Raw genomic sequence first — 144179 nt, 5'->3', positions numbered from 1 at the left:
AATTCAGTAACATTGATTACATTCTTTGAGTTGTGCAACATTCTCTTTTTCTAAGGTATTCCTCCCCCACTAACATAAACTCACTGCCACCTAAGTTTCCTATCTAATTTTTCAAGTTCCTGTTCTCAATTTCATCCCATATAGATAGGTCTTAAAAGAGCATAATGCTCAAGGCAGATATGCTTTACTAGTTAAGCTATTGTTTGGTTTTCAGAAGATTTCCAGGGATATTCTTAGTTTCAGATTTAAAGATTATCTTAGGGCAATAGTTTTGGTGGTCCACTGAGCCTCCTTGTCTCCAGAAAATCTGGATTCCATGAGAATTTTAAATTCTGTTTTGCATTTTCCCCCTTTTGATCGAAGATTCTCCTATAGAATCTTCGATCAAAATGTTCAAATGAGGCAGGTGTTCATGGAGGTAATTAGCCACATGCTCTATTTTCTCCTATCCCTGACTCTCCTTCTTCCTCTGATAGGGATCAAATTTTCTTGGGTGCTTACCAAAGCCAGCCTGAAGCAAAACTGCTAGACCGAAGGATCAAGATGCTTTTTAAAAGGAACCAAGGTCATGGATCAAAAAAACAGGAAATAATAAATGTTGGAGAGGCAGCGGGGAGATTCCCACTGCTTGTGGCAATGCAAAATGATACAACCATTTTGGAAAATGATATGGTGCTTCCTTAGAAAACTAGAAATAGAAATACCATATGATCCAGCAATCCCACTCCTAGGAATATATCCTAGAGAAATAAGAGCTGTCACATGAATAGACATATGCACACCCATGTTCATTGCAGCATTGTTCACAGTAGCAAAAAGATGGAAACAACGTAGACGCCTATCAACAGAAGAAAGGATTTAAAAAACTGTGGGACATACACACAATGGAGTATTACACAACGATAAAGAACAATGATGAATCTGTGAAGCATCTCATAACATGGATGAATCTGGAGGGCATTATGCTGAATGAAAAAAGTTAATCACAAAAGGACAAATACAGTATGAGACCACCACTGTAAAAATTCATGAAAAGGTTTACACACAAAAAGAAACAATCTTTGATGGTTATGAGGGGGAGAGGAGTGGGGATGGAAAAACACTAAATAGCCAATAGATAAGTGGTAACTTTGGTGAAGAGTAAGGTAGTACACAATACTGGGTAAGCCAGTACAACTTGTCCAAGGCAAGGTATGGAAGATCCACAGACACATCCAAACTCCCTAAGGGACTGAATTACTGGGCTGAAGACTGTGAGGACCGTGATCTTGAGGAACATCTAGCTCAACTGGCATAACATAGTTTACAAGAAAATGTTCTACATTCTACTTTGATGAGTAGCATCTGGGATCTTAAAAGCCTGTGTGCGGCCATCTAAGATACTCCACTGGTCTCACCCCTTCGGGAGCAAGGAAGAATGAAGAAAACTAAAGATACAAGGGAAAGGTTAGTCCAAAGGACTCATGGACCACATCTACCACGGCCTCCACCAGACTGAGTCCAGTACAGCTAGATGGTCCCTGGCTACCACCACTGACTGCTCTGACAGAGATCACAGTAGAGGGTCCCAGATAGAGCTGGAGAAAAATGTAGAACAAAATAATAACCCAAAAAGAAAGACCAGATTTGCTGGCCTGACAGAGACTGGAGAAACCCTGAGAGTATGGGCCCCAGACACCCTTTCAGCTCAGTAATGAAGTCACTCCTGAGATTCACTCTTCAGCTAGAGATTGAACAGGCCCATAAAACAAAACGAGGCTAAAAGGGCACACCAGCCCTGGGACAAGGACTAGAAGGCAGGAGGGGACAGGAAAGCTGACAATAGAGAACCCAAGGTTGAGAAGGAAGAGTGTTGACATGTCGTGGGGTTGTTAAGCAATGTCATAAAACAGTATGTGTACTAGCTGTTTAATGAGAAACTAGTATGTTCTGTAAACCTTCATCTAAAAAAGCAAACAAAAAAACCCACTGCTGTCGAGTCGATTCCGACTCATAGTGACCCAATAGGACAGAGTAGAACTGCCCGATAGAGTTTCCAAGAAGCGCCTGGAGGATTTGAACTGCCGACCTCTTGGTTAGCAGCTGTAGCACTTAACCACTACGCCACCAGGGTTTCCTCATCTAAAGTACAATTTAAAAAAATGGGCAAAGGAAGTGAACAGACACATCACCAAAGAAGACATTCAAACAACTAAGAGACACATGAGGAAATGCTCAAGTTCACTAGCCATTAGAGAAATGAAAATCAAAATCACAATGAAATACTATCTCGCCCTAGAATTACTGGCACAAATTAAAAAAACAGAAAATAACAAATGTTGGAGAGGGTGTGGGAAGATTGGAGCTCTTATGCATTGCTGGTGGGAATGCAAAATGATACAACCATTTTGGAAAATGATATGGTGCTTCCTTAGAAAGCTAGAAACAGAAATACCATATAATCCAGCAATCTCACTCCCAGGAATATATCCTAGAGAAATAAGAGCTGTCACATGAATAGGCATATGCACACCCATGTTCATTGCAGCATTGTTCACAATAGAAAAATATTGAAACAACCTAGATGCCCATCAACTGATGAATGGATAAACAAACCATGGTACATACACACAATGGAGTACTAAGCAACAATAAAGAACAGTGATGAATCTGTGAAGCATCTCACAACATGTATGAATCTGGAGGACATTATGCTTAGTGAAATAAGTAAATCACAAAAGGACAAGTATTGTATGAGACGACTACTATAAAAACTCATGAAAAGGTTTACACACAAAAAGAAACAATCTTTGATGGTTACGAGGGAGGGGAGGGGTAGGTAGGGAAAAACACTAAGTAGACAATGAGTAAGAGGTAACTTTGGTGAAGGGTAAGACAGTACGTTATACTGGGGAAGCCAGCACAACTTGTCCAAGGCAAGGTCACTGAAGATCTACAGACACATCCAAACTCTCCGAGGTACCAAAACACTGGGCTGAAGACTGCAGGGACAGCGGTCTTGGGGAACATCTAGCTCAACTGGCATAACATAGTTTACAAGAAAATGTTCTGCATTCTACTTTGGTGAGTAGTGTGAGGGATCTTAAAAGCTTGTGAGCAGCCATCTAAGATACTCCACTGGTCTCGCCCTATCGGGAGCAAGGAAGAATGAAGAAAACCAAAGACACAAGGGAAAGATTAGTCCAAAGGACTAATGAACCACAACTACCACAGCCTCCACCAGACTGAGTCCAGCACAACTAGATGGTGCCTAGCTACCACCACTGACTGGTCTGACAGGGATCACAATAGGGGGTCCCAGACAGAGCTGGAGATAAATATAGAACAAAATCCTAACTCACAAGAAAAGACTAGACTTAACTGGCCTGTCAGAGAGTGAAGAAACCCCAAGATTATGGCCCCAGAATACCATTTTAGCTCAGTAATGAAGTCACTCCTGAATTTTACCCTTTAGCCAAAGATTAGACAGGCCCATAAAACAAAACGAGACTAAAGGTGCACACCAGCCCAGGGGCAACGACGAGAAGGTGGGAGTGGGGGGTGGGGACAGGGAAGCTGGTAATACGGAACCCAAGCTCAAGAAGGGAGAGTGTTGACATGTCATGGTGTTGCTAACCTGTACTCATTGTTTAAAGAGAAGCTAGTTTGTTCTGTAAACCTTCATCTAAAGTACAATAAATATATATATTTTAAGTTACTATCAAGTCTACTCTGACTCATGGCAACCCCATGTGTGTTAGGGTTAAAAAGAAAAAAGAGAGAGAGATGGAAACTATTTTCCCTCCAGCCGAATATGGGCTGGTTTGTGACTTCCTTTATCAACAGAATGCACCCAAAGTGACTTTCTGGCACCTCTGAGTCTAGGTCTTAAGAGAACTGGCAGCTTTGACTTCCTCCATTAGCGTTCAGCTGCCATGCTGTAAGACAGTCCAGCTACATGACAGACTTCAAGTGAGATAAACTGCCCAGTTGAGCCCCAGGCAACTCATTTCATGGTACTATAGAAATAATATATTGTTGTTTTAAGACACTAAGTTTTGGGATGGTTTGTTATGTAGCAATACATAACCAAAACATCTGTGTTCATTGTTCTATATCCTGGCTGAAAACAGCTATCTCACTGGCAGAAACATGAAGACCTAAACAAGTTCATTTGCAATATTATTTAGCATCTGTCATGGACTGAATTATGTCCCCCAAAACATGTGTGTATCCATTTGTCTGGGCCGTGATTGCCGGTATTGTGTGATTTTCCTACATGTTGTAAATCCTGCCTCTATGATGTTGATGAGAGAGGATGGGCAGCAGTTGTGTTAGTGTGGCAGGAATCTATCTACAAGATTGGATTGTGTCTTGAGGCAAGCTCTTGAGATGTAAAAGACAGAAGTGAGCAGATAGACAGGGCAACCTCATACCACCAAGAAAGCAGTGCCAGGAGAAAAACACTTCCTTTGGACCTGGGTCTCTGCACGGAAAAGCTCCCAGTCCTGCATGGAGAAGTTCCTAGTCTGGGGGAACATTGATGAGAAGGCTGACAGAAAGAGAAAGCCTCCCTCTGGAGCTGATGCCCTGAATTTGGACTTTTAGCCTACTTTACTGTGAGTAAATAAACTTCTCTTTGTTAAAGCCAAAAAAAAAGACAGGACAAAGGTGCCAATTGTCAAGTCTAAAGGGTGAGGCATGTTCTAAAACAGAGAATGAGGAACTGCTCTCAGTAGCCAAGCTAGTCAGAGTAGATTAGAACCAAGTTAAATTTAGCAAAAATAACTGAAGGAAAATTCCAAAATATTAACAGGTACTGGGATGGTCACCGTTTTTTTTTTTTTTTTTTTTTTTTTCCATCTCTTTGTGTTATCTGATTTTTTTTTTCCCTCTAATGGGCACATATTTTTGTGGAATAAAACTAATAAACACTAATGAAAATCTTTGATGTTACAAGACATATATGAGTAATAACAGCAACAACAATAATATTAATAGCAAACACTTATAGGGCCCTTACTATGTGCAAGGCATGTTCAAGTGCTTTTCATGTATTGACTTATTTAATCTTCTCTTCAATCCTTTGGGAATAACAGAATTATTACAATCCCTAATTTACAGAGGATGAAACAATAAGTTGGGAGAAAGGGCTTAAATTGAGGCCATTTTGCTCTAGAGTTTGCACTTTAATCACCAGGCAACTTTTCATTACATATGGCAGGCCACACATATTTCTCTCCTCTTCATCTTGAAACCCCTCTCCCTAAAATGATTGTAAAGGAATGAGAAAAGCATAAATATCAGATAACAAATAGAATGCTTGAGCATCTATTCATGGAAAAGATTTCAATAAATTTCTGAAAGCTGCACAGCAGCTTGGAGACACAATGAAGTGGGACAGAGGAAGCCACAGCTTAGGATAAAGCCAAAGAGAAAGTTGAGACATATGTCCACGTGTCTTGGCACAGACAAAGACAATTGAGAGATAGTTGAGACTTTGCCCTAGAAAAACAGGTATATGCTGGGGTCAAGAACTGAAAATCAGTATACGAACAGTTAACTGACTGCACCCCCACTCTTTGATGTGCAGACTACCAAGGATTGGACCTTAGGGCTTTTACAAAAGGAAATTGAAAATTACCAGAGAGAAGATTGTTCTGACATTTGAGTCTCCCAATAAAGAAGAAAAACATAAAGTCTCAGTAAAAAAAAAAAAAAAAAAAACTACAAAAACAAAAGAAATAAAAATTCCACGAACAAAAGGAATTTAGCACAAAAGAGTAAGAGGAACAAAGAAAACGTCAGCGCCACAATAAAAAAAGCTCTATAAAATGACAGCAATAAACTCACACCTGTCCATAATTACACCCAAAGTAAATGGCCTAAATGCACCCATAAAGAGACAGTCACTGGATAAAAAAACGGGAGCCATTAATATGCTGTCTATAAGAGAAACCCCTTAGAAATAAAGAAGTACATTTATTAAAAATCAAAAGATGGAAAAAAATACATGGAGCAAACAGTTACAAAAAAGGAGCAGTAGTTGCAATACTAATCTCAGATAAAATAGACTTAAAACAAAATCCACCATAAAAGACAAAAAGGGAACTATAAAATGATTAAAGGGGTGATCCATGATGAATACATAACCATAATAAATATCTAGGCACACAATGACAGGGCTCCAAAATACATAAAACAAACTCTAACAGCACTGAAAATAGAAATTGACAGTTCCACAATAATAGTAGAAGACTTCAACACACCACTCTTGGTAAGGCACAGAACATCTAGAAAGAAACTCAACAAAGATACAGAAGATCTAAAGGCCACAATTATCCAACTTGACCTCATAGACATATACAGAACAGTCCCTCCAACAGTTGAAAAGTACTCATTCTTTTCAAATGCACATGGGATGTTCTCTTGAATAAACCACATCTTAGGACACAAGGTTGGCAGTTCAAATCCATCAGGCACTCCTTGGAAACGCTATGGGGGCAATTCCACTCTGTCCTATAGGGTCGCTATGAGTCAGAATCAACTCAACAGCAATGAGTTTGGCTTACAGGTTAGGACACAAAGCAAACCTCAACGAAATCCAAAACATTGAGAAAATACAAAGCATTTTCTCTGACCAAAATGCCATCACAGTGGAAATTAACAACAGGAAGGGCAAGAAAAACATCAATTACATGGAAACTCAATAACACCCTGCTTAAAATTCACTGGGTAATAGAAGAAATCAGAGATGGAATAAAAAAATTCCTAGAATTGAACAAGAATGAAAACACATCATACCAAAACCTCTGGGACACAGGCAGGACAGTGCTCAGATGTCAATTTACAGCAATAGATGCACACATCAAAAAAGAAGAAAAGAACAAAATCAAGAGATAAGCTACACAACTGGAGCAGCAAAAGAGTCCCACAGCCACCAGAAGAAGGGAAATAATAAAGATCAGAGCAGAAATACATGAAATAGAGAATAGAAAAATAATAGAAAGAATTAACAAAACCAAAAGTTAGTTCTTCGAAAGGATCAACAAAACTGACAAACCACTGGCCAAATTGACAAAAGAAAAACAGGAGAGGATTCAAATAACTCAAATAAGAAATGAAATGGAGGCTATTACAAGAGACCCAGTTGAATTAAAAAGGATCATAACAGAGTATTATGAAGAACTATACTCCAACAAATTTGAAAACCTGGAGGAAATGGACAAATTTCTAGAAACACACTACCTACCCAAACTAACACAAAATGATGTTGAAAATCTGAACAGACTCATAACAAGAGAGGAGATTGAAAAGATAATAAAAAAAACTCTGAACAACAAAAAGCCCTGGCCCAGATGGCTTCACTGGAGAGTTCTAGCTAACATTCAGAGAAGAGCTTACACCAGTACTATTCAAATTATTTCAGAACATAGAAAAGGAAGCAATACTTCCAAATTCATTCTATGAAGCCAGCATAACCCTGATACCAAAACCAGGCAAAAAAAAAAAAAAGACACCACAAAAAAGAAAATCACAGACCAATATCTTCTCATGACTATAGATGCAGAAATTCTCAACAAAATTCTAGCCAATAGAATTCAGTATCATATCAAAAAAATAATACAACATGACCAAGTAAGATTCATACCAAGTATGCAAGGATGGATCAACATTAAGAAAATCAATAAAAGTAATCCACCACACAAATGAAAGAAAAGAAAAGAATCAAATGATCATCTCAATCGACTCAGAAAAGGCATTCGGCAAAGTCTAACACCCATTCCTGATAAACACTCTCAATAAAATAGGTATAGAAGGGAAATGCCTCAACGTAATAAGGGGCATCTATTCGAAACCAACAGCCATCATCATTCTTAATGGAAAGAGGCTGAAAACATTCCCCTTGAGAACAGGAACAAGACAAAGATGCCCTTTATCACCACTCCTATTTAACGTTGTGCTGGAAGCCCTAGCTAGAGCAATAAGGCAATAAAAAGAAATAAAGAGCATCCAAATTGGAAAGGAAGAAGTATTTGTGGATGATAAAGCTATGAGTCAGAACCGACTTGATGGCAGTGTTTTTTTTTTTTTATGATACTATACATAGAAAACCCAAAAGACTCCATGAGAAAACTACTGAAACTAATAGAAAGATACAGCAGAGTAGCAGGATACAAGATAAACTTATAAAAATCAGTTGGACTCCCTACACCAGTAAAGAGAATGATGAAAGGGAAATCAGGAAAACAATACCATTTATAATAGCCCCTAAAAAATAAAATACTTAGGAATATTTCTCACTGGGGATGTAAAAGACATATACAAAGAAAACTACAAAACGCTACTACAAGAAACCAAAAGACATCTACATAAATGGAAAAACGTACCACACTCATGGATAGGTAGACTCAACATTGTGAAAATGACATTTCTACCCAGAGCAATTTACAAATACAGTGCAATCCAGATTCACATACCAACAATATTCTTTAAAGAGGTGGAAAAACTAATCATTAACTTTACATGGAAATGGGAGAAGTTCTGCAGAAGTAAAGCACTACTGAAGAAGAATAAAGTAGGAGAGCTTGCACTATCTGACCTCAGAACCTACTATACAGCTACAGTAGTCAAAACAGCCTTATACTGGAGAGGTCAGCACAACTGGACTAAACCAAAACCAAAGAAGTTTCTTGAATAAACCAAATGCTTTGAAGGCTAGAGTAGCAGGGACAGGGGTCTGGGTACCATTGTTTCAGGGGGCATCTAGGTCAATTGGCATAACAAAGTGTATTAAAAAAAAGGATCTGTGTCCCACTTTGGTCACTGAGGTCTGGGGTCTTAAATGTTAACAAGTGGCCATTTAAGATGCATTAATTGGTCTCAACCAACCTGGAGTAAAGGAGAATGAAAAACACCAAAGACACAAGGTAATTATGAGCCTAAGAGACAGAAAGGGTCACATAAATCAGAGACTACATCAGCCTGAGACCAGAAGAACTAGATGGTGCCTGGCTACAACTGATGACTGTCCTGACAGGGAAGACAACAGGGAATCCCTGATGGAGCAGGAGAACAGTGGGATGCAGACCCCAAATTCTCTTAAAAGGACCAGACTTAATGGTCTGACTGAGACTAGAAGGACCTTGGAGGCCATAGTCCCCAGTCCTTCTGTTAGCCCAAGACAGGAACCATTCCCAAAGCCAACTCTTCAGACAGGGATTGGACTGGACTGTAAGACAGAAAATGATACTGGGGAGGAGTGAGCTTCTTGGCTCAAGTAGACACATGAGACTATGCGGGCAGCTCGTCTCTGGAGGGGAGATGAGAAGGCAGTGGGGACAGAAGCTGGCTGAAAGGATGCGGGAATACAGCGTGGAGAGAAGGAGTGTCCTGTCTCATTAGGGGGAGAGCAACTAGAAGTATATAGCAAGGTGTATATAAATTTTTGTATGAAAGACTGACTTGATCTGTAAACTTTCACTTAAAGCACACACACAAATAAACAGTCTAGTACTAGAACAACGACAGATACATTGTCCAGTGGAACAGAATTGAGAACCCAGATATAGATCCATCCACCTACGGTCACCAGATCTTAGATAGGCACCCAAAGTCCTTCAAATGGGGAAAAGACAGTCTTTTTAACAAATTGTGCCAGTAAAATTGCATGTCCACCTACAAAAAAGGAAAGAAACAGGACCCATATCTCACACCATACCCAAAAACAAATTTGAAATGTATCAAAGACCTAAATATAAAGCTAAAAACTATAAAGATCATAAAAGATAAGCTAGCTAACTGGAATCTTCTAAAAAGTAAACACTTATGCTCATCAAAAAACTTCACCAAAAGAATAAAAAGAGAACCTACAGACTGGGAAAAAAATTTTGGCTATGGCAAATCCTACAAAGGTCTAATCTTTAAAAACTACAAGAAAATTCAACACCTCTACAACAAAAAGGCAAATAATCCAATTAAAAAATGGGCAAAGGAAATGAACAGACAGTTCACAAAAGAAGACATTCAAGTGGGTAACAGACACATGATGAAATGCTCGAGATCACTAGCCACTAGAGAAATGCAAATCAAAACCACAGTGAGATACCGTCTCACCCCAGCATTACAGGCAGGAATCAAAAAAACAGAAAATAACAAATGTTGGAGAGGTTGCGGGAAGATTCAAACTCTTATCCACTGCTGATGGAATACAAAATGGTACGACCTTTTTAAAAAAGATATGGTGCTTCCTTAGAAAGCTAGAAATAGAAATACCATATGACCCAGCAATCCCACTCCTACAACTATATCCTAGAGTTATGAGTCGTCACACTAATAGACATATGCACACCCACGTTCACTGCACCATTGTTCACAATAGCAAAAAGATGGAAACAACCTAAGTGCCCATCAACAAATGAATGGATAAACAAACTACGGTACACACACAATGGAGTACTACACAACGATAAAGAACAATGATGAATTTTTTGAAGCATCTCACAACATGGATGAATCTGGAGGGCATTATGCTGAGTGAAATAAGTCAATCACAAGAGGACATATATTGTCTGATACCACTACTGTAAAAATTCATGAAAAGGGGGGTGGGGATGGAAAACACACAATAGGCAATAGATAAGTGATAACTTTCGCAAAGGGTAAGACAGTACACAATACTGGGGAAGCCAGCACAACTTGTCCGAGGCAAGGTCATGGAAGCTGCCTAGACACATCCAAACTCCCTGAGGGACCAAATTGTTGGGCCAGGGGCTGTAGGGACCATGGTCTTGGGGAACATCTAGCTCAATTGGCATAACATAGTTTATAAAGAAAATGTTCTACACTCTACTTTGGTGAGTAGTGTCTGGGGTCTTAAAAGCCTGTGAGCAACCATCTAAGATACTCCACTGGTCTCACCCCTTAGGGAGCAAGGAAGAATGATGAAAACCAAAGACACAAGGGAAAGATTAGTCCAAATGACTAATGGACCACAACTACCACAGCCTCCACCAGACTGAGTCCAGTACAACTAGATGATGCCCAGCTACCACTGCTGACTGCTCTGATAGGGATCACAATAGAAGATCCCAGAAGGAGGTGGAGAAAAAAGTAAAATAAGGTTCTAACTCACACACACACAAAAAGACAAGACTTGCTGGCCTGACAGACACTGGAGAAACCCCGAGAGTATGGCCCCTGGAAACCCTTTCGGCTCAGTAATGAAGTCACTCCTGAGGTTCACCCTTCATCTAAAGATTAGACAGGCCCATAAAACAATAGGAGACTAAAAGGGCACATTAACCCAGGGGCAAGTATTAGATGGCAGGAGGGAACTCAAGGTAGAGAAGGAAGAGTGTTGACATATGAGATTGTTAACCGATGTCAGAAAACAATATGTGTACTAACAGTTTAATGAGAAGGTAGTTTGTTCTGTAAACCTTCATCTAAGTTCAATAAAAAGGAAAAAAAAAAGAACACCAAAGACAAAAGGAAAATATTAGCCCAAGAGACAAAAGGGCCACATAAACCAGAGACTCCATCAGCCTGAGACCAGAAGAACTAAATGGTCCCCAGCTACCAACAATGACCACCCTGACAGGGAACACAGTAGCAAGTCCCCGACAAAGCAGGAGAAAAGTGTGGTGCAGAATTCAAATTCATGTAAAAAGTCCAGGCTTAGTGGTCTAAGACTGGAGAAACTCTCGAAGACATGGCCCCCAGATGCTCTATTAACACAGAACTAAAATCATTCCTGAAGCCAACTCTTCAGATAAAAATTAGACTGGACTATAAAACATAAAATAATACTCACGAAGAGTGTGCTTCTTAGTTCAAGCAGATACAGGATGCTAAATGGGCAGCTACTGTCTGGATGCAGAATGAGAAGGCAGAAAAGGACAGGAGCTGATTGAATGGACACGGGAAACCTGAGGTGGAAAGGGGGAGTGTGCTGTCGCATTACAGGAATTGCAACTAGTCACATAACAATATGTGTATAAATTTTTCTATGAGAAATTAACTTGCATAGTAACTTTCCCCTGAAGCACAATAAAAAAAAGTCTCCCAGACTCTCACGCAATAACCCAAAATTAAAGTCAACCTCCAGAGCACCTTTGTTCACTTACACAGACCTCTCAGTCAGACTTATGGTGCCTCACTCTTAAATACTAATGGACAACAAAAGATCATCAGACATTTGGAAAAAATCTCCAATAAAGAGGAACCAAACCAGTTGCCTTGCTGTCGAGTTGATTCTGATTCATAGCAACCCTAAAGGACAGAGTAGAACTGCCCCATAGGGTTTCCAAGGAGCAGCTGGTGAATTCGAACTGCCGACCTTTTGGTCCCAATAATAACGAAAGCCACCAAGAAAAACAAATAGAAAAACAAAATACTTGGGAGGAAACAGAGATAATGAGAAGAACAGAAGAGAACTATAGAAATTTTAATTAGAATCCTCAAGATTTGAGACGTGAACTAATGACAAATTGTTATGAAAAGAGGAGGCAGGGCCAAGACGGCGGAGTAATCAGACATTTCCTGCGATCCCTCTTACAACAAAGACCAAAAAGAAAAAAACAAGTGAAATGATTATACTTATGACAAGCTAGGAGCCCTGAACATCAAAGGCAAAGTTAGACAGCAGACCGAGCAGCAGGGGGAGAAACAGATGGTTTAGAAGCAGAGAAGAGTTACCGGACCTGAATAGCCAAGATCCCTCAGGGAGCATTCCTAGAAGCGGCTGCAGCAAGCTGGAAGAAGCGTTCAGCCACAGTTTCCTCAGGGAGAAGCAGCCAGCGGCACAGTCTACTCACACCTCTGGACCCAGAGAAGAACGCAGCTCTCAGCAAAGGCTAAGTACTTGCATATATTTTACTGCGCCCTCAGCCTCCAAGCCAGCTTCAGTGTCTGTTGATTTCCCTGGGCCTGAGACAGGCCCTTTTGAGCACCCAGGGCCGTCCTCCCAGCTTTGGAGCAGGAATAAATTCACAATTGCGGGAAAAGATAATTTGCCAGCTCCGCTAACTAGGGGAGCTCAGGACAGAAGTGGCTCCTGTCCAAGCATAAACGGTCCATGGACATTGAATACCTTTCACCCCTGCATGGACCTGTGAGAGCCTATTTCAGGAGAATAGGCCCTTCTTGGCAGACTGCAACTGTTTCAGCTGCACGGTGGAAAGTTGGGTGTTTATTTGACACCACTTTGCCTATTAAACAGGGTCCTCACCTACCCACATCAGGGGCAAAAGGACTGGTGGCTCCACTCAGGTCACCCAGCTACCCACAACAGGGGTCCAAGGATAACTGGTACCTCCCAGTCTGTACAACCAAAAGCATTGGATGCCCATGGTCCTTCTGCAGAACCCACCCACCTGTATGCTCTAGGGAACAGGGACACGTTTTCCTCACAGACACTTGAGGGATGGCTCTTAGCTCCCCCTCCCCCGCTGCAACCAGATACGAGTACCTACACCAATCATCCCTGCCCCTCCAAGGCAGCAGGACAGAGCCTGTACCACACACTTGATGATCAGCTACCTGGACACCTGAGCTGAATTCTAACAAGAAAAGTGAATGGACTCTTAGACTGGTATACCTGATAACAGCTCTAGCCCTCTGGGACAGGACGTCAGAGCTTCAAAGGCAAAAATAACCAAGCTAGCTCACTCAAGCAACCCATTTGGGCATATCAAAACAAAACAAAGCAAGAAACTAGGATACAGTAAGCAAACATAAAATAAACTAATACAATAACTTATAGATGGTTCAGAGACAACAGTCAATATCAAGTCACATAAAGAAACAGACCATGATCGTCTCAACAAGCTCTCAAAACGAAGAATCTATGGATCTTCGGAAGGAAGATCCCTTCCTTGAATTACCAGGTGCAGAATTCAAAAGATTAATACAGAAACCTTCAAGACATCAGGAATGAGATTAGGAAGGAGATCAGGCAATACACAGAACAAGCCAAGGAACAGACAGAAAAAGTAGTTGAAGAAATTAAAAAAGTTACTCAAGAACATAATGAAAAATTCAATAAGCTGCAAGAATCCATCAAGGATAGCAATCAGGAATTCAGAAGATTAACAATAAAATTACAGAATTAGACAACTCAATAGAAAATCAGAGGAGCAGAATCAAGCAGGTGGAAGGCAGAATTGGTGAGCTTAAAGATAAGGCATTTGGTACCAATATATTCAAGGAAAAATCAGAAAAAAGAATTTGAAAAAATGAAGAAACCTTAAGAATCATATGGGACTCTATCAAGAAAAATAACCTATGAGTGATTGGAGTACCAGGACAGGGAGGGATAACAGAAAATACAGAGAGAATTGTTGAAGATTTGTTGGCAGAAAACTTCCCTGATATCATGAAAGATGAGAAGATATCTATCCAAGATGCTCATCGAACTCCGCATAAGGTAGGTTTTTTAAAAGAAAGTCACCAAGACATATTATAATCAGACTTGCCAAAACCAAAGATAAAGATAGAATTTTAAGAACAGCTAGGGATAAACGAAAAGTCACCTACAAAGGAGAGTCAATAAGAATAAGCTTGGACTACTTGGCAGAAACTATGCAGGCAAGAAGGCAATGGAATGACTTACATAAAGTGTTCAAGGAAAAGAATTGCCAGCCAAGAATCATATATCCAGCAAAACTGCCTCTTAAATATGAAGGCGAAATTAGGACATTTCCAGATAAACACAAGTTTAGGGAATCTGTAAAAACCAAACCAAAACTACAAGAAATACTAAAGGCAGTTCTTTCGTTAGAAGATCAGTAATATCAGGTATCGACCCAAGACTACAACACTGGACGGAGCAAATAGATGTCAAGCCATGCAGGGAAATCACAAAAATAAATCAAGATTAAAAAAACGCTCAAAACAGGGAAACTGTGATGTTATTATATAAAAGAAGACAACATTAAAACAACAAGGAGTGACTAAGCAATGAGTCATAGATCTTTCCTATGGAGAGGAAGACAAGGCGATATAAAGAAATAAAAGTTATGTTTAAACTTAGAAAAATAGGGGTAATTATTAAGGTAACCACAAAGGAGACTAACTATCCTACTCATCAAAATAAAATACAAGAAAAAATAGAGAAACATCAGAGAGAAAATCAATGACAACGAATAAGAGGAAAAGACAATATATAAAGATAAACTACTCAGCACAAAAAACTAAGTGGGAAAAAGAAACAGTCAACAACACACAAAAAAAGACATAAAAATGACAGCACTAAATTCATACCTATCCATAAGTACACTGAATGTAAATGGACTAAATGTACCAATAAAGAGAGAGACTGGCAGATGGATTAAAAAGAAAAAAAGATCCGTCTATATGCTGCCTACAAGAGACATACCTTAGACTTAGAGACAAAAACGAACTAAAACTCAAAAGGATGGAAAATATATATATCAAGTAAACAACAATCAAAAAAGATCAGGAGTGGCAATATTAATTTCTAACAAAATAGACTTTAATGTTAAATCCATCAGAAAGGATAAGAAAGGACACTATATAATGATTAAAGGGACAATATACCAAGAAGATATAACCACATTAAATATTTATGCACCCAATGACAGGGCTGTAAGATACATAAAACAAACTCTAACAGCATTGAAAAGCGAGATAGACAGCTACATAATTTAGTAGGAGACTTCAACACATCACTTTTAGTGAAGGACAGGACATCCAGAAAGAAGCTCAAGAAAGACACAGAAGATCTAAATGCCACAATCAACCAACTTGACCTCATAGACATATACAGGACACTCCACCCAAGAGCAACCAAGTATACATTCTTTTCTAGTACACATGGAACATTCTCTAGAATAGACCATATATTAGGTCATAAAGGAAGCCTTTCAGAATACAAAACAAAATGTTGGTAATTATTAGAAAATAATAATAATAAATTAATAATAATAATAATAAATAAAACAAGAAAAATAGTCAAACTTAAAAATAATTGCTGGAGTAAACAATTTCAATATAAGTATTGGAAGAAAAAGTAGATAAATTTAGAAAGTAAAATAAACGACAAAGAGAAGTGAGAGGAAAGACAAGAAAATTAGAGAATCAATCCAAGAGAGCTAATCTCCAACTAATGGAAGTTCTAGGAAAAGACAACAGAGAAAATTGAAAGGAGGACGTTATTAAAAAAAATAACAAAAGAAAATTTTCCAGAGCTATAAGTTTCCATATTTTTATAAGTTTCCATATTGAAAGGGTCCACCAGGGGCCTACCTAGCACAATAAATGAAAGACTTACGTTACTGTGAAATTTCAGAACATCAGAGATTAAAAAACAAAGATAAAGCTCCCAGAGAGAAAATATAGATCATAAACAAATAATCAAGAACCAGAATAATGTCTTATTTGTCAATCCTGAATGTCAAAAACAATAGAGCAATGCCTTCAAAATGCCAAGGGAAATTAATTTCATCCTAGAATTCTATATCCAGCCTGACTATCAATCAAGCATGAAAGCAGAAAAATATTTTTAAGATAGATATTTTTAAAATTTACTTTCCATATACCCATTCTTAGGAAGTTACTTGAGGTTTGCTCTATGAAATAAGAAAAAGGAAGACACGTAATCCAGGAAGGAGTGGATTCAACTCAGAGAAGCAGTGTCAGGAAATCCCAGTAAGCAATTGTGCAGCAAATGTAAAGATAATCAGTCAAGACTGGAGAAGGAACATGGAGCACCCCAGGTGGCAGAATCTGAGGAAAAGGAAGAATTTAATAGAAGGCTAGATTGGATGAAGAGATTGGAAAAAAATCCAGACTATGATTGAAACAAAAAGAGCAAGAGGAAAATCAATTAGAAATGCCACAAAAATAAAAGCTGTACAACAAAGAAAATGTAATCAAAGGAAATGTGATTGTTGGCTCTGCAGTAAAAATTATTTAAATTGTAAAAATAATGTAAATACTATTTACTGATTTTCAAATTTTGGAATCAACCTACAAAGCATGGCAGACTAAATCGGTCTTCAGCCTTGATGATGTCTATCTGATTTTCATCAACCTTGACAGGGCAAAAGTCAAAGAACAGATGCAGACAGTGGGAGCAGAAAAGAGGAAGGAGCGTCAAAGGGAAGGGCACAGGTGGTAATATCCTCATCTTCCTAAGAGGTTAATCAAAAGATACTGTTCATGGTGGGTGTAACAAGAAATAGAAATGTTAGAATATTTCTTAATGTTACAAAGATAAGCAATAGAGTAACTAAAGATAATTCTATGAATCAAGGAAGGATGAGGGATGAGGAGGATTGTAAAAGGTAAAGCCTCCAAGTATCATAGGTAGGAAATAATGTATCATGTTATAAAAGGATAAATCAAGAAATAGTTGTAGAAGAAAATTGTTTGGAGCAGGGATTGTAAACTCAGATGCTTAGATGCCAGGCAGATAGCATAAATGAGCAAAATGGTGAGGAAGGTGACAAACTGGAGAACTCAAGCCCTATCCAAAACGGGGCAGCCAGTACTGCATTCCATCTCATTGTTGCAATGTGGATATTTGACTCTACTATTGGCACATCTACTGATTTTTACACCATTATCAGAAACATGTATTTTATATGAAATTATTCAATTGTTGAAAGTTTATGTCTCTACGTTGTTGGGTGCTGTCAAGTCAATTCTGTATCATAGTGACCCCATGTGACAGAGTAGAACTGCCCCATAGGGCTTTCTTGGCTGTAATCTTTACAGAAGCAGATCGCCAGGTCTTTTTCCCTTGGAGCCACTGGGTGAGTTGAACTGCCAACATTTCAGTTAGGAGCTGAGTGCTTAGCCATTGTACCACCTGGGCTCTTTATTTAATTTTAAGTACTGACAATTGAGTTTAAAACACTCTGGGCACAATAAATGTCTGTGGGCTGCCAGAGTGCAATGTTTCATTTAGCAATATAGTGGCATCTAGAAGAAAAGCTAAAAGATTTAGAGGTCTTTACAAGTCAAAATACACTAGATGGCAAAGAGTTTTTAGTTTTAACTCTGGGGAATATGCCTGGTAGTCAGAAGGGATTTCTGGCATTAAAAGTGGTAATGATTGCACCACTTTGTGAACATACTAAAAACCACTGAATCTTACACTTTAAGAGTTTATTTCATGGTGTGTGAATTATGTATTTCAATTTTGAAAAGTCTGTAACAGTTCAAGCCAGTTATAAAAGGCCACATATTGTATGATTCCACTTATATGAAATGTCAAAATAATGAAATCTATACAGGGGGTTTTTAATACAGGAGCTCTGGTGGTGCAGTGGTTAAGTGCTTGGCTGCTAACTGAAAGGTTAGCAATTTAAACCCACCCAGTGGCTTTGGAGGGAAAAGACCTGGTGATCTGCTTCCATAAAGAATACAACCAAGAACCCTCTATGGGGACAGTTCTACTCTGTGAAATGGGGTGGCTATGATTTGGAATCCACTCGACAGCACCCAACAACAACATAGAGACGGGAAGTAGATTGGTTGACTAGGGTTGGGAGGTAGGGCTCAGGGAGAAACAGTGACTACTACTGGGTACGGTGTTTTTTTTTGGGGGGGTGATGAAAACCATCTATAATCAATTGTGGTGATGATTGCACAACTATGTGAATATACTAAAAACCACTGAATTTTACACTTTAAAAGGGTGAACTTTATGGTATGTGAATTATATTTCAATAAAGTTTTTATTTTCAAGCACACACACACAAACAGAAACCCAAAGTATCACTCTGCCAGGCTGAACAGGGTCAATTTTGATGTGCCAATAACATCTATTATCCAGGGCTGAGTCAGAGGTCCTCCTACCTGAACCTGGATGCCACCTTCAGGGGTAGAGACTCTCAAAAGAAGGCAGCTCAGGAGAAATAAAACCTGAGAACCTGAGGGAACAACTGGGAGCCTTCCACATTCAGAAAGACATAAACCCACCAGAGCATTGCACATCCACAGGGACACTCAAGGCCCTCGGAGGGCATGGACACAGTATATGACTTTGTTAAGAGTTGAGCCTGCTTTAGTGATCTCTGGATTTGAAGCTGAGTAGACTCTGGCTAAGGATCCCTGGTAAGGCAGTGGTTAAATGCCAGGTTGCTAACCAAAAAACCGGTGGTAGGAACCCAACAGTCTGCTTCCATAAAGGTTAAACCAAAAAAACCAAACCAGTTGCCATAGATTGGATTCTGACTTATAGCGATCCTATGTATGGGACAGGGTAGAGCTGTCTCTATAGAGTTTCCAAGTCTATAATCTTTACAGAAGCAGGCTGCCACATCTTTCTCCCACAGAGCTACTGGTGGGTTTGAACCTCTGACCTTTTGGTTAGCAGCTGAGCCCTTAACCACTGCACCACCAGGACTCCTCCATAAAGATTGTTGTTGTTGTTGTTGCTGTTAGGTGCTATCCAGTCGGTTTGGATTCATAGTGGCCCTATGTATAACAAAATGAAACATGCCCGGTCTTGCGCCATCCTCACAGTCATTGTTATGCTTAAGCCCATTGTTTCAGCCACTGTGTCAATCCATCTCATTGAAGGTCTTTCTCTTTTTTGCTGACCCTCTACTTTACCAAGCATGATGCCTTTCTCCAGGGACTGATTCCCTCCTGACAACATGTCCAAAGTATGTGAGATGTAGTCTCGCCATCCTTGCTTCTAAGGAGCATTCTGGTTGTACACCTTCCAAGACAGATTTGTTCGTTCTTTTGGCAGTCCATGGTATATTCAATATTCTTCTCCAACACCACAATTCAAAGGTGTCAATTCTTCGGCCTTCTTTAGTCATCATCCAGCTTTCACATGCATAGGAGGCAATTGAAAACACCATGGCTTGGGTCAGGCACACCTTAGTCTTCAAGGTGACATCTTTGCTTTTCAACACTTTAAAGAGGTCTTTTGCAGCAGATATGCCCAATGCAATGTGTCTTTTGATTTCTTGACTGCTGCTTCCATGGGTCTTGATTGTGGATCCAAGTAAAATGAAATCCTTGACAACTACAATCTTTTCCCATAAAGATTGCAGCCTTGGAAACCCTGTGGGGCAGTTCTACTCAGTCCTGTAGGGTCACTATGAGCCTGAATTGACTCCACAGCAACGGGCTTTTTTAGACTTGGGCTTTTACCTGGTCAGGAGGCCTGGACTGCATGGGAACATGCACTTTTCTAAACATTTGTAACATTATAATAGCTTCCGTTAGAGGCTTCTTACTGCTTTCCCCAGATCCTGACCCTCAGGGTACTTTACTTCTTTATTTTTCCCTCTTTCTCTTTGTCTATCTGTCTCTGTTTCTGTATCTGTGCTTCTGTCTCCTACTCTGTCTTCCTACATCTCACTTCCCTCTTTGTATTTTCTTGCAATGAAAACCAATGTAAACAAAATCTTATATGATTCAAAACTCAAAACAATATAAAAAGGAAGGAATAAAGTGAAAAGTCTAGTTCCCACCCCTGCTTCATCTGCTCTTTTCCTTCTCCCCACCCTACTTGAGCAATCAGCCACTTTTATTAACTTCTTTTGTAGTCGTGCAGAGAGCTTATGTTTATGCAAAATAAGCAGATACAAGTATATGTTCTTATTTTCTCTCTTTCTTAAACAAACATAGCATATTATACATATTGTTCTGGTCTTTCTTTTCCCTTAATAATATACCCTAGGGATCCTTCACGTAATTACAAAGAGTGTCCTTATTCTTTTGCATTGTTTCATAATATTCTTTTGCATGGCTGTAAAATGGTTGATCTCATACATCCATTTCATACTTGTGTAAGTGTATCTGTCAGATAAATTCTCTGAAGTGGGATTTTTAAGTCAAAGAGTAAATGTATATGTAACGCTTTTCTTTTGAATCCTCCCTCCTTAGCCCCAGCTCTCCAACTTACCTGCTTGCCTGAATTTTTTTCTTTGTCAACCATGCTCTCATGCTTAACCATAGTCATGACTTTGATAAATTCTTCTACCTCTCCAATCACTCCTTTGTCAGAATTCAGACTTCATCACATTCTGGAGACAAATCTGGCCTGCTAGACTACAGTTTAGTTCAATTCCATACCTGTCAAATAATTATCTAAGTCTTCACACATCAGGAAATACGAAAAGCTTACAATCTAATAAGAAATCAGTACATAAATAAATAAACTTATTCTGGCTCAGATCCTCTGCTATCTCAGGCCCAGTGGCACACCTACAATGCAGTGCTTATGAGAACAACAGCCATCAGCTTAGTAAACATACCTTCATAACTTAGATTGTACAGGCTGATTGATCTTTGAGGAATACTAGCCAATGTTTTAGCATAATAAGAAAAAAACCTTTGAAATCAGACACTTATGGGTTTGAGCTCCAGCTCCACAACACTGGATGTGTGACCTTCAACAAGTCACAACCTCTATGCACTTGTTTCTTCATCCGAAAAATGGGGATAGTAATTATAGCAGCTACCACATTCTACCTCAACAGAGTTAGTCATAGGTTGGTTAGACTCCCTTACTACTTTGTAAACCCTCTCTCGAACTCCAGGACAGAGATTCTTTCTATCTCCAGCACCATCCCTTCCCTCAGTATAGCCTAACACGGGGTTTTGCACAGTAGTCTTGTGTAAATATTCATTTCACTCATTCACTCTTCCAACAAATATTTATTGAGTACCTACTATGTGCCAGGCACTATGCTAGTTACTGGGAATATAGCAGTAACCATAATAATAAAAAATCCATGTCGTCATGGCACTTACATTCTATTATGGGATACAAACAATAAACAAATGAATAAATTATGTCAGTAAAGGATAAATACTACAAAAAAGCAAGGCAGGGTAAGAAAGGTAGCAGGATGGGGTAATGCCTGTGTTAGGAGAGGCAGGGAAGGCCTCTAAGAAAATGTGGCATTTGAGTTCAAATATAAAGGAAGTAAGAGATTTAGATTTTAGGATATCTGATGAAAGAGTATTTCAAGTTGTGGGAGCAGCAAGTGCAAAGGTTCTGAGGTAGGAGCATGCAAAGAGGCCAATGTGGCTGAAGAAGATTTAGTGATGGAAAGTGTGTTAAGAAACAATGTCAGAGAAGTAATGGGGAGCCAAATCACAAAGGGCCTGTTGACCTGAATTGACTTAAAAACAAATCAAGATGTTGGAAGCCAAGTTTGTTGAAAAAATCCTGGGCCATGGCCTATTTAGACTCCAAGGTTATCATCAGGCAGAGGCTGATGTACCTCCCTTTGTCCTGGACTGAGCCAAGGGCTTTGGCTAAACTGGGCACACCCACAATGCAACCCTTAAGAGGGATCTGGAAGCTGCTTGAGGCAGGAAACCCACAGAGTCTTATGTCTCCTCAACTGAACCTGAGACTCATAGAAAATTTCCCAAATTGAGAGATTTTTTGACTTGCTCTTGGTTGAGTCACTTAAACTCTGTGTCATTTTCCTGGATTTTATAAAGAGCATTAGAATATTCCCTCCTCAAATGGGTTGTAATACCCGAAGAAACATGCTTGACAGCTCTCTTCTGGACCAGGCCAGAAGTGAAATGGAACCTTGTTTTGTGGAGTGTATTGGGTAGTAAAGGGCAGCAGAGAGCCAGGATTGAGTCTTGTGTGGTTCGGAGGCATTGTACTAGAGGAAGTAGTGGGGGAAAGGATGAGGAAGGACCCAGACCACAAGCAGCAAATCAGCGATTTTTGTTACCAGCATTTGGTGTTGTATGTAGCCTATCTGTTCACAGGAAATTGAAAAACAGATCTGCATGATGGGTGGAACTCCATTAGATGTTCGATCCCCCTCTCACAGACAGTGCCAGAAGCTCTCCTAGTAGAGAGAAAGACAGAGTTTAAGCTCCATGCCCCTCCTGGCCCTTTGGAAGTGGCAACTGACTGCTAGGCCCTCTGGCTGACTGAAACCTAGATGGAAGGTTGCGGGGAGGGAGGTAGAGGAGATGTTCATTAAAGACAGACTTGGCCTCAGAATTTACCCTGGTGTGAAATCCAGCTCGTTGAGAGAAACTTCAGGCAGCTTATGGTGAAGAGGATAAATCAGGGGTTGCAAACTGGTGATAGCTCTCATTAAGGCCTGAAGTCATGTATTGTTTGACCAGTATGGTGTTTAAAAAAAATTATGACCATAAAGACCTTTACATGGAGTATGAACACTCCAGGCCAAACCACTCCCTGTTGTCTTATACCTGCTGCATAATTCTTTCTTCTGCCTGAAAGGCAGTAGGTACAGTGGTTAAGAATACTGAGGTTCTAGGATCAGACCTCCTGCTTCCATAGGCTGGTTCTGCCACATACTAGCTGTTCTTCAGTTTCCTCATCTGTATATGGTGAGAATGATAATGCCAACTGTAAGGAATTTGTGAAGATTTAAAGAATTTATATAATAAGCTCTCCATAACTGCTATTATTATTTGCCTCACCCCTGAAGGCATTTGAATTTTCCATCTCTGGTGTAAAGGGAAGAACTCTGGAGTAGGTGACAAAAACAAGTCACAAAGGAAGTATCATTTGACCTGGGCCTTAAAGAAGAGGGCATACCAGGTAGAGGGACCGACCCAAGCAAAGTCACAGATGCACAAACCCACAGGCTATGTTTTCAAGGAACAGAGTAGCTCTGAGAGATAACGCAGAAGTGCTTGCTGGAAAATAGCAGGAGTGGGTCTTGCAAGAACGCCAAAGATGAATTGTGAAGAGTCTGCTATGCCCTGTCCAGGCATTTCAAATTGCCGTTTGAAATCCATAGTAATTTTTACTATAAAAATTTTGGTGCAAGACAGCATTCACTTCACCACCAGTGCTAACCAAATATTCCTCCTTACTGGTAATGAGATTAATGTAATCGGTCATATCCTACTGTTTGTCTTGCCCGTCAGGAAGCTCAGTGTCAAATGTAAAACTTAACTGGCCATACAGTCTTCACTTTATGTATAGATTTTTTTCTTTGTGCTGAACCTTTTTTTATTTTTGTATATATATATATATATTTTAATAATTTTTATTGAGCTTTAAGTGAATGTTTACAAATCAAGTCAGTCTGTCACATATAAGCTTATATACACCTTACTCCATACTCCCACTTACTCTCCCCCTAATGAGTCAGCCCTTCCAGTCTCTCCTTTCATGACAATTTTGCCAGTTTCTAACCCTCTCTACCCTACTATCTCCCCTCCAGACAGGAGATGCCAACACAGTCTCAAGTGTCCATCTGATACAAGTAGCTCACTCTTCGTCGGCATCTCTCTCCAACCCATTATCCAGTCCCTTCCATTTTGTGATGAGTTGTCTTCAGGAATGGTTCCTGTCCTGAGCCAACAGAAGGTTTGGGGACCATGACCGCTGGGATTCCTCTAGTCTCAGTCAGACCATTAAGTATGGTCTTTTATGAGAATTTGGGGTCTGCATCCCACTGATCTCCTGCTCCCTCAGGGGTTCTCTGTTGTGCTCCCTGTCAGGGCAGTCATCGGTTGTGGCCAGGCACCATCTAGTTCTTCTGGTCTCAGGATGATGTAAGTCTCTGGTTCATGTGGCCCTTTCTGTCTCTTGGGCTCATAGTTATCATGTGACCTTGGAATTCTTCATTCTCATTTGATCCTGGTGGGTTTAGACCAATTGATGCATCTTAGATGGCCGCTTGTTAACATTTAAGACACCAGACGCCACATAACAAAGTGGGATGCAGAATGTTTTCATAATAGAATTATTTTGCCAATTGACTTAGAAGTCCCCTGAAGCCATAGTCCCCAAACCCCACCCTTGCTCCACTGACCTTCGAAGCATTCAGTTTATCCCGGAAACTTCTTTCCTTTTGGTCCAGTCCATTTGAGCTGCCTTCTGAGTACTGAGTATTGTCCTTCCCTTCACCTAAAGTACTTCTTACCTGCTAACTAATCAGTAAATAACCCTCTCCCACCCTCCCTCCCTCCCCCACTCGTAACCACAAAAGTTTATGTTCTTCTCAGTTTATACTATTTCTCAAGATCTTATAATAGTGGTCTTATACAATATTTGTCCTTTTGCCTCTGACTGATTTCGCTCAGCATAATGCCTTCCAGGTTCCTCCATGTTATGAAATGTTTCACAGATTCGTCACTGTTCTTTATCGATGCGTAGTATTCCATTGTGTGAATATACCACAGTTTATTTAACCATTCATCCGTTGATGGACACCTTGGTTGCTTCCAGCATTTTGCTATTGTAAACAGAGCTGCAATAAACATGGGGGTGCATATATCTGTTTTTTTGAAGGCTCTTATTTCTCTAGGGTATATTCCGAGGAGTGGGATTTCTGGGTTGTATGGTAGTTCTATTTCTGTTTAAGATAATGCCAGATTGATTTCCAAAGTGGTTGTACCATTTTACATTCCCACCAGCAGTGTATGAGTTCCAATCTCTCCGCAGCCTCTCCAACATTTATTATTTTGTGTTTTTTGGATTAATGCCAGCCTTGTTGGAGTGAGATGGAATCTCATCGTAGTTTTAATTTGCATTTCTCTAATGGCTAATGATCGAGAGCATTTTCTCATGTATTTGTTAGCTGCCTGAATATCTTCTTTAGTGAAGTGCGTGTTCATATCCTTTGCCCACTTCTTGATTGGGTTGTTTGTCTTTTTGTGGTTGAGTTTGACAGACTCATATAGATTTTAGAGATCAGGCACTGGTGGGAGATGTGATAGCTGAAAATTCTTTCCCAATCTGTAGGTGGTCTTTTTTCTCTTTTGGTGAAGTCTTTAGATGAGCATAGGTGTTTGATTTTTAGGAGCTCCCAGTTATCTGGTTTCTCTTTGTCATTTTTGGTAATGTTTTGTATTCTGTTTATGCCTTGTATTAGGGCTCCTAACATTGTTCCTATTTTTTCTTCCATGATCTTTATCGTTTTAGTCTTTAAGTTTAGGTCTTTGATCCACTTGGAGTTAGTTTTTGTGCATGGTGTGAGGTATGGGTCCTGTTTCATTTTTTTTGCAAATGGATATCCAGTTATGCCAGCACCATTTGTTAAAAAGACTATCTTTTCCCCAATTAACTGACACTAGGCCTTTGTCAAATATCAGCTGTTCATATGGGGATGGCTTTATATCTAGGTTCTCAATTCTGTTCCATTGGTCTATGTGTCTGTTGTTGTACCAGTACCAGGCTGTTTTGACTACTGTGGCTGTATAATAGCTTCTGAAATCAGGTAGAGTGAGGCCTCCCACTTTCTTCTTCTTTTTCAGTAATTCTTTTCTTATCCGAGGCTTCTTTCCTTCCATATGAAGTTGGTGATTTGTTTCTCCATCACATTAAAAAATGTCATTGGAATTTGGATCGGAAGTGCATTGTATGTATAGATGGCTCTTGGTAAAATAGACATTTTTACTATGTTAAGTCTTCCTATCCATGAGCAAGGTATGTTTTTCCACTTAAGTAGGTCCTTTTTAGTTTCTTGTAGTAGTACTTTGTAGTTTTCTTTATATAGGTCTTTTACATCTTTGGTAAGATTTATTCCTAAGTATTTTATCTTCTTGGGGGCCACTGTGAATGGTATTGATTTGATTATTTCCTCTTCGATGTTCTTTTTGTTGATGTAAGGAAATCCAAGTGATTTTTGTATGTCTATCTTATAACCTGAGACTCTGCCAAACTCTTCTATTAGTTTCAGTAGTTTTCTGGAGGATTCCTTAGGGTTTTCTGTGTATAAGATCATGTCATCTGCAAATAGAGATAATTTTACTTCCTCCTTGCCAATCCGGATGCCCTTTATTTCTTTGTCTAGCCTAATTGCTCTGGCTAGGACTTCTAGCACAATGTTGAATAAGAGCGGTGATAAAGGGTATCCTTGTCTGGTTCCCGTTCTCAAGGGAAATGCTTTCAGGCTCTCTCCTTTTAGACTGATGTTGGCTGTTGGCTTTGTATAGATGCCCTTTATTATGTTGAAGAATTTTCCTTCAATTATTATTTTGCTGAGAGTTTTTATCATAAACGGGTGTTGGACTTTGTCAAATGCCTTTTCTGCATCAATTGATAAGATCATGTGGTTTTTGTCTTTTGTTTTGTTTATATGGTGGATTACATTAATGGTTTTTCTAATATTAAACCAGTCTTGCATACTTGGTATAAATCCCACTTGGTCGAGGTGGATTAGTTTTTTGCTATGCTGTTGAATTGTATTGGCTAGAATTTTGTTGAGGATTTTTGCATCTATGTTCATGAGGGATATAGGTCTCTAATTTTCTTTTTTTGTGATGTCATTACCTGGTTTTGGAATCAGGGAGATGGTGGCTTCATAGAATGAGTTAGGCAGTATTCCATCATTTTCTATGCTTTGAAATACCTTTAGTAGTAGTGGTGTTATCTCTTCTCTGAAAGTTTTGTAGAACTCTGCAGTAAAGCCATCCAGGCCAGGGCTTTTTTTTGTTGGGAGTTTTTTGATTACCGTTTCAATCTCTTTTTTGGTTATGGGTCTATTTAGTTGTTCTACTTCTGATTGTGTTAGTTTAGGTAGGTAGTGTTTTTCCAGGAATTCATCCATTTCTTCTGGGTTTGCAAATTTGTTAGAGTACAATTTTTCGTAATAATCTGATATGATTCTTTTAATTTCAGTTGGGTCTGTTGTGATGTGACCCATCTCTTTTCTTATTCGGGTTATTTGTTTCCTTTCCTGTATTTCTTTAGTCAGTCTAGCCAATGGTTTATCAATTTTGTTAATTTTTTCAAAGAACCAGCTTTTGACTTTGTTAATTCTTTCAATTGTTTTTCAGTTCTCCAATTCATTTAGTTCAGCTCTAATTTTTCTGATTTGTTTTCTCCTGGTGCCTGATGGATTCTTTTGTTGCTCATTTTCTATTTGTTCAAGTTGCAGGGACAGTTCTCTGATTCTGGCTCTTTCTTCTTTTAGTATGTGTGCATTTATCGATATAAATTGGCCTCTGAGCACTGCTTTTGCGTGTCCCAGAGGTTTTGATAGGAAGTATTTTCATTGTCGTTGCATTCTATGAATTTCTTTATTCCCTTCTTAATGTCTTGTATAACCCAGTCTTTTTTGAGCAGGGTATTGTTCAGTTTCCAAGTATTTGATTTCTTTTCCCTAATTTTTCTGTTATTGATTTCCACTTTTATGGTCTTGTGGTCTGAGAAGATGCTTTGTAATATTTCAATGTTTTGGATTCTTCAAAGGTTTGTCTTATGACCTAACACGTGGTCTATTCTAGAGAATGTTCCATGTGCGCTAGAAAAAAAGTATACTTTGCAGCAGTTGGGTGGAGAGTTCTGTATATGTCAATGAGGTCAAGTTGGTTGATTGTTGTAATTAGGTCTTCCGTGTCTCTATCGAGCTTCTTACTGGATGTCCTGTCCTTCTCCGAAAGTGGTGTGTTGAAGTCTCCTACTATAATTGTGGAGGTGTCTATCTCACTTTTCAGTTTTGATAAAGTTTGTTTATGTATCTTGCAGCCCTGTCATTGGGTGCATAAATATTTAATATGGTTATTTTTTCCTGGGCAATTGTCCCTTTTATCATTATATAGTGTCCTTCTCTATCCTTTGTGGTGGATTTAACTTTGACGTCTATTTTGTCAGAAATTAATATTGCTACTCCTCTTCTTTTTTGCTTATTGTTGCTTGATATATTTTTCCATCCTTTGAGTTTTAGTTACTTATCTTGTTTGGGATGACTGTTTTATCTGAGATTCCCAAGGGGCGCTTCGACTCTGTGCGCTGGCTGGATAGAGATTGCCCCCGAGGGTCAGGCCCGCATCCCATGCTTGCGCTGTCTCAGAAGCCATGGTTAGTTCCTCTCCTCCCAGTGCAAAGCCCAGCACCAAGGTTCCCCAGCTGGGACGCCGCACTCCCGGCTCCAAAAGCAGTCGCTGCCTCCTGGTGACTTCTCTTGTCAGCCGCGTCACTGCACTGCCTGCGTGCACTGGCTGGGTTTCCCCCGAGGCCAGTTCAGGGGGGTAGGGCTGTGCCCCGTGTTTGCGCCGTCTCAGGATGCCATGCTCAGCTCTCCTGTGCCCAGTCCAAAGCCCGGCGCCAAGGTTTCCTGACTGGGACGCTCGCTCCAGGCTCCGAAAACAGTCGCTGCTTCCCCTTGGTTGTTCGTTCTTAGTCTCTGTCACTCAGGTCAACTCTTTAGATTTGTGTTTGATGGCCAGGGTTCGTAGATGGTCATGTATGTGATTGATTCACTTGTTTTTCTGAGTCTTTGTTGCAAGAGGGATCCGAGGTAGCTTCTACCTAGTCAGCCATCTCGGCCCCGCCTCCTCTTGTATATATGTTTTTAATTCATTCTTTGTGATTCCATGAGGATTACATTTAATGTCTTACATTTAAAGCAACCTGGCTTATATTGGTACCAACTTAACTTCAGTAACATACAAAAACTCTATATGTATGCCAATCCCCCCACATTTATATTGTTGCTTTCATCAATTACATCTTTATACCTTGGATAGCCTGTAACTTAAATTTATCATATTTGTATCTTCTTAATTTTTATGTTCTTGTTGTTATAATGCATGGAGGTCATTTAGTTGTATTTGTCAACCAAAAATACCTTAAATCTGACTTTTACATTTGTCAAGACATTTCCTTTAATGGAAAATCCCCCCCCCATATGTACAACTTCAAGTTACTGTCTAGTGACCTTACTCTTCCTTCTGGAGGACTCCCTTTAGCATTTCTTAAGGCTGGCCTGGTGGTAACAAATTTCCACAGTTTTTGTTTATCTCAGAATGTCTTAATTTCTCTCACATTTCTGAATGACAGTTTTGCTGGATATAGTATCCTTGGCTTACAGTTCTTTCTTTCAGCACTTTAAATACATCATCCCACTGCCTTTTTGCCTGCATGGTTTATGAAGAGAAATTAGCACTTAATCTTGTTGAGGACCTCTTGCCTCGATGCTCTCAAAATTTTCTCTTTCTTCTTGGTTTATGAGAGTTTGATATGCCTGGTGTGGCTCTTTTTGGATTTATCCTACTTGAGTTCACTTAGCTACTTTGGTGTGTTAAATTCCTGTCTTTAGTCATATTTGGTAAGTTATTAGCCATTATTTCTTCAAAGTTTTTTTGGTCCCTTTCTCTCTCACTTCTTCTAGGACTCCCATAATGTGTATATTATTCTTCTTGGTGGTGTCTCACAGATTCCTTAGGTTTTGTCCAGTTTTCTTAACTCTTTTTTTCAGACTGAAAAATCTCAATTGTCCTATCTTTGAGTTGGCTAAATTTTTTTTCTGTCAATTCAAATCTGGTGTTGAGCACTTCCAGATACTTGTTCATTTCTGTTATTGTACTTTTTAGTTCCAATATTTCTTTTTAAAAAAATTTCTATCTCTTAATTGAAATTCTTGTTTTGTTCTTATATTTCTAATTTCCTTTATTTTTCTGTGTTTTTCTTTAACTCTTTGAGCATGCTTCCTGCTGTTGCTTTAAAGTCTTTTTCTAGTGATTCTATTATCTGTCCTTCCTTGTGGACAGTTTCTGTTCCTTTGTTTTGGTCTTTTGCATGGACCATCCTTTCCTGCCTCTTCATATGCTTTGTGTTGCAGTTGGGACATTAAGCTATTGTACTGTGATAACTCTGAAGATTAGATTCTTCTCCTTCTCTAAGGTTTGCTCTTCTTTCTCATTATTATTGTTATTATTAAAATAATAATTTTGTATTAGTGAAAGTTGTAGTTTTCTGCTTCTACTCTAGACTCCCCATGTAGCTGTACTTGCTGTTGTCCCTTCCTTATTGGTCTCCCTGCCCAGGGGTGCTGGCTGTCACTGTTTCACCTCTAAGCTCCCTGAGTGGGGGTGCTGGCCATGTCACATTAAACTCTATGACTTGTAGCACTTTGTGTGATCACCTCCTCACTAGGTACTAGTGATGCTGACCACATTACTCCAGTACCAGACTCCCCCCACCCAGGGATGCTGGCTTTGCCCCTCCAGCACCTGCCCCCACCTCGCAATTTGGATTACTGGCTGTCACTGATTGCTCACCACAAATCTTCCCTCTTGTGAGCATCAACCATGCATCTCTGGCACTAGACCCCCCACCCCAGAGCTGCAGCTGTCACAATTGCACCACAAAACTCCCCTCCCTGTGGCATCTGCTGTGCAGCACCAGCCTCTAATCCCCTGGCCTTGGGAGTGACAGCTGTTGCCTGTTTTACCATGTGCTCTCGCTGTTCATGCACTTTGGCCTGCAGTATGCTCACTGCGTTGCTCTGCCCTGGAATTCACAGAAACTCTGGCCCACTCTGTGGTCACTGTGCAACTCTGTCCTAGGTATGACTGCTCAGGAGTTCTGGCCTGCACAGTACTCATTGCAACCTTCTGTTCTGGATCTGAGTGTTCAAGTACTCTGGCCCATGCAGCACTCACCATGTTACTCTTTCCTGGGACTCATGGGAACCCTGGCACACACTGTGCTTGCCATGACACTCTGTCTCAGGTGTGACTGCTCAGAAGTTCTGGCCCACACTGTGCAGACCATGCCTTTCATTCCTGGGCCTGGTCTTTCACAAACTCTGGCCCACATTCACTGTGTGACTCTCTCCTAGGACCCATGGGAACTCCAACCACACTGTGCTTGCCATGCTGCTCTGGCCTAGGATTGTATGCTCAGGAGTTTGGGTCCACACTTTGCACATCCTGCCCCAAGGTTCACTACTCAGGAGCCCCAGTCCACACCAGGCTTAATATGCTGTTTCATCTGAGGGCTGATTACTTATTAACTCCAGCCCACTCTGTGTTCTCCACATGGGTGCTGTGCTGTGTGCTCCAACCCTGAGATCCCTGCCTGAGGGCACAGGCTGCAGCCACCCCGAGATGTCAGCACTGAGCTGGAGCAGGGGTTAGGGTGAGGACATGCATCAAATCTCCACTCTTCCACCATTTATATGCTACCTTTTTCTTGATTCAGTGTTCGCTTTGGTCCTCCAACTCTTAACTGATGTCCAGAGACCTAAGATTATCAATTTCATCAGTTTTTGTTTGTTTCCTTATATATTTGTTGTGGAGGAATAAGAATGTGTAATTTCTTACACTGCCATCTTGCACCACCTCCTACAATCTTCCTTTTATGTTTTTTCCCCTTGATCTTCAATTTCTGTTTATAGTCCATTATTATTTTATGTGTTATGATTTTATTTATTCATTACTGTTATATTGTATGAGATATTGTTGTAAATGCTGCCATTCATTTGTGGGGGAAAGTACAGTATAAATACATTGATAAATAAAATAGAACTTTATCATTTGAACAATGGGGAACTAAAAAAAAGAAAAAAGGATGGGGAACTATAGGAGGTTTAAAGGCAGAGTGATATGATTTGACCTACATTTAGAAAGACAATTGTGGCTGTATTGTGGAAGATGGATTAGAGAAAGCATGGGATTGGAAGTGAAGAGATTAGTCAGGAAAGTGTTGCAACTGTGCATTTGGTGGAAAATAAAAGTCTTAGCTAAATCAGTGGGATGGAGCAGAGAGGGTAGAGATAAGAGAAACTGGAGACTTGAATGTACATGAATGTAGTGGCTGAATGTGAGGAGTAAGGGACAGAGAGGAGGTAACTAAGCATATGGTAGTTGTATAGGCAGAATTCTAAGATGACTTCCATGACCTCTGTCCCCTGGTGTTACTCCTGTGATTATGTCACATTACATGGCAAAGGGAATTTAGCAGATGCAATTAAATTTAGTAATCAGTTGACCTTAAGGAATGGAGATTATCTGGGTGGGCCTAAGTTAATCACACAAGTCTTTAAATACAGAGAATTTTCTCTGGCAGGAAGTAGAAGGCGGAGTTGATAGATTCAAAGTATGAGAGGAGTTTGAAATTAGGGAGGCTTTCCATTTCTGAAATGGAGAAAATCACCTGGGAGGAGCTGAGACAGACCCCTGGCTGATATCCAGCAGGTAAATAGGTATCTCAGTCCTACAACCATAAGGAATTGAATTCTGTCAATAACTTGAATGAGCTTGGAAGTGTATTATTCCTCAGAGCCTCCAGATAAGAACCCAGCCTGGCTGACACATATATTTTGGCCTTGTGAGATCCTAAGCCAAGAACCTAGCTAAACTCACCAAAGACTTATGACCTACAAAACATGAACAAATAAATGAGATTTGTTTTAAGCTACTAAGTTTGTGTAATTTGTTACACATGAATGAAAAAACAATACAGTGGTTAAGCAGAAACTTTGTCAACTACATCACATCCCTTTGGCCACTTCTGATTTTAACTGCAGCTCTAGTGGACATTTCTGATTTGCCCCTACCTGCTGTTGTCCTACCTCAAGAGCACACTAGCAGAGGCGGGCCCAAGATGGTGGAGTAGTCAGATGCTTCCTGTGGTCCCTCTTACAGCAAAGACTCCCCAAAAAAGTGGATCAATTACATATGGCAATCTAGAAGCCCTGAACATCAAAGGCAAAGTTGAGGAATCAGACTGAGCAGCGGGGGGAGGAGAGATGGTTTAGAAACAGCAAGGATTTGCCAGACCTGATCCAGAGGGAACTGGCACCCTGTAGGCTGGGTTGGCTGGCATGAGTAGTGAGGCAAGCAGTGGCACTCAGGACACGTTTTCCATATCAGGAGAGCCTGAGCGGAACAAAGTCTAAGCAAGCCTCCAGAACCAGTGAGAAGCAGAGCTCAATCAGCAAAAGATAAGTACATGCATCTGGCCTACCACACAGATCAAAGAACAGCACTTATGGGAAGAACCTCTTTCCCATTTACCTAACACCTCCTCACTCTGCACCAGGTCCTGCTATATCCCCTGAGCTGGAAGCAGGACCCATTACTCGCCCTGAGCCATTCTCTCGACTTTGGAGAGGAAACAAATTAACAAACAAACAAAATCTACCAGCTCCCCATAGCTGGGACCTCAGGACAGGCACAGCTGCATTGCCTAAGCACAGGCATAAAGGGGTCACGGACTTTGAATGCCTTCCACCCCTGCATAGACCTATGTGGGCCCATTTCAACAGCATAGGCCCTCATTAGCAGAGTACGACAGGGTAAATACCTGAAGCCTATATTCAATGGTATCAGCTATAAGGGGGAGTGGCAGATTGGTAATATTTCACACTGCTCTGCCCATTAAGCAGGATACTCATCTACCCACAACAGGGGCCTGAGGACTGGTGGCTGTACCCACCCCGCCTACCCACCCACAACAGGTGTCCAAGAATGAGTGGTGCCTCAAAGTCCTTACAGCCAACAGCATTGGGTGCCTGTAGTTAAAATGCAAAACCCACCCACAAACACACTCCAGGGAACAGGGACAAGTTTTCCTCCCAGACACTGAGGGGTAGCTGTCAGGCTCCTGCCTTGTTCAGCACAAGACCCCCTACTACAGCAAGATACCTGTACCAACTCAAATCACCCCTGCCTGTCTATGGCTATAGGTGAGAACATACACCACACACTTCGTGACAGGCTACCTAGACACCAGAGCTGAATCCATACAAGAAAAGTAAATGGGCTCCCAGGCTCACATACCTAGTAACAGCTCTAACCACCTGGTGACAGGACATGAGAGCTTAAAAGACACCAATAATCAAACTAACTCACAGGACCAGCCTATTTGGGCATATCAAAAAAAAAAAGCCATAACACAGCAAGCAAACATAAAATAAATATAAACTTATTGACGGTTCAGAGACAACAATCAAAATCAAATCCCATGAGCAGGCAGGTAACAATGGCTTCAGTAAGTGCCAAAAACAAAGAATCGAAAATCCTTCCAGAGGAAGAGAACTTCTTGGAATTACCAGAGGTAGAATTCAAATGATTAATATACAGAGCTCTTCAGGAGATCCAGCAAAATGTAGAACAATCCAAGGAACACACAGAAAAAGCAATAGAGGAACTTAAGAAGGTTACACGAGAGCATAATGACAATTTTAACAGGCTGAAACAATTCATAGAGAGACAGGAGTCAGAAATTCAGAAGATTAACAACAAAATATCAGAATTAGAAAATTAAATGGAAAGTCATAGGAGCACAATTGCAGCGATGGAAGGCAGAATTAGTGAGATTGAAGATAAAGCACTTCACATAAATTTATTTCAGGAAAACTCAGATAAAAGAATTAAAAAAAAAACCCTAAGAATTATGTGGACTTCTATCCAAAGAAATATCCTTCAAGGAATTGGAGTACCAAAAGAGGGGGGAGGGGACAGAAAATATAGAGTGAATTGTTGAAGATTTCTTGGCAGAAAACTTCCCTAATATCATGAAAGATGAGAAGATATCTATCCAAGAAGCGGATCAAACCCCACAGAAAGTAGATCTCAAAAGCAAGTGACCAAGGCATCTTATAATCAAACTTGCCAAAACCAAAAATAAAGAGAGAATTTTAAGAGTAGCCAGGGATAAGTGAAAAGTCGTCTACAAAGGAGAGTCAATAAGACTAAGCTCTGACAACTCAGCAGAAACCATACAGGAAAGAGGGCAATGGGATGACATATATAAAGTCTTGAAGGAAAAAAAAATTGCCAGCCAGGAATTATATATCCAGCAAAACTGTCTCTCAAAATTATGGCAAAATTAGTGCATTTCCAGATAAACAGAAGTTTAGGGAATTTGTAAAAACCAAACTAAAATTACAAGAAATACTAAAGGGAGTCCTCTGATTAGAAAACCAATAACATCTGATAAGAACCCAAGACTAGAACACAGGAAAGAACAACCAGATATCAACCAAATAGGGAAGTCACAAATAAATCAAAGCTAAAACACTGAAAATAGGGAAACAGAGACATCAATATGTAAAAGATGACAACATTAAAACAAAAAAAGAGGAACTAAATACTGTAGTCACAGATCTTTCATATGGAGAGGAAGTCAAGGTGATATCAAGAAATAAAAGACTGTTTTAAACTTAAAAACAGAGGTAAATATTAAGGTAACTACAAAGGAAACTAACATTCTTATTTCAAAAAATAATAAACAAGAAAAACAGACTCAGCAAACACAAAATCAACAACAATGAAAAGGATGAAAAGATAATAAAGAAAAATGACTCAGCATGAAAAATTCAGTTAAACAAAGAAACTCAACAACACACACACGTGCAAAAAAAATACATCAAAATAAAGCACTAAGCTCAGATATATCAATAATTATGCTAAACGTAAAAAGAGAGAGTGGCAGGATGGATTAAAAAACATGATCCATCTATACACTGCCTACAAGCGACACACCATAGACTTAAACACACAAACAAACTAAAACTCAAAGGATGGAAAAAATGCATCAAGCAAAAAAACAATCAAAAAAGAGCAGGAGTGGCAATATTAATCTTTGACAAAATAGACTCTAAAGCAAAATTCACCACAAAGGATAAGGAAGGACACTATATAATGATTAAAGAGACAATATACCAGGAGGGGAAAACCTGGTGGTGTAGTGGTTAAGTGCTATGGCTGCAAACCAGAGGGTTGGCAGTTTGAATCCGCCAGGCGCTCCTTGGAAACTCTATGGGGCAGTTCTACTCTGTCCTATAGGGTCGCTATGAGTCAGAATCGACTCGACAGCACTGGGTTTGGTTTTTGGTTTTTGGTTTTGGTATACCAGGAGGATACAACCATATTAAATATTTACACACCCAACAACAGGGCTTAAAGATACATAAAACAAACTCAAACACCATTGAAAAGCAAGATAAACAGCTCCACAATAATAGTAGGCAGCTTCAACACACCACTTTCAGTGAAGGACAGAAGATCCAGAAAGAAGCTCAATAAAGACATGGAAGATCTAAATGCCACAATCAACCAACGTGATCTCATAGACATATAGAGAACAATCCACCCAAGAGCAGCCAAGTATACTTTGTTTTCCAGCACACATGGTACCTTCTCCAGAATAGACCACATATAGGACAAAAAGTAATCCTTAAGAGAATCCAAAACATTTAAATATTACAAAACATTTTTTCTGACCGTAAAGCCATAAAAGGAGAAATCAATAACAGAAAAAGTAAGGAAAAAAAAAAATCAAACACATGAAAACTGAACAACACCTTGTTTGAAAACTACTGGGTTATAGAAGAAATTAAAGACGGAATAAAGAAATTCACAGAATCAAATGAGAATGAAAACACATCCTACCAGAACCTTTAGTACACAGTGAAAGCAGTGCTCAGAGATCAATTTATAGCAATAAATCCACACATCCAAAAAGGAAACAGGGCCAAAATCAAAACATTAACCCTACAACTCGAACAAATAGAAAGAGAATAGCAAAAGAAGCCCTAGGGCACCAGAAGAAAACAAATAATTATAGCAGAATTAAATGAAATAGAGAACAGAAAAACAATTGAAAGAGTTAACAACATCAAAAGCTGGTTCTTTGAAAAGATCAATAAAATTTATAAACCATTGGCCAAACTGACAACAGAAAAACAGGAGAGGAAGCAAATAACCCAAATAACAAATGAGATGGGCAATATCACAACAGACTCAACTGAAATTAAAAGTGTAATAACAGCATACTATGATAAATTATACTCTAACAAATTTGAAAACCCAGAGGAAATGAACAAATTTCTAGAAACACACTACCTACCTAAACTAACACAAACAGAGTTAGAACAACTAAAGAAACCTATAACAAAAGAAGAGATTGAGGGGCGAGGCCAAGATGGCAGAGTAGTCAGAAGTTTCCAGTGGTCCCTCTTACCCCAAAGACCAAAAAAGCAAGTGAATCGATTATATATATGACAAGCTAGGATCCCTGAACATCAAAGGCAAAGTTAGGAAATCAGACTGAGTGGTGGGGGAGGGAGAGACGGTGTAGAAGCAGCAAGGAGTTTCCGCACCTGACTCAGCGGGAATCAGCGCCCTTCAGCCCTGATCCCCTGGAGCGACCTTGGCGAGGTCGGTGGTACTGTTCAAGACACCGTCTCCATAGCCACAGAGAGCCTGCAGCACAGTATTTATGCACACCTCTGGAACCAGTGAAAAACAGAGCTCTTGTCAAAAGTTAAGTGATTTTGTCTAATTTAACTGTGCAGATTTAATAGCTCCTCTTTTGAAAGAACTCTCTCCCATTTATCTGTTCCCTCATCCCTCTGCCCTGAGCTGGCTTTGGTGACAGTCGTTTTCCCTGGGCCTGAGATAAGTCCTGCTGCACACCCTGAGCAATTTTCCCAGCCTTGGAGAAAGAATAAACAGGGGAAAAATAATCTGCCAGCTCCCCTAAACTGGGAACTTAGGGCAGAAGTGGCTCCCGTCTAGGCACAAGTGGCCCACAGGCTTTGAATTTATTTCACCCCTGCATGGACCCATGTGGCCCCACTTCACAAGCTAGGCTCTTGTTGTTACATTGCAATGGTGTATGCACCTGAGGTCCGACTTTAACTGGTTCGGCTATGCAAAGGAGAGGCGATTTTTTGACTTTTGATACCACTCTGCCTATTAAACAGGGTCCTCACCTACCCACATCAGGGGCCTGAGGACTGTTGGCTCCACTCATGCCACCTAGCCACCCATGAGAGGGGTTCAAGGATAAGTGGTGCCTCCCAGGCCTTACGGTTAAAAGCATTGGGTACCTATGATAAGGCTAAAGAACACACCCACCTGTGTGCTCTTGAGTACAGGGACTTGCCTTCATCACAAACACTTGGGGGAAGGTTATCAGCCCCCAGCCTTGCTCTGAGTGTGACCCCCTGCTACAAACAGAAAACTCTGTGAACACCAATCGCCATTGTTCCTCTAAGATCATAGGTGAGAGCCTGCACCACACACTTGGTGACCAACTACCTGGACACCTGAGATGAATCCATACAAGAATAGTGAATGGGCTCCTAGGCTCAAATGCCTGGTGATAGCTCTAGACAACTGGTGACAGGACATTAGGGCTTCAAAGGCTACATTAATCAAGTTAGCTCACTCGAGTGGCCTGTCTGGGTATATCAAAACAAAACAAAGCAGGACACAGTAAGCAAAAGGAAAATAAATTAATACAATAATATAAAGAAGGCTTGCAGACAACAGTCAATATCAAATCACAAAGAAGCAGACCATGATTGCCTCAACAAACTCCCAAAACAAAGAATCAAGGAATCTTCCAGATGAAGGGTGGTCCTGGAATTACCAGAAGTGGAATACAAAATATTCATACATACAGAATTTTTCAAGAGATCAGCAAGGAGTTCATGCAAAATGCAGAACATGACAAGGAACACACAGACAAAGCAGTAGAGGGAATTAAGAATGTTATTCAAGAGCATAATGAAAAACTTAATAGGCTGCAAGAATCTATAGACAGGAATCAGGAATTCAGAAGATTAACAATAAAATTTCAGAATTAGACAACTCAATAGAAAGTCAGCTGAGCAGAATTGAGGAAATGGAAGCCAGAATCAGTGAGATAGAAGATAATACCCTTGGCACCATATATATGAAGAAAAATCAGATAAAAGAATTTTGAAAAATGACGAAACTCTAAGAATCGTGGGACTCTATCAAAAGAAATAATGTATGAGTGATTGGAGTACTAGAAGAGGGAAGGAAAACAGAAAGTACAGAGAATTGTTGAAGATTTGTTGGCAGAAAACTTCTCAGATATCATGAAAGATGACAAGATATCTATCCAAGATGCTCATTGAACCCCATAGAAGGTAGATCCTGAAAGAAAGTCACCAAGACATATGATAATCAAACTTATCAAAACCAAACATACAGAAAAAATTTTAAGAGTGCCTGGGGATAAACGAAACGTCACCTACAAAGGAGAGTCAATAAGAATAAGCTTGAACTACTCTGCTGAAGGAAACCCTAGTGGCGTAGTGGATAAGTGCGAGGGCTGCTAACCAAAGAGTCGGCAGTTCAAATCCTCCAGGCGCTCCTTGGAAACTCTATGGGGCAGATCTACTCTGTCCTATAGGGTCGCTATGAGTCGGAATTGACTCGACGGCACTGGGTTTGGTTTTTGGTTTGAAACTGGCAAAGAAGAAGTAAAAAAATCTATTTGCAGATGACAAGATCTTATACACAGAATTACCTGAAGAATCCTCAAGAAAACTACTGAAACTAATAAAAAAGTTTAGCAGAGTATCAGGATACAAGATAAACATAAACAAATCAGTTCGGTTCCTCTACACTAACAAAGAGAACATCAAAGAGGAAATCACCAAATCAATACCATTTACAATAGCCCCCAAGAAGATAAAATACTTAGGAATAAACCTGACCAGAGACATAAAAGTACTATACAAAGAAAAGTACAAGACACTATGCAAGAAATCAAAAGAGACCTACATAAGTGGAAAAACATACCTTGCTTGTGGATAGGAAGACTCAACATTGTAAAAATATTTATTTTACCCAAAACGATCTATAGATACATGTAATCCCAATCCAAATACCAATGACATTTTTAAATGAGATGGAGAAACAAATCACCAACTTCATATGGAAGGAAAGAGGCCCTGGTTAAGTAAAGCATTACTGAAAAAGAAGAACAAAGTGGGAGGCCTCACTCTACCTGATTTTAGAACACATTATATTGCCACAGTAGTCAAAACAGCCTGGTACTGGTACAACAGATGCATAGACCAATGGAACAGAATTGAGAACCCAGACATAAATCCATCCCCATATGAGCAGCTGATATTTGACAAAGGCCCAAAGTCAGTTAAATGGGGAAATGACAGTCTTTTTAACTTATGGTGCTGGTGTAAATGGATATCCATCTGCAAAAAAAAAAAAAAAAATGAAACAAGACCCACATGTCACACCATGCACAAAAACTACCTCAAAATGGATCAAAGATCTAAATATAAAATCTAAAAGATCATAGAAGAAAAAATAAGGACAATACTAGGAACACTAATACATGGCATAAACAGTGCACAAAACATTACTAACAATGCACAAACACCAGACGAGGGACTAGATAACTGGGAGCTCCTCAAAATCAAACAGCTATGCTCATCTAAAGACTTTACCAAAACAGTAAAAAGATTACCTACAGATTGGGAAAACATTTTTAGTTATGAAGATTCTGATCAGCATCTGATCTCTAAAATCTACATGATACTGCAAAAACTCAAAAACAAAAAAACAAAGAACCCAATTAAAAAATGTGCAAAGGATATGAACAGATACTTCACCAAAGGACACATTCAGGTGGCTAACAGATACATGGGGAAACGCTCACGATCATTAGCCATTAGAGAAATGCAAATCAAAACTACAATCAAATACCATCTCAGACCAAGAAGGCTAGCATTAATCCAAAAAACACAAAATAATAAATGTTGGAGATGTTAGGAGAGACTGGAACATTTATACACTGCTGGTGGGAATGTAAATGGTACAACCACTTTGGAAATCGATTTGCCACTTCTTAAAAAGCTAGAAATAGAACTACCATACAGCCCAGCAATTCCACTCTTTGGAATATATCCTAGAGAAATAAGAGCCTCCACACGAAGAAATATATGCACACCCATGTCCATTGCAACACTGTTTACAATAGCAAAAAGATGGAAGCAATCAAGGCACTCATTAACAGATGAATGGATAAATTATGGTATATTCACATAATGGAATACCATGCAACGATTAAGAACAACGATGAATCTGTGAAACATCTCTTAACATGGAGGAACCTGGAAGGCATTATGCTGAGTGAAATTAGTCAGTTTCAAAAGGACAAATATTGTATGAGACCACTATTATAAGAACTCTAGAAAAAGGTTAAACACAGAAGAAAATATTCTTTGATGGTTACAAGGGTGAGGAGTCATGGAGAGGGGTATTCACCAATTAGATAGTAGACTAGAACTACTTTAGGTGAAGGGGAAGACAACACACAATACAGGAGAGGTCAGCACAACTGGACTAAAGCAAAAACAAAGAAGTTTTCTGAATACAACTGAACACTTCAAAGGCCAGAGCAGCAGGGGTAGGGGTCTGGGGACCATGGTTTCAGGGGACATCTAGGTCCACTGGCATAACAAAATGTTTTAAGAAAACGTTCTGCATCCCACTTTGGTGAGAGGTGTCTGGGGTCTTAAAAGCTAGCAAACAACCATCTAAGATGCATTTCAACCAACCTGGAACAAAGGAGAATGAAGAACACCAAAGATATATGGTAAAGATGAGCTCAAGAGGCAGGAAGGGCCACACAAACCAGACACCTGAGACCAGAAGAACTAGATGGTGCCCGGCTACCAAAAATGACTGCCCTGACAGGGAACACAGCAGAGAATGCCTCATGGAGCAGGAGAACAGTGGGGTGAAGATCCTAAATTCTTGTAAAAAACCAGGCTTAATGGTCTGGCTGAGACTAGAGGGACCCTAAAGGTCATGGTATCTGGACCCTTTGTTAGCCCAAGACTGGAACCATTCCTGAAGCCTACTCTTCATACAGGGATTGTGCTGGACTGTAAGATGGACAATGATACTGGTGAGGAGTTAGCTGCTTGGTCAAGTAGACAGGTGACACTATGTGGGCAACTCCTGTCAGGAGGTGAGATTAGAAGAAAGAGGAAGACAGGAGATGGTTGCATGGACACAGGGAACACAGGGAGGAGAGGAGGAATGTGCTGTCTCATTAGGGAGAGAGCAGCTAGGAGTACATAGCAAGGTGTGTAAAAATTTTTGCATGAGAGACTAACTTGATTTGTAAAGATTCACTTAAAGCACAATAAAAAAAGAGAGAGACATCGAAAAGGTAATTAAAACACTCTCAACAACAACAAAAAAGCCACTACTTCACTGGAAAATTCCACCAAATGTTCAGAGAAGTGTTAACACCACTATTACTAGAGGTATTTCAGATCATAGAAAAGGATGGAATACTCCCAAACTCATCCTACGAAGTTAGCATAACCCTGATACCAAAGAAAGGTAAAGACACCACAGAAAAAGAAATTTACAGACCAATATCCCTCATGAACATAGATGCAAAAATGACAATATATCAGAAAAATAATTCACCATGATCAACTGGGATCCATACCAGGTATGCAGGGATGGTTCTACATTAGAAAAACAATTAATGTAATCCATCACATAAGTAAAACAAAAGGCAAGTACCACAGGATCTTACCAATTGACACGGAAAAGACATTTGACAAAGTCCAACACCCATTCATGATAAAAACTCTCTGCACAACAGGAATAGGAGAGAAATGCCTCAACATGATACAGGGCATTTACACAAAGCCAATAGCCAGTATCATCCTAAATGGAGAGAGCCTGAAAACATTCCCCTTGAGATTGGGAACCAGAGAAGGATGCCCTTTATCACCACCCTTATTCAGCATTGTGCTGGAGGTCCTAGCCAGAGCAATTAGGCTAGATAAAAAAATAAAGGGCATCCAAACGGGTAAAGAAGAAGCAAAAGTATCTCTATTTGCAGATGATATGATCTTATACCCAAAAAACCCCAAAGAATCCTCAAGAAAAGTACTGGAAGTACTAGAATATTTCAGCAAAGTATTAGGGAAAAAAAACACCAACCAAAAGGAACCCTGCTGGCATGGTGATTAAGAGCTTGGCTGCTAACCAAAAGGTTGGCAGTTCTAATCCACCGACTGCGCCTTGGAAACCCTATGGGGCAGTTCTACTCTGTCCTACAGGGTCACTAATGAGTCAGAAACAAGGATTGCGAGACTCTATCTTACATCCCTAGAACATGTTGTCAGGAGAGATCAGTCCATGGAGAAGGACATCATGCTTGGTAAAGGACAGGGTCAGTGGAAAAGAGGAAGATCCTCAATGAGATGGCTGCAACAATGGACTCAAGCATAGCAACAATTGCGAGCATGGTGCAGGACATGGCAGTGTTTAACTCTGTGGTACATAGGGTTCCTATGAATGAGAACCAACTCGATGGGACATAACAACAACAATAACATCAGGATACAAGATAAACATACAAAAATCAGTTGGATTCCTCTACACCAACAAAGAGAACATCAAAGAGGAAATCATCCAATCAATACCATTTACTATAGCCTCCAAGAAGATAAAATACCTAGGAATGAATCTAACCAGAGACATAAAAAAAAAGACACTACAGCAAGAAATGGAAATAGACCTACTTAAGTGGAAAAACATACCTTGCTCATGGATAGGAAGACTCAACATTGTGAAAATGTCAGTTCTACCCAAAGTGATCTACAGATACAATGCAATTCCAATCCAAATTCTTATGGCATTTTTTTTTTAATTTTTATTAAGCTTCAAGTGAACATTTACCATTCCAATCAGTCTGTCACATGTAGGTTTACATACATCATACTCCCTTCTCCCACTTGCTCTCCCCCTATTGAGTCAGCCCTTACAGTCTCTCGTTTCGTGCCAATTTTACCATCTTCCCTCTCTCTCTATCTTCCCATCCCCCCTCCAGTCAAGAGTTGCCAACACACTCTCCCGTGTCCACCTGATTTAATTAGCTCACTCTTCATCAGTATCTCTCTCCCCCCCACTGACCAGTCCTTTTCATGCCTGATTATTTGTCTTCGGGGATGGTTCCTGTCCTGTGCCATCAGAAGTTCTGGGGAGCATTGTCTCTGGGATTCCTCTAGTCGCAATCATACCATTAGGTGTGGTCTTTTAATGAGAATTTGTGGTCTGCATCCCATTGGTCTCCTGCTCCCTCAGGAGTTGTCTGTTGTGTTCCCTGACAGGGCAGACATCGATTGTGTCTGGGCGCCAACTAGTTCTTCTGGTCTCAGGATAATGTAGGTCTCTGGTTCAAGTGGCCCTTTCTGTCTCTTGGGTTCTTAGTTGTCGTGTGACCTTGGTGTTCTTCCTTTGCCTTTGCTCCCGGTGGGTTGAGACCAATTAATGTATTTTAGATGGCCGCTTGTTGGCATTTAGGACCCCAGGCACCACAATTCAAAGTGGGATGCAGAGTGTTTTCATAATAGAATTGTTTTGCCCATTGACTTAGAAGTCCCCTCAAACCAAGTTCCCCAGATCCCAGCCCCTGCTTCGCTGACCTTTGAAGCTTTCATTTTATCTCGGAAACCTCTTTACTTTTAATCCAGTCCAATTAGGCTGACCTTCCTTGTTTTGAGTGTTGTCTTTCCCTTCACCCAAAGCAGTTCCCATCTACAGATTGATCAATAAAAAGCCCTCTCCCTCCCTCCCTCCCTCCCCCCTTTGTAACCACATAAGTATGCGTTCTTCTCCGTTTTTTCTATTTCTCAAGATCTTATAATAGTGGTCTTATACAATATTTGTCCTTTTGCAACTGACTCATTTCGCTCAGCATAATGCCTTCCAGATTCCTCCATGTTATGAAATGTTTCACAGATTCGTCACTGTTCTTTATCGATGCGTAGTATTCCATTGTGTGAATATACCACAATTTATTTACCCATTCATCCGTTGATGGACATCTTGGTTGCTTCCAGCTTTTTGCTATTGTAAACAGAGCTGCAATAAACATGGGTGTGCATATATCTGTTTGTGTGAAGGCTCTTGTATCTTTAGGGTATATTCCGAGGAGTGGGATTTCTGGGTTGTATGGTAGTTCTATTTCTAACTGTTTAAGATAACGCCAGATGGATTTCCAAAGTGGTTGTACCATTTTACAATCCCACCAGCAGTGTATGAGATTTCCAGTCTCTCCGCAGCCTCTCCAACATTTATTATTTTGTGTTTTTTGAATTAATGCCAGTCTAGTTGGTGTCAGATGGAATCTCATCGTAGTTTTAATTTGCATTTCTCTAATGGCTAATGATCGAGAGCATTTTCTCATGTATCTGTTGGCTGCCTGAATATCTTCCTTAGTGAAATGTGTGTTCATATCCTTTGCCCACTTCTTGATTGGGTTGTTTGTCTTTTTGTGGTTGAGTTTTGACAGAGTCATGTGGATTTTAGAGATCAGGCGCTGGTCTGAGATGTCATAGCTGAATATTCTTTCCCAGTCTGTAGGTGGTCTTTTTACTCTTTTGGTGAAGTCTTCAGATGAGCATAGGTGTTTGATTTTTAGGAGCTCCCAGTTATCTGGTTTCTCTTCACCATTTTTGGTAATGTTTTGTATTCTGTTTATGCCCTGTATTAGGGCTCCTAGGGTAGATCCTATTTTTTCTTCCATGATTTTTATCGTTTTAGTCTTTATGTTTAGGTCTTTGATCCACTTGGAGTTAGTTTTTGTGCATGGTGTGAGGTATGGGTCCTGTTTCATTCTTTTGCAAATGGATATCCAGGTATGCCAGCACCATTTGTTAAAAAGACTATTATTTCCCCAATTGACTGACACTGGTCCTTTGTCAAATATCAGCTGCTCATACATGGATGGATTTATATCTGGATTCTCAATTCTGTTCCATTGGTCTATGTGCCTGTTGTTGTACCAGTACCAGGCTGTTTTGACTACTGTAGCTATATAATAGGTTCTGAAATCAGGTAGGGTGAGGCCTCCCACTTTCTTCTTCTTTTTCAGTAATGTTTTGCTTATCCGGGGGTTCTTTCCTTTCCATATGAAATTTGTGATTTGTTTCTCTATTCCCTTAAAGTATGACATTGGTATTTGGATTGGAAGTGCATTGTATGTATAAATGGCTTTTGGTAGAATAGATATTTTTACTATGTTAAGTCTTCCTATCCATGAGCAGGGTATGTTTTTCCACTTAAGTGTGTCCTTTTGAATTTCTTGTAGCAGAGTTTTATAGTTTTCTTTGTATAGGTCTTTTACATCCTTGGTAAGATTTATTCCTAAGTATTTTATCTTCTTGGGGGCTACTGTGAATGGTATTGATTTGGTTATTTCCTCTTCGGTGTTCTTTTTGTTGATGTAGAGGAATCCAAGTGATTTTTGTATGTTTATTTTATATCCTGAGACTCTTCCAAACTCTTCTGTTAGTTTCAGTAGTTTTCTGGAGGATTTCTTAGGGTTTTCCATGTATACGATCATGTCATCTGCAAATAGTGATAGCTTTACTTCCTCCTTACCAATCTGGATACCCTTTATTTCTTTGTCTAGCCTAATTGCCCTGGCTAGGACTTCAAGTACGATGTTGAATAAGAGCGGTGATAAAGGGCATCCTTGTCTGGTTCCCGTTCTCAAGGGAAATGCTTTCAGGTTCTCTCCATTTAGAGTGATATTGGCCGTTGGCTTTGCATAGATGCCCTTTATTATGTTGAGGAATTTTCCTTCAATTCCTATTTTGGTTAGAGTTTTTATCATAAATGGGTGTTGAACTTTGTCAAATGCCTTTTCTGCATCTATTGATAAGATCATGTGGTTTTTATCTTTTGTTTTATTTATGTGATGGATTACATTAATGGTTTTTCTGATATTAAACCAGCCTTGCATACCTGGTATAAATCCCACTTGATCAGGGTGTATTATTTTTTTGATGTGTTGTTGGATTCTATTGGCTAGAATTTTGTTAAGGATTTTTGCATCTATGTTCATGAGGGATATAGGTCTAAAATTTTCTTTTTTTGTAATGTCTTTACCTGGTTTTGGTATCAGGGAGATGGTAGCTTCATAGAATGAGTTGGGTAGTATTCCGTCTTTTTCTATACTTTGAAATACCTTCAATAGTAATGGTGTTAAGTCTTCTCTGAAGGTTTGGTAGAACTCTGCAGTGAAGCCATCTGGGCCAGGACTTTTTTTTGTTGGGAGTTTTTTGATTACCGTTTCAATCTCTTTTTTTGTTATGGGTCTATTTAGTTGTTCTACTTCTGAATGTGTTAGTTTAGGTAAGTAGTATTGTTCCAAGAATTTATCCATTTCTTCTAGGTTTTCAAATTTGTTAGAGTACAATTTTATGTAGTAATCTGATATGATTCTTTTGATTTCATTTGGTTCTGTTGTGATGTGGTCCTTCTCGTTTCTTATTCAGGTTATTAGTTTCCTTTCCTGTTTTTCTTTAGTCAGTCTAGCCAATGGTTTATCAATTTTGTTAATTTTTTCAAAGAACCAGCTTTTGGCTTTGTTAATTCTTTCAATTGTTTTTCTGTTCTCTAATTCATTTAGTTCAGCTCTACTTTTTATTATTTGTTTTCTTCGGGTGCCTGATGGATTCTTTTGTTGCTCACTTTCTATTTGTTCAAGTTGTAGGGACAGTTCTCTGATTTTGGCTCTTTCTTCTTTTTGTATGTGTGCATTTATCAATATAAATTGGCCTCTGAGCACTGCCTTTGCTGTGTCCCAGAGGTTTTGATAGGAAGTATTTTCATTCTCGTTGCTTTCTAAGAATTTCCTTATTCTCTCCTTGATGTCTTCTATAACCCAGTCTTTTTTCAGGAGGGTATTGTTCATTTTCCAAGTATTTGATTTCTTTTCCCTAGTTTTTCTGTTATTGATTTCTAGCTTCATTGCCTTGTGGTCTGAGAAGATGCTTTGTAATATTTCGATGTTTCGGATTCTGGAAAGATTTGTTTTATGCCCTAATATGTGGTCTATTCTAGAGAATGTTCCATGTGCGCTAGAAAAAAAAGTATACTTTGCAGCAGTTGGTTGGAGAGTTCTGTATAAGTCAATGAGGTCAAGTTGGTTGATTGTTGTAAGTAGGTCTTCCGTGTCTCTGTTGAGCTTCTTACTGGATGTCCTGTCCTTCTCCAAAAGTGGTGTGTTGAAGTCTCCTAGTATAATTGTGGAGGTGTCTATCTCACTTTTCAATTCTGTTAAAATTTGATTTATGTATCTTGCAGCCCTGTCATTAGGTGCGTAAATATTTAATATGGTTATGTCTTCCTGATCAATTGTCCCTTTTATCATTATATAGTGTCCTTCTTTATCCTTTGTGGCGGATTTAAGTCTAAAGTCTATTTTGTCAGAAATTAATATTGCTACTCCTCTTCTTTTTTGCTTATTGTTTGCTTGATATATTTTTTTCCATCCTTTGAGTTTTAGTTTGTTTGTGTCTCTAAGTCGAAGGTGTGTCTCTTGTAGGCAGCATATAGATGGATCGTGTTTTTTTATCCAGTCTGTGACTCTCTGTCTCTTTATTGGTGCATTTAGTCCATTTACATTCAGCGTAATTATAGATAAGTAAGTTTTTAGTGCTGTCATTTTGATGCCTTTTCATGTGCGTTGTCGGCCATTTCATTTTTCCACATGCTTTTTCGTGCTGAGACGTTTTTCTTAGTAGCTTGTGAGATCCTCATTTTCATAATGTTTAACTTTGTGTTTATTGAGTCGTTACGTTTTTCTTGGCTTTTTTCTTGAGTTATGGGATTGATATTCTTTTTTGTGGTTACCTTTTTATTTACCCCTATTTTTCTAAGTAAAACCCTAACTTGTATCCTTCTATTTCGCCTTGTATCACTCTCCATCTGGCAGTTCAATGCCTCCTATATTTAGTCCCTCTTTTTGATTATTTTGATCGTTTATCTATTGATTTCCATGATTTCCTGTTGTGTGTATGATTTTGTTTATTTATGTATTTTTTAGAATTAGTCTTAATTTGTTTGTTTTTGTGCTTTCCCTGTTTGAGTTGCGTTGGTATCAGGACATTCTGTTTTGTGACCTTGTATTGTGCTGGTACCTGATATTATTGGTCATCCGGCCAAACAATCTCCTTTAGCATTTCTTGCAGTCTTGGTTTAGTTTTTGCAAATTCTCTAAACTTGTGTTTATCTGTAAATATCTTAATTTCTCCTTCATATTTCAGAGAGAGTTTTGCTGGATATATGATCCTTGGTTGGCAGTTTTTCTCGTTCAGTGCTCTGTATATGTCGTCCCATTCCCTTCTTGCCTGCATGGTTTCTGCTGAGTAGTCTGAACTTATTCTTATTGATTCTCCCTTGAAGGAAACCTTTCTTTTCTCCCTGGCTGCTTTTAAAATTTTCTATTTGTCTTTGGTTTTGGCAAGTTTTATGATGATATGTCTTGGTGTTTTTCTTTTTGGATCAATCTTAAATGGGGTTCGATGAGCATCTTGGATAGATATCCTTTCGTCTTTCATGATGTCAGGGAAGTTTTCTGTCAGGAGTTCTTCAACTATTTTCTTTGTGTTTTCTGTCCCCCCTCCCTGTTCTGGGACGCCAATCACTCGCAAGTTATCCTTCTTGATAGAGTCCCACATGATTCTTAGGGTTTCTTCATTTTTTTTTATTCTTTTATCTGATTTTTTTTCAGCTATGTTGGTGTTGTTTCCCTGGTCCTCCAGAAGTCCCAGTCTACATTCTAATTGCTCGAGTCTGCTCCTCTGACTTTCTATTGCGTTGTCAAATTCTGTAATTTTATTGTTAATCTTTTGGATTTCTACATGCTGTCTCTCTATGGATTCTTGCAACTTGTTAATTTTTCCACTATGTTCTTGAATAATCTTTTTGAGTTCTTCAACAGTTTTATCAGTGTGTTCCTTGGCTTTTTCTGCATTTATCCTAATTTCATTTGTGATATCTTGAAGCATTCTGTAAATTAGTTTTTTATATTCTGTATCTGATAATTCCAGGATTGTACCTTCATTTGGGAAAGATTTTGATTCTTTTGTTTGGGGGGTTGGAGAAGCTGTCATGGTCTGTTTCTTTATGTGGTTTGATATGGACTGCTGTCTCCGAGCCATCACTGGGAAACTAGATTTTCCAAGTAGTCGGCTAAGAAAAAATGCAGTCAGATCCCTATCTGAATTCTCTCTCTGGCTCCAGGTATTCAGATGTTAATGGGGTCGCCTGGGGAGGGTGGGGGAGGGATCTGAGAGCTAGGAGTGTAGCACCACAGAATATAGAGCTGAACACCACGTTCACGCTCCGCCCCCATTCGCCAAAATCCGGGCTGGACGGGTCCCTGGCTAGGACACTGCTTTCCTTGCTCGGAAACCAGTCACTTCCTCCTGGGGACTTCCTCCGGTGCACGGCACCGCTCGTGGGCACTGGGTGGGCGTTTCCCGCACGAATGGGTGGGCCCGCCCCCAGGGTCTATTCAGGCGATTATAATTGGGTCCCGCGGTCACGCCCCGCCCATGCGCGCGCCCATATCCCAGCGGGATGACTTCCGGGTTGAGACGCTGCTTTCCCCGTACCGGAACCAGTCACTTCCTCCCGGGGACTTCTCCTTCCAGAGCGCCACACCTCTCGCGCGAACTGGGTTGGCGTCACCTGCACGGCCAGGTGGGCCTGCCCCCTGGGTCAATTCAGGGTAATAAAAATGGACCCCGCGCTCATGCCCCGCCCGCGCGAGCGAGCGGGCGCGCGCACGCGCGCCCAGATCCCAGCGGAATGGCTCCCCGTCTGGGATGCTGCTTTCCCTGCTTTGAGATCAGACACTTCCGGGGATTTCTCCCTCTGGTGTGCCGTGCCACACGCGTGGACTGGGTGTGCGTTCTCCCGCACGAACGTGTGGGCCCCGCCCTGGGGTCACTTTAGGGAAATATATTTGACCCCCCCCCCCGCTCGCACCCCGTCGGCTTCTCGCCTAACTCCCGGCGGGACGGCACCCCAGCTGGGACGCTGTTCTCCCCCCTCCCAGATCAGTCACTGCCTCCCGGGTGCTTCTCCCTCCGGCTGCGCCCCTACGCCGCCCGCGCCAACCTGCTAAACTTCCTCCCGGGATGGGTTCGGGGGCGAAGGGGTGGGCCCCCTTTCTGTGCCGTCTGCCCCCCTGGGCTCTGCCCCAGATCGGGCTCCGAAGTTCACCTGCCTGGTGCGCTGGCTCCTAGTTCTGAAAACAGTCGCTGTCTGTCCGTATTTGTTCATTTTCTGTCTCTAAGTCTGTGCTTGTTGTTCAGGGTTCGTAGACTGTTATGTATGTGATCGATTCCCTTGTTTTTCCGAGTCTTTGCTGCAAGAGGGATCCGCGGTAGCGTCCACCTAGTCCGCCATCTTGGCCCCGGATCTCTTATGGCATTTTTTAATGAGATGAAGAAATAAATCACCACCTTCATATGGAAAGGCAAGAGGCCCCAAATAAATAAAGCATTACAGAAGAAGAATAACAAAGTGGGAGTTCTCACACTACCTGATTTTAGAACCTATTATACTGCCATGGTATTCAAAATAGCCTGATACTGGTACAACAAAAGGTACATAGACCAAGGGAACAGAATTGAAAATCCAGACATAAATTTATCCATCTATGAGCAGCTGATATTTGACAAAGGCCCAAAGTCCATTAAATGGGGAAAAGACACTAACAAATAGTGCTGGCATAACTGGATATCCATCTGCAAAAAAATGAAACAAGACCCATACTTCACACCATGCACAGAAACTACCTCAAAATGGATCAAAGACCTAAAAAAAAAAAATCTCTAAGAAGATAAAGATTATGGAAGAAAAATTAGGGCCAACACTAAAACCAAAACACTAGGAGCCCTAAAACATTGCATAAAGAGAATACAAAACGTTATTAATTATGCACAAACACCACAAGAGACTATATAGAGAACTGGGAGCTCCTAAACATCAAACAATTATGCTGATCCAAAGACTTCATTAAAAGAGTAAAAATACAACCTAGAGACTGGGAAAAATTTTTGGCTAGGACATATCCGATCAGGGTCTAATCTCTAAAATCTACAAGATAATGCAAAACCTCAACAACAAAAAGGGAAATAACCCAATTAAAAAATGGGCAAGGATATGAACAGGCACTTCACCAAAGAAGACATTCAGCCGGCTAACAGATTCATGAGAAAATGCTCATGATCATTAGCCATTAGAGAAATGCAAATCAAAACCACAATGAGATATTGTCTCACCCCAACAAGGTTAGCGTTAATCAAAAAACCACAAAATAATAAATGTTGGAGACTGGAACACTTATACACTGCTGGTGGGGATGTAAAAAATTACAACCACTTTTTAAATCGATTTGGTGCTTCCTTAAAAAGCTAAAAAATAGAGGTACCATACGATCCAAGAATCCCACTCCTTGGAATATATCCTAGTGAAATAAGAGCCTTCACAAGTTTGCAGCACTGCTTACAATAGCAAACAGATGGAAACAATCAAGGTGCCCATCAACTGGTGAACAGATAAACTAATTATGGTATTTTCGCACAATGGAATACTACACAATGGTAAAGAACAAGGAGGAATCTGCAAAATATCTCATAGAATGGATGAATCTGGAAGGCATTATGCTCAGTTAAATTAGTCACAAAAGGATGAATATTATATAAGACCACTAGTATAAGAACTCAAAAAATAGTTTACACAGAGAAGAAAATATTCTTTGATGGTTACAGGAGGGGGGAGGGAGGGAGTGAGTGAGAGGGGTTTTCACTAATTAGATAGTAGATAAGAAGTATTTTATGTGAAGGGAAAGACAACACATGATACAGGAGAGCTCAGCACAACTGGACTAAACCAAAAGCAAAGAAGTTTACTGAATAAACTGAACTCTTCGAAGGCACCAAAGAAGGGCCAGGGGTTTTGGGACCATGGCATCAGGGGACATCTAAGTCAATTGACATAATAAAATCTATTAAGAAAACATTCTGCATCCCACTTTGGAGAGTGGTGTCTGGGGTCTTAAAGAGTTTGTTTTATGTATCTTGAAGCCCTGTCATTGGGTGCATAAATATTTAATATGGGTATAGCCTCCTAGTATCTTTCCTCATCATTTATGATGGATTTAATGTTAAGTTCTATTTTGTCAGAAATTAGCATTGTCACTCCTCCTCTTTTTTGATTGTTGTTTGATATATTTTTTTCCATCTTTGAGTTTTAGTTTGTTTGTGGCTCTAAGTCTAAGGTGTGTCTCTTGTAGGCAGCATATAGACGGATCATGTTTTTTGATCCATTCTACCACTCTCTGCCTCTTTATTGGTGCTTTTAGTCCATTTTCATTCAGTGTAATTATGGATAAGTTTTTTTTTTTTTTATGAGTTTAGTGCTGTCATTTTGATGTCTTTTTTGAGTGCGGTTGACAGCTTATTTTTCTCACATATTTTTCTACTAAGTAGTTTATCTTCATAAATTGTCTTTTCCTCTTATTCGTTGTTGTTGATTTTGTTTCTGCTGAGTCTCTATTTTTTTCTTGTATTTTATTTTGATGTGTAGGATTGTTAGTCTCCTTTGTGGTTACCTTAATATTTACCCCTATTTTTCTAAGTTTAAACCTAAATTTTATTTCTTTATATTGCCTTGTCTTCCTCTCTATGTGAAAGATCTATGGCTACATTTCTTAGTTCCTCTTTATTTTTTTAATGTTGTCTTCTTTTACATAATGACATTGCTATTTCCTTGTTTTGAGAGTTTTTTTCATCTTGATTTGTTTTTGTGATTTCACTATGTGGGTTGCCATCTGATTGCTCCATCCAGTGTTCTAGTCTTGGGTTGATAGCTGATATTATTGATTTTCTAGCCAAAGAACTCCCTTTAGTATTTCTTGTAGTTTTGGTTTGGTTTTTACAAATTCTGTAAACTTTTGTTTATCTGTAAATGTCCTAATTTCACCTTCATATTTGAGAGGCAGTTTTGCTGGATATATGATTCTTGGTTGGCAATTTTTTCCTTCAATGCTTTATATAAGTCATCCCATCTTCTTGCCTGCATGGTTTCTGCTGTGTAGTCCAAACTTATTCTTATGGACTCTCCTTTGTAGGTGACTTTTCATTTATCCCTAGCTGCTCTTAAATCCTCTCTTTATCTTTGGTTTTGGCAAGTTTGATTATAATATGTCTTGGTGGCTTTCTTTTAAAATATACCTTATGTGGATTTTGATGAGCATCTTGGATAGATATCTTCTCATATTTCACGATAACAGGGAAGTTTTCTGCCAACAAACCTTCAACCATTCTCTCTGTATTTTCTGTTATCTCTCCCTGTTCTGGTACTCCAATCACTCACAGGTTATTTCTCTTGATAGAGTTGCACATGATTCTTAGGGTTTCTGAATTTTTTTTAATTCTCTTATCTGATTTTTCTTCAAATATATTGGTGCCAAGTGCGTTATCTTCAAGTTCACAAATTCTGCCTTCCACTTGCTCAGTTCTGCTCCTCTGACTTTCTATGGAATTGTCTAATTCTGTAATTTTATTGTTAATCTTCTGAATTTCTGATTTTTGTCTCTGTATGGATTCTTGCAGCTAATTAATTTTTTTGTTATGTTCTTGAATAACCTTTTTAATTTTTTCAATTGCTTTATCTGTGTGTTCCTTGGCTTGTTCTGCGTATTGCCTGATCTCCTTCCTGATCTCGTTCCTGACGTCTTGAAGAGTTCTGTATATTAATCTTTTGAATTCTGCATCTGGTAATTTCAGAAAGGCACCTTCGTCCAGAAGATCCCTTGATTCTTTGTTTTGAGGGCTTGTTGAAGTGATCGTGGTCTGCTTCTTTATGTGATTCGGCATTGACTGTTGTCTCCGAGCCATCTATAAGTTATTTTATTAATTTATTTTATGTTTGTTTACTGTATCCTAGCTTCTTGCTTTGTTTTGTTTTGATATGTCCAAATAGGTTGCTTGGCTGAGCTAGCTTGATTATTTTTGCCTTTGAAGCTCTAATGTCCTGCCACCAGATGGCTAGAGCTGTTATCAGGTATATGAGCCTAGGAGTCTGTTCACTTTTCCTGTATGAATTTAGCTCAGGTGTCCAGGTAGTTGGTCATCAAGTGTGTAGTATAGGCTTTGTCCTACAGTCTTAGAGGGGCAGGGGTGATTGGTGTAGGCACTGGTATCTGGTTGCGGCAGGGGTTCACACTCTGAAAAAGGCAGCGGGTGGAAAACCATTCCCCAAATATCTGTGAGGAAAGCACATCCCTGATCCCTTGAGCTCACAGGTGGGTGGGTTCTGAAGACGGACTATGAGCACCCAAAGCTTTTGGTTGTAAGGACTCGCGGTACCAGTTATCCTGGGACCATTGTCATGTTTGGCTGGGTGACCTGAGTGGAGCCACCAGACCTTAGGGCCCTGATGTGGGTAGGTGATATAGGCTAGGTGGTGTCAAACGTCAAACATCCACCTCTCCACCACATAGCTGAAACAGTTGGAGTCTGCCAACAAGGGCCTATTCTGAAATAGGCCCACACAGGCCCATGCAGGGGGGAAAGTTACTCAAAGTCCATGGACCGCTTATGCCTGGACAGGAGCCCCTTCTGTCCTGAGCTCCCCAGGTTCGTGGAGCTGGCAGATTATTTTTTCCCCAGTTGTGAAGTTTTTCTTTCTCCAAGGCCAGGAGAATGGCTCAGGATGTGCAGCAGTACCTATTTCAGGCCCAGGGAATTTGACAGCCACTGAAGCTGACTTGGGGGCTGGGGGCACAGTAAAATTATGCAATTCCTTAGCTTTTGCTGAGAGCGCCATTCTTCTCTGGTTTCGGAGGTGTGAGTAGGCTGTGCAGCTGGCTGTTTCTCCCTGAGGAAGCTGCGGCCGAATGCTACCACCAGCCCACCGCAGCCTGAGGGTTCCCGGTGATTCAGATCCAGCAACCCTCTCCACTTCTGAACTGTCTCTCCCTCCCCCTGCCACTCAGTCCCTTTTCTAACTTTGCAGGAATGTTACTTTTAAAGGGTTTACATGTAGGAAGTTCATACAAGTTACATCAGCAACATTCTTAATCATACTACACAGGTGCAATGGTATTTACATATAACTGCATGCATTGCATGCTCAGAAAATGGTGATTAAACTCCATCAAAAGGCGGGGAAGTTACTATGTATGAGGTACTTAATGAGCTAAAAGGTTATCTTGAATGTCAACATTGCATCTAAACTGGTTTCCACCAATTTCCTCTAGTTTTGGGCAACAGTTGAGAGGGGAACCAGGATTTTAATATAAAGCTAGGGGGTGTGTCAATCAAAGGAACTAGGATTTCAATGTAATATTACAGGGCAAGCCAAGCAAGCTGCTTGAGGCTGTGGAAAAACCTCTGTTCTCTGAATGCTCTGAAGGACAAATGCAGGGTGCCAAGAAGCATATACTAGGTTTACCTGACCTATTATGATCATTTTTGGAGGGCTTCCTAGAGAAAGCAACTTTTCAGATGTGATCTGAAGGATAAGAAGGCATTATCAGGTGACACTGGGGGACAGAAGTGAAGGAGGGAGGGAAATGTGGTCCATGCAGAGGGAAACATGTGTAAAAAGCTCCCTAATGTGAGGAAAAGCTTGATACTTTTGGGTATGATTGGGGTGTAGAGGGAAAGAGTTACAAAGTTAGGTTGAAGAGGTAGGTAGGACCTGACCTTACAAGGTTTCGTAAGTTATGGATTTTGATTTTTATCCTAAGGGCAACTGGAAGACAATGAAGTGTTTAAGGCAGGAGGGGAGTGCCACTAGATTTGCATTTTAAAAACATCATTTTAGCTGCTTTGTGGAGAATAGATAAAGAACAGGAGGGGCGGCAGCCTGAAGGAAGGGAGATCAGCTAAGAGGCTAAAAGCCAGGTGAGAAATGATTTAGAAAATGATATTGGAATCATTATTCCCTATTCTTGAGCACAGAGAGTGTGAACCAGCTAGACCTGGGCCCACTAGGACTCGCAAGGACACATCTTCTGGGCCCTGAGATAAAGACAATAGATGGGAAAATCTTGGAAATTATCTTTTAGAAAGAAAAATATCTTTTAGTGAATTTTTCATGTAAAACAAAACACAAAATACTTTCCAAACCTATCTTTTTTATTAGCGTTTGTTGTTGTTAGGTGCTGTCCAGTTGGTTCCGACTCATAGTGACCCCATGCACAACAGGATGAAACACTGCCCAGTCCTGTGCCATTCTCACAATTGTTGCTATGTGTCAGCCCATTGTTGCAACCACTGTGTCAATCCATCTCGTTGAAGGTCTTCCTCTTTTTCACCGACCCTCTGTTTTACCAAGCATCATGTCCTTCTCCAGGAACTGATGCCTCCTAACAACATGTCCAAAGTATGTGAGACCAAGTCTCACCGTCCTTGCTTCTAAGAAGCATTCTTGTTGTACTTCTTCCAAGATAGATTTGTTCGTTTTTTTGGCAGTCAACGGTATATTCAATATTCTTTGCCAACACCACAATTCAAAGGTGTCAATTCTTCTTCAGTCTTCCTTGTTCATTGTCCAGCTTTCACATGCATATGAGGCAATTGAAAACACTATGGCTTGGGTCAGGCACACCTTAGTCTTCAAGGTGACATCTTTGCTTTTTAACACTTTAAAGAGACCTCTTGCAGCCGATTTGCCCAATGCAGTGGGTCTTTTGATTTCTTGACTGCTGCTTCCATAGATGTTGAATGTGGATCCAAGTAAAATGAAATCCTTGACAACTTCAGTCTTTTCTCCGTTTGTCATGATGTTGCTTACTAGTCCAGTTGTGAGGATTTTTGTTTTCTTCATGTTGAGTTGTAACCCATACTGAAGGCTGTGGTCTTTAATCTTATCAGTAAGTGCTTCAAGTCCTCTTCACTTTCAGCAAGCAAGGTTGTGTCATCTGCATAACCCAGGCTGTTAATGAGTCTTCCTCCAATCCTGATGCCCCGTTCTTCTTCATATAGTCCAGCTTCTCGGATTATTTGCTCAGCATACAGATTGAATAGGTATGGTGAAAGGGTACAACCCTGATACAAACCTTTCCTTTAAACCATGCAGTATCCCTTGTTCTGTTTGAATGACTGCCTCTTGATCTACGTACAGATTCCTCAAAAGTACAATTAAGTGTTCCGGAATTCCCATTCTCCACAATGTTATCCATAATTTGTTTTGATCCACACAGTCAAATGCCTTAGCATAGTCAATAAAACACAGACAAATATCTTTCTGGTATTCTCTGCTAAAATTAAAATTAACATTTAGTGAACAGAAAATTTTTTGAACCAATGAAAACCTTCCTAACTATCGTTACTGGAACCTGTACCCATGATTGTTAAGAAGGGCAGTTCAAAATGTAGGATCACAGTTTCTAGCCAATCTAGGAAAAGGTGAAGCTTTCAATGGTTTTGTCCATTTTGTAATCTTAATATATACTGATGATTCTGTAATGTTCTTTGGACTCTGGCAGACATGGCTGTGGCAACATACTTGTCCGTTTTCCATTCTTGCCTATTCTGTAATATTCCTTGGGCATGAGCACACATGGCTGTGGCAGCATGGTTGTCCATTTTCCAATTCTTGCCTATTCTGTAATATTCTTTGGACATGGGCAGACATATCTCTCGCAGCATGCTTGTCCATTCTCCCACTTTTGTCTGTTCTGTAATATTTCCTTGTACTTTGGCAAACATGGCTCTGGCAGCATGGTTACCTGCTTCCCACTTTTGCTTTTTTGAATATATGCCAAATAAAATCTCTCTTTGCTTTACTAAACTTTGCAATGTTTCTTTCCCTACAACAGAAATGAGAGTGGCTTGGATTAGTGTGGTTCCAATGCCAATGGAGAGAAAGTGAACAGACTTGAGTGGTGTTTAGCAAATGTAATGAACAGGACTTGATGACTTACTACATGTGGGGATAGGGTTGGGTTTGCAGGAGAAGGCATTAAAGACGATTGCAAAGTGCCTTAAGCACCTGGGGAGATGGTAGTGACATTTATGGAGAGAATGAATACTGAAATTGTATATTTATTTTATGTTATCACTTCTATTCCCCATTCCCTTCCCATTGCCCCCACGTCTAATCAAAATTTACTGTTCCCAGATTTCACTCCCCCAGGACGCTGTGCACAGCAGTGTAACTGACTAGAAATGTAGTGGTTAAGAGCTACGGCTGCTAACCCAAAGCCGTTTGAATCCACCAGGCACTCCTTGGAAACTCTATGGGGCAGTTCTACTCTCTCCTAGAGGGTCGCTATGAGTTGGAATCGACTCGACAGCAACGGCTTTGGTTTTTTTTTAATGGGTTAATATGCCGTACCTTCTAAGACTGACCTTGGCATTTTATCAGTGATCTTTTAAAGAAGATGAGGCACTGAGGAAAATCAAAGACACTGGACAGATTTGTAGGCAGAGATTTCTTGTGCCCGGGACACCCCACATTCCTCTGATAAGGAGCAATAGGACCAAGCCCAAAAGTACTCAAGACTCAACCTCCTGTCCAGTACGTTTCTAATTTTGCTCATGTGTCAAGAAGCCCTTTCACTGGGACTCAGTGAAAGAAAGGGCTCATGGGTGGCATACAGGTTCCAGTGGTATGCTGGAGTTGATCTGTACCAGCTAATGAGAGCTGACTGTTAAATTCTGAGAAATTTTGTGACTAGTTGACATCACCTTGGTAGCTTGAAACTGCCCACGATGGGAGAATTTACACCATGTAAATTGGCAAATGCTATAAATCAGACCTTTTGTTTTTCCCCTTCAGAGAATTGGTTGTTAAACATTTACCAGCACACTGCTGATCTCAGTCCTGTCACTGAATAACCATGTGGCTTCTCCATCTACATTCACATTCTTATGGCTTTACTTTTGTGATTTTAAATGCCAAGTATATTCTAAGAACTCTTAACTTGATATCTCCAATTTAGTCCTCTCTCCTAGATGCCAGACTCATGAAACTGCCTATTTAACATTTCCGCTTAGATGTCTAATAGGCATCTCAAGCTCAACATGACCAAAACTGATCTCTCGATCCACTCTGTCCCCCTCCCCCCCCAACTTTATCTTCCTGCTGTTTTGTCCATTTCAAGAAGGAGCAACTGGTTCGTGTTGCTCAGGTCAAAAATATTGATTTGATACTTGAATATTTTCTTTCTCTCATATCCCACATCTAATCTGTCAGTAAATCCTCTTGACTCTACTTTCAGAACACATGCAGAATCTGACCACTTCTCATCACTTCCCCTGCTACCACCTTGGTCTATACCACCATTATTTCTCACCTGGATCACTGCAGTAGTCTTATGACTGGTTTCCGTACTTTCTTTTTTGCTCCCCTGCAGTCTATTCTCAATAGCAGCCAGAATGATCTCGTTAAAAAACAAATCAGGTTCTGTCACCCCTCCACTCAAAATTCTCCAAAAGATCCCCAACTAATTCAGATCAGAGTAAAAGCTCAAGTCCTATAAGGCCTTATAAGATCTGGCCCACATAACTTCTCTGGTCTCATCTCCTACTACTCCCCCTCTCTTCTTTACTTACTCCACTTCAGCCTCAGATATATCAGTCCTGTTTTAATCGCAGGCCCTTTGCCCTTGCCTGGAATGATCTTCCCCCGGATATAATCCTGGCTTGCTCCCTTAACTCCTTCAGGTCTTCTCTTTAATGTCATCTGTGGCTAAGGCACTCCTTGACTACTCTATTTAAAATTTAAAGCTTCCCTACTCTGCTCCAGCACTCATTGTCTCATTTCTCTGCTATCTCCCCACCCTCCCCACACTTATCACTAAATGAAACACTGTGTATTTTACTTAGTTATTTTGTGTATTACCTATCTCCCCAGACTAAAACATAAGCACCATGAGGGCAGGGTTTTTTCTCTATTTTGTTCACTGTTGTATTGTCAGTGCCTAGAACAGTGCCTGAAACATAGTGGGCACTCAGTAAATATATGAATGAATAAATGCATGAATGTACTCTAATACCACTTACTACTTTGTACTGTAATTTATCTGTTCACAGTGCCTACACAGTGGACAATCAAAAGTATTTGTTGAATAAATGAATGACAAAATCTCTGTGCCTATTTTCTCATTTGGTCCTAAGGCCAACCCTGCCTAGGGCCAGGCATCAACAGCTACATTTTCTACGTGAAGAACCAGAGCTCCAGAGAGGTGAAGTGACTGGTCCACTAATAAGTGATAGCTCAGGCCTGGGATTTGAATGCTCAGATTTCAAGCTTTTCACCATGCCCCCATTGTAAATGCCTTTATAGATGACCTGACAAGAAAATAAATAAACATATGAATAAATAAACATGCAGCATGCAGAACTATTAATTATTAGAAAGTATGCACATTTGGTAGAGTAATGAACAATGGCAGAGTCCAAAGGGAGATCTTTCACTCAACTCCTACAGTTCTAATTGTGCCTACCATTCACTTGGCACAGAGCTCATCCTATGTAGGGAACATAACTTAATCACATAAAACCTCAAAGCCAGAACAAAATATTTCCTGGAATGAGACCCTCATTGCCTAGAGGCAAGGAAATTAGTGACTGGTACAGAAGAGTGGGAGATGGAAAGAATGAAGAGGAATAATAACAACTGCCCCTCATTCTCCACTCGTTTAAATTGTGAGGAAACTAAGCAAGGGGCTTAGCTGAAAAACCATTCCTTCATTCACTCGTTTGTTATACCCAGCAAAATATCTGCTGTTAATTTAATTAATCATCCAGATAGTTGTATATTCACTGAGAACTTCCTAGCACAAAAACCTGCAAAAGGGGTGCACAGCCAAATAGTCATTCCTTGAAGAACTTGCAGGCTAATAAGAGAAGATACATACATGCATAAACCCAAAAAAACTTGTTGCCATCGAGTTGTTTACAACTCACAGTAACCCTATAGGATTCGAACTGCTGACCTTTTGTTTAGCAGCAATAGCACTTAATCACTACACCACCAGGGTTTCCATATAATAAGGACTAAAACTTGAAAATGGTAAGTTCCATGGAAGAAGTGCAGAGGATGAGCTGGGGGATTCCAAAGCAGGAAGTAATACCCTCAAACTTGGAAACAGGCAATATCCTTAGAGGAAAGAGCCTGGTGGCTGGGGCTGGAAAAATGAGTAGGATATAGGCTTGAGATTATTAGGGAATGTGGACAGGGGGAGCAGGGAGGAGGCGAATTTTAGAACACCATGGTGGAAATTGTGAAGCATGTCCTGTAAACAGTGAGGAGTTCTGTGTGGCTGGACTGCAGGATACAACAGAAGTGGCGCCAAAGCTGCAGAGGAAGGTTAAGGTTAACTTATGAAGTTACCTGAATGCCACTGTTAGCACCCAAAATACCATTTGTATGCAGAGTAGATGGAGAGAGAAGATAGGTTCTCCCAGCAAGGCTTAAACTTCCATGTTCTGGCCCTGAGCCCTCCCATTGTGCCCTTCCCTGATAGCTCCTAGGAATAAGACAGCCCCATGAGTTTCTCTCCAGATTCAGTTTAAGCTTATTTATGCAAGGCGCATTCAGTCCCTGGAGAAAAAGTTCACAGTAACAACAGGCTGGGGCCGTGGCCTGATCCAGCAGTGATGTCCTTCTCTCTGGATAGAAAGGGCAAGATTTCTGCTGGGTGGCCACCACCTGGGTTCCATTCCTCTTCCCAGTTTACCATCCCTGGGCCTTAGACAGCCCTGTAGGCCCAATTAAGTTTCCAGCTCAATGGGGCATCTGCGTTCTTCAGCGCATCCTCTAATGAAGGATTTGCCTGGGCCCCTCTAACAGGCAAGGCCCATACTTGATGCCATTTTTCTTCCATGGCCCTATTTTCTGAACATATCTCTTCGTGTGAGAGATCCAGGGTCCAACACTAGTTGGAGGTTTAATTATTTTAAGGATTTGCTTTTTTTTTACCCTCCATCTCACCTCCCTCTCCTTCCCTTCGGGGATTCATATCACGGCATATGAAAGCTCTGTTCAAGATGAAGGCCCTAGTAGAGCCACTTCCGCATTTATTTTTTCTCTGCCTCATTGCCTCGCCACTATTTTGAGCTCTTTTCTTAACAACATCAGGTGTGGAAAAAAATCTTACGGGGTTTAGTTAACTCCGAGCTCAATGTGAGTCACCAGTGTGATGTGGCTGCCAAAAAAAATTAATACAATTTAAATAGAGAGGGCCCAAAAAGAGGGTAGAGAGAGTGCTCGCTCTGTTTTGCTGCTCCACCCTGGAAGGCAGCACAGGCTGCCTCACTGCCATGCTTGAGGATGCTGCATGTAGAGAGGGAAAGGGGCACTGTCCTGGAAGGCTGCAAGCACACTGGCCTCCTGGCACTTCTTCAAGAGACCAGGCATGCTCCTGCCTCAGGGGCTTTGAACAGGCTGTTCTCTCAGCCTGAAACACTTCCCAGCTTTCCCACACTTCATTAGGCCTCTGCAAAGATGTCATCTCTCCAGAGAGGCTGCCCCTGACCTCCCTATTTTTAGTAGTCCCTCCCTTCACTATCTCCAGAGTCCTGGTGGCCAGTGGTTAAGCGTTCAGCTGTTAACCATAAAGTTGGCAGTTTGTATCCACTAGCTGCTCCTTGGAAACCCTATGGGGCAGTTCTACTCTGTCCTGTAGAGTCACTATGAGTTGAAATCGACTCAATGGAAACGGGTTTAGTTTTTTTGGTTTCACTGTCTCCACTTACACTGTTTTATTTTTCTTCATTGCACTTATCTGATGACATGTATTATCTGTTTCTCCCATTAAAATGTAAGCACATGTATTATTTGTTTTTCCCATTAGAATGTAAGTTCCATGAGAATAGGGTTTAAATGTAAGCATATGTATTATTTGTTTTTCCCATTAGAATGTAAGTTCCATGAGAATAGGGTTTTTGTGTATTTTATTCACGCTGCGTCTGGAACAGTGCCTGTTCTACAGTGGGAGCTCAGTATATTTGAATGAACAAGCAAACTTTTTCACAGCATTTACTTCATTGTACTTTATCTTTTCACACGTCTTTTACCTACTAGAATTTTATGTAGGATGCCTCTTTTTCCTCTTTTTTGACATTTTCGTTAATTACCTAGCCAATACCTCACATGGTGTGTGTTAAATGGATAAATGGATGGATGGATGGATGGATGGATGGATGGATGGATGGATGGATGGATGGATGGATGGATGGATGGATGGATGGACCGGCAGAGATATTGCAGAGGGGTTCAAATACTGGATGGGTGTTGGTCTGGACCCAAGCTATCCACCTTGGTAGTCACTACCTACATGTGACCATTGAGCATTTGAAATGTGGCTTGTCTGAATTGAGATGTGTTGTAAGTATAAAATACATGCCAAATTTTGAAGCCTTGGCATAAAAAAATGTAAAACATCTCATTAAAATATTTTTATTGATTACTTGTTAAAATTATATTTTGGATGTACTGGGTTAAATAAATTATATTCCTAAAATTAACCTGTTTCTTTTTTTTCTTTTTAATATAGCTATTAAGAAAGTTCAAAATTACTTATGTGCATCACATTATATTTCTATTGGATAGTACTGCTCTAGAGGTTTTGATTGCCTCCATATTTAAACTCTGACCATTACAAGCTCATAAGGCATGTGTGTGTAGGAGGTTAGAGAGGGTTCCTTGTAATCAGTTCAGAAGAGGATTTTCCATTATTGCTGATCCTGGGTACTGGTGACTGCAGGGTCAAATAAGCACCGTGATTAACCCTTCAGTTTCATCTTTCTCATTTCTGCCTTCTGCCACTTCAGAGCTACTAGCCATGAGCCATACTGAATGATTAATTTTTTTTTCACCTCCTCTCCTAGTCTCCATATGGAGACACCAATGAACAGATAAACAGCACAAAGGTGAGCTACAAGTTGGAAGAGGAAAATCTAACTACAAGCCCAGATCTAATGCATCTTGCATCATCCACATCCTGCAGAATCCCCACTTTGTAAAATCTATCTCCGTCTAATAAGTGATTTCATGTATGTAACCAATTGCCATGGTAGAGTTCCATGCTAGGTTATCCTAGGAAGGAAATACAGAAGCAGAAGAAATACCTTCTTCCATCTAGGGGATTATAATCAAGTTGAGAAACAATGCATGTGAAAAGTCAAACACGAACACAGAGCAGTAATCCAAGAAATTTGGGCAAAGTGTGATTAGGGGCCAAACATATGACCCATATAGTTTGTAATCTAGGAGTTCAAATCAGTATCAGCCTCAAGGGCTAAGGCAGTCAGAGAAGGCTTCCTGGAGGTGTTGGTACTTAAGCTGGACTTTGAAGAATATATGTGTTGTTACAAAATCCTAGATTTTCAGAGCTTGAAGTACTATCCAACAGAAATAGACACATAGTCCATTCCTCATTGCACAAATAGGGAAACTGAGACCAAGAGAGGGAAAGGCACTTACCCAAGATTGAACAGTGAATCAGGGGATAGAAACAAGATTTTCTTGTTCCAGTCCACTACTGTATCCTTTCAGGTGCTGAGGAGATATGGGGTTCCAGGTATAAAAAAGGCCCAGAGGCCCAATTACCTGGAAAGTGCTATTCACTCTCCAACCCTCTATCCCCTCCCAACACACATACACATTGCCTAACCTGGTCTGGAGTCTCAGTTTCTTTTCTTTTTTTTTTTCAAGACCATATTAACTTAGCAGGTAAAACAGATCACACTGAACTCAAATTAAAAGTCAAACACCAATTCCTTTTTTTTATTTAGTTAGATATGGCCATGTGTTGACGAACGGCCTCTCTGATGTAACCTGCCATCTCGAAAGCTTTGACATTGAGAAGCCCTCCTTCTGTTCCCTTTTGTCCCATCACCACAAGGTATACAGACTCGATTTGAACCACTGTCACTGCCTGGCTGCCCCGACTCTGGCCTTTGGTACGGAGGTCCATGGTGTTGTTGCCCTCAGTGTACAGGTTGTCCCGGATCACCAAGCATCTGGTCCCCGCGAGGGTGATTCCCTGAAGAAACAACTTCTCTCTCCCATCCTTTGCCAGCAAGATCTGAATTTCTTCCTGGTTCAGCTGGAACAAGTTGCCTTTAGGATAAGAAGCTAATAACCACGGAGGGGAATTGGTGATGATTGCTGCATCACAGCACACCCCAGTCTGCAGGAAGAGGGTGATGCAGTCCTGCCAGACCTCTTCACTGATATCTCCTACACACTGCATGATTCAAGTAAACTTTTTCAAAAAGAAGAAAAGGGGCTTTTTAAAAAGTTGGTCTCCGAAGGAAGCTGGTTGGCAGTTGGTTCAAGAAGACTGATAAGCTAAGACTGAAATAAGCTAAAAATGCAGTCTGTTTCTGATGGTCTCTCCTCAGCAGCAATGTGGAGGTCTTGGTGACTTATATGAATTTATGTCCCAGCTACCCTTCCTATAATTTATCAAGCTGACTCTAGAGCAGGAGTGAGGTCACAAAGGCTTTTGTGACTTTTTAAATAGTCATCATCTCCTACTTCATGGGTGACCTGTAGCAGTAGCTTTCTGAGGCTGTCTCTAGCTAGCGATACAGTGGGGAAAAATACACCTATTTGCTTTCCTGGGGAACCATGGGAAGAATGCCAAACCCCAATAGTGAGAAAGCCCTGGAAGTAGAACTTGAGTGGGCAATAACTGAGGTGGAGTCTGGGATGTAAAGCACAGCAGATAAGATTTACTGTAGCAAATAGCATCTTAGATGTTGGCTGATCTTGCTGAGACCTTATTTGTACCCTGAGTTCTAGGGATAAAGTAAAAAAGCCCATGAACTCACCGGTTCACAGCTTTTTTGGGGACTATGACAACAGCTTCCTAACTGGTTTCCCTGTCTCTAGTTTCTTTCCTCTAGTTTATCCTCTGGCCCACTCCAGCTGAGAGTCTAAAGTAATTTATTCTCATCATCACTCAGCAAGTATTTATTGAGCACTCACTATGTGCCAAACACTTTTCTAGACGCTGAGTTATAGTAGTGAACAGAACAAAGACAAATCTCTGCCTTCATTGAGCTGACATTCTAATGGGAGACACACAAAAATAATAAACAAATAGATGCTACTAGTATCCCCTTCACTGAAAATATTTCATGAGCTTAATACTTTCATCTTCCAGATTTATTCCTCTTATTTGCAGGCGTTCTCTATTCTTGTGCAGTTCCATTTTGACTCCTGACTTTTCTGCAACATTTGGCAAATCACCAGTTGTGCTTCAATTTCTTCCAAAATGATATCAATTTGCCATAAAAGGGAATGTTGTGGGGAATGATTAATGTTAATAGTGGGGAAAACCCGGGACGAGTCCAAAAATTCATTCATTCAACAAGTATTTATTATTTACTGTATGTCAGGCCTGTTCTAGGCTTTAGAAATATAGGAAGAATAAAAAGTCCCTGATCTCATGGAGCTGACATCTGACATCATGTGACATTGACATGAGTCAAATAATAAATAACAAATTCATTTATAACATATCAAGTGATAATTATAACTATGAAAAAAACAGGTGAGGAAAGCAGAGGATTCTGAAGAATTGGTGGTAGTTTTATATAGTGGTCAGGTAAAGATTTTCTGATATGTTGACATTTGATCAGAGACCTGACAGAGATGAGGAAGTGAACATGTAGATATCTGAGGGAAAGAGCACTCCAGGCAGAAGTAACAGCAAGTGTAAATTCCTGGTGCGGGAAAATGTCTGGCATATTTGAGAGACAGCAAGGAGGACAATATGGCTACAGCAGAGAAAGAAAGGGAGAGAAGATGTAGTCAAGATATACTGGGATTAGATTATTTATAAAGCTTCATAGGCCATGACTAAAAGTTTTGCTTTTTCTTCCAGATGAGCCACTAGAAGCTTTTATGAGAAGTGACATCACTCTAAATTACAGAGTCTAGAAGATGTTAGAGAATGAATTCTAGGGGGACCATTAGGAGTCTGTGGCAATACTCCAGGTAAGAGATTAAGGGGTGAATGGGTGAGAAGTGATTGGGTTTGGAGATGGTTATTTAAAGCCATGGAACTGTATGAAAGCACCCAGAGAGTAAGTGTAAATAGAGAAGAGGACCAAGGTCTGAGCCCTGACAACATCTCAACATGTAGAGATAGGGAAGATGAGGGAAACAGCAGTCAGAGAAGTTGGAGAGAGTGGTGTCCCTGAAGCAAGTGAAGAAAATGTATCAAGAAGAAAGGAATAATCAAATACTGCAGAGACGACAAGGAAAGGACTGAGGATTGACCAATGGATTTTGCAATGTGGAGATTATTGGCAACCATGACAAGAGCAGTTTGGTGGAGTGGTGGGGGCAAAGCCTGATTAGAGTGGTTTCAGGAGAGAATGGGAGGAGAGGAAAATAAGTGGAGACAATGAATGAATATAGACAAATCTTTGGAAAAGTTTTGCTGTAAAGTGCAATGCTGTGGAGGGGAAGTGTGGGGGAGTGGTAGGCAGGGGAGAGGAATGTGAGGTCAAGAAAGGTTTTTTTTTTGATTGGAAATATTATAGAATGATTGGTGCTGATAGAAATGATCTGGTAAAGTGGAATATTTGGTGATAAAGAGGGATCAAATGAGCAGGAAGGGAGGATGAAACTGAATGGAAAAGTAGGGGAGTTGCCTTAGGAAGGCATGGGAACAGTTCATTCATTGAAGGAATATTATGTGGGTTCACATGCAGTGCATCAAGCAGATTTGATAGTAGAAGGATGTGAAAGCTTTTTTTTCCTGATGGCCTCTATTTTATCTAGAACTAAGAAGCTGAGAGAGAGGGGAAAAACAAATGCTTAATGATCCACTTGAGGAAGGGAAGGGAATAACTAATATTCACTGGGACCTTATACTGTTCCTGGTACCTGACATCCATTATTTAATTGAATCCTCACAAAACCTTCTGAGAATAGGTTTATATATGAGAAAACTGAGGCCCAGAGAGGTTGTGTAATTTGCTCAGGGTCATGTATCATTACCAAATAACAGGAACAAAATTTGAACCTGGTCTGACTCTAATCCATGCACTCTTTTTATTATCCCATACAGTTGAAAAATAAGGAGTTTGTTTTTGGTCATGATGCTTTTAATGTGCTAGCAGGAATATACAAGGAGCAGTTGGAAGTTCTAAATTTGAGCTCAGGAAAAAGTCACAGGACTTGAGACATAAATTTGGGAGTCTCCTCATAGGGGTTAGGAGTTGAACTTGTGAAAGAGGTAAAGATTACCAAGGAAAAGAAAATGGAAGAGGAATGGGAAGACAGAAGCCAAGGAAATGGCTAAAGAAGGACAAAGAGGAGGTGGGGGAAGGCAAAGAAAGAACAGTTAGGGAGGCGGGAACAAAAGCCAAGGGAAGAAAGAATTTAAAAAAGGAATATGAATAAACAGTGTTAAATGCTGCAAAACAAATGGAGAATGAACACTGAACATTGAGAACTGTTGGATTTAGCAATTGGAGCTCAGAATGATATAAAAGAGCCATTTGAGGGTAGTGTCTGGGGAGGAGTGAGTATGTTATGAAGAAGTAGAAATGTAAGTATAGACTATTATTTTGAGATGTTTGCCAGGAAGAAGACTGAAAAGGATAGAAGGACAGCTTGAGGCATAATAGGTCTATGGATTGAGTGAAGGGCTTTTAGGATAGGGGAGAAAACAGAATATGACGAATGAGTGTATCTGGCAAGTGTTATGGACCCTTAAAGAAGAAAGAAAGAAGTCACTTTGTAAGGGGGATGGTATATTGGTTATCTCTAGTTTTAGTGCTGCTATAACAGAAATACCACAAGTGGATGGCTTTAACAAAGAGAAATTTATTTTATCACAGCCTAGTAGGTTAAAAAAACATTTTTATATTTTTAGTAGGTTAGAAGTCCAAATTCAGAGAGTCAGCTCCAGAGGAAGGCTTTCTCTCTCTGTCAGCTCTGGAGAAATGTTCTTGTCATCAATCTTCCCCTGGACTAGGAGCTTCTCCGCACAGGAACCCTGGGTCCAAAGGACGTGCTCTGCTCCTGGGGCTGCTTTCTCGGTGGTATGAGGTCCCCACTCTGCTTGCTTCCCTTTCCTTTTATCTCTTGTAAGACAAAAGGTGGTGCCGGCCACACTCCAGGCAAACTCCCTTTACATTGGATCAGGGATGTGACCTTAGTAAGGGTGTTACAATCCTGCCCTATCCCCTTTAACATAAAATTGCAATCACAAAATGTAGGACAAACACACAGTACTGGGAATCATGGCCTAACTAAGTTGACACATATTTTGGGGGGACACAATTCAATCCATGACACTCCAAACTTTGACTCCCCCAATTCACGTCTTTGCCACATGTAAAATGCATTCACCCCATCATATCATACCAAAAGTCTTAAATCAGCTCTAAGTCCAAAATCCAAAAGTTCTTCTTCATCAGTGAAATCCAGAATACAAGTTATCTGCTTCCAAAGTACAATGGTAGGACAGGCAGGCACAAGCTAGACATTTCCATTACAAATGTGAGAAATTGGAGGGGAAGAAGGTGTAATAGGCACTAAGCAAGTCAGCAGAACACATTACGTTAGCTCTCAAGGCTTTGAAAATAATCTCTGTTCTCTGAGACCATTTACACAATAGCCCTGCCTTCCAGACTCTAGGTATTGGCCACACTCTCTGGATTCTGAGTGGAGGTCCCTCTGCCCTGGGCTTCAGCACTGCATTTCCAGGCCTACTGGGACAGCAACTCTGCTCCCTCAGCTTTAGGTGCACCTTCTCCTAGTCCATCTGAGTGGCAGCTCCACCCTTACAAACACCAGAGGCCATGGCTTCACCCTTTGAAACCCCAGAGATCGCGGCCATACCTTTTGAGACTGAGGCAGCCTGGCTTCCTGTGTTCCTTGGCCTCTTGACCCTCGAGCCTCATGCTCACATCTGCCCTTCCGGGGCAAGTGTTCCAAAGCCCAGTAGGTCCATCAATAAGTGCCTGGAGGCACTCCACTCCACCAGGAAGCCTCCTGTGCACAGGCACTCAGCTCTCTTGCTCTGTGAGTCGGCTCCCTGTGCACTGTCTGGCACTGGTCTCCTGGTTCTGCTGCTGTCAGTTCACTGCTGCTGCTGGTCCTCTGCTGCTGTTTCTCACCATCTGCACTTTCTCTGGTGTTAACAGTTCTCCTCACTTCCTTCTGAGTCTTCTATCCATTCAGTTTCAAAACTGCTTCCACATTTTAGGTATCTGTTAGAGCAGTGCCCCATTCTCTCAATATCAAATTCTGTCTTAGTCATCGAGTGCTGCTATAACAGAAATATCACAAGTGGATGGCTTTAACAAAGAGAAATTTAATTTCTCACACAGTCTAGTAGTCTAGAAGTCCAAATTCAGGGCATCAGCTCCAGGAAAAGGCCCTCTCTCTCCATTGGCCCAGAGGAAGGTCCTTATCATCAATCGTCCCCTGGACTAGGAGCTTCTCCATGCAGAAACCCCAGACATAAAGGACTTGCTCTGCTCCCTGTGCTGCTTTCTTGGTGGTATGAGGTATGAGGTCCCCACTCTCTGCTTGCTTCCTTTTCCTTTTTTTTTTTTTAAGATAAAAGGTGGTGCAGACCACACTCCAGGGAAACTCCTTTTCCATTGGATTGGGGATGAGACCTTAGTAAGGGTGTTACAATCCCACCCTAGTCCTCTTTAACATAAAATTACAACCACAAAATGGAGGACAGCCACACAATACTGGGAATCATGGCCTAACCAAGTTGACACATATTTTGGGGGTACACAATTCAATCCATGACAGGTGGTGAGATTGCAAGCTATACCATTACAGTAGTAGTGCTAGAAATGATTCTAGAGAGAGTGGCCAATACGCTTATTTAATATTTGTCAACTTAAGGCCCAGAGAGGTGACGTAATTTGCCTAAAGTCATACAGCAGGTTAGTGGCAGACCTGAGAGAAGAATCCAGGTTTTCCAACTCCAAGGCTTTTCTTTTTTCCATCACAAATCAGGTTCAGTTGAGGGACTATACCTATCTGTAACTCAACAGAGAGGTGGCCCAGTGGGCCCTTCATCCTCTTCCTATACCTGTGAGGACAAATGTTGTGAGGCTACTGTATATAGTCCAAGCATGAACTAGGCTGATGGCAGTAAACATATAAAGGAGGGGATGGAGAGGAGGATATGCATATAGACCATTTCAAAGAATATACTACCCAAGTTCTCACAGTTAGGTAGCTCTTCAGAAACCCAGTTTCCAGCATGGGACAGCCTGTGCTAGCTCTGCATGGTACCATAGCTGCAGTATCAGACAGTAGTGGAGTGAAACTGGCGTCTTTACATCAAAAAGGAGGGTACCAAGGGTGTCAGTACTCAGTCTGGGACTTAAGAACTCCTGGGCCAAACCTTGAACCTGAATCAGAACAGTCAGCTTCCTGAAGAAAAGGGCGTTTGCCAGGAACCAAGATGGCGGGAGCAGCCACGGGCAAAGTGTAGCGATTGGACCCTCTGAGAGGGTCAGGTGACTAGAGCCTGAGCCAGAACTCAGAGGAAGGTGGTGGGAGCCATGGTTGGCCAAAGACACAGCAGGAGCTGCAGCGGCCCAAGTAACGCTGAGGACTCTGGGTGTTGAGAACCGGGGTCATAGACCACATCACGGTGCCCAAGGTAAGGAGAAGAGTTAGGCGAGGTTAGGCGCCATGGGCTCCTTCATTGGTGCTTAGCCGGGCGGCGTGACCCGCATTCTGCTTCTGTGTTCACACCGCGTTTCGGCCATACTGAACCCTTCTCAGGACCGGCTTGTGGCCAGCGGCAGCAGGAAGAGGTGGTCTGCGGCACCTATATCCTCACGCGACACCGCCCCTGCGCTCGGCTCCCGCCCGCCAGCTCCCTCCCTCCCCTGTCCCCCCGACCCCAGCCAATCCTCGCACCCCAGCCATTAGCGCACACACCCTTACCCCAGCATCCTCCACACAGTGGCCGCACCTCTAACTGCTTTTGGCGAATAGCCTTCGTGGGATCGCCACCTGGAGAGGTACTTCCTTTATCCAGCGTTTCCCTACCTTCTTCGTGGCTCCTCCTGCCCCTAACCTACCTGAAGGCTACCCAGATCACCCAGTCCCCTACGTGCGCGTGTGGGTTTTGGGGGTAAAAGGCAACTCTCCAACCAAGCTGGGATATGGAAAAGGATGGGGGTGGAGCAGAGTGGACCTGATCCTGCTCAGCCAGAGGAGAAACCCAAGAGGTGGCATCGTTAGGCCAGTTTGGCGGCTGCTTACAGCCGTTTCCCAGTTAGAGTCACTTCTACTTTCCTTTCCAGACTCGATTCCCTTCTTCCCATCTCCAGCTGCTTTCTATTCCAGACCCATCTCCTTCTTCAGTTTTCTTTCTACCATCTGGGGCTGAGGAACACTGAGGAGTTAATAACTACTCTTTGCCATCAAGTGGAGTCCGACTCATAGCGACCCTTTACAACAGAGAACTGCCCCACAGAATTTCCAAGGCTGTAATCTTTTTTAAAATTTTTTTTATTGTGCTTTAAGTGAAAGTTTACAAATCAAGTCAGTCTCTCATACAAAAATTTATATACACCCTGCTATATACTTCTAATTGCTCTCCCCCTAATGAGACAGCCCGCTCCTTTCCTCCACTCTCTTTTTTCCTGTCCATTCTGCCAGCTTCTGACCTCCTCTGCCCTCTCATCTCCCCTCCAGATAGGAGATGCCAACATAGTCTCAAGTGTCTACTTGATCCAAGAAGCTCATTCTTCACCAGCATCTTTTCCTATCCCATTGTCCAGTCCAATCCCTGTCTGAGGAGTTGGCTTTGGGAATGGTTCCTGTGCTGGGCCAACAGAAGGTCTGGGTGCCATGACAACTGGGGTCCTTCTAGCCTCAGTCAGACCATTAAGTCTGCTCTTCTTATGAGAATTTGGAGTCTGCATCCCACTGCTTTCCTGCTCCCTCAGGGGTTCTGTGTTGTGTTCCCTGTCAGGGCAGTCATTGGTTGTAGCCAGGCACCATCTAGTTCTTCTGGTCTCAGGCTGATGTAGTCTCTGGTTTATGTGGTCCTTTCTGTCTCTCAAGGCTGTAATCTGTATGGAAGCCGATCGTCACATGTTTCTCCTGCCAGTGACTGCTAGGTTGGAACTGCAGACCTTTTGGTTAGCAACCTATTGCTTAACCATTGCACTACCAGGGCTCCTTAGTTAATAACTAGTCTCTGCTTAATTTTTTCAATCAATTTATAGCAGGCTGGGTAACTGAAGTCCACACAAAGTCTAAGATCTTTTAATAGAAAGAACATGGATTTTGAAGCCAGAAGACTTGAATTAGAGTGCTGGTCTCCTCAGCTACTAGCTGCTCTCTGTAGACAAATTATTTAAGCTCTCTGAGCTTTGCTTTCCTCATCAAATGGGGATAATGAAATGTGCCCTGCTCACTTCACAGGATGGTTGTGAGGATTAAATAAAAAGGATGTGTGTGAAAGCTTTTTTGTAATTAGAAAAGTGTTCTGTCCACTTGTTAGCTTAAGACCATTATGCTGTTTGATGGGCAAAGCAGGAACTCCAACCTTCAATCCTCGCCTTTCCTGACTCCCTCCTTTTCAGGACTCTTCTCTGTGAAGATAACCACAGACCTTGTAGCAGCCAGCCTTACCTTTTTCTGGATCTTTTCCTTTCCAGGTCATGTCATTTGCTCCAGGTTCACTGGCATGGTATGGGAAGGCAGTGCCAACAAAGGGGCTTCTGCTATCCAGACTCCCTCTTCACCCTACCCACCTAACCTTGGGCCACGCTCCTGGCCCAGTTCAAAATCAGTTTACTTAATACTTTTTCTCTTTTGATCTGAGAGGGGGAGGCAGAATTGTCCTTGTCCCTGAATATGTAAATATTTAAAATATTAAAATCTTCCTATTGGGGGATTAAAGTTATAAATAGGGCTGGCTGTGGGATAATGAAAAGGGAGGAGAAACCATTAACTGGTCCATATCAGAATAATAATAGCAGCTAATGAATATTGAATATTTAACTGTGTGGCAGGTACTATGCTAAATACTTTACATGAAATAGCTCTTTAATTCTTACAACAACCTTGAGGGAGATACTATTATCATTCACATGTTACAGGTGTGGAAACTAGAATGACTTGCCTGATAAAGATAGGAGTGCTTGGTTTCAGACTCCTGGTGTGGGGATGGGGTTAGTGCTTAAGAAAACTTAAATTGGCATCTTGGGCAGACTCTATTTGTAGTGCGTGCCTGATGTTGTGAGTCTTAGAATAAAAATGAAGATCTAGTTCTTTAAACAAAATTGGCAATTCTTTTGGTGCCTGGAAGGGCTGTGAGTGCCCACAGGTGGTATGCTGTAATAAGTCTTTTTTTTTCTTTTATTATTATAAGTTTCTGGGAAGGATCAGGGTTGCACTAATGACTAGGGATTAAAATGGCCTCCCTCTGGTTAAATCACTGTTTCCACAAAAGGGAGAGACATCTGTCTTATCTGTCTCAGGAGAAAGAGATAACCATGAGCTTGTCAGCCATTAGTTCTGCATGTTAAGTGCAAAAGTGACTGTTTTCATTTTTGCCTCTTGCCTGAGTCCTTTTCTCATGAAGACTTTTTAAAAAATGTGTTGAAGTATAATATACATATAGAAAATCTCACAGATCATATGTTTATAGCTCAATGAATGTCCACAAGCTGGAAACACCCGTGTAATCAGCACCCAGATCAGGAAACGGAACATTAACAGCAGCCTTCCTCATACCCCCTTCCAGTCTCTACCCCTCCCAGGGGTAACCATTACCCTGACTTCTAACAACATACATTAGGTTTGCCTGCTTTTTTTGTACTTTAAATAGATTCGTACAGTGTACACTTTTGTTTCTGGCTTCTTTTTTTTAAATTTTTTATTGTACTTTAGGATGAAGTTTTACAGAACAAACTAGTTTCTCATTCAACAGTTAGTATACATATTGTTTTATGACGTTAGTTTAATGACCCCACGACATGTCAATACTCTCCATTCTCAGCTTTGGGTTCCCTATTATGAGCTTTCCTGTCCCCTCCTGCCTTCTAGTCCTTGCCCCTAGGCTGGTGTGCCGCTTTAGTCTCCTTTTGTTTTATGGGCCTGTCCAATCTCTGGCTGAAGGGTGAACCTCCGGGGCAACTTCATTACTGAGCTAAAAGGGTATCCAGGGGCCATACTCACAGGGTTTCTCCAGTCTCTGTCAGGCCAGCAAGCCTGGTCTTTCTTTTTGTGTTAGAATTTTGTTCCACATTTTTCTCCAGCTCTGTCTGGGACCCTCTATTGTGATCCCTGTCAGAGTAGTCAGTGGTGGTAGCTGGGCACCATCTAGTTGTACTGGAGTCAGTCTGATGGAGGCCATGGAAGATGTGGTCCGTTAGTCCTTTGGACTAATCTTTCTCTTATGTCTTTTGTTTTCTTCATTCTTCCTTGCCCCGAAGGGATGAGACCAGTGGAGTATCTTAGATGGCTGCTCACAGGCTTTTGAGACCCCACATGCTACTTACCAAACTAGAATGTAGAACATTTTCTTTATAAACTGTGTTGTTTCTGGCTTCTTTTGCAGAACATTATGTTTGAAAGATCCATCCATATTATTCCTTGTAGTTGTAGATCATTCATTCTTATTGATGTATAATATTCCATTTTATTAACATGGCACAGATTATTTATTCATTCTTTTGTTGATAGGACATTTCCAATTCTGACTATTTATTATAAATAGAACATCTTTTTGATGGGTATAAGTATGTATTTTGGGGGGATATACTTGGAAGTGGAATTTCTGGGTCATAGGATAGGCTTTTTTTTTTTTTTTTAGGATAGGCTTACCTTCAGTTAGACTAGACACTACCAATTTATACTCTCTCACCTGTATTTCTTTTTTTTTTTCACCTGTATATGAGAGGAACTGTCCTTTTAAATTATAACCTTAGGGTTCAACTACAATTGTTGTAACACCTTGGGCCTACCTTAAAGTTCAGTAACTCTTCTGTTTGTGTCACAATTTGTTCTTTGTACTTTTCCCTACCCCCATCACTGTTGGGTCAGTTAGCACCTAAAATTCTTAATTACCTTTCCTTCCTGGAATGGAACCTTATTAGGATTTATTCAGTTAACATTTACTGAGTTTCAACTAGTTGGAGATTTACAGTAGTGTTTAAGAGTGTGTGCTTTGGAGCCAGACTGCCTGAATTCAAATTCAACTCCACAACTTAACTAGCTTTACAATCTTGGCAATTATGTAACCTCTCTATGCTTCAGTTTTTTTCATGTATAAAATGGTGATGACAATAATAATAATAGCTACCTCAGTGTTGTTAAAAGGATCCAATGAATTAATATTTGTAAAAGTGCTTAGACCAGAGTCTGGCACATGGTAGATGCTTAATTCAGCTGCCAGTTATCATCGTCATCATCATCATTTTCATTACTTACAAAGCCCCACATTGGGAGTTGTTGAGGATATGTACTGGCTTAGACATAGCAACTACCCTCCTTGTTAGCAGCCGGATCACTTAACCACTGTGCCACCAGGGCTCCAGCTACCCTCTAGGAACTCTTAAGTAAGGTGATGAGATGCAGAGCATAAGATCCAAAAATGAAAGTGAGAACTTTCATGAGAGGGTCAAATGAAATACTGATGGAGTTTAAAGGTAAGGTCCAGTTCCAGATGAGCGTGGGGAGTGTGAAATGAGAAAATCTTTATGGAGAGTATGGCATTTAAGCTGAACAACAGGATTTGACTCTTCAAAGACTGGGGATGATGGGGTGGGATGGGCTTCATAGGAGGGAACTACAGGAGCATACACTCAGAGGCAGGAGACTGAGAACAAAGGAGTGAAAAGAATGCAGTAAGCAATTAAGGTGGAGACTTAGGTTTTGAGTCCAGACTGTAGAGGACCTTGAATGTTACTTTGAGGAATTTAAACTTGGGTCTGTAGGTAGCAAAGAGCTGCTAAAGCTTTCTAAGTCTAGACATGTAGAATATAAAATTTAGAAAGGATCTTTCAACAGATTATCTAAATGAGGAATGGATATGAGATTTCTTTTTGGGGTGATAGAAATGTTCTTAAATTATATTGTGTTGATGTTAGCACAACTTTGTAATTTACTAAAAATCGTTGAATTTTACACTTAAAACAAGTGAATTTGATGTTATGAAAATTATAGGTAAACAAAACTGCAAATAAATAAATATCATCTAGTGATAGTCCAAGGAGCCCTGGTGGCAGTGGTTAAAGTGCTTAGCTGCTAACCAAAATGTGGGCAGTCTGCTTTGGTAAAGATTTACAGCCTTGGAAACCCTATGGCACAGTTCTACTCTGGCCTGCAGGGTGGCTATGAATCAGAATCAACTCCACAGCAATGGGTTTGGTTTTTGATCAGTGATAGTCCAAGCCTGTTATTTCACAGATGTGAAAACAAAGGCCCAAAGTGGTGAAGTTTCTTGTCCAAGGTTAAACACGTAGCAAGTGGCAGAGTCAGCATTTTCTTTTAGTTGTTTAGTATGTGTGGCTGCTTCAGACTATGAAAAAAAATTGTGTGGAATTATAGAAACAACAGCAAAAATAATTGGAGTGCCAGATGGGTATAGAATACTATTCTGGATAATAATAACACTTTATAGTACTTTACAAAAGGAGCCCTGGTAGCGCAGTGGCTAAGTGCTCAGTTGCTAACCAAAAAGTTGGGGGTTCAAACCCACCAGCTGCTTTGAGGGAGAAGATGTGGCAGTCTGCTTCCATAAAGAGTACAGCCTTGGAAACCCTATGGAGCAGTTCTGATCTGTCCTATAGCGTCCCTATGAGTCAAAATTGACCTGACAGCAATGGGCTTTTGGTTTAGCACTTTACAAAGTGCTTTTCCAGCCTGCTCTCAAGGAGATTCATACAAAACTTATTAAAAGCAGGTGGTTTTTGGGTTGACTTCTTGCGAACTCAGAACCAAATTTAATGTTCAGTCATGTTAACTACAATAGCCCTTGTACTTGGCACAATTGCTTCCTCCTTTCATGACTTTGATTTTCTGTTATGATAACTAAATTATAGATCTATCATCTTTTATTATAAACCACCTCAAATGCATTTAGGAAAGAGGCAAGGTCACAATAAATAAAGATAAAACTGAGTAAAGAAGTATTATTTATTGTAAAGGAAATGTGATATCTAGAGGTGAGAATTTTATTCCCCTTATAGTACTCAAAAATCCAAATCCATTAGGCTTCAGTTTGACCTGGCACATGTTAGTCTAGGGAATAGTGTAATGTAGAGGAAGAAACATAAACAGGCTTGCTTTGAATTCAAGATATATTATTTATTAGCTCTGAGTTCTTGGGCAAATCACTTAAAATCTCTGAGTCTCAGTTTCCTCATTTATAAAATGGAGATAATCTCTACCTCTTGGGGCTATGATGGAGAGTAAGATAAGGTCTGATATGGACCTGACACATATTAGGTGCTCAATAACTGTGTAGTCCTCTTTCTGTCAGAGGCAAACAATGGTAAAGGCTTTAGTATAAGTCCTGGGAGGTCTCAAAGATCAGCCTATGTCAACAAGGGAGATTTTCTTGAGCATCCAGAAAGGCTGTTGATACTGCATGAAGCTTGGTGGTTTCATGCAGTGGTTTGGCATCCTGGCATTGGAATGGTTATCTTTACTGTCAAATCCTTCTCCTTTGACCTCAGTTTCTACTTGGAAAACCTCAACATAGCTGTTACTCCTAGAAACCACCAGGATTAGTTTTAGAGTTGTATCTTTTTAGATATCATTTGTGCTTTTGTAGTGCACTATTTAAATGCTTTAGAAAGATTTTTTTTGAAACAGATGTTTTTATTATTTCCGTGTTACAGATGGGGAAGCTGAGGCCTAGAAATATCACACAGCATATGAGAAGTCAAGCCAAGGCCAAATCCAAACAGCTTCCATAGAAATCTCAGATTGATATAGCTCTTAAGTGGTAGAATCAGGATTCTAACCAGGTCTAACCTTAAAACAGGTGTTCTTACACACGCTGAAAAATATTAAAGGATCCAAGCACAAAATACAAAAGCACTGAGGGCTTCTGACTTAACAGTTCCTCTTCTCAAAAATGACAGAAAGGAGAAAGGCAAATGTGGAGTATTTATTGATATAATAAACTTTTGTTGAGTGTCTAGCATGTGCACGGACCAGCTGCTGCCATACCTGAGGGTAAAAGGCTGCAGTCAGGCCTGGCTTCAGACAAAGCACACACATTTTGGCAGTTGTAGCTTATTTTCTCATTGGAACTATATACTACCACCCATCCTTGTTCCATGTGCTCTTTCCTAGAATAGTGACTCTGTCATTTATATTGATTTTATACCTTCCCTAGGACCAAATGGGATAATTTGGATTGGGGACATTTTCTTTACCAGCGACGTTTTATAAAGTTTTGTGTAAACTAGTATGAATAAATAATAAGAAAACTACCACTTGCATCTGTAGAAGCTGGGATAACTACCATAAGGCCCCTGTTCCTGCTACAGAAGGGTTTCATCCCACAAGTCATCTTCCTTGATGAGAAGGATTGACACAGTGGCTGCAACAATGGGCTCAAACATAGCAACAATTGTGAGGATGGTGCAGGACTGGGCAGTGTTTTGCTCTGTTTTACATAGGGCCACTATGAGTCGGAACTGACTCAAAGGCATCTAACAAGAACAACTACACAAAAATAGATTATGTTATTCCCTTCAATTCCTAAATTCAGGTTCAGGTCTAACTGGAAGGGGCCAGGTCTACAGTGAACATTATACCACATGTTAAAATGTCAAAAAGAAAAAAAAAATTGAGACCCAGCATACCAAGAAATGAACATAAGTAAGACTTCCCACCCCCACTCCAGGCCTCTGTATTCCCTAGAAGGGGTAACCATTTGGGAAGCTATTTCTTTTTTTTTTTTTTTAGTTAAATTTTTTTTATTAAATTTTATCGAGCTTCAAGTGAACAAATCAAGTCAGATTGTCACATATAAGTTTATATACACCTTACTCCGTACTCCCACTTGCTCTCCCCCTAATGAGTCAGCCCTTCCAGTCTCTCCTTTCGTGACAATTTTGCCAGCTTCCAACTCATTCTATCCTCCCATCCCCCCTCCAGACAGGAGATGCCAACACAGTCTCAAGTGTCGACCTGATATAATTAGCTCATTCTTCATCAGCATCTCTCTCCTACCCACTGTCCAGTCCCTTTCATGTCTGATGAGTTGTCTTCGGGAATGGCTCCTATCCTGTGCCAACAGAAGGTTTGGGGACCATGACCGCTGGGATTCCTCTAGTCTCAGTCAGTCCATTAAGTATGGTCTTTTTGTGAGAATTTGGGGTCTGCATCCCACTGATCTCCTGCTCCCTCAGGGGTTCTCTGTTGTGCTCCCTGTCGGGGCAGTCATCAATTGTGGCCGTGCACCAACTAGTTCTTCTGGTCTCAGGATGATGTAGGTCTCTGGTTCATGTGGCCCTTTCTGTCTGTTGGGCTCTTAGTTATCGTGTGACCTTGGTGTTCTTCATTTTCCTTTGCTCCAGGTGGGTTGAGACCAATTGATGCATCTTAGATGGCCGCCTGTTAGCATTTAAGACCCCAGACGCCACATTTCACAGTGGGATGCAGAATGTTTTCATAATAGAATTATTTTGCCAATTGACTTAGAAGTCCCCTTAAACCATGGTCCCAAAACCCCCGCCCTTGCTCCACTGACCTTTGAAGCCTTCATTTTATCCCGGAAACTGCTTTTGGTCCAGTCCAGTTGAGCTGACCTTCCATGTATTGAGTATTGTCTATCCCTTCACCTAAAGCAGTTCTTATCTACTAATTAATCAGTAAAAAAACCTCTCCCACCCTCCCTCCCTCCCCACCTCGTAACCACAAAAGTATGTGTTCTTCTCAGTTTATACTATTTCTCAAGATCTTATAATAGCGGTCATATACAATATTTGTCCTTTTGCCTCTGACTAATTTCGCTCAGCATAATGCCTTCCAGGTTCCTCCATGTTATGAAATGTTTCACAGGTTCGTCACTGTTCTTTATCGATGCGTAGTATTCCATTGTGTGAATATGCCACAATTTATTTAACCATTAATCCGTTGATGGACACCTTGGTTGCTTCCAGCTTTTTGCTATTGTAAACAGAGCTGCAATAAACATGGGTGTGCATATATCTGTTTGTGTGAAGGCTCTTATTTCTCTAGGGTATATTCCGAGGAGTGGGATTTCTGGGTTGTATGGTAGTTCTATTTCTAACTGTTTAAGATAACGCCAGATAGATTTCCAAAGTGGTTGTACCATTTGACATTCCCACCAGCAGTGTATAAGAGTTCCAATCTCTCCGCAGCCTCTCCCACATTTATTATTTTGTGTTTTTTGGATTAATGCCAGCCTTGTTGGAGTGAGATGGAATCTCATCGTAGTTTTAATTTGCATTTCTCTAATGGCTAATGATCGAGAGCATTTTCTCATGTATTTGTTACCTGCCTGAATATCTTCTTTAGTGAAGTGCGTGTTCATATCCTTTGCCCACTTCTTGATCAGGTTCTTTGTCTTTTTGTGGTTGAGTTTTGACAGAATCATATAGATTTTAGAGATCAGGCGCTGGTCAAAGATGTGATAGCTGAAAATTCTTTCCCAATCTGTAGGTGGTCTTTTTACTCTTTTGGTGAAGTCTTTAGATGAGCATAGGTGTTTGATTTTTAGGAGCTCCCAGTTATCTGGTTTCTCTTTGTCATTTTTGGTAATGTTTTGTATTCTGTTTATGCCTTGTATTAGGGCTACTAAGGTTGTCCCTATTTTTTCTTCCATGATCTTTATCGTTTTAGTCTTTAAGTTTAGGTCTTTGATCCACTTGGAGTTAGTTTTTGTGCATGGTGTGAGGTATGGGTCCTGTTTCATTCTTTTGCAAATGGATATCCAGTTATGCCAGCACCATTTGTTAAAAAGACTATCTTTTCCCCAATTAACTGACACTGGGCCTTTGTCAAATATCACCTGCTCGTATGTGGATGGATTTCTATCTGGGTTCTCAATTCTGTTCCATTGGTCTATGTGCCTGTTGTTGTACCAGTACCAGGCTGTTTTGACTACTGTGGCTGTATAATAGGTTCTGAAATCAGGTAGAGTGAGGCCTCCCACTTTCTTCTTCTTTTTCTGTAATGCTTTGCTTATCCGAGGCTTCTTTCCCTTCCATATGAAGTTGGTGATTTGTTTCTCTATCACCTTCAAAAATGACATTGGAATTTGGATCGGAAGTGCATTGTATGTATAGATGGCTTTTGATAGAATAGACATTTTTACTATGTTAAGTCTTCCTATCCATGAGCAAGGTATGTTTTTCCACTTAAGTATGTCCTTTTTAATTTCTTGTAGTAGAGCTTTGTAGTTTTCTTTGTATAGGTCTTTTACATCTTTGGTAAGATTTATTGCTAAGTATTTTATCTTCTTGGGGGCTACTGTGAATGGTATTGGTTTGGTTATTTCCTCTTCGATGTTCTTTTTGTTGATGTAGAGGAATCCAAGTGATTTTTGTATGTTTACCTTATAACCTGAGACGCGGCCAAACTCTTCTATTAGTTTCAGTAGTTTTCTGGAGGATTCCTTAGGGTTTTCTGTGTATAAGATCATGTCATCTGCAAATAGAGATAATTTTACTTCCTCTTTGCCAATCCGGATGCCCTTTATTTCTTTGTCTAGCCTAATTTCTCTGGCTAGGACTTCTAGCACAATGTTGAATAAGAGCGGTGATAAAGGGCATCCTTGTCTGGTTCCCGTTCTCAAGGGAAATGCTTTCTTTCAAGCTCTCTCCATTTAGAGTGATGTTGGCTGTTGGCTTTGCATAGATGCCCTTGAATATGTTGAGGAATTTTCTTTCAATTCCTATTTTGGTGAGAGTTTTTATCATAAATGGTTGTTGGACTTTGTCAAATGTATTTTCTGCATCAATTGATAAGATCATGTGGTTTTTGTCTTTTATTTATATGGTGGATTACATTAATGGTTTTTCTAATATTAAACCAGTGTTGCATACCTGGTATAAATCCCGCTTGGTCGTGGTGAATTATTTTTTTGATATGTTGTTGAATTCTATTGGCTAGAATTTTGTTGAGGATTTTTGCATCTATGTTCATGGGGGATATAGGTCTGTAATTTTCTTTTTTTGTGATGTCTTTACCTGGTTTTGGTATCAGGGAGATGGTGGCTTCATAGAATGAGTTGGGTAGTATTCGGCCATTTTCTATGCTTTGAAATAACTTTGGTAGTAGTGGTGTTAACTCTTCTGTGAAAGTTTGTAGAACTCTGCAGTATAGCCATCCGGGCCAGGGCTTTTTTTTTGGGGAGTTTTTTGATTACCGTTTCAATCTCTTTTTTTGTTATGGGTCTATTTAGTTGTTCTACTTCTGATTGTGTTAGTTTAGGTAGGTAGTGTTTTTCCAGGAATTCATCCATTTCTTCTAGGTTTTCAAATTTGTACAATGTTTCGTAATAATCTGATATGATTCTTTTAATTTCAGTTGGGTCTGTTGTGATGTGGCCCTTCTCGTTTCTTATTCGGGTTATTTGTTTCCTTTCCTGAATTTCGTTAGTCAGTCTGGCCAATGGTTTATCAATTTTGTTAATTTTTTCAAAGAACCAGCTTTTGGCTTTGTTAATTCTTTCAATTGTTTTTCTGTTCTCTAATTCATTTAGTTCAGCTCTAATTTTTATTATTTGTTTTCTTCTGGTGCCTGATGGATTCTTTTGTTGCTCACTTTCTATTTGTTCAAGTTGTAGGGACAGTTCTCTGATTTTGGCTCTTTCTTCTTTTTGTATGTGTGCATTTATCAATATAAATTGGCCTCTGAGCACTGCTTTTGCTGTGTCCCAGAGGTTTTGATAGGAAGTATTTTCATTCTCATTGCATTCTATGAATTTCCTTATTCCCTCAATGTCTTCTATAACCCAGTCTTTTTTCAGGAGGGTATTGTTCAGTTTCCACTTACTTGATTTCTTTTCCCTATTGTTTCTGTTCTTGATTTCTAGTTTTATTGCCTTGTGGTCTGAGAAGATGCTTTGTAATATTTCGATGTTTTGGATTCTGCAGAGGTTTGTTTTATGACCTAATATGTGGTCTATTCTAGAGAATGTTCCATGTGTGCTAGAAAAAAAAGTATACTTTGCAGCAGTTGGGTGGAGAGTTCTGTATAAGTCAATGAGGTCAAGTTGGTTGATTGTTGTAATTAGGTCTTCCGTGTCTCTATTGAGCTTCTTACTGGATGTCCTGTCCTTCTCCGAAAGTGGTGTGTTGAAGTCTCCTACTATAATTGTGGAGATGTCTATCTCACTTTTCAGTTCTGTTAAAATTTGATTTATGTATCTTGCAGCCCTGTCATTGGGTGCATAAGTATTTAATATGGTTATATCTTCCTGATCAATTGTCCCTTTTATCATTATGTAGTGTCCTTCTTTATCCTTTGTGGTGGATTTAAGTCTAAAGTCTATTTTGTCAGAAATTAATATTGCTACTCCTCTTCTTTTTTGCTTATTGATTGCTCGATATATTTTTTTCCATCCTTTGAGTTTTAGTTTGTTTGTATCTCTAAGTCTAAGGTGTGTCTCTTATAGGCAGCATATAGACAGATCGTGTTTCTTTATCCAGTCCGAGACTCTTTGTCTCTTTATTGGTGTATTTAGTCCATTTACATTCAGCGTAATTGTAGATAAGTGTTTAGTGTTGTCATTTTGATGCCTTTTTATGTGTGTTGTTGACAATTTCATTTTTCCACTTACTTTTTTGTGCTGAGACATTTTTCTTTGTAAATTGTGAGATCCTCATTTTCATAGTATTTGACTTTATGTTTGTTGAGTCATTACATTTTTCTTGGCTTTTATTTTGCGTTATGGAGTTGTTATACCTCTTTGTAGTTACCTTAATATTTACCCCTATTTTTCTAAGTAAAAACCTAACTTGTATTGTCCTATATCGCCTTGTATCCCTCTCCATATGGCAGTTCGATGCCACCTGTATTTAGTCCCTCTTTTTGATTATTGTGATCTTTTGCATATTGACTTCAATGATTCCCTGTTTTGAGCGTTTTTTTTTTAATTAATCTTAATTTGTTTTTGTGATTTCCCTATTTGAGTTGATATCAGAATGTTCTGTTCTGTGACCTTGTGTTGTGCTGGTATCTGATATTATTGGTTTCCTGACCAAAGAATTTCCTTTAGTATTTCTTGTAGCTTTGGTTTGGTTTTCGCAAATTCTCTAAACTTGTGTTTATCTGTAAATATCTTAATTTTGCCTTCATATTTGAGAGAGAGTTTTGCTGGATATATGATCCTTGGCTGGCAGTTTTTCTCCTTCAGTGCTCTGTATATGTCATCCCATTGCCTTCTTGCCTGCATGGTTTCTGCTGAGTAGTCTGAACTTATTCTTATTGATTCTCCCTTGAAGGAGACCTTTCTTTTATCCCTGGCTGGTTTTAAAATTTTCTCTTTATCTTTGGTTTTGGCAAGTTTGATGATAATATGTCTTTGTGTTTTTCATTTTGGATCAGTCTTAAATGGGGTTCGAGGAGCATCTTGGATAGATATCCTTTTGTCTTTCATGATGTCAGGGAAGTTTTCTGTCAGGAGATCTTCAACTATCTTCTCCGTGTTTTCTGTCCTCCCTCCCTGTTCTGGGACTCCAATCACACGCAAGTTATCCTTCTTGAGAGAGTCCCACATGATTCTTAGGGTTTCTTCCTTTTTTTAAATTCTTTTATTTGATTTTTTTTCAGCTATGTTGGTGTTAATTCCCTGGTCCTTCAGATTTCCCACTCTGCATTCTAATTGCTCGAGTCTGCTCCTCTGACTTCCTATTGTGTTGTCTAATTCTGTAATTTTATTGTTAATGTTTTGGATTTCTGCATGCTGTCTCTCTATGGATTCTTGCAACTTGTTAATTTTTCCACTATGTTCTTGAATAATCTTTTTGAGTTCTTCAACGGTTTTATCATTGTGTTCTTTGGCTTTTTCTGCAGTTTGTCTTATTTTATTTCTGAGGTCATCCCTGATGTCTTGAAGCATTCTGTAAATTAGTTTTTTATATTCTTTATCTGAGAATTCCAGGATTGTATTTTCATTTGGGAAAGATTTTGATTCTTTTGTTTGGGGGGTTGTAGAAGCTGTCATGGTCTGCTTCTTTATGTGGTTTGATAGCGACTGCTGTCTCCGAGTCATCACTAAGATATAGTAGTGATTTATTCTATATTTGTTCACTGAGTCTTATCTTGTTTTGTTTTCTTTCAATATACGTGGATGGGCTACTAGATTGTGCTGTCTTGTTTGTTGTACCCCTTGACTTACTTATGACCTATTACCAGCTGGTTTGGGCTGTTGCCAGATATATATGCCTGAGTCTATTCACTATTCTTGAGTAGAATCTGATTTTGGGTCATCAAATGTGTGCTGCACCCTAACACCTATCCACCTCGAGAAGTAGTGGTGATAGTTGTGTGCACCAGATTCTATTAGCAGCTGGGGTTCACACTCCAGGGGGGGCAGGATGCTGACAGGCTTCCCCCAAGTGTCAGTGAGGTAGGTGTGTCTCTATTCCTAAAGCACCTTGGTGGGAGGGCTCTGCAGCTGTACCTTAGGCCCCCAATGCAAGTACCTCTACTGATTGGTAGGTGTCACTCTCCCTAGACCCGTCAGGCAAGAGGCTAGGTGGTCTGGGGGGAGCTTCAGCCCTCAGTTCCCTGTTGTGGGTCAGTTAGGGCTCTGTTGAATAAGCAGAGATATCAGAGCTGGGAATCTTGTTTTTCCAGTAAATCTGCTAAAAAAAAATGCAGTCAGATCCCTATCAGAACTGCCTTTGCATTATTACAGCCACCTTGTTCCCTGTAAGGATGAAAGCCCGAGATTTGGATCATATGTGCTTGGCTGGAGCTGGTTCTGTGTTTTTAGTCCAATTAGGGAAGGATTTTTGGTCCCTGGGTTTTTTGTGGTTGCTTCTCTCTGGCCGGAAGAATCGGTTAGGAAAAGACCAAAAAAAAAAAGGGAAAAGCAAAGCCGCAGAGTCGGAGCCGTTCTCCCTCTGGCTCAGGAAATTCCAATGTTAATGAAGCCGCCTGGGAAGGGGAGGGGAGGGTTCAGAAAAACAGGAGAGAGTACACCCCAGAATAAAGCCAAAGTTGCTTATCTTGCTTGGGATGACTATTTTATCTGAGATTCCCGAGGGGCGTATCACCTATGTGTGCTGGCTGTGTGGAGATTGTCCCTGAAGGTCTGGCCTGCTGAAGCCGCAGTCAGATCCTCCGCTGCCAGTCCAAAGCCCAACGTCAAGGTTCCCCTGCTGGGACGCTGCACTCCTGGCTCCAAAATCAGTCGCTGCCTCCCGGGGACTTATCGTCCCGCCAGTCACGTCGCCGCGCCACCTCTGCGGACTGGCTGGGCCCCCTCCCGGGGTTAGTTAGGGGAGTAGGGCTGCGCCCTGTGTTTGCGCCATCACAAAATGTTGTGTTCAGCTCCCCTGTGCCCAGTCCAAACCCGGCTCCAAGGTTCCCCGGCTGGGACTCTGCACTCCCGGCTCCAAAACCAGTCATTGCCTCCCAGGGACTTCTCCTCCCACCAGGTACGTCACCACGCTGCCTGCGCGTATCGGCTGGGCCCCCTCCCAGGGTCAGTTTAGGGGGGTAGGGCTGCGCCCCGTGTTTGTGCCATCACAAGATGTTGTGTTCAGCTCCCCTGCACCCAGTCCTAAGCCCATCGCCAAGGTTACCTGACTGGGACGCTGGCTCCAGGCTCCGAAAACAGTCACTGCTTCCCCGTAGTTGTTCGTTCTCCGTCTCTGTCACTCAGGTCAACTCTTTAAATCTGTGTTTGTTGTTCAGGGTTCGTAGATTGTCATGTATGTGATCAATTCACTTGTTTTTCCGAGTTTTTGTTGCAAGAGGGATCCGAGGTAGCATCTACCTAGTCAGCCATCTTGGCCCCCCTCTTTAATTAATTTTTATTGTGCTTTAAGCGAAAGTTTACAAGTCAGGTCAGTCTCTCATATAAAAATTTACATACACCTTGCCATACACACCAAATTGCTCTCCCTCCAATATTCCAGCACAGTTCTTCCCTCCACTCTCTCCCCTCTTGTCCATTTGAGTAGCTTCTGGCCCCCTGTGGCCTCACATCCCCCCTCCAGACAGGAGATGCCAACATAGTCTCATGTGTCCACTTGATCCAAGAAGCTCGTTCTTCACCAGTATCATTTTCTATCCCCTATTACAGCCCAATCCCTGTCTGAAGAGTTAGCTTTGGGAATGGTTCCTGTCTTGGGCTAACAGAAGGTCTGAGGACCATGGCCTCCTGCGTCCCTCCAGTCCCAGTCTGACCATTAAGTCTGGTCTTTTTACGAGAATTTGGGGTCTCCATCACCTGCTGCTCTCCTGCTCCCTCGGGGTTTCTCTGTTGAGCTCCCTGTCAGGGCAGTCATCGTTTGTGGCTGGGCACAATCTAGCTCTTCTGGTCTCAGGCTGATGTAGTCTCCAGTTTATGTGGTCCTTCCTGTCTCTTAGGCTCATAATTACCTTGTGTCTTTGGTGTTCTTCATTCTTCCTTGCTCCAGGTGGGTTGAGACCAATTGATGCGTCTTAGATGGCCGCTTGGTAGTGTTTAAGACCCCAGACGCCACTATCCAAAGTGGGATGCAGAATGTTTTCTTAATAGATTTTATTGTGACAATTGACTTAGATGTCCCCTGAAACCATGGTCCTCAAACCCCTGCCCCTGCTATACTGGCCTTTGAAACATTCAGTATGTTCAGGAAACTTCTTTGCTTTTGGTTTAGTCCATTTGTGTTGACCTCTCCTGTATTGTGTATTGTCTTTCCCTTCACCTAAAATAAAACTTATCTACTATCTAAATAGAGAATACCCCTCTCCCGTCCTCCCTCCCTCTCCTGTCTTGTAACCATCGAAGAAGATTTTCTTCTCTGTTTAAACTGTTTCTCCAGTTCTTATAATAGTGGTGGTCTTATATAATATTTGTCCTTTTGCAGCTGACTAATTTCACTCAGCATAATGTCTTCCAGATTTCTCCATGTTATGAAATGTTTCGTGGATTCAACATTGTTCTTTATCGATGCATAGTATTCCATTGTGTGAATATACCATAATTTATTTATCCATTCATCCATTGATGGGGACCTTGGTTGCTTCCAACTTTTTGCTATTGTAAACAGTGCTGCAGTGAACATGGGTGTGCATATATCTGTTCGTGTAAAGGCTCTTATTTCTCTAGGATATATTCCAAGGAGTGGGAGTGCTGGATCGTCTGGTAGTTCTATTTCTAGTTTTTTAAGGAAGCGCCAAATTGATTTCCAAAGTGAACCATTTTACATTCCCTCTAGCAGGGTATAAGTGTTCCAGTCTCTCCACAACCTCTCCAACATTTATTATTATGTGTTTTTTGGATTAATGCTAGCCTTGTTGGAGTGAGATGGAATCTCATTGTAGTTTTGATTTGCATTTCCCTGATGGCTAGTGATCGTGAGCATTTCCACTCGTATCTGTTTGCAGCCTGAATGTCTTCTTTAGTGAAGTGCCTGTTCATATCCTTTCCCCATTTTTTAATTGGGTTGTTTGTATTTTTTGGTTGAGTTTTAGCAGAATCATGTAGATTTAGAGATCAGGCGCTGATCGGAAATGTCATAGTGAAAAACTTTTTCCCGGTCTGTAGGTAGTCTTTTTACTCTTTTGGCGAAGTCTTTGGATGAGCATAGGTGTTTGATTTTTAGGAGCTCCCAGTTATCTGGTTTTTCTTTGAGATTTTTAATAATGTTTTGTATACTGTTTATGCCATGTATTAGGGCTTGTAGCATTGTCCCTATTTTTTTCTTCCATGATCTTTATTGTTTTAGACTTTATGTTTAGGTCTTTGATCCATTTCGATTTTGTTTTTGTGCATGGTGTGAGGTATGGGTCTTCTTTCATTTTTTTGCAGATGGATATCCAGTTATGGCAGCACCATTTGTTGAAAAGGCTGTCTTTTCCCCAATTAACTGACCTTGGGCGTTTTTCAAATATCAGCTGCTCATGTGTGGATGGATTTATGTCTGGATTCTTAATTCTGTTCCATTGGTCTGTGTGTCTGTTGTTGTACCAGTATCAGGCTGTTTTGACTAAATACCTTCTAAAATCAGGTAGAGGGAGGCCTCCCACTTTCTTCTTCTTTTTCAGTAATGCTTTACTTATCCAGGGCCTCTTTCACTTCCATATGAAGTTGGTGATTTGTTTCTCCATCTCATTAAAAAATGTCTTTGAAATTTGGATTGGAATTGCATTGTATCTATAGATGGCTTTTGGTAGAATAGACATTTTTACAATGTTAATTCTTCCTTTCCGTGGGCAAGCTATGTTTTTCCACTTATGTAGGTCTCTTTTGCTTTTTTGTAGTAGTGCCTTGTAGTTCTCTTTGTATAGGTCTTTTACGTCTCTGGTAAGATTTGTTCCTAAATATTTTACCTTTTTGGGGGCTACTGTAAATGGTATTTATTTGGTGAGTTCCTCTTTGATGTTCTTTTTGTTGTTGTAGAGGAATCCAACTGATTTTTGTATGTTTATCTTGTATCCTGATACTCTGCTGAACTCTTCATTTAGTTTCAGTAGGTTTTTTTTGAGGATTCTTTAGGGTTTTTTTATGTATAAGATCATGTCATCTGGAAATAGAGATATTTTTACTTCTTCCTTACCATTCTGAATGCAGTTTATTTCCTTATCTAGCCTAATTGCTCTGGCTAGGACTTCCAGCAGTATGTTGAATAAGAGTAGTGATAAAGGGGATCCTTTTCTGGTTCCCGTTCTCAAGGGGAATTCTTTCAGGCTCTCTCCATGTAGGATGATGTTGGCTGTTGGCTTTGTATAAATGCCCTTTATTATGTTGAGGTATTTTCCTTCTATTCCTATTTTGCTGCGAGTTTTTATCATGAATGGGTGTTGGACTTTGTCAAATGCCTTTTCTGCATCAATTGATAAAATCATGTGATTCTTGTCTTTTGTTTTATTTATATGGTGGATTACATTAATTGTTTCTCTAATTTTGAACCATCTCTGCATACCTGGTATGAATCCCACTTGGTCATGTTGAATTATTTTTTTGATATGTTGTTGAATTCTATTGGCTAGAATTTTGTTGAGGATTTTTACATCTGTGTTCAAGATGGGTATAGGTCTGTAATTTTCTTTTTTGTGGTGTCTTTACCTGGTTTTGGTATCAGGGATATGCTGGCTTCATCGAATGAGTTAGGGAGTATTCCGTCCTTTTCTATACTCTGAAATACCTGTAGTAGTAGTGATGTTTCCTCTTCTCTAAATGTTTGGTAGAACTCTGCAGTGAAGCTGTCTGGGCCAGGGCTTTTTTCTTTTTTTGGGGGGGGGGGTAGTTTTTTGATTACCTTTTTAATCTCTTTTTTTTTTTTGTTATAGGTCTATTTAGTTGTTTTACTTCTGTTGTGTTAGTTTAGGTAGGTAGTGTGTTTCTAGGAATTCATCCATTTCTTCTATGTTTTCAAATTTGTTAGAGTACAGTTTTTCGTAGTAATCCCATATGGTTCTTTTAATTTCAGTTGGGCCTGTTGTGATATCACCCATCTCATTTCTTATTCAGGTTATTTGTTTCCTTTCCTGTTTTTCTTTAGTCAGTCTGGCCAATGGTTTATGAATTTTGTTAATTCTTTCAGAGAACCAGCTTTTCGTCTTGTTAACTCTTTCAGTTGTTTTTCTCTTCTCTAATTCATTTAATTCTGCTCTAATTTTTAATATTTGTTTTCTTCTGGTGCCTGACGGTTTCTTTTGTTGCTGTATTTCTATTTGTTCAAGTTGTAGTGATAATTTTTTATTTTGGCCCTTTCTTCTTTTTGGATATGTGCAATTATTGAAATAAAGAGACTTCTGAGCACTGTTTTTTCTGTGTCCCAAATGTTCTGATATGAAGCGTTTTCATTCTCATTGGGTCTGTGAATTTCTTTTTTCTCTCCTTAATGTCTTCTATAACCCATTGTTTTTTGAGCAAGGTATTGATCAGTTTCCAAGTGTTTGATTTCTTTTCCCTGCTTTTTCTGTTACTGATTTCTACTTTTGTGGACTTACAGTCAGAGAAGATGCTTTGTAATATTTCAGTGTTTTGGATTCTGCTAAGGCTTGCTTTATGACCTATTATGTGGTCTATTCTATGGAGTGTTCCATGTGCACTAGAAAAGAAAGTGTACTTTGCAGCTGTTGGGTGGAGTGTTCTGTATATGTCTATGAGGTCAAGTTGGTTGATTGTGGCATTTAGATCTTCTGTGTCTTTACTGAGCCTCTTTCTGGATGTCCTGTCCTTCACCAAAAGTGATGTTTTGAAGCCTTCTACTATAATTGTGGAGGTGTCTATCTCACTTCTCAATGCTGTTAGAGTTTGTTTTATGTATCTTGCAGCCTTGTTATTGGGTGCATAAATATTTTATATGGTTATATCTTCCTGGTAAATTGTTCCCTTAATCATTATATAGTGTCCTTCTTCATCCTTTGTGGTGGTTTTAACTTTAAAATCTATTTTGCCAGAAATTAATGTTTCCACTCCTGCTCTTTTTTGATTGTTGTTTGCTCGATATATTTTTTTCCATCCTTTGAGTTTTACTTTGTTTGTGTCTCTAATTCTAAGGGGTGTCTCTTTGTAGGCAGCATATAGCTGGATTATGTTTTTTTATCCAGTCTGCAACTCTCTTTCTTTATTGGTGAGTTTAGTCCATTTACATTCAGTGTAATTATAGATAGGTATGAGTTTAGTGCTGTCATTTTGATGTCTTTTTTTGTGTGTTGTTGACAATTTCATTTTTCCACTGACTTTTTTGTGCTGAGAAGTTTTCCTTGTAAATTGTGTGTTCCTCTTTTTCTTTGTAGTTGGATTTACTTTGCTGAGTCGTTATGTTTATCTTGGTTTTTATTTTGAAGTATGGAATTGTTAGTCCTCTTTGTAGTTACCTTAATACTTACCCCTGTTTTTCTAAGCATAAACCTAACTTGTATCGCCCTATATTGCCTTGATTTCCTGTCTGTATGGAAGATCTGTGCCTCTTGTGCTTAGTCCCTCTTTATTGATTATTGTCATCTTTTAGATAATGACATCAATGATTCCCTGTTTTGAGCTTTTTTTATTAATCTTCTTTCATTTTTGTGATTTCCCTATCTGAGTTGATATCAGGTTGTTCTGTTCTGTTTCCTTGGTGTTGTGTTGATATCTGATATTATTGATTTTCTCACCAAAGGATTTCCCTTAGTAATTCTTGCAGCTTTGGTTTGATTTTTGCAAATTCTCTAAGCTTGTGTTAATCTGTAAATGACTTCATTTTGCCTTCATATTTGAGAGTTTTGCTGGATATATGGTTTTTGGCTGGCAGTTTTCTCCTTCATTGGTCTATACATGTCATCCCATTGTCTTCTTGCCTGTATGGTTTCCTCTGAGTAGTCCTAACTCATTGATTCTCCTTTGTAGGTGACTTTTCGTTTATCCTCGGCTGCTTTTAAAATTTTCTCTTGATCTTTGGTTTTGGTACATTGATGATAATATGTCTTGGTGATTTTATTTTGGGATCTAGCTTGTATGGGGTTCGATGAGCATCTTGGATAGATATCCTTTCATGTTTCATGATGTCAGGGAAGTTTTCTGCCAACAGATCTTCAACAATTCTCTCTGTATTTTCTGTTATCCCTCCCCGTTCTGGAATTCCAATCACACACAAGTTATTCTTCTTGATAGAGCCCCATAGGATTCTTAGGGTTTTTCATTTAAAAAAAATTTTTTTTATCTGATTTTTCTTCAAGTGTATTGGTGCCAATTGCCTTATTCTCCATCTCCCCAATTCTGCATTCCAGTTCCTCAATTCTGCTCCTTTGATTTCCTATTGAGTTGTCTAGTTCTGTAGTTTTATTTTTATTCTTTTGAATTTCTGAACTCTGTTTCTTTATGGATTCTTGCAGCTTATTAAATTTTTCATTATGTTGTTATGTAATATTTTTAATTTCTTCAACTGCTTTATGTTTGTGTTTCTCGGCTTTTTCTGTACATTGTCTGATTTCATATCTGATGTCATCCCTGATATCTTGAAGCGTTCTGTATATTAGTCTTTTGTATTCTACATCTGACAATTCCAGGGATATATCTTCATCCAGGAGAGATCTTGATTTTCTGTTTTGGGGGTTTTTAGAAGCAATCATGGTCTGCTTCTTTATGTGATTTGTTATCGACTGCTGTCTCTGAGCTATCTATAAGTTATTTGAATAATTTATTTTTTGTTTGGTCACTGAGTGTTATCTTCTTGTTTTGTTTTGTTTCAGTATACCCAGATGGGCTACTAGAGTGTGCTAACTTGATTGTTGGAGCCTTTGAAGCACTTATGTCCTGTTATCAGATGGTTGGAGCTGTTACCAGGTATATGATCCTATGAGTCCTTTCACTATTCTTGAATAGAATCAGTTCAGGTGTCCTGATGGTCATTCACGTAGTGTGTGGTGTAGGCTGTTACCTAATATCTAGAGCAGTAGTGGTGATGGTTGTATGCACCAGTTTCTCGTACTGGCAGGGGGTCACACTCTGATGAAGGCAGTGTGCTGACAGCCTTCCCCCAAGTGCCAGTGAGGAAGGAGTGTCTCTGTTCTCTAGAGTGCTCTGGTGGGTGGGCTCTGCAGCTGTACCTTAGACACCCAGTGCTTGTACCTGTAAAGACTGGTAGGCACCACTGTCCTCAGACCCCTTTTGCAGGTGGCTAGTTGGTGTGGATGGAGCCTCAGCCCTCAGTTCCCTGCTGTGGGTAGGTGAGGGCTCTGTTTAATAGGCAGAGCAGTATCAGACCTCCAAAACCTGCCTCTCCACTGCTCAGCTGAAACAATTACAGTCAGACCTCTAACAGAATTGCCTTTGCATTATTATCGCCACCTGGTTCCATGTAAGGTGAAAGCCAAAGACTGTGGATCTCTTATGCCTGGACTGGAGCTGCTTCTGTTCTGATCTTCTAGTTTAGGGAAGTCAGGAAAGGTTTTTTCCCCTGATTGTTAATTGCTGTTTTTCTCTAACAGAATTGTCTTTGCAATATTATCGCCACCTGGTTCCATGTAGGGTGAAAGCCAAAGACTGTGGATCTCTTATGCCTGGACTGGAGCTGCTTCTGTTCTGATCTTCTAGTTTAGGGAATTCAGGAAAGGTTTTTTCCCCTGATTGTTAATTGCTGTTTTTCCCAGGCCACGAAAATGGGTTAGAAAAAAGGCAGAGCACTTCTTTCTCTGGCCCAGGGAATTTGAATGTTAATGAAGCTGGCTGGGGCAGGGAGGGGAGGGATTAGACAGGAGAGAAGCACAGTAAAATAGACAAAATCACTTATCTTGTGTGGGGAGGGCTGTTTTATTTGGGATTCTAGAGGGGTGTGTAGCCTGTGTGTACTGGCTGGGTCCCCAGTGAGATTGCCCCAGGGGGCTAGGTGCTTGCCTTATCTCAGGAAGCCATCATCCGCCCCACTGCACTCATGCCAAAGCACAACACCAAGGGATCAGGGCTGGGGCACTGCTTCTGCTTGGTCTCTCACTCCCCTGTCACTCAGGTTGGTGTGTAGCCTGTGTGCACTGGCTGGGACCCCACTGTGATTGGCCCAGGGGGCTAGGGCAGCGTCCCGTGCTTGCCTCGACTCAGGAAGTCACTATCAGTGCTGCCGCACTGGTGCCAAAGCACAGCACCAAGGGATCAGGGCTAGGGTGCAGCATGCCAGGCTCTGGAACTAGTTGCTGCTTCTGTGTGGTCTCTCCTGTGTCACTCAGGTCGATTCCTTAGTTCTGTTTTTTTTTTTTAATAATTTTTATTGTGCTTTAAGTGAAAGTTCACAAATCAAGTCAGTCTGTCACATATAAGCGTATATACACCTTACTACATACTCCCATTTACTCCACCTAATGAGTCAGCCCGCTCCCTTCTTCCAGTCTCTCATTTCCTGACTGTTTTGCCAGTTTCTAACAGTCTCTACCCTCCCATCTCCCAGACAGGAGATGCCAATACAGTCTCAAGTGTCCACCTGATGCAAGTAGCTCACTCTTCATGAGCATCTCTCTCCAGCCCATTGTCCAGTCCCTTCCATGTCTGATGAGTAGTCTTCAGGAATGGTTCCTGTCCTGGGCCAACAGAAGGTCTGGGGACCATGACCACCAGGATTCTTCTAGTCTCAGTCAGACCATTAAGTCTGGTCTTTTTATGAGAATTTGGGGTCTGCATCCCACTGTTCTCCTGCTTCCTCAGGAGTTCTCTGTCGTGTTCCCTGTCAGGGCAGTCATCGGTTGTGGCCGGGCACCATCTAGTTCTTCTGGTCTCAGGATGATGTAAGTCTCTGGTTCATGTGGCCCTTCTTGTCTGGGGCTAATAGTTATTGTGTGACCTTGGTGTTCTTCATTTTCCTTTGATCCAGGTGGGTTGAGACCAATTGATGCATCTTAGATGGCCACTTGTTAGCATTTAAGACCCCAGATGCAACAGTTCAAGATGGGATGCAGAATGTTTTCATAATAGAGATTATTATGCCAATTGACTTAGAAGTCCCCTTAAGCCATAGTCCCCAAACCCCAGCCCTTGCTCCACTGACCTTTGAAGCATTCAGTTTATCCCGGAAACTTCTTTGCTTTTGGTCCAGTCCAGTTGAGCTGACCTTCCCTGTATTGAGTATTGTCCTTCCCTTCACCTAAAGTAGTTCTTATCTACTAACTAATCAGTAAAGAACCCTCTCCCACCCTCCCTCCCTCCCCCCTCTCATAACCACAAAAGAATGTGTTCTTCTCATTTTATACTATTTCTCAAGATCTTATAATAGTGCTCTTATACAGTATTTGTCCTTTTACATCTGACTAATTTCACTCAGCATAATGCCTTCCAGGTTCCTCCATGTTATGAAATGTTTCACAGATTTGTCACTATTCTTTATCAATGTGTAGTATTCCATTGTGTGAATGTACCATAATTTATTTAACCATTCATCTATTGATGTACACCTTGGTTGCTTCCAGCTTTTTGCTATTGTAAACAGTGTTGCAATAAACATGGGTATGCATATATCTGTTCTTGTAAAGGCACTTATTTCTCTAGGGTATATTCCGAGGAGTGGGATTTCTGGGTTGTATGGTAGTTCTATTTCTAACTGTTTAAGATAACGCCAGATAGATTTCCAAAGTGGTTGTACCATTTGACATTCCCACCAGCAGTGTATAAGAGTTCCAATCCCTCTGCAGCCCCTCCAACATTTATTATTTTGTGTTTTTTGGATTAATGCCAGCCTTGTTGGAGTGAGATGGAATCTCATCGTAGTTTTAATTTGCATTTCTCTAATGGCTAATGATCGAGAGCATTTTCTCATGTATTTGTTACCTGCCTTAATATCTTCTTTAGTGAAGTGCGTGTTCATATCCTTTGCCCACTTCTTGATTAGGTTGTTTGTCTTTTTGTGGTTGAGTTTTAACAGAATGATATAGATTTTAGGGACCAGGTGCTGGTCAAAGATGTGATAGCTGAAAATTCTTTCCCAATCTGTAGGTGGTCTTTTTACTCTTTTGGTGAAGTCTTTAGATGAACATAGGTGTTTGATTTTTAGGAGCTCCCAGTTATCTGGTTTCTCTTCATCATTTTTAGTAATGTTTTGTATTCTGTTTATGTCTTGTATTAGGGCTCCTAAGGTTGTCCCTATTTTTTCTTCCATGATCTTTATCATTTTAGTCTTTATGTTTAGGTCCTTGATCCACTTGGAGTTAGTTTTTGTGCATGGTGTGAGGTATGGGTCCTGTTTCATTCTTTTGCAAATGGATATCCAGTTATGCCAGCACCATTTGTTAAAAAGACTATCTTTTCCCCAATTAACTGACACTGGGCCTTTGTCAAATATCACCTGCTCGTATGTGGATGGATTTATATCTGGGTTTTCAATTCTGTTCCATTGGTCTATGTGCCTGTTGGTGTACCAGTACCAGGCTGTTTTGACTACTGTGGCTGTATAATAGGTTCTGAAATCAGGTAGAGTGAGGCCTCCCACTTTCTTCTTCTTTTTCAGTAATGCTTCACTTATCCGAGGCTTCTTTCCCTTCCATATGAAGTTGGTGATTGGTTTCCCCATCACTTTAAAAAATGTCATTGGAATTTGGATCGGAAGTGCGTTGTATGTATAGATGGCTTTTGGTAGAACAGACTTTTTTACTATGTTAAGTCTTCCTATCCATGAGCAAGGTATGTTTTTCCACTTATATAGGTCCCTTTTAGTTTCTTTCACTAGTATTTTATAGTTTTCTTTGTATAGGTCTTTTACATCTTTGGTAAGATTTATTGCTAAGTATTTTATCTTCTTGGGGGCCACTGTGAATGGTATTGATTTGGTGATTTCCTCTTCGATGTTCTTTTTGTTGATGTAGAGGAATCCAAGTGATTTTTGTATGTTTATCTTATAACCTGAGACTCTGCCAAACTCTTCTATTAGTTTCAGTAGTTTTCTGGAGGATTCCTTAGGGTTTTCTGTGTATAAGATCATGTCATCTGCAAATAGAGATAATTTGACTTCCTCCTTGCCAATGCAGATGTCCTTTATTTCTTTGTCTAGCCTAATTTCTCTGGCTAGGACCTCTAGCACAATGTTGAATAAGAGCGGTGATAAAGGGCATCCTTGTCTGGTTCCCGTTCTCAAGGGAAATGCTTTCAGGCTCTCTCCATTTAGAGTGATGCTGGCTCTTGGCTTTGTATAGATGCCCTTTATTATGTTGAGGAATTTTCCTTCAGTTCCTATTTTGCTGAGAGTTTTTATCATGAATGGGTGTTGGGCTTTGTCAAATGCCTTTTCTGCATCAATTGATAAGATCATGTGGTTTTTGTCTTTTGTTTTATTTAAGTGGTGGAGTACATTAATGGTTTTTCTAAGATTAAACCAACCTTGCATACCTGTTATAAATCCCACTTGGTCGTGGTGGATTATTTTTTTGATATGTTGTTGAATTCTATTGGCTAGAATTTTGTTGAGGATTTTTGCATCTATGTTCATGGGGGATATAGGTCTGTAATTTTCTTTTTTTGTGGTGTCTTTACCTGGTTTTGATATCAGGGATATGGTGGCTTCATAGAATGAGTTAGGCAGTATTTCATCATTTTCTATGCTTTGAAATAGCTTTAGCAGTAGTGGTGTTAACTCTTTTCTGAAAGTTTGGTGGAACTCTGCAGTGAAGCCATCCGGGCCAGGGTTTTTTTTTTTTTTTGTTGGGAGTTTTTTGATAACCTCTTCAATCTCTTTTTTTTGTTATGGGTGTATTTAGTTGTTCTACTTTTGATTGTGTTTAGGTAGGTAGTGTTTTTCTAGGAATTCATTCATTTCTTCTCGGTTTGCAAATTTGTTAGAGTACAATTTTTCGTAATAATCTGATATGATTCTTTTAATTTTGGTTCGGTCTGTTGTGATATGGCCCATCTCCTCTCTTATTTGGGTTATTTGTTCCCTGTATTCCTTTAGTCAGTCTTGCAAATGGTTTATCAATTTTGTTAATTTTTTCAAAGAACCAGCTTTTGGCTTTGTTAATTCTTTCAATTGTTTTTCTGTTCTCTATTTCATTTAGTTCAGCTCTGATTTTTATCATTTGTTTTCTTATGGTGTCTGATGGATTCTTTTGCTCACTTTTTATTTGTTCAAGTCGTAGGGACAGTTCTCTGATTTTGGCTCTTTCTTCTTTTTGTATGTGTGCATTTATCTATATAAATTGACCTCTGAGGACTGCTTTTGCTGTGTCCCAGAGGTTTGTTAATAAGTGTTTTCATTCTCCTTGCATTCTATGAATTTCTTTATTCCCTCCTTACTGTCTTGTATAACCCAGTCTTTTTTGAGCAGGGTATTGTTCAGTTTCCAAGTATTTGTTTTCTTTTCCCTAATTTTTCTGTTATTGATTTCCACTTTTATGGCCTTGCCGTCTGTGAAGATGCTTTGTAATATTTCGATGTTTTGGATTCTGCAAAGTTTTGTTTTATGACCTCATATGTGGTCTATTCTAGAGAATGTTGCATGTGCACTGGAAAAAAAGGTACATTTTGCAGCTGTTGGGTGGAGTGTTCTGTATAGGTCTATGAGGTCAAGTTGGTTGATTGTAGCAATTAGGTCTTCCGTGTATCTATTCAGCTTCTTACTGAAAGTCCTATCCTTCTCCGAAAGTGGTGTGTTTAATTCTCCTTCTATAATTGTGGAGCTGTTTATCTCATTTTTCAGTCCTGTTAAAATTTGTTTTATGTATCTTGCAGTCCTGTCATTGGGTGCATAAATATTTAATATGGTTATATCTTCCTGGTCAATTGTCCCTTTAATCAGTTGTCCCTTGTGGTGGATTTGACTTCGAAGTCTGTTTTGTCAGAAATTAATATTGCTACTCTTGCTCTTTTTTGATTGTTGTTTGCTTGATATATTTTTTCCATCCTTTGAGTTTTAGTTTGTGTCTCTAAGTCTAAGGTGTGTCTCTTGTAGGCAGCATATAGACAGATCGTTTTTCTTTATCCAGTCTGAGACTCTCTATCTCTTTATTGGTGCATTTAGTCCATTTACATTCAGTTTAATTATAGATAAGAATGTGTTTAGTGCTGTTATTTTGATGCCTTTTTGTGTGTGTTGTTGACAATTTCATTTTTCCACTTTTTTGTGCCGAGACGTTTTTCTTTGTAAATTTTGTGTTCCTCATTTTCATAGTAGTCGAATTTATGTTTGCTGAGTTGTTATGTTTTTTTTGGTTTTTATTTTAAGTTATGGAATTGTTAGACCTCTTAGTGGTTACCTTAATATTTGCCCCTGTTTTTCTAAGTAAAAACCTAACTTGTATTGTCCTATATCGCCTTGTTTTCCTCTCCATATGGCAGTTCTGTGCCTCCTGTATTTAGTCCCTCTTTTTGATTATTGTGATCTTTTACATAATGACTTCAATGATTCCCTGTTTTGAGCATTTTTTTCTTTTTAAAATTAATCTTAATTTGTTTTTGTGATTTCCTTATTTGAGTTGATATCAGGATGTTCTGTTCTTTGTCTTTGTGTTGTGTTGTTATCTGATGTTATTGATTTTCTGACCAATTTCCTTTAGTATTTCTTGTAGCTTTGGTTTGGTTTTTGCAAATTCTCTAAGTTTTTGTTTATCCGTAAATGTCTTGATTTCGCCTTCATATTTGAGAGAGAGTTTTGCTGGATAAATGATCCTTGGCTGGCAGTTTTTCTCATTCAGTGCTCTATATATGTCATCCCATTGCTTTCTTGACTGCATGTTTTCTGCTGAGTAGTCCGAACTTATTCTTATTGATTCTCCTTTGTAGGGGACCTTTCTTTTATCCCTGGCTGCTTTTGAAATTTTCTCTTTATCTTTGGTTTTGGCAAGTTTGATAATATGTCTTGGTGATTTTCTTTTTGGATCAATCTTAAATGGGGTTTGATGAGCATCTTGGATAGATATCCTTTTATCTTTCATGATGTCATGGAATTTTTCTGCCAACAGATCTTCAACTATTCTCTCTGTATTTTCTGTTATCCCTCCTTGTTCTGGAATTCCAATCACACGGAAGTTATTCTTCTTGATAGAGTCCCACATGATTCTTAGGGTTTCTTCATTTTTTTTAATTCTTTTATCTGATTTTTCTTCAGTTATATTAGTGTCAATTGTTTCATCCTCCAACTCCCGCACTCTGCATTCCAAGTCTTCGATTCTGCTCCTCTGACTTCCTATTGAGTTGTCTAATTCTGTAATTTTACTGTTAATGTTTTGGATTTCTGAGTGCTGTCTCTCTATGGATTCTTGCAGCTTGTTAATTTTTCCACTATGTTCTTGAATAATGTTTTTGATTTCTTCAACTGCTTTATCAGTGTGTTCCTTGGCTTTTTGTGTAAAAATAGCCTTATTTCTGAGGTCATCCCTGATGTCTTGAAGCATTGTGTAATTTAGTTTTTTATATTCTGCATCTGGTAATTCCAGGATTGTATCTTTATTTGGGAAAGATTTTGATTCATTAATTTGGGGAGGTGTAAAAGCAAGCATGGTCTGCTTCTTTATGTGGTTTGATATTGACTGTTGTCTCTGAGCCATCTCTAAGATATTGTAATGGTTTATTTTATATTTGCTCACTGAGTCTTACCTTGTTTTGTTTGATTATATGTAGATGGGCTACTAGATTGTGCTCTCTTGATTGTTGTAGGCTTTGAATCACTTATGTCCTCTTACCAGCTGGTTTCAGCTGTTATCAGAAATTTAAGGCTAAGAGTCCATTCACTATTCCTGAGTAGAATCTGATTTTGGGTCACCAAGTGTGTGGGGTAGACTGTCACCTATTTGCTTAGAGGAGTAGTGGTGATAGTTGTGTTCTCCAGATTCTAGTAGCAGCAGGGGGTCACATTCCTGGGGGGCTGGATGCTGACAGGCTTCTCCCAAGTGCCAGTGAGGTAGGTATGTCTCTATTCCTAAAGCACTTTGGTGGGTGGGCCCTGCAGCTATACCTTAGGCACCCAATGCATGTACCTCTATAGATTGGTAGATGTCACTATCCTCAGACCCCTATGGCAGGAAGTTAGGTGTTTTGGGTGGAGCTTCAGCCCTCAGTTCCCTGTTGTGGGTCAGTGAGTGCTCTTTTGAATATGCAGAGATATCAGACCTGGGAAACGTGTCTTTCCAGTAATCCTCTAAAACAATTACAGTCAGATAACTATCAGAATGGCCTTTGCATTATCATAGCCACCTTGTTCCCTGTAGGGATGAAAGCCCAAGACTGTGGATCACAAACGCTTGGTAGGAGCTGGTTCTGTATTTTTTGTCCAATTTCGGGAAGTCAGGGAAGGATTCTTGGTCCCTGAGTCTTTTGTAGTTACTTCTCTCAGGCCAGGAGAATGGGTTAGGAAAGGAGAAAACAAACAAAGAAAGGAAAAACTGCAGAGCACTTCACTCTCTGGCCCAGGAAATTCCAATGTTAATAATGAAGCCACCTAGGAAGGGGAGGGGAGGGATCAGATAGATAGGAGAGAGTACACCCAGGAATATAGACAAAGTTACTTATCTTGCTTGGGATGACTGTTTTATCTGAGATTCCTGAGGGGCGTGTCGACTGTGTGTACTGGCTGGGTAGAGATTGCCCCGGAGGGTCAGGCCCACGTCCTGTGCTTGTGCTGTCCCATAAGCTGTGGTTAGTTCCTCCGCTCAAAGCCCAGCACCAAGGTTCCCCGGCTGGGATGCCGCACTCCCGCCTCCAAAATCAGTCGCTGCCTCCTGGTGACTTCTCCTTCTGTCAGCCTTGTCACTTCGCTGCCTGCGTGCACTGGCTGGGCTTCCCCTTGGGTCACTTCAGGGGCTAGGGCTGCGCCCCGTGTTTGCGCCATCTCAGGATGCTGTGCTCAGCTTCCCTGCACCAGTCCGAAGCCGGGCACCAAGGTTTTCTGATTGGGACGCTGGCTCCAGGCTGTGAAAACAGTTGCTGCTTCCCCGTGGTTGTTCGTTCTCTTGTTAGTCCCGTCACTGTGTAGCCTGCTTGCACTGGTGAGTCTCTATGGAGGTTACCCCAGGGGGCTAGGGGTTAGGGCTGTGTCCTGTGCCTGCCCTGCCTCAGCAAGCCACAATCAGCCCCGCCACTCGGCACCAGGGAACTGCGGGGGCTCAAGGTTGTGGGGTGGGTCACGGGTTCCAGAAGCAGTCGCTGGGTCAGGGCGCAGCTTTTTGCTCACCTGTCACTCAGGTCAACTCTTTAGATCTGTGTTTGATGGTCAGGGTTCGTAGATTGTCATGTATGTGATTGATTTACTTGTTTTTGCAAATCTTTGTTGCAAGAGGGATCCGAGGTAGTGTCTGCCTAGTTAGCAATCTTGGCCCCGCCTCCCCATTTTTTCCTTAGTTCTGTTTTTTGATGGTCAGGGTTTGTAGATTGTCATGTATGTAATTGATTCACTGTTTTTTTCGAGTCTTTGTTGCAAGAGGGTTCAGTTGAAGCTTCTGTCTAGTCAGCCATCTTGGCCCTACCCTCTAGAAAGATTTTTTTGTAAGCTCTAAAGACATTTTCATTATTGGAGATACCAATACTGGGCACAGAATCAGGAATCCTGGGTTGTGGCCTCAGCTCTGACGCTGACATCTGAGTGACCTTAGGCTGTCCTTTTATTTCTCTATGTTTCACTTTACTCATGGGTAAGTAATACAGTGAAACATCTGAGAGCCGCAACTCAATGGGAATGCCATGGTTTTCCAGGTCTCGCAAGTTTTCTGCCTTTGACAGTGTATAATCTTACCACTTTTCTATCACTCACTTTAGTGGAAAATATTTGAGTTTTCCTTTTCTGACAGGTTTCCTCCTTATACAGGTTCCAGCTTTCACAGGTTTCACTGTAATACCTAACATTTATGGAGCAATTACTATGTGCCAGGTACTCTTTTAAGTCGTTTGCGTTTAACCCTTAGAACAATACTACTCTTATCCTCATTTTAAAGATAAAGAAATTGAGACCCAGAAAAGTTAAGCAACTTGCCTAGATCCAGAATATGAAGCCAGACAGTCTGTGACTTGAGAGCCTGTGCTCTTAACCACTGTGCTGTACTGCTTCAATAAAACGAGCAGATTTGATTATATCAGCATTTGCTAAACTATGTTCCCGATGAACACTAGCCCACAAGATAATTTCTTTTTAAAGAAGAAAGGATTCTACTGTAACATATGTCAACACCAGAAACAGAGCACATTACAACCTGTTCTTGGAGATACACAATGAACATTCAAATATTAAAGGCTCTGAGAAGCCCTACAATAAAGAAACCTTATTTAAAAAAAATTATTGTGCCGTAGGTGAAAGTTTACATCTCAAGTTAATTTCTCATATAAAAGTTTATACATATATTGTTATGTGACCCTAGTTGCAATCCCTATAATGGGACAGCATGCTCCCCCTTTCCACCCCAGTTTTCCTGTGTCCTTTCAGCCAGCTTCTATCTCTTTCTGCCTTTTCATCCTGCCTCCGGACAGGAGCTGCCCATTTAGTCTCGTGTATCTACTTGAACTAAGAAGCACACTCTTCACAAGTATTATTTTATGTTTTATAGTCCAGTCTAATCTTTGACTGAGGAGTGGGCTTCGGGAATGGTTCTAGTTCTGGGTTAACAGAGAGTATGGGGACCATGTCTTCAGGGGTTCCTCTAGTCTCAGTCAGACCATTAAGTTCGGTCTTTTTATGTGAATTTGAGTTCTACCACACTTCTCTCCTAATCCCTCAGGGACTATAATGTGTTCCCTGTCACAGCAGTCATTGGTGGTAGCTGGGCACCATCTAGTTTTTCTAGTCTCAGGCTAATGGAGTCTCTGGTTTATGTGGCCCCTTTTGTCTCTTGGGCTAATATTTTCCTTGTGTTTTTGATGTTCTTCATTCTCCTTTGCTCCAAGTGGGTTGGGACCAGTCGATGGCTGCTTCCAAGCTTTTAAAATGCAGATACCACTCACCAAAGTGAGATGCAGAACATTTTCTTAATAAACTTTGTTATGCCAATTGACCTAGATGTACCCTGAAACCATGGTCCCCAGATCCCCGCTCCTGCTACTCTGTCCCTCAAAGTGTTTGGTTGTGTTCAGGAAACTTCTTAGCTTTTGGTTTAGTCCAGCTGTGCTGACTTTCCCTGTATTGTGTGTTGTCCTTCACTTCACCTAAGATAATTCTAGTTTTTATCTAGTTAGTGAATTCTCCTCTCCCTCCCTCTGTACATTCATAACCATCAAAGAATGTTTTCTTCTGTCTGTAAACCTTTCCTTGAGTTCTTATACTAGTGGTCTCATACAATATTTGCCCTTTGGTGACTAATTTCACTCAGCATAATGCCTTCTAGTTTCATCCGTGTTGTGAGATGTTTCACAGATTCATCTCTGTTCTTTATTGTTGTGTAGTATTCCATTTTGTGTATGTACCATAATTTGTTTATCCGTTTGTCTGTTGATGGGAACCTAGGTTGTTTCCATCTTTTTGCTATTGTGAACAGTGCTGCAGTGAACATGGGTGTGCATATTTCTATTCATGTGAGGACTCTTATTTCTCTCGGATATATTCCAAGGAGTGGGATTGCTGGATCATATGATACTTCTACTTCTAGCTTTTTAAGGATGTGTCAAATCAATTTCCAAAGTGATTATACTGTTTTACATTCCCACCAGCAGTGTATATGTGTTCCAGTCTCTCTACAACCTCTCCAACATTTATTACTTTGTGTCTTTTGGATTAGTGATAGCCTTGTTGGGGTGAGATGGCATCTCATTGTAGTTTTGATTTTCATTTCTCCAACGGCTAATGATCATGAACATTTCCTCATATCTGTTAGCCGGCTGAATGTCTTCTTTGGTGAAGTGTCTGTTTATATCCTTTACCCATTTTTTAATTGGGTTATTTGTCTTTTTGTTGTTGAGGTTTTGTAGTATCTCCTGTAGATTTTAGAGATTAGACCCTGATTAGATATGTCATAGCCAAAAATCTGTTCCCAATCTGTAGGTCGTATTTTTACTCTTTTGGTGAAGTCTTTGGGTGAGCATAAGAGTTTGATTTTTAGGAGCTCCTAGTTATCTGGTTTGTCTTCTGGTGTTTGTGCACTGTTAGTTACGGTTTGTGTTCTGTTTATGCCATGTATTAGGGCTCCTAGCATTGACCGTATGTTTTCTTCCATAATCTTTGTCATTTTAGATTTTATATTTAGGTCTTTGATCCATTTCGAGTTAGTTTTTGTGCATGATGTGAGGTATGGGTCTTGTTTGATTTTTTGCAGATGAATATCCAGTTATGCCAGCATCATTTGTTAAACAGACCTTCTTTTCCCCATTCAGTGGACTTTGGGCCTTTGTCAGATATCAACTACTCATAGGTGGATGAATTTATGTCTGGGTTCTCAATTCTGTTCCATTGGTCTATGTATCTGTTGTTGTTACAGTACCATGCTGTTTTAACTACTGTAGCAGTATAATAGGTTCTAAAATCAGGTAGTGTGAGGCCTCCCACTTTGTTCTTCTTTTTAAGTAATGCTTTACTTATCTGGGGCCTCTTCCCTTTCCATGAAGTTAGTGATTGTTTCTGCATCTCACTAAAAAATACCATTGGAATTTGGATCGGGAAAATTGTATGTGTAGATTGCTTTGGGTAGAATTGACATTTTGACTATGTTGAGTCTTCCTATCCATGAGGAAGGTATGATTTTCCACTTATCAAGGTCTCTTTTGCTTTCTTGTAGTAGTGTCTTGTAGCTTTCTTTGTATAGGTCTTTTACATCTCTGGTTTGATTCATTCCTAAGTATTTTATCTTCTTGGGGGCTATTGTAAATGCTATTGATTTGGTAATTTCCTCTTCAATGTTCTCTTTTTTGGTTTAGAGGAATCAACTGATTTTTGTATGTTAATCTTTTATCCTGATACTTTTCTGAAACCTTCTGTTAGTTCCACTAGTTTTCTTGTGGAGCCTTTAGGGTTTTCTGTGTATAAGATCATATCATCTGCAAACAGAGATACTTTTACTTGTTCCTTACCTATTTGGATGCCCTTTATTTCTTTTTCTAGCCTCATTGCTCTGGCTAGGACCTCCAGCACAATGTTGAGTAAGAGTGGTGATAAAAGGCGTCCTTGTCTGGTTCCCATTATCAAGGGGAATGCTTTCAGACTCTATTTAGGATGGTGTTGGCCTTTGGCTTTGTATAAATGCCCTTTATTATGTTGAGGAATTTCCCTTCTATTCCTATCTTGTTGAGAGTTTTTATCCTGAATGGGTGTTGGGCTTTGTCAAATGCCTTTCCTGAGTCAATCGATCAGATCATTTGGTTCTTGTCTTTTGTTTTATTTATATGGTGGATTACATTGATTGTTTTCCTAATGTTGAATCTTCACTGCATACCTGGTATGAATCCCACTTGATCATGGTGAATTTTTTTTTGTTGTTGTTGTTATGTTGTTGAATTCTATTAGCTAGAATTTTGTTGTGGATTTTTGTGTCTATGTTTAGGGGAGATATTGGTCTGTCATTTTCTTTTTTTATGGTATCTTTACCTGGTCTTGGTATCAGGGTTTTTGCTGGCTTCATACAATGAGTTTGGGCATATTCCATCCTTTTCTATGCACTGAAATACGTTTAGTATTAGTGCTAATAACTCTTCTCTGAAAGTTTGGTAGAATTCTCCAGTCAAGCAGTCAAGGCCAGAGCTTTTTCTTGTTGGTAGTGTTTTTAATTCTTTAACTCTTCAATCCCTTCTTTTGTATAGGTTTATTTAGTTTTTTGACCTCAGTTTGTTTTAGTTTCGGTAGGTAGTGTGTTTCTATAAATTTGTGCGTTTCCTCTAAGTTTTCAAATTGGTTGGAGTATAATTTTTATAGTATTCTGTTATGATTCTTTTCATTTCAGTTGGATCTGTTGTGATATCACCCATCTCGCTTCTCATTCAGGCTATTTGCTTCCTCTCCTCTTTTTGTTTTGTCAGTTTGACCAGTGGTTTATTGATTTTGTTGATCTTTTCAAAGAACCAGCTTTTGGTTTTGTTAACTCTTTCAATTGTTTTTCCATTCTCTGTTTTATATAATTTTGCTCTTAATTTTTATTATTTGCTTTCTTCTGGTGCCCGAGGGCTTCTTTTGCTGCTCTGTTTGTATTTGTTCGAGTTGTAGGGTTAATGTCTTGATTTTCGTCCTCTTTTCTTTTTCAATGTGTACATTTATTGCTATAAATTGACCTCTTAGCACTGTTTTTGCTGTGTTCCAAAGGTTCTCATAGAATGTGTTTTCAGTCTCACTTGATTCTAGGAATTTCTTTATTTTGTCCTTGATTTAGTCTATAACCTAGTAGTTTTTGAGCAAGGTGTTATTCAGTTTCCATGTATTTGATTTTTGTTCCTTGCTTTTTCTGTTACTGATTTCTCCTTTTATGGCTTTATGGTCAGAAAAGATGCTTTGTGATATTTCGAAGTTTTGGATTCTGTAAGGCTTGCTTTGTGGCCTAATATATGGTTTATTCTGGAGAATGTTCCACGTGCATGGAAAAGAAAGTATACTTGGCTGCTGTTGGGTGGAGTGTTGTGTATATCTCTATGAGGTCAAGTTGGTTGATTGTGGCATTTCGATCTTCCATGTCCTTATTGAGCTTCTTTCTGGATGTTGAAGTCTCTTGCTATTACTGTAGAGCTGTTTCACTTTTCAATGCTGTTAGAGTTTGTTTTATGTATTTTGGAGCCCTGTTGTTGCATGTGTGAATATTTATTATGGTTATTTCCTGGTGTATTGACTCTTTAATCATTATATAGTTTCTTTGCTTATCCTTTATGGTGGATTTTGCTTTAAAGTCTATTTTGTCAGAGATTAATATTGCCGGTCCTGTTCTTTTTTGATTGGTATTTGCTTGATGTATATTTTTCTATTCTTTGAGTTTTGGTTTGTTTGTGTCTTGGAGTTTAAGGTGTGTCTCTTGTAGGCAGCATATAGACAGATTTTTTTTAATCAATTCTGCCACTCTGTCTTTTTATTGGTGTATTTAGTTCATTTACTTTCAGTGAGTTTAAGGCTGTAACTTTGATTTTTTTTTGTGTGTGTGTTGTTGACCGTTTCTTTGTTCCACTTTATTTTCTGGGCTGAGTTGTTTTTCTTTATGTATTTACTTTTAATTGTTGTTAATTTCGTATTTGCTGAGACTTTATGTGTATCTTTTTTTACTTTTATGTGTTAAAAAAACATTGCTGTCGAGTTGATTCTGACTAATAGTGACCCTATAGGACAGCATCTAGGGAATTTGAACTGCTGTCCTTTTGGTTAGCAGCCATAGCACTTAAACATTACGCAAGTAGGCTTCCTATTAATTCATAGGATTGTTAATTTCCTTAGTGGTTAGTTAAAAATTTACCTCTATTTTTCTAAGTTTAAACCAATCTTTTATTTCTTGATATCTCCTTGACTTCCTCTCCGTACAAAAGTGCTATGACATTATTTAGTTCGTCTTTTTTTGTTTTACTGTTGTCATCTTTTGCATATTGACATCTCTGTTTCCCTGTTTTCAGTGTTTCAGCTTTGACTTATTTTTTTGACTATTTGACTTATTTTTGTATCTAGGTTGATATCTGGTTGTTCTGTCCTGTGTTCTAGTCTTAGATTGTTATCTGATGTTATTGATTTTCTAACCAGAGGAGTTCCTTTAGTTTTTCTTGTAGTTTTGGTTTGGACTTTTCAAATTCCCTAAACTTTTGCTTATGTTGGAATGTTCTAATTTCGCCTTCATATCTGAGAGACAGTTTTGCTGGCTATTTGACTCTTGGCTGGCAATTTTTTGTCCTTCACAGCTTTATATATGTCATCCCATTGCCTTCTTGCCTGCATGGTTTCTGCTGAGTAGTCTGAGATTATTACTGACTCTGCTTTTCGGTGACTTTTCGTTTATCTCTAGCTGCTCTTAAAATCCTTTATCTTTGGTTTTTGCAAGTTTGATTATAGTATGTCTTGGTGACTCTTTTGGGATCTACCTTGTGTGGGGTTCGATGAACATCTTGGATAGATATCTTCTCGTTTTCACGATATCAGGGAAGTTTTCTGTGAACAAATTTTCAACAATTCTCTCTGTATTTTCTGTTCTCTCTCCCTGTTCTGGTACTGCACTCACTCGTAGGTTACTTCTCTTGATAGAGTCCCACATGATTCTTAGGGTTTCTTCATTTTTTAAAAATTATTTTATCAGATTTTTCTTTGAATATATTGGTGTCAGGTGTTTCTTTTTAAATAATTTTTATTGTGCTTTTTTTCAAGTGAAAGTTTACTAATCAAGTCAGTCTCTCACACAAAAACCCATACCCACCTTGCTACACACTCCCAATTACTCTGCCCCTAATGAGACGCCCCGCTCTCTCCCTCCACTCTCTTTTCGCGTCCATTTTGTCAGCTTCTAACCCCCTCCACCTTCACATCTCCCCTCCAGGCAGGAGATGCCAACATAGTCTCAAGTGTCCACCTGATCCAAGAAGCTCACTCCTCACCAGCATCCCTCTCCAACACATTGTCCAGTCCAATCCATGTCTGAGGAGTTGGCTTCGGGAATGGTTCCTGTCCTGGGCCAACAGAAGGTCTGGGGGCCATGACCAACTTCTAGTCTCAGTCAGACCATTAAGTCTGGTCTTATGAGAATTTGGGGTCTGCATCCCACTGCTCTCCTGCTCCCTCAGGGGTTCTCTGTTGTGTCCCCTGTCAGGGCAGTCATCGGTTGTAGCCGGGCACCATCTAGTTCTTCTGGTCTCAGCATGATGTACTCGCTGGTTCATGTGGCCCTTTCTGTCTCTTGGGCTTGTAATCACCTTGTGTCCTGTGTTCTTCATTCTCCTTTGCTCCAGGTGGGTTGAGACCAATTGATGTATCTTAGATGGCTGCTTGCTAGCATTTAAGACCCCAGACACCACTCTTCAAAGTGGGATGCAGAATGTTTTCTTAATAGATTTTATTATACCAATTGACTTAGATGTCCCCTGAAACCATGGTCCCCAGACCCCGCCCCTGCTACGCTGGCCTTCAAAGCATTCAGTTTATTCAGGAAACTTCTTTGCTTTTGGTTTAGTCGAATTGTGCTGACCTCCCCTGTATTATGTGCTGTCTCTACCTTCACCTAAAATAGTTCTTATCTACTATCTAATTAGTGAATACCCCCTCCCACCCTCCCCCCTCTTGTAACCACAAAAGACTGTTTTCTTCTCAGTTTAAACTATTTCTCAAGTTCTTTTAATAGTGGTCTTATACAATATTTGTCCTTTTGCAACTGACTAATTTCACTCAGTATAATGCATTCCAGGTTACTCCATGTTATGAAATGTTTCACAGATTCCTCACTGTTCTTTATCGATGCATACATAGTATTCCATTGTGTGAATATACCATAATTTATCCATTCATCCATTGATGGGCACCTTGGTTGCTTCCATGTTTTTGCTATTGTAAACAGTGCTGCAATAAACATGGGTGTGCATATATCTGTTCGTGTAAAGGCTTTTATTTCTCTAGGATATATTCCAGGGAGTGGGATTCCTGGATCGTATAGTAGTTCTATCTCTAGCGTTTTAAGGAAGCGCCAAATCAGTTTCCAAAGTGGTGGTACCATTTTTTTTTTGGTACCATTTTACATTCCCATCAGCAGTGTAGAAATATTCCAATCTCTCCACAGCCTTGCCAATATTTATTATTATTTTTTGGATTAATTTTTTCTTAGAGTGAGATGAAATCTCATTGTAGTTTTGATCTGCATTTCTCTAATGGCTAATGATCGTGAACATTTCCTCCTATATTTGTTAGCTACCTGAATGTCTTCTTTAGTGAAGTGTCTATTCAGATCTTTTGCCCCTTTTTTATTTGGGTTATTTGTCTTTTTGCGGTTGAGTTTTTGCAGTATCATGTACATTTTAGAGATCAGGCGCTGGTCAGAAATGTCATAGCTAAAAACTTTTTCCCAGTCTGTAGGTAGTCTTTTTACTCTTTTGGTGAAGTCTTTGGATGAGCATAAGTGTTTGATTTTTAGGAGCTCCCAGTTTTTTTTTTTTTTTAGTTATCTAGTTTTTCTTCTACATTTTGTATAATGTTTTGTATACTGTTTATGCCATGTATTTTTCTTATTAGGGCTGCTAACGTTGTCCCTATTTTTTTCTTTCATGATCTTTATCGTCTTAGATTTTATATTTAGGTCTTTGATCCATTCTGAGTTAGTTTTTGTGCATGGAGTGAGGTATGGGTCTTATTTCATATTTTTGCAGGTGGATATCAAGTTATGCCAGCAGTACCAGTTATCCCTCGGCCCCTGTTGCTGGTGGCTGTGCCCCCAGGTGGAGCCACCAGTCCTTAGGTCCCTGTTGTGGATAGGTGAGAACCTTGTTTAATAGGCAAAGCAATGTCAAACGTCAAACACCCACCTCTCCACCGCACTGCTGAAATGGTTGGAGTTTGCCAACAAGGGCCTTCTTCCGAAATAGGCCCACACATGTCCATGCAGAAGGGAAAGGTGCTCAAGGTCCACGGACGGTTTATGCCTGGACAGGAGCTGCTTCTGTCCTGAGCTCCCCCAGTTAATGGAGCTAGGAAATTATCTTTTCCCCCCAGTTGCAAATTTTTTCCTTACCCTAGGCTGGGAGGACAGCTCCAGGTGCTCACCAGGGTCTGTCTCCTGCCTAGGGATTCAGCCGTTGAAGCCGGCTTGGGGGTGGCGGGGGAGGGGGGCGCGGGAAGATATACACAAGTACTTAGCTTTTGCCGAGAGCGCTCTTCTGCTCAGGTTCTGGAGGTGTGATTGGGCTGCGTGGCTGGCTGCTTCTCCCTGAGGAAACTGCGGCTGAATGCTAGAACCAGTCTGCCACCGCCGCTTCTTCTGATGCAGCCGCTCCAGGAATGGTGCCTGAGGGCTGCCTGCGATTCAGGTCCGGCAACTCCTCTCCGCTTCTGAACGGTCTCTTCCGTCCCCTGCCCCTCAGTTCGTTGTCTAAGCTTGCCTTTGATGCTCAGGGCTCCCAGCTTGTCACAAATATACTCATTTCACTTGTTTTTTCTGGTCTTTGTTGTAAAGAGGGCTTGACGGAGGTGTCTGTCCATTCCGCCATCTTGGCTCCTAGATGCAAGTTCATATCTTTTGCTGAGAGCGCTGCTCGCTGTTTACAGAGTTGTGAGTAGACTCTGTGCCGCTCACTCTCTCTTGCTGTGGAAAATGCCTCCTGAATGGTACCACCAGCCCTTCCCTGGTTGTGCCAGGTGATTGGGCATGAGGGACGCTGGTTCTTGCTGAGTCAGGTCTGGCAACTTCTCACTGCTTCTGAACCGTCTCCCCCTCTCTCTGCCACTCAGTCCAATTTCTTAACTTTTCCTCTGGTATTCAGGGCTCCTGGCTTGTCATATACATAATTAATTCACTTGTTGTTTCAGGTCTTTGTTGTTAGAGGGACCACCGTAAGTATCTGACTACTCCACCATCTTGGCCCCATCTCCTTATTCTGAAATTTTATTCTTAATCTTTTGGATTTGGATTTGCTTTCTCTCTATGGATTCTTGCAGCCTGTTAAATTTGTCATTTTGTTCTTGTATAACTTTCTTAAGCTCTTCTGTTGCTTTGCCTGTTTGTTCTTTGGCTTGGTCCTCATTTTGCCTGATATTCTTCCCATGTCTTGAAGAGCTCTGTGCATTAATCTTTTGAATTCTACTTCTGGTAATTCCAAAACCTTGTCTTCCTCCAGGAGGTTTCTTGGCTCTTTGTTTTGGTTGCTTGCTGAAGCCAGCATGGTCCGCCTCTTTATGTGATTCGATTTTGACCATTGTTTCCAAGCCATCATTATTATGTTTATATATTATGTTTGTTTTATGTGTCCTAGTTTCTAGTTTTGTTTTGTTTTAATATGCCCAAATAGGCTGGTCATGAGAACTACTTTGTTTATTGGTGTCTTTGAAGCTCTCACGTCCTGTCACCAGGTGGTTAGAGCTCCTACTAGAAATGTGAGCACAGAAGTCTGTTTACTTTTTTGTGCGGATTCAGCTTAGGTGTGCAGGTAATTGGTCCCCAAGTGTGTGGTACAGGCTGTTACCTAGAGTCCTAGGTGGGCAGGCCTATATAGCTGTGTTTGGAGCAGCCACAATTATCTGGGTGCAGTAGGCCATTATGTGTTCCACAAGGTAGGGGACTCTCAGTTGTCCTTGAGTGCCTGGGTGGAAGGTGTATCCATGTTCCCTAGAGCATATAGGTAGGTGGGTTTTATAGCCAGACTTTGGGCACCCAGTGCTGTTGGCTGTAAGAACTGGGAGGCACCACTTATTCTCTGATCCCAGTCATGGTTGTCTACGTGTAGTGGGTGAAGCCACAATTACTCAGGCCCCTGATGTGGGTAGGTGAGGACCCAGCTTAATGGGCACGGTGGTGTCAAATGTCATGAATCTGCCACTCCCCATTAGCTTTTGCAGTTGAAAATAGGCTTCCGGTATATACCCTATTGTGCTATGCAAATGTGGGCCTACACCACTGAAATGAGCCCACACAGGTCTAGGCAGGGGTGAAAGGTATTCAAAGTCCATGAACCCCTTATGCCTGTGTCTAGATAAAGTGGCTGTGCCTGCCCTGAGGTCCCGGCTTAGGGGAGCTGGCAGGTGATTTTTTCCTGTTTGTTAATTTCTTTCCTCTCCAAAGCCGGGTGAATGGCTTGGGGTACATGCAGGTCCTACTTCTGGCCAGGGAACACAGCAATCACAGAAGCCAGACCAGTACCAGAATAGAGCATGTAAGGGGCGGGTCAAGGGGAGAGAGGTCCTTCCCAAAGGTGGGAATGGTTATTTTGATCCTGCACAATAGGTTAGATGCTTGCACTTAACTTTCGAAGTCCAGCGCAACTTTCCCGTAGCTCCCGATGTGAAAAACGTGTCCCAAGTGCTACTGCTTGCCTTAGCCTGCACACTCCAGCCAATCCAACCTGCAGGGTGCCAGCCAGGTCAGATCTGGCAAATCCTCAATGCTTCTGAACTATGTCTCCCTCCTCCTGCCACTCAGTCTGACTCCTCAACTTTGTCTTTGATGTTCAAAACTCCTAGATTGTCATATATAATTGATTCACTTGCTTTTGGGGGTCTTTATTGTAAAAGGGACCACAGAAACCATCTGCCTACCCTACCATCTTGGTCATGCCTCTCGAAACCTTATCTTTTTAACCCAGTGTTTCTCTAGCCTGACCACAGAACTCTTTGTGTGTGTGTGTGTGTGTGTGTGTATACATATAACTGTTAACATCCTGTAGAACTAGGGTTCATAGAACACAGCATGCTTAGAGAAATGCTATTTCTTTTCAATGTTGTTAGAGTTCGTTTTATGTATTTTGGAGTCCTGTCATTGGGTGCATATATATTTATTATGGTTATGTCCTCCTGGTATGTTAAGCCTTTAATCATTATATAGTGTCCTTCATTATCTTTTATGGTGAATTTTGCTTTGAGGTCTATATTATTGGAGATTGATATTGCCACTCCTGCTCTTTTTTGGTTATTGTTTGCTTGATATATTTGTTTCCATTCTTTGAGTTTTAGTTTTTTTCTTTTTATCCATCCTGCCACTCTCTGTCTCTTTACTGGTGCATTTATGCTATTTACATTCAGTGTAATTATTGCTAGGTATGAGTTTACTACTGTCATTTTTTTTTTTGTGGTGTAGGTGGTTTCTTTGTTTTGCTTAATTTTCTGTGCTGAATTCCTTTTGTGTATGTAATTTCTTTTCATCTCTCATTATCATTGATTTTGTGTTTGCTGAGTCTTTATGTTTTTCTTCTTTTTTGTTTTGATAGGTAGGTTTGTTAGCTTCCTTTGCTGTTACCTTGAAATTTACCTGTAATTTTCTAAGTTTAAACCAGTCTTTTATTTCTTGATATCACCTTGACTTCCTATCCATATAAAAGTTCTATGACTACACCATTTATTCCCTCTTTTTTTTGTTTCGATGTTGCTGCTGTTTGCGTATTGATGTCTGTTTCCCTATTTTCAGTCTTTTAGCATTGTTTCACTTCTATGAATTCCCTATCTGAGTTGGTATCTCATTGATCTGTCTGGTGTCCTACTCTTGGATTGTTGTCTGATTATATTGGTTCTCTAACTGCAGGACTTCCTTTAATATTTCTTGTAGTTTTGGTGTGGTTTTTACATATTCCCTTAATTTCTGTTTATCTGAAAATGACCTAATTTCACCATCTTATTTGAGAGACAATTTTGCTGGATATATAATTCTTGGCTGGCATTTTTTTTTTCCTTCAAGGCTTTATGTATGTCATCTCAGTGCCTTCTTGCCTGAATGGTTTCTGCTGAGTAACTAGAACTTAGTCTTATTGGTTTTCCTACGTAGGTGACTTTGTGTTTATCCCTAGCTGCTCTCAAGATTCTTTCTTTGTCTTTGGTTTTGGGAAGTTTGATTATGATATGTCCTGGTGACTTTCTTTTGGGTTCTATCCTTTATGGGATTTGTTGAGCTTCTTGGATAGATATCTTCTTGTCTTTCATGATATTAAGGAAGTTTTCTGTCAGCAAATCTTTGACTATTGTCTCTGTGTTTTCCATTATTCCCCCCTGTTCTGCATATTACTCCACCACATCTGAACTGTCTAGTCCCCAGGTGATGGACATGCCCATTCATGTATGAGTCCTCTATGGAGCTACGTGAAAACTTCTTTGGACTCATTTTCAGGAATGGAATTGCTGTGTTATAGGATTTACATTTTTTATTTGATTAAGTAGTATCAGATTGCCCTCCTGAATGGCCCTACCTGTCTATATTCCCCCAAGGTATAATAGATGAGGGTTCCTATATTCCCATAACCCTATTAACCCTTGGAATTTCCTGGTTTTCTAATTTTTGGCAGTCTTATAGACTTACAGTAATATCTCATTGTTTTAATTTTCATTTCTCTGGTTACCAAAGTTTTGAGCACTTGTCTGTGGTTGTATGCTTGTGGAATTTCTTCTTCTATAACTTGCCTGTTCTTATTCTTTGCCTATTTTTCTGTTAGGGTCTCTGTTTTTTTCTTATTGAGGTTTAGGAATCCCTTCTGTATACGAAATATTTATTCCTTGTTGGTTTTAGATGTTGCGAGTATTTTTTTCCATTCTGTTATTGATTAATTTTTAAAAAATCTTTTCCTGTCCCTGATGTTGTTGTTAGCTGCTGTTGGGTCAGCCCACAACTCATGGTGACACCATGCACAGTGAAACAAAATGGTGACTGGTCCTGCACCATCCTCATGATTGCCGATCAGACCTTTTGATCCATAGTGTTTTTATTGGATGATTTTCAGAAGTAGATTGCCAGGCCTTTCTTCCTAGTCTGTGTCAGTCTGGAAACTCCACTGAAATCTGTTCTATATCATGGCAACACACAATCCATCACTGACAGACTGGTGGTGGCTGCCATCAGGTGCATTGGCAGAACTCGAACCTGGGTCTCCCGCATGGAAGGTGAGAATTTTACCACTGAACCACCAGTGCCTCATTCCTTGTCCCTAGAACCAAGGTATTCTGCATTTTTTCCAGTAAATTTATAGCTTTAACTTTCGTATGCAGATCTATCTAGAGTCCACTTTTGAATATGGTGTTAGGTAGGATCCGGTTTTATTTTTCTGCATTTACTGATACAATTTCTCCAACACATTCAGTAAAGAATCTATCTTTTCTCCACACTTTGTAGTGACATTTTTATTCTTTATTGTTGTTGTTACAAACCGAAAACCAAACCCATTGCTGTCAAGCCGATTCTTAGCACCCTATAGGACAGAATAGAACTGCCCCATAGGGTTTCCAAAGTGTGCCTGGTAGATTTGAACTGCTAGCCTTTTGATTAGCAGCAATACCTCTTAACCACTATGCCACCAGGGTTTCCTTGTTGTTAGTTGCAGTCAAATCAAGTCCAACTCATGGTGTCCCCATGGTTGCAGAGTAGAACTGCTTCATAGGGTTTTTGAAAGCAGAGCACCAGGCCTGTCTTCCTAAGCACCTCTGGGTGGGTCCAAACTGCCAACTTGTCAGCTAGAAGTCAAGCACTTAACTGTTTATGTCACCCATTCTGTATTAGGCTACCATTTATACATGAGCTTGTCTTTGAGCTGTGTTACTTTTCCATCGGTCTATTTGTCTATTCTTAGACTAGTACTATATACTTTATTTTCACAACTTTGAGTATGTCTAATATGTAGTAGTGTAAATCTTCCCTCTTTATTCCTTTTTTAAGATTGATTTAGCTGTTATGGGTTTTTATTCTTCTACTTAAATTTAGAATAAGTTTGTTGATAAATCCCCTTTGAAATTTGATTGAAATTGCATTGAATTTATAGATTAATTTGGGGAATAGTTGCCATCTTTATAATATTAAGTCACCCATCCAAAGGGATGAATGTGTCTCCATTCCTTTAGATTATCTTTTATGTCCCTTATTAGAGTTTAAAGTTTTCTTTGTAAAGGTCTTGCCTGTACTTGATTAAGCTAATTCCTAGAGTCTATATACTTTTTGTTGCCATTGTGATTTTTTTTTTAGATTGTATTTTCTAAGTTGTCATAGCTGATGTAGAAAAATATCATTGATTTTTATAGGCTGATCTTTTATCTGGCAGCCTTGCTAAACTCCTCTCATATTAGTTCTAATAGTTGGTTGATCCTTTTTTTCCCCCATAGGCAGATGATTATATTCCCTTTAAATGACAGATTTAGAACTTCCTTTTCATTCTTTAACACTTTCCCCCATTATCATCGTAGTATTGGCCAAGATTTCTAAACACAGTAGCAGTGATAGGGTCCAATTTGTTTTGTTCATGATTTTAAATTAATTAATTTAGTTTCTCTGTTATACATGGCATTCTTGGCAGATTTTTGGTATATAGTATTTACAAAGGTAAGGAATTTACTTGTTTCTAGTTTGCTAAGTATTATTATACATAGACTGAACTGTAGTAGATGCTTTTTCTGTATCAATTAAAATATTTCATTTTTATTAATTTATGTGATATATTACATTGACATTTTTTGATGTTGAACTATCCTTGCTTTCTTGAGATGTACTCGATCAAAATGTATTTTAAAAAATATACTGTTGAGACTGGGAAAGATGGCAGTGTGACCAGTTGCACCCTCATCCACGCCACAACAATGCTAGAAGAAAACAAGTAAAAATTCATGAAATCAATACTCTCAGAACTCTGGACATGAGTTGAAAGTTGGAGAACAAAAGTGAACACAGAATCAAAAAAATTGTAGCATACAGATGGTAGGAAAGTAGAGGTTCACAGAGCATCCTCACACTACCCATCAGCCTGGCTCAGCATGACCATTTTGGGGTGGCTGGAGCAGGTACCCTCAAGCAGGAGCCCAGGGCAGGATCAGCACAGAGTACACAAAATGATAAAGAGGTACTGAGTAATCAGTCCTGAGATGGAGCAGCAAAGTAGGCATGGCATGTAATGGGACTAGGCAGGCCTGGGAAAGAACTACGAGGTGGGCGCAGCACAGGATCGAGTCCTTGGAGCTCTGGGAAGTTTCAACCTGGGGAGAATAGTGTGAACCGGACTTTATGAGCATCCATGCTGGGGGCCTGAAAGTCAGAATGGTAGCCGTGGAAAAGGGAACATGGAGAGTGCAACACCAGACTAGGGGCCAGAAAGCCTGAGCCCTTGGGAAAGGCATGCAGAAAGTGCAACAGCACAAGCTTGAGTTCCCCTGTCATAGGAAATGCAACATGGGGAGAACAGTATGAATGGATGAGACTTCATGAGCCCCCAGGCCCAGGACATACTGAATGCAGAGTGGGACAAAAGACTGGACCTAGAAACACTGGGAAGTGGGTACAGCAAGCACAGCAGACCACTACCGAACACACATATCTCAGGTGCAAGGGGAAGGGCCACTTATCCTTGGGCTCCAAAACCAGGAGCAGATCTCCAGGATGAACGGTGTGGGGAGCCCCAATTCCTCTCCTATTTGGGCAACCCATACCTTTGGTAGGAGAACAGAGCTCCAGTGCCTTTGACCTTCTCTTCCTAGCACAGAGAAGGGCAGTCCGGGACTGCCCAGCAGCTGTCTGGTGGCTAAGCAGCACCAATTGTGGATACATGAATCTCAGGGTCACAGGAAGGGACCTGGTAGCCTTGGGCACCAAAACCAAGGGCAGATCTCTTGGGCAGAGTAGACAAGGGGCCTCCAGGCCCTCCGCCTTTTAATGCATCAGGATTTCTACAACCTGTCCCAACCACTAGGTGGCAAAAGAATCTTGGGAAATGGACAGTAAGAATCCCACTACCCTGTAACTCAGAAGCTAAGAGCAGATCTGCTAAGTGATCGTTTTGAGATGACCCAGCCCCTTTCCTACCCAGCATGACAGAGAACCCCAGTTCTGCCAGGTAACAGCCCTGTGGCTGACACACCATTGGTGGGTGCGTGAATCTCTGGGGCACAGGAAGTGGCCTGGTGGCCCTTGGCTCTAAACCCTTTCAATGCCACAGAGGGATTTCTGTGAGCTGTCCTGTACTAACAGCTGGCAAACTGATCTTAGGTATAGGCAGTCCCCAGATTACGAACAAGTTCCATTCCTAAGTCTGTTTTTAAGTCAAATTTGTATGTAAGTCGGACCATTAGATACAGTTTATATCTAATGTCAGTCAAATGTCTGTCTTAGTATATAGTATATAGTGTACTTTTCTGTGCATAAAATACATTAATGAAATACTTCCAGATACACTAAAACATCTTTAACATAATAATACAGCAATAATAATGTTTTGATGCACATAGGAAAGTAGCACCTGTTTGTTATCATGAACCATGTACCTTGAGTTTTTAATCTAATAGACTTTATGGGAGTTTGTTTGTAACTACAGGTTGTAGGCGAGTCACATGTTTGTAATCTGGGGACTGCCTGTACACAGTAAGGGACCCACTAACCAAGGCTCCAAAGCCAAAATAGGTTCTCCTGGGCATAGCATCTGGAGTCCCTCCACCCCTACCCCTTCCAGCACGTTAGAGAGAATCCTGGGAGGTACCTGGCGCTGCCTGATATCTGACCAAGGGCGGAATGCAGGCTACAGTACATGAATAGTCGGCCATAGCACAGAGAGGTGAGGTTAACGCAGTGTGGGCTGAGACACTTTAGCAGTTAGACTTGGGACAGAGCGTCTCGGCGAGTATAGCTTGAGTTGGAATTCCTGTGATTCCTGGGAAGAAGCAATGAGGTGAGCATAGCATGGATGGAGTTCATGAACAATGAGGACACATGGTGAATCGGCAACAGCTGCCATTTCCAGGGTGGAGCTCTGAGCCTGGTGTAGTACAACCAGTGCTTCTGGGAGAGGAGTCTTGTGGCACACCTGTGACAGCTGAAGTTCCTGTGTGGGGGGCCTGGTGCCAGAGTTGTATGGCTGACCCTTACAGGGAGGGAGATCTGTGATGAACAGTCAGAGACAGCTGGTAATTCCAAATAGGGGGACAGGTATTGGAGGGGCATACCTGGTATCTCTCAGGGGAAGAGCCTGCTGCTGGAGTAATATGATTAGTGTCCCTAATATTTGATGGGGAGGTGACCACACCAAGTACTATAAACCATAGTTTTGTACTGAAGGGGCTTGGTCAGTACCCCCACTCAGGGAAACTAGAGGTAAAGCAGTGATGGCCTGTGCCCCTGGGCAGGGAGACCAATAGGGAAGGGACAATAGCAAGTGCACTTAGATGCGAAGGCTGGAGTGGAAGCAGAGAAACCTTCAATAATTTGGAACAACAATAATAACAATAATAAAGAAAATCAAACTATAGAGAAGGGGAAGAATCTAATTGACTGATCTATCACAGTAAAAAAGCTGGATATCTCAAAGACAACAGTCACAAAGCATATGAATAAACAAAAGGATGGCTCATGCAAAAGGCCAAAATAAGGGGACAGAAACTATTGTATTTTTATGCAAATAATGCACACATTCTATGATTGTTTTTGCCAGCTATGCCCCCTGTGAGGTATTTTTGTATGCACACTGTGCCAACTTTATTATTATTATTACTGTACTTTAGATGAAGGTTTACAGAACAAACCAGCTTCTCATTAAACAATTAGTACACATATTGTTTTGTGACATTGGTTACCAACCCCACGACATGTCACCACTCTCTCTTCTCAACCTTGGGTTCCCTCTTAACAGCTTTTCTGTCCCCTCCTGCCTTGTAGTCCTTTCCACTGGGCAGGTGTGTCCCATTAGTCTTGTTTTGTTTTATGGGCCTGTCTAATCTTTGCCTAAAGGGTGAACCTCAGAAGTGACTTCGTTACTGAGTTGAAAGGGTGTCCAGGGGTCATACTCTTGGGGTTTCTCCAGTCTCCATCAGGTCAGTAAGTCTGGTCTTTTTGTGTGAGTAAGAATTTTGTTCTACTTTTTTTTCTAGCTCCACCTGGAACCTTCCATCGTGATACCTGTCAGAGCAGTCGGTGTTGGCAGCCAGACACCATTCATTTGTGCTGGACTTAGTCTGGTGGAGGCTGTTATAGTTGTGGTCCGTTAGTCCCTTGGATCAGTCCTTCCCTTGTGTCTTTGATTTTCTTCATTCTCCCTTGTTCCCAATGGAGTGAGACCAGTAGAGTATCTTAGGTGGCTGCTCACAAACTTTTAAGACCCCAGATGCTACTCACCAAAGTAGAATGTAGATCATTTTCTTTATAAACTAAGTCATGCCAGTTAAGCTAGATGTTCCCCAAGACCATGGTCCCCACAGCCCTCAGCCCAGTAATTTGGTCCCTCAGGGAGTTTAGATGTGTCTGTGGAGCTTCCATGACCTTGCCTTGGACAAGTTGAGCTTATACCAACTTTTTTTTACATGTTGCAAAAAAAATTATCATATTGTGCTTTCAAAAATACCTCATGGGGGGAGAGGCTGTGGTTGGCCAACAAATGTAGAGCATATGCGTTATTTGTGTAAAAATATGTGTCCCCAAGAAAGGACAGAGAAGGGAATTACACAACAAAGACTTTAAAGCAGTAGTAGTAATTACACTCAAAGATCTAAAGGAAATCAGGGAAACAGTACAAGAACAGAACAAGAATTTCAATAAAGAAATTAAAAAAAATGGAAATGCTGGAACTTAAAAGCACAGTAACAGAAATGAACAATTTTTTGAATAGACTCAGCAGCAGAACCAAACTGACAGAAGAGAAGATCAGTGAACTTGAAGACTAGGCCAGTGAGATTGTTCATTCTGAGCAGCAAGCAGAAAAAAGAGTGAAGAAAAATGAACAAAGCCTAAGGGGTATATGGGATACCATCAAGGGGAATAATACACACATTGTGGGAGTTCCAGAAGAAGAGAGAAAGGGAGAGAAAGAATTTTTGAAGAAATAATGGCAGAAAACTACTGAAATATGACGAAGACGGAAACTTTCACATCTAAGAAGCTCAGAGAACTCCAAATAGGAGAAATCCAAAAAGAACCACACTGAGGCGAAAGCTGGGCAGTGAATAAGGAAGACCAAAAAGTTTTGATGCCTTTGAATTATGGTGTCAGCGAAGAATATTGAATATACCATGGACTTCTAGAGGAACAAACAAAACAGCCAGAATGTTCTTCAGAAGCAAGGATGGTGAGACTTGGTCTCATATACTTTGGACATGTTATCAGGAGGGACCAACCCCTGGACAAGCACATCATGCTTCTTAAAGTAGAGGTTGAGTGAAAAAGAGGAAGAACATCGATGAGAGGGATTGACACAGTGGCTGCAACAATGGTTTGAAGCATAACAACAATTGTGAGGATGGCACAGGACTGGGCAGTGTTTCATTCTGTTGTACATAGGGTTACTATGAGTCTAAACTGACTACAACACCTAACAACAACAACAATAGAGGTAATAAAGGACAAAGAAGACACAATCTATGGAACGACCAAGTATCAAGATGGCACAAGTAAGTTTTTTTTTTGTAAATCTGTAATCATGGCAAATTTAAATGGACTAAATACTGCAGTGAAAACACAGAGTGGCAGAATGAAAAAAAAAACCACCTGTTTACTGCCTATAAAGGACAAAATAGAAATATTTCATAAGAAATGAAATACTCATGTTCATTAAAGGGAATTTGTGAACAAAGTAAAGAGATAACATACAGACTGGGAGAAAAATTTGGGGAACTATATAACAGGCAAGGGTCTAATATCCAGAATGTTTAAAGTTCTCCTACAATTTAATAAGAAGTATAACAACCAATTAAAAAATGGACAAAGAACCTGAATAGATATTTCACCGAAAAGGATATTCAAATGTTTAATAAAGACATGAAAAAAATGTTCATCATATTTAGCCATCATAGAGATGCATATCAAAACCATCCCCAAAACTCACTGCTGTTGAGTCGATTCTGATTCATAGTAACCCTAGAGGACAGAGTAGAACTGCCCCATAGAGTTTCTAAGGAGCACCTGGCAGATTCAAACTGTTGACCTTTTGGTTAGCAGCTGTAGCACTTAACCACTACGCCACCAGGGTTTCCATCAAAACTATGATGAGGTGCTATTTCACTCCCAACATGATGACTAAGATAAAAAAAAAAAAAGGAAAATAACTAATTTTGGCAAGACCGTGGGGAAACTGGAACCCCCTTATCCATGCTGGTGGGAAAGAAGAATGGTGCAACTGTTGAAGAAAACAATGTGACAATTCCTCAAGAAACTAAAAATAGTGCTACCGTATGACCCAGCAATCCCATGCCTAGGTATATACCCAAGAGACTTGAGGACAGTGACGTGAGCGAACATATATGTACGCCAGTGTTCATTGCAGCGCTAGTCACAATAGCCAAAAGGAGGAAACAACCTGAGTGTCTATCAATGGACAAATGGATAAACAAAATGTGGAGTATAAATACAATGGAATACTACTCAGCCATAAAGAGAAATGAAGTCCTGATACATGCTACAACGTGGATGAACCTTGAAGACATAATGCTGAGTGAAAAAAGTCAACCACAAAAGGACACATTATATGATCCATTTTATATAAAATAACAAGAATAGGGAAATATATAGAGACCAATGCTTACTAGTGGTTACCAGGGGTGGGACAGAGGGTCATAAGGTGAGCCAATGTTTGGGAAGCAGTGAATTTCTGTTTATAAAAAAAAAATTTTTTTTTGTTTATGGTGATAGGAAAATTCAGCACCAATTAAGGGTAATGGTTGCATAATGGATTAATGTAATTGATATAACTAAGATGTACACCTGAAAAATGTTGAATTGGCAAGTATTGGGTTATATGTATTCTTACGAAAAAGTACACAGTTGTTGAGGCCACTTACGCACAACCACACACCTCACAGAATTTGTTTCCTAGTTCAGGGTCATGGTTTTGAGGGACATCCCAATCAATTAGCCTAATACTGTTTCTCAGTACTTCTGTTCTACCTACTAGTTTGTTGTATAGTAACTGGGGTCTTAAATGCTACCAAGTGGCCATCCAAGATACAACAAATGGTCTCCATTTACTTGAAGGAACAGAGAAAGAGGGAGAGTCAGGAATCGGAGGAGGAAATAGAATATGTGTCTGTCTCTGTGAACAACTGCCTCCCTTGCCATGATACCGGAACAGAATGGTGCCCGGCTATCCTTGTTGAACATTTTGATCAAAAATTCCTTGGAAGAATCCTGACCAAAATGGGTGAAATGTGGAACAGGATTTCAAATTCTTAATGGAATCCAAACTTTCCACCAGTAGAATCCAAAATTTCCAGATTCAACACAGAAGAAATGGAAAAATTAATGGAAACACATAAACTCAAGAAGAAACAGTGGCTGTCAACAGACCTGTAACAATTAAAGAGATTGAATTAGTAGTCAAAAACCTCCCCAAAATGAAAAGCCCTGGACCAGATGGAGGCTGGATGAGCCCCTAAAACTGTTGCCCTGTGATTATCTTAAAATGTAAACCAAAACTATCCCCTGAAGTCTTCTTTGAACCAATCAGTAGCTTCTTTTAATTAGTGAAGTGTGTCCTCTATGAGCATTATGCTCTTTTAAAGAATTATCTATGTGAGACCAAATTGACAATGGTAACTTGAAAGGTTGGCTGGGAAGCTTAGCGGGCAGTGAATTTAAGATAATGGTGGTAGAATAATGTGGAAAAGGATAGTGAGAATGGTAGCACAACTTGAAGAATGTAACCAGTGCCATTGAATTGTACATACAGAAATTGTTGAAATGGTGTATCTTTGACAGGGTATATTTTCACCAAAATAAAAAAAAAATGAAATTTAAAAATAAATGCTTACAATCTAGAATGAAAACACAGCGTACCAACACCTGTTTGATGCAGTGAAGGCAATGCTCCGATAGGAAATATACGAGTGAAAGCCTACGTTAAAAAAGAAGAAAAACCCCAAATCAATAGCTTAACTTTACAGCTTGAGGAATTAGAAAAGGAAAATCAAATTAAGCCCAAACCTACTAGAAGAAAGGAAATAATAAAGATCAGAGCAGAAGTAAATGAAATAGAGAATAGAAAAATAATAGAAAACCAGAAGTTGATTTTTTAAAAAGATCAATAAAATTGCCAAACCTTTGGTTAGACTGACAAAGTGAAAGAGAGAGAACTTGCAAATATCTAAAATTAGAAATGAAAATGGGACAGTACAAATGATCCTACTGAAATAAAAAGGATTATAGGGGAATACTATGAATGGAGTTGTATGCCAACAAATGAGATAGATGAAATGGAAAAATTAATGGAAACACATACACTCAAGAAGAAACAGTGGATCTCAGCAGACCTGTAACAACTGAAGAAACTGAATTAGTAATCAAAAACCTCCCCAAAATGAAAAGTCCTGAACCAGATGGACTTCACCACATTTCAAACATTTGTAGAAGTGATTCCAATCCTATTTAAATGTTTATAAAAAATAGAAGAGGTAACACTACTTAACTCGTTCTATGAGGCAAGCATTACCCTGACACCAAAACCAGAAAAAGACACCACAAGAAAAAAAAAAAAAAAAGAAACACACACACTATTGACACTACAGCTGTACACAACAAAGTACTAGAAACCCAAATCCAAAAACATGCTAAATCCAAAAACTATACGAATCCCATGATCAAGTGGGATTTATCGCAGGAATGCAAGGGTGGTTCAACACTAGAAAACCAATCAATATATTGCACCACACTAATAGAGCAGAAGAAAAGAATAAGATGATCATCTTAATGGATGCAGAAAAGGCATTTGACAAAATTTGACACTCTTTCATGATAAAAACACTCAACAAAATAGCAATAGAAGGGAAATTCCTTAATATAATAAAGGGTATCTGTGAAAAACACAAAACTAACATTATATACAATGGAGAATGATTGTGAACTTTCCATTTAGAGCAGGAACAAGACAGGGATGGATGCCCACTTTACTACTACTACTCAACATCATTTTGGAAGACCTAGCCCAGAGCAGTTAGGCTAGAAAGGAAAATAAGAGGTATCCAAATCAGGAAGCAGAAAGGAAAACTATTCCTTTTTGCAGATGACATGATTGTATACATAGAAAATCCCAAGGAATCCACAAGAAGTCTATTAGAACTAATAAATGATTTCCACAAAGTAGCAGGGCACAAGGGCAACACACAAAAATTAGTCAGATTTCTATACATCAACAATGAGCAAGAGGATAATGTAATTAAAACAAAGCAAAACAAAAAAAGAATCACCATTTACAATAGTATCTAAATCAACACAGTACCTAGGAATAAATTTAACCAAGGTGAAAGACTTGTACACAGAAAACTACAAAAGATTGCTAAAAGAAGTCAAAGAAGGACATTCTGTGTTCATGGATTAGAAGGCTTCTTATAGGTAAGATGTTAGTACTACCCAAAGCAATCTATAAGTTCAATGCGATCCCTATCAAAATTCCAACAACCCTTTTTACAGAAATGGAAAATCCAATTCTCAGTTATATGAAAGGGCAAGAAACCCTGAATAGCTAAAGCATCTTGAATAAGAAGAATAAAGTAGGAAGACTCACACTTTCTGATTTCAAAATACACTATAAAGCCATAGTAATTAAAACAGCCTATTTAGTATAATAGTAGACATATAGGCCAATGGACTAGAATTTAGAGTCCAAAAATAAGTCCATACATCTATTGTCAGCTGATTTTCGACAAGGGTGCTAAGTCCATCCAATGAGGAAGGAAGAGTCTCTTCAATAAATGGTGCTTGGTAAACTGTATTTCCACATACAGGAGAATGAATCAAGATCCAAGCCTCACATCATACCAAAAAAAAAAAAAAATCAAAATGGATCAAAGACCTAAATGTGGAAACTAAAATCGTAATACTTTTAGAAGAAAATGTAGGGACAAAGCTGTGGAATCTCGTTTTTATCAATGGGCTATCAGATATGCCGACAAAAGTACAAGCAACAAAAGCCAAAGTAAATGATGGGACCTTATTAAAATTAAATTCTTTTGTGCATCAAAGGACCTTATCAAAAAAGTGAAAAGACAGCCTACAGATTGAGAGAAAATTTGGCGGAACTATATATCTGATAAAGGTCTTGTCCATGCATGAACCAGTAACTTGAAATTTGCCTCGAAAATTGGAGGGTGCCAAGAAACCAAAGAAAGAGGTGGGTAGCTCCAGTGTGGCAGTGAAGGGATTTTTAGGGAGACTTTTTTTTTTTATGTACTAGGCAGTCCCTGGTGGCTGCAGGACCAAGCAGATCTCTGTCCTCCACAGTGGGAGGGCAGAGGTTTTATACAGGTCAGGAGCGATAGTGGCTACATGCCAGAGTTGTTGTTACATAAGGCTGCCTCAGCAAGGTCACATAACAGGGACTTGGAAAACAGCAGTGAAGTAACAGAAGCATCGGTGAACTAACGGAAAGCATGAGGGCAGCCATGTTCAGCCTCACAAAGCCTGTTTCCCCTTTAGTCCACCACTTGAGGCTGGCTCTTACAAGGTGGCACCTTCCCCCTCTTCTGCAAAGTCCCCAGTGACCCCAAGAGGAGGTGTCACTGTAGGGACAGACAGCATTGCTGTAGTTGGAGGCACAGACCACACCAGCAGTATAGACAAACACACCAGACAATCCCTATTCTATACCCAGGAAAAGACCAAGACCCATCAAAACACTGTGTCATGTAGAGCGGAAAGAGGAAAACCAGATGGCCAGAGCAGCCCAGCCATCAGGTGTGTCCAAGGAGTCTATTTTTCTCTTCATGTGGCCTAACAGATCAGTTATGTTCTGGTGGTAGTTTGGTATATAGGTATGGAACAGTCAGTCTTTAATATGTCACATGTCCAACCTTGAGCAGCTGTTAGAATGTCCAGAGCCATTTGGTTGTGAAGGACTACCTTCCTTATTTGGGTGGTTTCAGTAGTTAATAGCCACGAGCTTTCTCAGCTGTCATTCAGGGTGTGTTTAGTAAAATTAGTTAAAGCTTCAGTTTGTCCCATTACTTCTAAGGAGCCTACAGGGGAAACAAAAACAGAAGTTAATCATACCAGTGGAAAAGACTGTGCATGATCCACCAAGGAGTAATTTAGAGGTTTTGGTATAATTTTCTTGACGGTCCCTGTAGCATAGAGTAACCCGAAAGTACAGCGTCCTATCCAGTCATATGGTAACCAGGGCCACAGGTAGTGGCCACACAGCCATTGGATGCCTTTAGGAGCAAAGTGCATTCCTGCCTTCCAGTTTGGGTGATTGTATCACAACCAGTCAGTGACATTAGGTATTATCACCTGTTGCCAGTGGGACGCAGGAGTCCGGCCAATTTGTGGGTGGAGGACTTGCAGGGAGTTGTGGGGGGATTTGGGAGAGACAGGAGAACCCATGGGATTTTCCTTGGTTCAAAACAGACAGAAGCAAATTTCTCTAGTACACCCAGTTCAGGTACCATCCTAGAGATGGTAGAAACCATCTCGTGGCAGCAACCAACAGGCGTTGCAGTCTCTTACCAAGATGCGGGTATCCGTGATAGTCTGAGTCCAGGAAAAGGTGATGTTGTGCCCCTCCCTATCCTTTTATGCCCTGATTAAAGAGGCTTACATGCCCCCATGTCTCTCATAGCTGCCCAATCAGTTCTGGTCAGGGGCTTCACATTCCTAGGCATGCCTTCTGCACTTGAGAAGGGGAGTTGTCCACAGACCCAGCAGCTGCTTTTGTTGTGGACTATGGCAAAGCTCTGATCCCGCTCTAGAAAGAGGTTGACAGCCTTAACGGAAGAAAGCAGAGTAGGCCATACCTACAGCTGGAAAGACAGGTGTTTAGTAGGTACCAAGGGGGGTAAACCTTCCCCTTCTGTTAGAATCACACAAGTGGCTTTCCCTTGGGTGGTGAGAACAGTGGCTACATTAGATGTTTTTCCTGGCTGAGTGTACCATACATGCTACCCCAGGAAGGTCACTTGAGTGGTTGTGAGTAGTCACCGGTTTTTCTGTGTGCCAGAAAAGGAGACCCTCTTGCATCCCTCATGTTATAGCCATTGTTTTTTTCCATGTGAAGTTTGACTGCCAAGGCCCTCCATGCAGTAAGATGGTGGGCACCCACGTTAGGCCGATCAGATCCTCTGCCTTCAGAGGGACGAAGTAGTCAGTCTACCCCCGTGGGATGAACCATGACAGGTGTCAGTAGATGGTTCCACTTTCCGGCACCAGGTCCTGGGATGTCTGGAGGACTATACACTTTTGTTCTGGCAACAACCTTGGTGGACATGCTTCTGGAGCTTGTGGCATCACACAGATTGTTGCTTGAGGGTTGCTTGGGGTTCCTAGTCTGACACATGGGGCTAAAGCCCCAGCAGGAGCCAAATTTATTAACTGCAGAGCCTCAGGCAGCATGTTGGTCCACCCTGTTAGGGTTCATATTTGTTGTTTCAGGACACCATTCTTCCTTTCCAGTGGACCGGTGGCCTGAAAGTTGTAGGGCAGGTGGTAATGCCATTTTACCATGTTCTCAGGGCCCATTTGTGCACTGGGGGTTAAGGGCCCTATATAATCTACCTGCCAATCCATCACTAGCTGTGTTCCCTTATGTATCTTCCCAGTATCGTGGTGCAGGAGCCTTGGGTGTTGGCATAAGCACGTGGGACAATTTTGTATAGCACCCACCAGATCCTACCTCTAGCTATTTTCCAGCCAACAAAGGCACTACAGTGTTCACTTTTCTGGTGAATCCAATGGCAGCTTCCCCTTAGGGATGCACCATTGTAACTTGTGCTATATATCGTGTGCTTCTTGGTTTCCCATCGGGGAAAGAGGTGAATGGGTTGCTAAGTGAAAAACAGGTCAGCATCTGGGGATTGGAGGCAATCCCAGATGTCCTGCCACAAAGCTTTCCCCCACAGGACTTTACCCATTATTGTCTGTTACTCCTTATGCTATTGGCCTATTCACATAGTTACCCTATAGGTTACCACCCAACTGTCCATACACAGACTTAAGGTCTAGGGTTTTTGGGTGGGACCATCCATGCAGCCCTTAATTCAGCCCATTGACTGCTTTGCCATGAACCAGTTTCAAACCAAATGGCATCAGTGGAGGCTTGCACAGCCACTGCTCTCCACAGTGTTGACATGCCTTGACTAGAGCCATCTGTGTACCAGCCATCTGCTGGCAGTGGGCCATCCCCTGTCTTGGAGGAGAGGGGAGACAGTACTCTAGCCTGTGCTGGGGGGTCATCTTGATATGTCACTGGCTCAAGTACAGCCGGTAGCTCTTGGTACAATGGACTGGCAGAAAGGGCACTACGCTGTTGCAGGTATGCATGCCATTAAGTCAGTGTAGCTGTCTGTACTATGGCTGATGATGGCTTGGAAAACAGCCTTTTGACCAACCCATTTATGGGCAAAGCTGTGTGAAGGTTTACAGCTCCTGCCCCTGTTAATAGCTCTACCTGGTGGAGAAGCCGCTAACAATTGCTTCTCCATGGGACTGTATTAATTTTCTGCCTTCCTCCACAGTTGGGGAAAAAACCTAGGGGGACTTCAGTTCCATCCTGATCTTGCAGCAAGGCCCAGCCAAAGCTGTCCTTGGTACTGCTCACATCTAACTGAAGGATAAATCCTCCCATATTGTGCTCTGCGCTTTTACTTGTACAACCAACAAGTTTGCTTTCTCAAAAGCTACTTGCTACTGTTCTTTATTCCAGTTCCAAGAGGCACCGTTTTTTTTACCAGTTGATAGAGTGGTCTCAAACACTGGGCCAAGTATGGAATAAATATTCTCCAATACCCAAAGATGCACTAAGGCCTGCACTTCCTTTGGTGTCCTAGGGGTGGGGTAAGCTTGTATCTTATCGACTATGGCTTCAGGCAACACACGGGTCTTGCCAGACCAGACAACTTCTAGGAATTTCACTGCGGTTCCTGGCCCTTGCACCTGTGGAGATTCACGGCCCATCCTTTCTCCTGTAGGTGGATGATTAGGGCATCTATATACTCCTGTAACAGAGAAACATCTTTAGCAGTTAACATGATGTCATCAATGTAACAACAACGAACAGCAGCAGGGAAGGGGAAAAGAGTCAGAACCTTAGCAACCGTACCATGGCAAATAGGGGCACTATGTAGATATCCTTCGGTAGCCCTTGGAATATCTATTGTTGTCCTTCCCAGGTGAAGGCAAATTGGTCTTGGGTGGATGGGGCTAGAGGGATACCAAAGAACACATGGCCAGATCTAACACAGCATGATACACGCCCAGGTCTCTACTAAAGGTTTCTAACAAGGAAGTTATGTTCGGGACTGCAGCATGTAGTTAAGTTCCCTACAGTCCATGGTTATATGCCAGGACCCATCTGGTTTCTTCACAGGCCACACAGAGCTATTAAAAGCACTGTTGGCTTGCCGGGGGATACCTACTCTTTTTTTAATTCCAAAATAGTTTTACTAATTTCCTTATGTCCTCTGGGCAACTTATATTGCTTGATATCTACCACTCTTCATGGTGGGGGCAACGTCACTGGTTCTCATGTTACATTCACCCTCAGGACTGCCTTTACCACCCTTACTCACAGTCAGAATTCTTCCACAGACATGGTCAAGGTTAGTCCCATGGGGCCATCACCCACTAGAATATATTCTGGTATTGGGGAAATACAAACTTGATACAATTTAGGGGGGTGCATCCTACTTTTTTATCCTACTTGTAGGATCAGAAGTACCTCACGTATGCAGATGGACTTTCCACTGTACCCATCAATTATCAAGGGGGGGGTTCCTTGAAACTACTCAGGGTTTCCAAAGATAAGGGTATACTCTGCCCTGGTATCAACCAGAGCTAGCACCCACTGCTTGTTTGTTCTTGACCAATGTATTGTGGCATCTACATGGGGCCTCTGGTCCCCTTGCAGGGCCCTGATCTGTGGGTAACCTCAGCCCCACCCCTAGGGATGGGTGGGGTCTACTCGGCAGAAGGGGGGACTTCCTCTCGAGGTGCAGTGGAACACAGAGTGTGATATTGTTGCTCCGGCTTAAGATTCTTCCAAAGGTTAATCAAAACCGCATTTGGTTCATTGCTTATCTATCTTGTCCACTGCTGTTCTGGCAGCCACTAAGTCCACCCATATCTCCCTTTGGGTTACTTTCAAGGGGCCCTTGGACGGTTGTCTTAAACAGGTTTCCCTTTTCCCATGGCTCACACCTTCTTTTCACTAGACTTCTTGGCTTCACCGAAATCTATGGCTTATCCCACCTGGTACACTGTCTGGCCCACTGAGGGACTAACAATAGCCACCAGCATGCAGTACCAGGAGGGCAGAGCCACCTGCAGGATTCATGCTTTCATTCTTGTAGTAAAAAGTTAATTGTCTGGTCCCCAGAAGTGCTCAGAGTAAATGGCGTGGCGCATATCTAACTCCCAAATTAACTGCTGTAAATTCTCTCTGGAAGACCAGTTCCTGACTGTGCTGAGAAGATCCCCCTCATTCGGCCGTGCTCTTCTGCAATACAAGATGATCTAACCTGTGAGGGCACGTATGCCCTTTGTGTTCCAAGCTGCGTGTAAACGCTGCCAGAGGTCAGGGTGGGTAGTTATACTGCTCATTTTCTCTGCCTCGGCACCATTTAAAGAGACACCATCTCCCCCGGTATCCCACAGATGTAGTAACCAAGCTGCAATAGTTTTTTTTTCCCTTTTGTGCTGGAATTTCCTACAAAACTCAGATCAGTGGGAGTGTATTCCTGCATTGTCATGGTACTGGCTGGTGGAATTTCTTGACTGGGGTCATCGGATTCCTGGGTAACTTTCATTTTATGAGTAATGAGTGGCTGTGCCTAGAGGGGTGCTGTACACTGTCAAGCTCCTCCTCCACTTCTACTTCCACATCTGATTCACTATTCAGTCTGCTTTTCCACGGGTTCCATGTATTTGCATCCCAGTCACCTCTCATCAACACTGTTCTAATACTTGCCTTTGGCAATTTCCTTCCCCCCATTTTTACAAACCTGCAGGTGAACATTTGTAATTGCTTGTCTTGCTCTCAGATGTGGCTACTTAACATGTCAGTCATTGCCAAACAAATGGTGCACATCTCTTTCTAACTGTAGCTCTTCCTGCAGGGCTTTTACATGCACTTCAGCAGCTAGCTGGGTATCGGTGGCCAGCTGAACCACCCAGAGCAGTGGCCATCCTACTGCCACCACTGCTCTCCTAGCTTTCGTTCCACACTTAGGAAGGCGCATGTCTTCCCACAACCATGCTATGCCACTTGGAGTTTTGGTGGTGTCCCCATACTCACGTGGCAGTCTACATGCATCAATCATATGGGCTAGACCTCCTGACGTGGAGGTCGCTCACTGGCCAACCCAGGATTTCCCCAACAGAGTCCTCACTCCCAGTCACCATTTCCTGAGTCTCCTAGCTGGCTTGGCCAATTTTCCAGGCATGGACCAGTAACTTGAAATTTGCCTCCAAAATTGGAGGGTGCTATTCAGGCCAATATGGCACCATAGACAGAATCACCAAGCCATCCTTCCACAGCAAAGACCCGAAAAACTAAAACACAGACAAACGTCATTCCTGGAACCTGAAGTGCCAAATGAAGAAATAAAGAACTCAGCCAACCACCGAATGGAATAAGAAACTGGCAGAGGATGGAGAGTGAGGAGAGATATGTGCAGAGGGCCCCATCAGCCAACACAGTATGGATCTGCCATCTTGGACTCCTTTTGGGGATTGGCAGACAGGGAGTACGGGAAAGCATCTTCACGAAGTACCCAGCAGGAGACAGAGCACCTGGTAATGAGTGCTACACACTTTCCTAGCCCCCCCTTATCCCCTCAACCCCGCTTCAGCCTCCTCTGCTCCCTACCAGCTGCAGTCTCTTCGCTGGGAGGCAAATACTTTGGCCTCAGGCTTCTTGAATTCGCCTTGCCCACACTGGCGGGGCCCCTGAACTGGTGTTGGTTCTTTCCATCTCTTTTGGTTTCTTCTGTGCCTCCTACCACCTCCCCCTCCTTCCTCTGGAACACCTTGCTCCATGTGCCATCTTTGCTTCTTCTTGAAAGGCTGTGAAGCTGTGCTTGATTGGGGAACCACCCCACCGGCCCGCGATGCCATGCTGGTTGGATCCCTGGGGCTTTTCTTTCCCTTATCTTGCTTTGTTCTGTTTTGTTTTTCTTTTTCTTTTTGCAGCTCGGGAGCCCCTTCTAGCTATGCTGTACTGCACAGTTTAGGAGCCACTCCCCCAATCTGCATAGCCGCGTAGGTGGGATCCCTAGGGGTATTTTTTCTTCTTTCTTTGTTTTTGTTTTCTCTCTCTTTTTCTCATTCTGTCTGTCTTCATTTCTCAGTTCTTGTCTCTCTACACTTATTTTCCTTTCCTGTCTCCTGAATACCTGGTGCTGTGTGACATCTATGCCCCCTATAGCCAGGCTATACTGCACAGCCTGGGAGCCACTTTCCCTGGTCTTAGCAGCCCCAGCAGTGGGACGCTGGAACTCCTGGGGGCTTTTCTTTTCCAAATTTTTTTCAAGCTATTTTTTCTTTCTTTTTCCCGTTTGCTTTTCTGTATTTCTCGGTTTCTCATCTCTCCACTCCAGTGGCAAACTCCCTTAGTGCTCTCTTTTTTTTCCTCTTTCTTCATTTGCTTATTTGTTTATGGCTCCTGGTTTTCTCTCCTCTCTCTCCTGTTTCCTATACCCCTAGTAGCTCCATACATCACAACCTTCCCCCTCTTACCTGCCTACATGTACCGTGCACTGATCGTCACACCTCCGATCAGCACAGGAGCAGCCTACTGGAACCTGCCCAGCACTGATTTCTGACCTGCCCTGTTGGCCCTAGTAAACCCAACTGGCCTTAGTACGTGTCATAAATAACCCATCCCAGCCCTTCCCCTTCACCTCCACATGCCCTGCCGCACCATAGCTGAATGACTGGCCCTGCCCATTGGACAAGGAGGTGTAAAATGTCGTGACTGCAGACGAGCAAACAACGAAGAACACACAGCCCACCTACTCAGACATATCCAAATAAAAAGCAGGACAAAACAAACAAATCTACAATCAAGAAATGAAGAAAATAACTACTGAATGTCTCAAAGACAATGTCAAAAAATATAGAATAAGGACAGAATGGGTCCAGTAAGTGTCCAAAATAAAACACCAGATGACACAGGGAATTCAAATCTCTAATATTCGGAGCAATCCAAGAATTGAAGCAAAAAGCAGAAAAAATGAGGAAAAAATAGACAAATTTTTGGAAAAGGCAGAAAAATTCATGGAAAATACAGACAAGAAATTGAAACAACTCAGGAAAGTAATACAGGAACAAAACACCAAAATAAAGTTACAACTAGAAATCATACAAAAACAACAATTAGAGATCCAAAAGATAAACAAGATTTCAGAAATGGACAGTGTCATAGAAGGGCTGAGGAGCAGTTTTGAAACAATGGGAGACAGAATCAATGAAATTGAAGATGAACACTTGGATACAACTCTGAGGAAAAATCAGAAAAAAGAACAAAGAAAAATGAAGAAACCATGAGAATTATGTGGGATACAATCAAATGCAAAAATTTGCACATGATTGGAGTTCCAGAACAAGGAGAGAAAACAGAAAACACAGAATCGTTGAAGAATTGTTGACAGAAAGCTTCCCTAATATCGTGAATGATGAAAACCTGACCATCCAGGAAACTCAACGAACCCCACATAGGATAGACCCAAAAGAAAAATTCCAAGGCATCTCATAATCATACTGGCTAAAACCAAAGACAAAATAAAAATCCTTTGAGCAGCTCAGGGAAAACAAAAAGTCACATGCAGAGGAGAAACAATAAGACTAAGCTCTGATTATTCAGCAGAAACCATGCAGGCAAGAAGGAAATGGGATGACATATATAAAACCTGGAAAGAAAAAAAATTGCCAACCAAGAATAATATATCCTGCAAAACTTTCATTCAAATATGATGGTGAGATTAGGATATTTCCAGACAAACAGAAATTAAGGGAATATGTAAAAACCAAACCAAACTTACCAGAATTATTAAAGGGAGTCCTTCGGTCTGAGAACAAACATCAGACTACAGCCTGAATCTAGGACACAAGATTGTACCAGCCAGATTTCAACCTAGTAAATGAACCCTCAAGGACTATCCAAAACCAAAACTATTGGAACAGGGAACCAGAGAGGCTAATCTGTAAATGACAACAATGTCAGAACAATAAAAGAGGGAATAAACAGTATAGGTATAGAACTCTCTAATGGAGAAGAAGACAAGGAGATACCAAGTAATAATAGGAACCTTTTACCTAGGAAGCAAGGGTAAATTTCAAGATAATCACAAAGAAAGTTAACAAACCTACTCATCAAAATAAAGAAGAAAAACATAAAGTTTCAATAAAAACAAAATCTGCAAAAACAAAAGAAGTCCACAAACAAAAGGAACTCAGCGCAGGAGAGTAAGAGGAACAAAGAAAATGTTAGCACCACAAAAAAATACTACAAAATGACAGAAATAAACTCAACGATAAAGAAAAACAATGGATCTGTGAAGCATCCCATAACATGGATGCATCTGGAGGACGTTATGCTGAATGAAATAAGTCAATCACAAAAGGAAAAATATTTCATGACACTACTACTGTAAAAACTCATGAAAAGGTTTACATACAAAAAGAAACAATATTTGATGGTAACGAGGGAGAGGAGGGTGGGATGGAAAAACACTTAATGGACAAAAGATAAGCAGTAACTTTGGTGAAAATAAGACAGTATACAATACTGGGGAAGCTGCACAACCTGTACAAGGCAAGGCCACGGTAGCTCTGTAGACTCATCCAGACTCCCTGAGAGACTGAATTGCTGGGCCAGGGGCTGTGGGGACCATGGTCTCGGGGAACATCTAGCTCAATTGGCATAACATAGTTTATAAAGAAAATATTCTACATCTACTTTGGTGAATAGCGTCTGGGGTCTTAAAAGCCTGTGAACGGACATCTAGGATACTCCACTGGTCTCACCCCTTTGGGAGCAAGGAAGAATGAAGACAACTAATGACACAAGGGAAAGATTAGTCCAGAGGACTAATGGACCACATCTCCCACGGCCTCCACCAGGCTGAGTCCAGTACAATCAGATGGTGCCCGGCTACCATCACTGACTGCTCTGACAGGGATCACAATAGAGGGTCCCAGACAGAGCTGGAGAAAAATATACAACAAAATTCTGACTAAAACAACAACAACAAAAAAAAAGGACTAGACTTGCTGGCCTGAGAGAGACTGGAGAAACCCTGAGAGTATGGCCCTTGGACACTCTTTCATCTCAGTAATGAAGTCACTCCTGAGGTTCACCCTTCAGCCAGAGATTGGACAGGCTTGTAAAACAAAACGAGGCTAAAAGGGCACACCAGCCCTGGGGCAAGGACTAGAAGGCAGAAGGGGACAAGAAAGCTGGTAATAAGGAACCCAAAGTTGAGAAGGGAGAGTGTTGACATGTCGTGGGGTTGTTAACCAATGTCATAAAATAGTATGCATACCAACTGTTTAATGAGAAACTAGTTCTGTAAACCTTCATCTAAAGTTCAATTAAAAAGTATATATATATATATAAAATTGGAGGGTGCTGAGAGACTGAAGAAAGAGTTCGGCAACCCCAGTGTGGAGGTGAAAGAGTTTATTAGGGAAACTTATTTATTAGGAAGTCCCTGGCAGCTGCATGACTGAAGCAGATCTCTGCACTCCACAGTGGGAGGGCAGTTGTTTTATAGGGATCAGGGAGGCAACATGCCAGGGATATTACATAAGGCTGCCTCAGCAAGGTCACATAACAGGTCTTGGAAAACAGCAGTGAAGTAATAGAAATACCAGTGAACTAATGGAAAGCATGAGGGCAGCCCTGTTCAGCCTCACCAAGCCTGTTTCCCCTTCAGGTCTGATATCCAAAATATGTAAAGTGCATCTGCTTTAAGCATTAAAAAAGGCCCTTTTAAATGATTATCTACAACTGAACAACAAAAAGACAGGCAACTCAATCAAAAAATGGGCAAGGGACTTGTACAGACATTTCACCAAAGAGGATATACAAATGGCCACAAGCACATGAAAAGATGGTCATTGTCATTTGCCATGAACCAAAACGTTGTTGAGTCAATTCCAACTCATAGCAACCCTATAGTGACCATATAGGTCAGAGCAGAACTGCCCCATAAGGTTTTACAAGGCTGTAAATCTTTTATAGAAGCAGACTGGCACATCTTTCTCCTGTCGAGTGGCTGATGGATTGAATCGCTGACCTTTCAGTTAGCCAAGTGCTTAACCGCTGCAACACCAGGGCTCCTCGTTAGCCACTAGGGAGATGCTAACCAAACGTACAATGAGATACCAACTCACCCTCATTAAAATGGCAATGATAAAAAAAAAGGGCAAGAAGACAATAACGTAAAACATTAGGTGTTGACAAGGTTGTGGAGAAACAGGAACCCTTATTCATTGGTGGTAGGAATGTGAAATGGTACAGTTACTGTGCAAAACAGTTTGGCAGTTCCTCAAAAAGATGAGCATAGAAGTACCATATGACCCAGCGATTTCACTCTTAGGTATGTGCCCAGAAGACCTTTAAGCAGCGATGGAAGTAGACACATGTATACCCATGTTCATAGCAGTGCTATTCACAGTAGCCAAAAGGTGGAAACAACCAAAAATGCCCATCAGTTGATGAATGGATTAACAAAATGTGGTGTATACATACAAAATGGAATATTACTCAGCCATAAAGAGGTATGACGTCTTGATGTATGCTACAACATGGATGAACTTAGGAAACATGCTGAGTGAAATAAGTCATAAAAGGCACATACTGTATGATCTCACTTATATGAAATAAGTAAATATGTACAAACCAAAACCAAACCTGTTGCTGTCGGGTGGATTCCGACTCATAGTGACTCTATAGGACAGAGTAGAACTGCCCCATAGGGTTTCCAAGGAACGGCTGATGGATTGGTACTGCTATGTTAGCAGCCGTAGAACCAAAAATAGTGGTTACCAGGCGTGGGAGGGAGGGAGGAAAGAAGGAGTTTTTCTTTAGGATGCATTGAGTATATTTTAATATTGGAAAAAGATAGCGAGAGTGGCTGCACAACTTGAATGTTATCAATGTCACTGAATTATACATTTCGAAAGTTTTGAATTGGTATATGTTTTGTTGTGTATATTTTCACAACAATGAAAACAAACAAACAAACAAAAACAGCCAACTCTATGGACCACAGTTCTAATCTGACATCCCTGGAATCACCATGAGTAGGAGTTGACTCAAAAAATACATACTATGGAGAGGAAGCCAAGGTGATATAAAGTAACAAGCATTTGGTTTAAACTTAGAAAAATAGGGGTAAATATTGAGGTAACCACAAAGGAAACTAACTATCCTACACATCAAAATAAAAACAAGGAAAACATAAAGACTCCACAAATACAAAAGCAACAACAAAGAAAAAGGCACCATATAAAGAAAAGCTACTCAGCACAGAAAATTAAGTGGAAAAAAGAAACTCAACAACATGCACACAAAGACATCAAAATGGCAGCACTAAACTCATACCTATCAACAATTATGCTGAATATAAATGGACTAAATGCACCAATAAAGAGACAGAGCATGGCAGAATGGAGAAAAATAACGAACCGTCTATATGCTGCCTACAAGAGACACACTTTAGACTTAAAGACACAAACAAACTAAAACCCAAAGGAAGGAAAAAATATATATCAAGCAAACACCAATCAAAAAAGCGCAGGAGTTGCAATATTAATTTCTGACAAAATAGACTTTAAAGTAAAATGCACCACAAAGGATAAGGAAGGACACTATATAATGATTAAAGGGTCAGTTTACCAGGAGGATATAACCGTAATAAATATTTACGCACTCAACGACAGGGCTCCAAAACACATGAACTCTAACAGCATTGAAAACAGACATAGACAGCTCCACAATAATAGTAGGAGACTTCACCACACCACTTTTGGTGAAGGACAGAACATTCAGAAAGAAGCTCAATAAAGACACGGAAATTTAAATGCCACAATCAGACAACTGGACCTCCTAGACATATACAGAACACTGCACCCAAAAGCAGCCAAGTATACTTTCTTTTCCAATGCACACGGAAAATTCTCCAGAATGGACTACATATTAGGTCATAAAGCAAGCCTTAACAGAATCCAAAACATTGGAATATAACAAAGCATCTTTTCTGACCATAAAGCCCTAAAAGTAGAAAACAATAACAGACAAAGCAAGGGGGGGAAAAAAAACTAAATACATGGAAACTGTACAACACTGTGCTCAAAAACTACTGGGTTATAGAAGAAATTAAGGACAGAATAAAGAAATTTGCAGAATCAAATGAGAATGAAAACACTTCCTACCAGAACCTTTGGGACACAACAAAAGCAGCACTCAGAGGTCAGTTTGTAGCAATAAATGCACACATCCAAAAAGAAGAAAGGGCCAACATCAAAGAAATACCCCAACGACTCAAACAAATAGATAGTAGCAAAAGAAGTCCTTGGGCATCAGAAGAAAGCAAATAATAAAAATTAGAGCCGAGTTAAATAGAAAAACAATTGAAAAATTAACAAGACTAAAAGCTGGTTCTTTGAAAATATCAACAAAATTGATAAACCACTGACAAAACTGATGAAAGAAAAACAGGAAAAGAAGGAAGTAACCCAAATAAGAAATGAAATAGGTGATATTACAACAGACCCAACTGAAATTAAAAGAATCATAACAGAATACTATGAAAAGTTGTACTCTAACAAATTCAAAAAGCTAGAGGAAATCGACAAATTTTTAGAAACACACTACCTACCTAAACTAACACAGAGATAGAACAACTAAATAAACCTATAACAAAAGAAGAGATTGAAAA

At 40.6% G+C, this 144179-nt stretch overlaps 1 protein-coding gene across 1 annotated transcript; it reads right to left on the bottom strand.

Annotated features, from left to right (window-relative positions):
* Positions 1–66049: 66049 nt before the first annotated feature.
* On the bottom strand, positions 66050–66514 carry LOC126068769 (profilin-1-like). The gene has a single exon (XM_049871477.1). The coding sequence runs from the start codon at positions 66512–66514 to the stop codon at positions 66050–66052; it is 465 nt and encodes a 154-aa protein (XP_049727434.1).
* Between the last annotated feature and the right edge of the window lie 77665 nt (positions 66515–144179).

Source organism: Elephas maximus, chromosome X, assembly GCF_024166365.1.
Source record: "Elephas maximus indicus isolate mEleMax1 chromosome X, mEleMax1 primary haplotype, whole genome shotgun sequence".
Classification (NCBI taxonomy): domain Eukaryota; kingdom Metazoa; phylum Chordata; class Mammalia; order Proboscidea; family Elephantidae; genus Elephas; species Elephas maximus.
This window is presented reverse-complemented; position numbering and strand designations above follow the sequence as displayed.

Bases quoted from the DNA above. Each gene is read 5' to 3' on its own strand.
- LOC126068769 (XM_049871477.1), bottom strand. From the start codon at position 66,514: ATGCAGTGTGTAGGAGATATCAGTGAAGAGGTCTGGCAGGACTGCATC.